This window comes from Cygnus olor, chromosome 13 (assembly GCF_009769625.2).
Source record: "Cygnus olor isolate bCygOlo1 chromosome 13, bCygOlo1.pri.v2, whole genome shotgun sequence".
Taxonomy (NCBI): Eukaryota; Metazoa; Chordata; class Aves; order Anseriformes; family Anatidae; genus Cygnus; species Cygnus olor.
In genome coordinates this window covers 17,248,095-17,392,273 of record NC_049181.1, presented here as the reverse complement: position 1 = coordinate 17,392,273, position 144,179 = coordinate 17,248,095, and the positions used below count along the sequence as shown (strand labels likewise).

At 41.0% G+C, this 144,179-nt stretch overlaps 2 protein-coding genes and 1 long non-coding RNA gene across 4 annotated transcripts; 2 read left to right on the top strand and 1 right to left on the bottom strand.

Annotated features, from left to right (window-relative positions):
• The first annotated feature begins 72,542 nt into the window (after positions 1-72,542).
• On the top strand, positions 72,543-92,961 carry LOC121077161. Its single transcript, XR_005823928.1, has 3 exons — positions 72,543-72,661; positions 86,431-86,494; positions 92,946-92,961. It is a non-coding gene; the product is annotated as an uncharacterized LOC121077161 (long non-coding RNA).
• A 4,966-nt stretch (positions 92,962-97,927) lies between these two features.
• ZDHHC15 (zinc finger DHHC-type palmitoyltransferase 15) lies at positions 97,928-126,351 on the top strand. 2 transcript variants are annotated; one of them, XM_040572090.1, is made up of 12 exons: positions 97,928-98,110; positions 100,973-100,999; positions 103,471-103,487; positions 104,954-105,074; positions 105,940-106,009; positions 106,614-106,646; positions 107,719-107,839; positions 109,635-109,767; positions 110,934-111,060; positions 112,507-112,616; positions 118,548-118,631; positions 119,972-126,351. In XM_040572090.1, exons 1-11 carry the CDS (start codon positions 97,993-97,995, stop codon positions 118,589-118,591), a joined length of 921 nt encoding a protein of 306 aa, XP_040428024.1. In that variant the 5' UTR covers positions 97,928-97,992; the 3' UTR covers positions 118,592-118,631; positions 119,972-126,351. The 2 variants fall into 2 exon arrangements, with proteins under 2 accessions (XP_040428024.1, XP_040428023.1); XM_040572089.1 differs by having other exon boundaries at positions 97,929-98,110; positions 103,393-103,487.
• A 975-nt stretch (positions 126,352-127,326) lies between these two features.
• On the bottom strand, positions 127,327-142,922 carry UPRT (uracil phosphoribosyltransferase homolog). Its single transcript, XM_040572091.1, has 7 exons — positions 142,541-142,922; positions 136,922-136,964; positions 132,433-132,502; positions 130,375-130,437; positions 129,449-129,610; positions 128,623-128,721; positions 127,327-127,761 (listed from the first exon to the last, which is right to left on the bottom strand). The coding sequence occupies exons 1-7, from the start codon at positions 142,837-142,839 to the stop codon at positions 127,655-127,657; spliced, it is 843 nt and encodes a 280-aa protein (XP_040428025.1). The 5' UTR covers positions 142,840-142,922; the 3' UTR covers positions 127,327-127,654.
• Positions 142,923-144,179: the final 1,257 nt, after the last annotated feature.

Below are 144,179 nucleotides of genomic sequence, written 5' to 3'. Positions count from 1 at the left end.
CCTGAAGTGCTACCACAATCCAGGTATTGTGCTGAAACTAGAGCTGCACTTATCAGGTGTGGAATGAGACTTCATAATCAGATATCATAACAGATCATCAAAAGTAATTAGCACAGAATGAAATAATGCATGTGGAGTAGTTTTGCTTTAGGATCCTCCTATAAAAGGTATTACATACTTCAAATTGAAGGTTACCTACATTCTGTGGTGATGAATGTATGATTTACCACCCCATCCCCAATTAACAGCAAGAATTCCTCATCTGTTTGAATCGCTTGTGGATGCTTTTTTTGGATAGCAGTTCTTTTGTTGAAAGTTATGAAAACCAAGGCTGACCCAAGGTGACTGAGACATTCCCATCATCATAAGAAGGGCAATAAAGGAAACACTCCTTATTGAATTAGTGAGAGCTTTGGACTACTGCTGAACCAATTTGGCCAGTAACTTGCACCAAAAGAACTAAAGATTTTGATTTTTAACCATAAAACAATGAAATTATCTTCAACACTATACCTATTGCGTAGGGCACTTACTGCATCACTAAGAAATAATAGTGTGGGTCTAATGGAGTGGAATGCAAGTCTACAAATAAGTCTTTTTTTTTTTTTTTTTGTCACTATGGCAGATCTTGGCACTTGAAGAAGGACTTATCAATACGAGTTTACTAAATGTAGTCTTTGAGCTGTATCATCAGACTACTATCACATTATTAGGGGGAATAAGAGTGCCGTGAAAGAGACGCACCAACTGAATGCCACGTGCATTGTGAATGCCTGCTACTGAAGCCCCCATTTTCAGTTCAGGTCAGGCCAGAGATGATATGAAGCAGCCCTTTGTGACACGGCTACATAACATGTTAGAAGTCATCTGCTTTATTAGCAGATATGTGATCATTTGGGAGTAGGGGGACAAAACGTCATTAGAGCTAGATTAATTGTGTATCAAAGCTCCTTTACTTCATAGTAGCCACCTCTGACAAAACCTTAATTCTAGTAGGCAGTTAGGTTGAGTACTGTCCCAGCTCAGCACACCCAAGTACTTTCATGCTGACCCTGTTATGTTTGGCAGGACGTCTTTTTTCATTTGTCCTCCGGTGGCAGTTCTCAGTGGAGAATGGAAACCAAGGTCTGGCAGCCTTTGTGCAACTGCCTGGTTAGCTGAAAGCTGGGTACCCAGACCAACAGAGTGAAATTTAGAGCAGTACATGGTGGTGACCTTGCTGAAACTGAAAAATCAGTCTGTCTCAGAGACTTTGCAAGTAAAACTGTCTGGTTGAACATAGTCAGCTTGCATGTCTGGTTTGGGATTTTAACCAGTCTTCTTTTGTAGAGGGCCTAGAACACTGGGCCTGCTCTCCTTCTGTAAAAAAGTATAGTTATTTCTAACCATGCAGCATTCATTTCAAGATGGGATTGATGAATACTCCTGTTTGTAGGGAATGGAAACCCTGTCTGATTTTCTTGGAAGTTCATATGATGCATTCTTTCTGTCTTTCACAGAAAAGCTTACTTTTCTTTCTTACCTTCATCTGTGCCCAAAACCAACACTCTTGCTTTATCTAAACTTCATGAAGAGAGATACCTGAGTTCTTCTCTTTTCTCTTCCTGAATTTGGTTGCTGTGCTGAAAGATTTCCTTGTGAGACGAAATTGTGAGCTCTGGATTACACAGATGCTCTCTGTTGAAAGTTAACATATGGATTGAAGCTTGATCCTGGTTATATTTTTTTCTTTTTCAGAAGAAAAAATAATTGCTTCCCCCCTGGCTGTGGATAACCATGTTGTCATAAAGAAGCTATTTGGGGCATACCTTTCATTTTGCTCTTGCAGGTGACACATTATCACTACCCACTAGGACGGAAGCGTCCATGGATTTTAAGGAGAGAGGGCACCTAAGTGTGACTAATATCTAAGAGAGAAGGATTTTGAGAGCAGCTAAACTTAGATGAGATATTGCATTGCTTCATTTGGATGGATTAATAGAGAGACGAGGGGTCTAGAAGGAAATTGTATCTCACACAGATTTGTTTAATGCTGAAGAATCCCACAGCACTTCATGCCAGCTGTTGAACACTCACCAAATCTACACAGTTATTAACTACAAGAATACTGTAGCAGGGAAAATAGTTGCCTAACTTGAAATGTCGCAAGGCTTTATGTTTATAGTCCTACTCCTTGAGAAAATGCCGGGGGTTTTGCTCAGCTTCTGAATTTTCCTATTTGAGAGAATGCTCCTTATTTCAAAATCTTATTAATGATAACAGAGGTGAAAAGACGGATGGGGCAAGGAATGCCACAGGGTCATAATAATTATCTGCAGATGGTTGAGGTTTATTTTTAATTCAGATGATAATGCCTTTAACAATGTAGCATTCTTAGAACCATTCAAGGGCATTCGCTGAGCACTGAGTTGGAGCAGGAACTGCAGGGCATTGCATTGATAAAGAAGAGGTGGGAACAAGATGAGAGCTGGGAAAGGATTTAAGCTAAAATCAATGGCAGAAAGCCAGTGCTAGCTTCTGGCAAGCAGCCCTGGTCTAATAAGAATAAAGTATGGGGGAGACCTCATATCTTTGACTGCTGAGCTCTAGAGAGAACTTAGAGGAACGCATGTCCTTGCAAGAATGACCGAAGTGAGTGAATCGACAGCAGTGTAGCACTACTATGCTATATACAAAATAAAAATCATTGTTGACCTATTTAGCTCGTCCTGCTCTACACATTGAGAGGTTCTTTTGTAATTGTTCATTTTTTTTTAAAGCCATGTATGCAGATTTCTTATTTCCTTGAATTTAAAAGGAGGGTTAGATAAGGAAATAATTGGAGATACCATCCCGAGAATACTCCCTAATTGCACTTGACTGTATGATCCCTGCAGCTGCAAGTGTTAGCAAGGTCGGCATTATCTAGTTGTTCAGAATGGTGTTTTTTCACTGCTAGTACAGTTTGCTTTGGCTTGTTGATGAGTAGATATCTATGGAAAGCCACAGTGCCCAGCCAGAGGCCTATTTTTGTCCTGAATCAATATAGCTTTGCAAGCACAGGTCCAGGATCAACAGAGATTCATGGAAACTTCTGCTATGCGCCTAGGAGAAGGGGCTTTGTACGCTCCAGAAAATACATTGTCTTTCTAATCTATGTGCTCTGAATAAAGCACAAACCAGTTAAGTGGAAGCAGGAGGGAGTATTAAATCTTTGCAGTATTTCTGGAAGGAATGAGACGTTCTGGCACCTACAGTATAATCCTTATTGAACTTTTCCCCACTTCAGCTCAAGCACAGGTGTGCAGTCAACACACAGCTGCTACCAGATGGCTTTAAGTTTGTAGAGCTGTTTAAAGAAGAGTCTATAATAACACAGGGAGAAAAGACATCCTTCTCCTTTCGTAACTACAGAAAAAAGATCATGTGTTATGACTGCAACTTTTTTCAACCTTTAATATGCAACTGCTTTAAAATGAAGGTGAAAACTTACCCCAGCGGGGAAAGTTAGACACAAAGAAATGAACTGGCTTATCCTATAGAGCACGTAGTTGTTGGGATAAAGTTGGGAAAACAACCTAGACATTCCTTGGTCTTTCCGTAATCGCCAGCAGATAACTGTCCAGCCTGACTCTTGCTGGTTGATAAAGCGCGTTGGTCCAACCAGTCAGCTGCAGTGCCAGAATCCCCGTTTGGAAAGCATCTTCCAGGCTGCAATGCCTGCTTGTGGGAGGAAATGACACAGGCTGGCACTGGAGTCTCTACGTTACTTGTCTGTCTTGCTGCTGACCCAGGAATTAATTACTCGAGCTTAGGCTTGAGGTCCTACAGCACAAGACCTTGTTTAGGCAATTTCTTTTCGCTGGATAGAGAAAAATATTGGAATATAATTTTAGGGATACTTTCCCCAAACATTCCCAAGAATCTGCCATTCAAGAACAGCTTCAGACAGATGGTACCTATGCACTTTAAAATCCCCTCGGTTTCTCTTATATTAACTTGTCTGGTCTTCCCTCGAACATCTGTAAGCTTTTAGCATCAACAGTCTTACAGTAAAGTCTTCCACCGCCTAGCCATAGGTTGTGAGCTGTGAAACCAAAGTGCTGTGTAAAATTCAGGGGCACCAATTTTTAACAGGAGCCTAAATCCATGTTTCTAAGCATGCTGGAAGAACTTTTGGCAAATTGAGAACCCCGATTCTCTTTTTGCACAAGCTGCCTTGGAAGCTGGTAACTGTGCTCTGAGATTTGTTGACCTACAGCCATGAGGAGAGAACACCTCCTAGAGCCGACTGTGGACCAACTGCTTCGTTAACCCTTGTGTCTTTCTTGTGAGTAAAAACGGAAAAGCATCTATTCTCTCCTCCCCTTTTATACATGGAAGTTGGGAAAAGTGACAATGGGGTTCAATGTTACCTGCAAAGTGAATATCCCATGGATATTCTGGAGCAGAAGCACACTTGTCAGTGGTTGAAGCTGCTCCACCTTGCGTAAAAACGAATGGGTTGTCACTGGGTTGTGTAAAGGCAGGGTGACTGAGCTGCTAGGTTTGTTGCTGGGCTCTCACATGGGGCAAGATGGGCAGCTCTGCTTGCTTGTGTTGCACAGCTTGTTGGGCTGTCCTGGGGGGACAACAGAGGGGCTCAAAACTTTCAGCTATGGTTTCCTCGACAGCCATCTTAACGCAGCTTGGGGGGGCGGGGGGGGGTGGTGGTGGAGATATGTCTGTGTGCAGTGGGAAGGGGAATTGCAGCTGACTCTGTTTTAATGTAAAACAATGAGATCTGGCAACTCTTGGAAATTCAGATCACATTTTTCTAGTAGCAGGTAGAATTGAATATCCTCCTGTGATAATCTTTTAGTTTTTCCTTTCATTGCTTGAAAGGGGCCTATAAGACAGCTGGAGAGTGACTTTTTACTCAGATCACGATAGGACAAGGGGCAATGGCTTTAAACTAAAAAGAGGGGAAATTTAGATTAGATGTTAGAAGGAAATTCTTCACTGTGAAGGTGGTGAGGCACTGGCACAGGCTGCCCAGAGGAGCTGTGGGTGCCTGGAAGTGTTCAAGGCCAGGCTGGATGGGGCTTTGGGCAACCTGAGCTAGTTGGTGGTGTCCCTGCCCGGGGCAGGGGGTTGGGACTGGATGATGTTAAGATTCCTTCCAACCCAAGCTGATCTGTGATTTTTCTCTCTTTAGGATAATTGATGGTAATGTTTTCCTAAAAATACACTCCATCACCCCAGATAAGCCTGGTCTATAAAATTGCAAGCCTACATCACGGTGTACAGGATTATTAATATGGTATGAAAGAAATAACAGATCACTTAAAAAAAAAAAATAGATTGTATCCCTGGAGATGGAGATACTATAAAGAACCTATATATATATGTATATACGTATGTATATATATTCCAGACTCCAGTTTACTTCACTGACAACTGAAGCTGGGTCTGACTCTGTCATTGAAAAGCCACTAAACTTCTCATATACTCTGTCAAGTTTTTAATGTTAAATCATTTTATATTAAAAATGAAATGGGTTTGCAGTTAGTAAGGTCAGTGAGAAGTGGAGACAGAACCAAAATTACTGTACATCATTTACGATGCACTTTATTTTCACTTCTTGCTTGTTCTTGTTTGCTTCTATTGTTGTTGGCTGCTCAGTTTCCTTTGTTTAAATTGAAATTGACTTTAAATGGATGGACTTTCCAAAGTTCTTGTATTTGTTTTTGCAGAGGGGGGAAGATACTATCTCTACTAGTATTCAGCTCGTAGTACTTGCTCAGCTACTAGTAACTTCAGTTCGTACTTTGTCTGAAGCTTGTCAAAGCTTGAAGCTTTGAACTTGAACTGACTACTTTCTGAAATCTGCCTTTGTAAACCGATTATCTTGATAAGTTTCCCATCAAACAAGGAAAAATGATACCCAAATTAAAAAAATAAAAATAAAAAATGTTTCTGTCTTCTTTTTATTGTGGTTCTGACAACCTTTCTGAACACTCTGTAAGTGGGGAGAAAAGCACCTTGCCTTCAGCTGGACAATAAGGAACAAAATATCAAATTTCTTATACAATGCAGTTATCTTGTAGGAAAGTCTGTATAGTATCAAAAAGACTCGCTAATTTTTATTTTTTTTCGCACAGTGGAATGCATCAAATTACTTCTCATAACTCTGAAATTGTTATTATTCATCTGTTACTGGAGATCAGTGGGAACATTATGTTTCGTGGTGCCCAGCACTCTGGATTTTCATGGAAAGAGGGCAAATGCTTTCATTTTTCCAATTTTTAAAGCTTTTTTGGACATAGAAGCTGGCAGAAATTGTCTTTTCGTATGAGTATTTGATTTGGCATGGAATGCTTTGGCTGGGTTTGCTTTGTATTAGAAGTATTCCTCCAAAGAGATATAAACATGTGATTTATTAATCATTGGTATTTTATTTAAGAGAGAAACGTCTGCCTTTCCTTCTTCTTGTTCAGCATGTGGACTATGTTTGCTTATTGTCCCCATTGAGACTGAAATTAATATGATTAAATATGAAATTATCTGAGGCTTGGTTGGATTCTCAAGCAGGAAGGATCCAGATGTTAACAGTAACTGGTATCTTGATAGTAAATCCTCTTCAATTGTAATTCGATTTTAGCTAACTTCTGGAAGCAAGAACCAGAGAAAATTCAGTGCCTGTTTCGTTGATGTTCATTCATCACATCTTTTACCTGATATGTGTAGTTAACAGATTCGATCGCTGTCGCACTTCATGAGGGGAGCTGATGCCTGTGGTTTTATTTCAAACATGGCAGTTTATTCTCCTGCCTGATTATATCAGCTTAATATTCAGTACATGGCAAAGAGATTCCTCTCTAAGATACTAAAGGTTGGTATTGTTGGAGATTTCTCTTATCTGGGTCAGGCTGTAAAAGTCAGTTTTGCTTCTCTCGCTCCAATCTGTTCAAAGGCTATGTTATCCAAGTATCCAGCTGGTCTCAAAGTGTTCCCAAGGAGTTTTTCTAGGGTGCTTCATTACATGTAAAAAGAAATACATGTATGGGAAAATTTTAGGTGTCCTTAGCTTTCTACTAGAGTTAATAACTGATTCTTGGCCCTGGGAGAAGCTGCTATAGGTCTTGCATATCTTTGGAAGAAGGTTTGGCTGTAGTTCAGCAATGAAAGCTTAAATTTTCTTTATGTTCTTAAAATGGAAAGTTTCGGCATTGGCTTCGTGTAGCCCATAGGCCTGATACCTTACTGACAGCAAAGATTTGCTCTGCAGCAGTCATCGTCCTTTTGCTGATGTGGGGACCGAAAGCTTGAAAACTAGAAAGACGTTTCCTAGTGGCTGTTCTCAGCTCATCATCTTTGGGAAGCAGAATCACCTCTCCAAAAGCCCTCTTGCTACATGGGAGATAACCGACTCTACAATGGACCAGCATTTAGTTGAGTGCGTTTTACTTTAGTTGTTATATTTACGCTCTATTGTACTAATAATAAATAGGCAGCAAAATGCATTTTTACCAATTGTTAAACAGTTCCAAATGTACAACGTGTACAGATAGTGATCTTCTGGCATCTGTGCTTAGTGCCCAAGTCTGGCACAGATCCAGTTTTGATTCAGACTTTCTCAAAGCTCACAAAGGAGGCATAACAGAGGTGGAAGAAAAAGCAAGATAGTTACATCTGAATGTTCACTGATCTGGAAAATGCTCCAGATTTTTCTGATGTGTTTAGTTTATTTTGGAGCCTCAGCTTCTTTACATTTACAAAACTTTTCATTGTTGCCTTTCAGTCACCAACCCAACAGTACTCTGAGGTAGGAGACTTTTTTACTGATGAGAAAAATATAAATTAGAAAAATCAAAGAAGTTCTCTGCAAGGTCAGAACAGTAGTTATGATCAAAACCTCAGGCTTTTCTGATTTGCATTCTTGGATTCCTACGTGGTACTTTTCTCTGCTGTGCTTTGGTTTGCTTGTGCTGTTGAGGCAAAAGCAGGTGCTGGAAAAACCTCGTTCTTCACTGGGTTCCTCTGGGTGTCTTCTGTGGGGACATCCTTCTGTGGCCTGAAATGATTCCCCAAGCTGGGATCTACTGACTGTGGAAACAACGCTTCTATAACACATGTTGTTATTTAAAAAAACACTGACTTGAGATAATGGAAGTGACTTGTGTGCGTAATGCTTTTATTTGCTGGCAGAGGAGCGCTGCAGACTTGGGCCTAAGAAAACTCTTGACCTGGACATTCGCTGACCAGCTTTTCTGAGGATTCAGTGCAGGGTCTTTCATGACACTTTGGGTGTACCTCAAATTCTTGCCAAGCCCTTTGGAACAGTTCAAAAGAGTGCTGATTGTGTGCAGTCCTCTGCAGTAGGAGGTGCCAAAAATATGAAGGTCTTTTTTAATATTTTCCACAGTGTCACAGAGCTATTAATGTAAATTACAAAAAGATTTTTTGATTATCAAGGCAAGCTACAAAAAAGGAAAATGTGACGTAATCTATATAAATCACTTGACTAAGCCACGTACAATAAATCCAATGTTGGTGAAGCTGAGTTCCTCTATCTGGCACCGGAGTTTGCACTTCACAATAAACATTTACTTTCCTTATTTGACAGCTGGGGTTCCTCATGGACCCTCTTCACCTTCGTTCACATCCTTTTGATCTGGAGCTACACAATGCTGACTTTGCTGGCTTTATTAAAAATAATGATTAAAAACAATAGGGAAAGTTGCTGCAGAAACAGTTAAATATTTGACCCTGTTTACTGCCAGCTTAGATAAAAATGAGATTTATTTCCTTCTGAAGAAAAATTCTTCAACACGTTATATGTGCACTGACGCTCATAGGTTTATTGTAGCCCATTGGAGTAAGGGATTTCACATGTGTTGCAGTGGAGGGAACATTTTAACCATTTGCTTCTGTTTGCCATCTGTTTTCTTTACCCACTCGGCGCTTGTGTGAATTTCACAGCTGCGGATGGTATTTCCTAGGCCAAAAAGAACACAGGCATCCCTGCCTCCTTCCATATGTCCAAATTAGTTACACACAGAGCCACAAGGTGTTCGCTCCCACCCTAGGTGCTCTCCATAATGAGCGAGAAGGACTCGGCCCCAGTCCTCCCTCAAACGGGAGACTGGGTTGACCGGGATTGGGGCATCGCACATGGCAGTGGGTTGGGTACTGCTTGTGGCATGGCAGCTGTTGAAATGTCTGCCTTTTGTACAACCTGGAGAAAACCCTTTGGTTTTTTCTTCTCTAAAAATCTGTTGCTATGAATGTATGCTTGTATTTCAGTGCACCTAAGCAGCTGATTTTGGACCTTCCTAATACAGAACCCCCTCCTATAGGGTAGCTGAGAGGAGAACACATAGGTTGTAGATGTGATAAAGCACCCTGTGCAAGGTTGGAGTTGTAAGAATTCCAGTGACTGCTGTATTCCTGAGGCCTTGAACATTTGGGAAGTGAAGAATTCATAATACTTGCCAGTTGGAGACGGGTTTGTTTGACTTAAAAAGACCAGCCCCAGGACTGAAATGGGGACAGGTGACTTGTAAATAAGGACCTGTGCACTGCACTAGCTTCATTTTTATTGTTCTATTATTTTCATGATCAAATTGAAGGAACAGTCTTCAAATTAAAAGCATTTTTTTGTTTATTGGATATTTTTATCTTAGTATCTCAGGATAACAGGTGCTGTACTAATAGTCTGTTTTGTGAATGCTTAGCATGGGTTCGTTCATTCATTCAAGATCTAAAATTTCTGAAATTACTATTCCTTGAAGCAGAAATAAAAATGAAATTGATGCCACTTTGGGAAGTACCACCTTGGAGAGACAGTGCATGTGAGAATGATGATAAAAGAAGCAGCAGCCTCTGCCCTTGACATAACTACAGGTGAATCTGATGGCTATGTTGGCAAGTGCCTGCCTGCTGCTTTGCTGCTTATTCCAGTCCAAGTTTCTGAGTGGTGATACTTAAAAGCGTAGGAAGTCCTTAGCGTGTCCAGTTGTTTGACAGAGAAAAAGAGAGGGTCAGTCTGTGTGCAGAAAGCTTAAGAGAGTTGCTTTTATTTCCCTTGTCGCTAAATCCTGTCTCCCCATTCATACTAAACTAACTTCATAACTTCAGAAGTTACCTGCTGATGCCATATACATTATTTTCAGTTTTCCTCTCTCTTCCCTCACCCTGTCATCAAACCCAAGGAAGCTCTATAGCTCTGGTGTGTACTTAATAACTTTCAAAATGCTTTATTTTATAATTGAGAAGAAAACATAGAATTCCTGTGTTCACATCTGTGCAGGTGTATTTTGTTCTGAGCTGTATCTGCAAAATGTCATTAGGAAAGCTTAGAAGGAAATTAATTAAGCATTGGTATAGGATAGATGAGTTATCCTTTCAAGAGCTAGATATCTTTCCCATCTGTTTTCAGTTCTTGAATCTCTGCACACGATCCCGTGCCATAGACTGAGGAACAGAGTAAGTTTAGTGTTAAAACTGTATCCTGCACAGTGCTGTTGCTTGACAAACGCCGCTACCCCATGATACCAGTTGAAGGATCTTGGCAGTGAATCAATGCAGTGAAACCGATCCTAGTTTTCGTGGAGGAAGTCCAGTGTATCAGTCGTGATTGATTCATGACATTACAAAACATCAGTAGGTGAGCCACAGATGCTTCAGAGTCTTGTTTCAGAAAAGTGCTCACAAATCTAACGCGAGACGACAGTTCCAGGACTGTCCAGACCTCTTGCATGTACAGAACTGGGTTAAGAGGAGAACATTTTTCATCTGACTTCAGATTCCAAGTGCTGAGAGTCTTGCATGTGGTCCCACATAGATCTGGCCAGGCAAACCTCAGCCTGCCGGTCATGTTTACCAAGAGCCCTGCCCCTGGAGCAGTGCGCCGTGCCCCTCGTCTTGGCATGGGGGAAAGGACACTGCAGTCACACCTATATTTATGACTTGAACCTTCATTTAAGAAAATAAGATTACAGCAAGCCCAGATTAAAGTTCTGACAATCTTGACTGAGATTGCAACCTTTGTGTAATACCTTTTTTGTTGTTTTACCTATATTATAGCATGCGAATTTGCGGTCAGATATTACTATGTGCATGATATGAATATACCATACTTCTGTTTTGGCTTGCATATACCCCAGCACTGGTGCTAATTTCTGGTGATTGTTTTTGTTTATGGTTTAAGTAATACCTATTTTAACTGATCTCAAAATACTGTGAGTTTGTATGCTGTTTAACAGTCGTGTATCCAGCCCAGCTATGAGGTATATGGCTTATATCTGCACTGCTCTGGTCAGAGCTGCTTTTTGCTCTCTGTGGTGTCAGTGAACTGCTAGATGCAGGTGCACGTTGGTGTTGAATTTTCCAATTAATTGTCTAGTTCCACAGCCACCTCTCCATCTGGCTCAGCAGGCAGTCTCTGTTCAACAGGGGCCCACGGCATCAGTACCAGCGTTCGGCAGGCCAGAAGCGAGACGTGTTGGCAGAGCCGTGCTGGCCTCGAAGAGTATTTACAGATGAGGACCGAGTGGATTGACGTTACTGTGCACAGCGAAAATCGCCCTTTCTCTGGCTTGGCTGGCTTTAACCAGTCCATCACCCGTGTGCTGAGGCTGGTAGAGGCTGGCTCTGTGGCGGTAGGAGGATGAGGGCTGGGACTGGCAGGCGGGAGTGTTAATGATTGTAATCCTGTTGCACTGACTCATTCGGTGACCTCAGGTTAATCGCTCGACCTTCTCTTGCAGTCAGCTGCAGCTGTGAAAATGGGCAAAAGCAATACTTCATCAGCCTCCAGATGCTGAATCTGAACTGTTTTCCTGGGGAAGCAGCTCCTACAGAGCGTTTGTTTCTATCATAAGTTAGAAGAAAAATGGACAAAGGTGGATAGTTAACTTGTCAGTAGTTCGTTAGGGAGTTGTCCCCATCAGAATGTGGGATTGGCGGTATTGCAATGTATACACTTACAGTAATTATGTTCGACTTTGTCTGTTCTCCTAACTGTAATGTTCTGAAAAGTGATATGTGAGGTGCTTTCATTCAAACCTTCTCCAAAAGGAGAATTGTGCAGAGCAAAAAGTTATAAAACACTTCTATTTGACATCTACATGTATGTTCCTGTGTTTAAACCATAATATATCCTTATGTGAAAGCTTATGTATTTTATTTATGGATATTTGAAATTAGTTACTCATGTGGCATGGGGGACAATGAATACCGAAGGTTTCAAGCCAATACAAGAATTTTCTGTAATGTGAAGGAAGGCTTCTTTGTTCCAGTTTTGAAGTATTTTTAAATAATCGTGGTTTGGAAAACCCAGTGCACGTTGAGCCCATTGCTGTGTTTTAACTGTGGAATTGATTTCCAAATGGGAGCACATAAATTGGCAGATGGACTCTGGCATTTCAGTGATTAAGTGGTCCTTCCAGAGGGCTGAGATGTAAGATGGAGACAACTTGTATATAGGTCTAGAAGTTGACGTATGCATTGGGATGAAGACATGCTAGAAAAATTGAGGTTAAGATACAAAATAATCAGCGTTCACAATAACCTGAAACCCTGACTGTTTGTGAATTTAGTTTGGATCCAAATTCACCTTTAACAAACACCCTAAAAGCGCAGCATGTGGTGTGGCTTGGTTGGGGTTTATTGTCATTTTTGACTGGATGTTTTTGTGTAAAGACTGCAACAAGAGAAACGTTTCCCCTTTAGAAAATATTGTCTCTGAAGTTGTATGTAGTGTTGCATGGTATTGTGGTTTCTCACAGGGATTTTTTTACATGGTACGTAATACTTGTTAACAGTCACATGATATCCATCCAGTTGGTAAGAGTGCAAGTCAGGGCTATCCCCTCAGGCAGACTTCATTTAAACACTCTTCTTTGTGCCAAATTTCCAGGCATTTTTCTCTTCTAATGAATGCATGTGCTCTAGAAGGGAGACCTTTGTAGCCCTTCTCTCCCCTTCCCCCAGTTCTGCACCGATTTCAGGGCTGTGGGTTGCAAGGGGCTTTTACTCAAAGGTTGCTCTGAAGAGTTACAGAAAACTGTCAAAATGATTAAGAGTCTGAAATTCTATATTACGGTAATGTTTTTAAAGCATTTCATTCAACAGACAGTATAACATGAAATATAACAAAAAATCAAATACCTGGCTCTTACATACCTCTTCCTGAGGAGCTGCTGTCACTTTACTGAAAGCAAATATTTTGAGAAGTGTATCTAGCTCTGCAACATGAGGAAAAAATGTGAAATAGTCTGTACTGGTGTCAAATAATTTTTTAATAAACTGAGAACATTTATAGTTCTCAGTCCCCATTATAAGGGTTTCTTGGGCAGATTTGACTGTAAATTCATGCAGTTTATTTAAATAGGACTTCAAGACCATCTGGGAATTTGAAGTTTGGGGTTTTAAAATATTTTGTTCCTCGCTGCGATGAGCAAGAAACTTCTTTGGAAATGCTTCCTGTTGGCTAAGCTGGCAGGGCCGTCCAGCTCTTAAAGGGAAACTGATTTGTTTAATAGTTTACCCGAGTGAGGAGAAAAACCATAGAACCAGGAAAGTAACAAAAGAAAACCCTGCCTGAATATTTAATGACAGAGTAAGGCATTAATAAATAAGGTACATGGTTCTGAATAAAAAAATACAAGAGATAAACTAGGCTGATTTTTCAAAGCCTGTTCATAATTTGCTGTTTTGATCTGTACTGATTTGTCTTTTTTTAAATGCATTTTAATGTGGGATCAGAGCTAAAGATGTTGAACCCCAGAGAATCCCTGTGGCGAGCTCTGTGTTCCTGTAACTGTTTCTGTATGCTTTAACTCATATTCTACCAGAGATAATAGGGTGACAGGGTTTAGTTCATCTTGTGTTTGGTTGTTACAAAAACATTCATGCTATTTTTGACGCAATTTTTATACCCGGCCTTTTTTGGGTATCCTTTTCTCTTAATGTAAATTGAACCTCAGAAAATAAGGATGGATGAGTTCTTGGAGCATTTTGTCACCTGTCCCAAGTAGGTGGAACCAAGCTAGACCTGGTTTACTTCCAGCACTTTCAACTCAGCTGTTCTTGAGAGCCCTAGTGATGCCATTCCAGCCTTCTATCAGCAATTTAGTTAAGCTGGAATTGTTAGATAACTTCTTAAATGCCTCATCTGAGTAGCCTGTGATGAAATTCAGTCCTCTTTCTTCTCACCGTACTCATCAAGGACTCCTCCTGTGTGCAGCAGCTCAGTGATGTATCTGAAGAGAGTTATCCTGTACACCTTCATCCCTGCCTCTAGACAGCATGATACCATCCATTCTCTCAAGGGAATGAAGTCTGTTTGCTTTTGTGGAAAAGAGGGCTTGAACAAAGGAAGGGTGTATAAACCAGTGCTCTTACAAAAAGGCAAGTGCATAGAATTCAAATGCTACACGTCTTGAGGTATCATTTTGCACTCAAGCTGGCTCGCTACTGCTAGCTGAGCAAGAAGTGTAAATATCTCACCTGCTGCCTCGTAGCCAGCTGGCTAGGAAAGCAGTCTGGGTGGGAGCTGGGGAGCATGGGAGACTGTTGAGGGGAAGGAGGGAAAGGAGTTGCTGAAGCAAGGACTTAAAGGAAATAAATGCTGAGATGCCTGTGGTGGGGGGAATAGGACTAAAGGAAAAGATCATTGTTTGGTTCCGTTGTTCACAGAACTGTTGGTGTTAGACTTGTCTTGACCATGTGTGAGAGTCCCATCCTGGGGGACACAATTCCTGAATTTTCCTTAAGGTCATTTGTAGTCTGAGCCACTCTTAATTATTTTATAATGGGATGTTAATTTGTAGGAGAATATGTTGAACTGAGCATTCAAACTCAAGTTTTCTTCTATGTTCTACTGCGGAAATGAAATGAAGGAGATCTTTAAGTCAGGATTTTTTTTTTTAAATTGGTGATAATTATCTGTGTGTTGAAATACGTGAGTGAAAACCGTACATACTGAGTTATCAGTCTACATCTTTTATCGGAGGAGGGAAAAATATTGAATATCCTACAGAAGCGTAATAGAAATAAAAATCAGTGCAGTCTAACAAAACAGTTATGCTCTTATGTGAGACAGCATGGCAATCTCAGTATTTCAGCTAGTATACAATTTATATTCTGTGTCGGAAAAGTGTTGATCTTTAGAAGAAAAAATCAGATGTGGTTTGAACCTTCTTTATTTAGCACAATAGTCAGGCAAATATTACAGAAGTGTGTGTATGAAGGAAAGACTCACTGCCAGCAGTTAGTGATTTTGTTCATCGTTTGTGATTTCCATTGCACTTTGTTTTGATAGAATTTCCTCCTAAACAACTCTAGGCTACCAATAGTTTGGGGTTTAGCTAGTCTTATTAGCACACAAGTTGCCACTGTATCAAGAGAACTGAAAATTGTCACATTGTTGTCAATACAAGACAAGTTGCCTGTACTGTCTATAATGATGTCCTTGAAATGTCTGGTTTCATCCACTGCAATGTCTCCATCCTTTGTGTAGCAGGGATAACAGGAGTTGATTTATTATACAAAATCCATATAAGGAAGCTTGATAGGTAGAGATTATTATTCTTTCCTCACTCAAAAGCGGTGCTGGTTTTTGATCTCATTTTTGTTTTTATTTCGTGATTCTACTGCTTCTGAAGGAGCTGTTCGGAGACACACTGAAATAAAAGCTAACGTCATGGGAAATGTATGATTTCCTCGAGGTACTTCTTGAGAATCCATGCTTGGCACCATTATGGATCAGTCATTGACCCTATCAGATGCAAAGAGTTTTAGGAGAATGTTCAAATGTTCATGAGTAGGTAGGTGGTAGTTCTTAAAGGCTGGAAAAAGTGATAAGAGCTGGAAGAAGAAATGCACGTGGCAATTCTGAGTTGTACAGAGGCAATCTTCAAAGCGATGTTTCAACAAAAACTTCTGGGAAGATTTTTCAGTAAAGCCATCTGCATGGCTACATGGAAATAATGACACCTGGGTTTGTGCCAGAGCAGATTGGTAGCGGAAGGGTGGAAAAAGCATAGGAAACTTAGCTCTTGTTAAATGGTAAATTGTGTTGCCTGCCTGTAATAGCAGACATACCTGCTGGAAATAGTTCCATGAGGAGCTCTGCAATCAGGAATCAGAAGTTCAAAGATTATTTCCTTCCAAGGAAAAAGTTTCTCTCAAATGCCTGTGTAAGTACCCCCAGCAGAGCTGATTAGTAAGTAACCAACAGGTACTCACTTTGTGCTAGCACTTTTTTTTTCCACTGATGAATTTAAATATATATATAAATAGGTAATGAATCTTCTAAAATATTCTTCTCATTTTTCACAGACAAGGAAAGAATGTGCAAAATGTGTTCCTAAATTATTTTGGCAAACAATCCCGAGAAGTCTAACGATGGGGAACGGTGACATGACTGAGGTCAGGAATGAGGCTTCATTGTTCTGAGTTTTCCATTTAAACCACTAAACCATAGTCCTGAAGAAAGCTAACGAGTAACATTTTAGACTTCTGGATTCTGGATTATAGGAAGTGCGGTGTGAGTCCATTTGGGAAAAAGAGACAGGTGAACCAAGCAAATTAAATCAGCTGGAGTTCTGCCAGATGAATTAAACAATTTTCTGTGAACTGTTGGAGAGCTCTGGCCGTATTGGAAAAGGGCATATGTGCACAAGCAAGGGAGCGTTTGTGTGGTTAACAGTTTCTGGCCCTAGAGCTTCCAGTTCTAATCTGTGAGTCTGCACGATTAGCTATCTTTCACACTGTTATAACCAAGAGCGATTCTGAAATATCAATGCTGCTTTGCGTTCACTGAGTGTGCGGTGGTTGCTCAGAGTGCAGGGATGGCCTGGACTGCACAACCCGTGGTGTATTCATGAAATGATTCAGGAGCTTGTGATCTATTGGAAAGAGAGCACTGGAAAGACTGAGACTCGGCGTCCTGGGTATAAGTATCAGCTGTTACACTGAGAACTTCTGTGGTTCACTGTTAATCATTCACACACTTTCTGTCTTGTCCCATTCCCTTTTTTATTTTTCTCTCTCCCTAGTCTATCAGTTAATGCAGACTAGATGCTGGGATAGACAGGCTTTTAGTTTGACCCTTTAAGGCTATACATTTTCCCCCCTTCTGTCCATCACTTTCTGTATGTATATGCGTGCCAACCAATTTATCATGGCTATTAAAGTCTAATTAGGCAGCATTATCACATCTTGAATGTGAAAAGGTATCTAAGTGCTAGTAACTAATTCTAATGAGATTTGGATTCTTGTTCGGTATGGTGTTCCCTTCACATACATGCACTCCCTCCAGTAAAAGTCCAGTCTGCAAACCCTATGGCTTCAATGAATAAGATTTTCTTTTACCATTTTTCCCCTCTGAAAATAAAGCATTTATAAGTCATCTAAACTTAATAAAACTAAATGACAGTAGTAATACTGTTGAATAATTAAGAATAAATTTAAAAAACACCTGTAGAAGTTGACACAAATGTAATAAAGAATAAAAATCTGAGGCTTTCAGTCTCATAAGGAGCACTGCTCATTAAGAGCAGTGTTAAGGTGTGCCTTTACCTTACTATAAATAGAAGGGCGTTGTGTAATCTCGGTGTGGGAACTGGGGGAATGCAAGAAACTAAATTCAACTAAATGCTGGCATGAAATGTCTGAGAAAATGTATCAGAGAATCCAAGTTCTATGAAAGCAAGACTTTGGGAACTCTACTAGTTTTTATTTTTTCTCTTAGATAGGTCAATACACCAGATGCCAACTCCAGGGTCTGATTGTGTTGGTTGCTCGTGAAGAAGGTTCAATTCTCACATTGACTCTGCAACTGGGCAATTTCACTGACTTGACCAGGTTTGCTACTGGTTAGTAGTTATTTCGTGTGATCTGGACTGGAAATAGTTGACTAGCGGATGGAGGGAGAGCAGTGGCAATTGTGATATGGCCTCTCCTGTTGAGCAAACTTATTTATAGAGCCTATGAAAAAGGCAGTTGTGTTCCCTTCCACTGAAATGATAGACTTACTCATGTGACACAAAGATAGCACTGTTCTTTTATGCTCCTCAGTGTCATGGGGAAAAAAATGAACCTTGAGCCCCTCAAGTCCAAGTGTTAAGATTTTGAACCAAAAATGGGGAAAATCAACCGTCTTCAGCGTGTTGCATCTTCACAGCAATTCCCATTTTTCTGCTACTTTTCCATTAGGAAATGTCTGCTCCACTGTGAATTTTCTCTCTGAACATTTGGAAATATTTTAATGCCGTTAAAATTTCAGATTTCTGTTAACAGGCTGTGCTTTCCTTTTGCTTTAGTATCCCTGCACCTGTTTTGCCTTTGGCACTAGGCAGTGGATAATGAGGCTACCTAATGGGTTGACTGTTGGCTCCGAGCTTTTTAGCAGTCTAGCAGGATGCCTTTCCTGCACTTGTTCCTTTTTATTTATTTATTTTTGGTGAGCACAGGGGAGAGATGACATATAAGAAGTTCTTCCTTCTGTAAGCCTTTGTGTTACTCTGCTTGGTATCGTTTCGAGCAGAGATTTTTACTATTGTGAATTGAAGCAAAGATGTCTGCTTTCAGTAGGAAAAATGCTCATGTTTTGGCTTTGCCATGGCATAGGATTTCTGTGGGAGGTAAGGTGCTCCAGGTCTCAGCACTTTTCCTACCAATATAAAACTATGTTCTTGGAGATGGTTCAGCTTCGCGATGGAAGCAGCCGGAGTTGCTTCTGTGGCAGCTGATGAAACTGGCTGTAAAATGACACAAGACCTTCTGTCTTTCTTAGCAGGAAGAAGGAATGCAAATTCTGCCTTGTTTCTACCCAGAAATGGGTGCTGCTGCCCTTCATTGCAATACTGCTTTTATTGTTTGCATGTTGTAAAGTTTAAAAGCACACAAAACCCACCTCAAGTGCCATTTTATATGAAGTTCCATTTCCAGATAGTACACTTACAGATTTTGTGAGTACAGTAATAACCACTTACTATTTTAAAACACCTTTTTATTGAGGCATCTCATTTTACAGTTGTTAGTGAATTTGTCTTGTGATTTTAAAAAATATTTTGTGATCTTTATTGCATCCACTTAGAAATAATGAGAGCAATGTTTACATCATGGAAAAACAGATGACAAATTGAATGCTTATAAACAGATATCAGCAATAATGAACTGTATTTGGGCTCTGGCTATATCCTGCCCACAACAGGTACAAGCTGACTGTGAATGTCACACTAAGGACACATGTTGGGGTCATTCTATTAAATCCCAGTGTGATGCATATCATAAAGCATTTCAGTCAAACAGAAATAGTCGCATCTTACTCAAAGTAGTCACTAAGTTAAATTTACCTTTTATTTTCATCACCGTTGATAAAGTTCAGTGCAAATTGGGAAAAATGCCTATACACATACACACACACAGAGGGGTATATTCTCAATTCCTTTGTGCCAAATAGGCATGATTGGTAAGTCTACAAACACAGTAGTTTAGTGCTTAGGAGTACAGTCATCAGAAACAGAAATTGTTAGGAATTATGCTGAAAGGAACAGAAACAATGTAGAATTAGAAAGTAACACAGTCTATTACATAAAATAAATCCCAGGGATGCTCATATCTCCAACAAATTCTAGTTTTCTCTGACTCAGGACTTATCGGAATTAGGAAAGCTTTAAAAAGGCCAGCAGTGATGATTGGAGATGCAGAAAAGGGGAGAGCTGGAGTAGCCCTGGGCTGTCCAGACTGGGAAGGATGGTTGGAAGCAGTGCAGGATATAAATTGTTGTGCAGCTCAGACAAAGGCAAGCAAGAGGTGGTTATTTCCTGTTTGTTCACAATACAGGAGTTAGGGAACATGCAATAAAATCAACAGGTAAGGTGTTAAGAAACAAAAATAAGTGATCTTTAGACAACTTTTAATTTGAAAATTAGCCTAAAATGAGACAACATAATAGATGTGATTTTTGATAGCACAAGTAAAAGTAGTGGAATAAATAGTCTTTCTGATGAATGTACCTATGAAATGGGGGGGGGGGGGGGGGGGGGGGGGAGGGGCGGAAGGGAAGGGAGGAGGTGGGTGGTGTCAGTGTCCAGGTTGTCCTCACCATATGTGCTAGTGTTAATTCAAGTCAATTTTTGCAGGTATGGGTATGCAACAGTCTCTGTTAGCTGGCATGAAGATGTTTGAAAGAAAAACAATAGAAGAAAGAAAGCTACATCAAGAAAAATAGAAAGGTCTTGGTCATGGAGGGGTTCCCTTCAGCTGAAGCAATTACATTATCAGAAAGTTTCTTGGTGACGTATCTCAAAGATCTCATAAAGGATCAAATTTTAGACTTACTGTCATAGCAGTTTAACTTCTTGAATTTCATTACACACTGCAACAATGTAACTGAAAGCACAATTGGGCTTTATATTTCATAATAGGAGCATATTCTTATTTTCAAACAAGAGGGCGGTTTTTTTTAGAGGTTCTGCAAGTTGCACAAACAAGTTTGGAAAGAAGTCAAGTCTGTGTAAGGTTTTGCAGTTGTTCAAATGTTGTGAGTTTCTCTTGCCCAGTGCATCGTTCAGACCCCTGATTCTTCTAGGCAAGTTTTTGAGTTATGATTTTGTGCCACCCCACGGTGAAACATTACTGAAGTTCTTAGAATTTGGTGCAAAACGTAGGGGAAATTAAATCCATATGCTACCCCCCGAGGCAGACCTATATCCCCCCAGTTACCTTAAGCTCCTGAATTTCATAAAGCACTTTTTTCTTGTTAAAATTAAGACCACATTTAAGTTAGATAAGGTCACATGTTATTTAGTCCCCAGTGAAGATGTCAGAACTGAAATGATTTACAGTGGAAATAGACTTGCAGTGAGAGAATATCTGTTTATTATTGCAGAATGGTGGTGAGATAGGGCAGTTGATTGTATGAAGATAGGATGTGGGTGTATAAATGGAGAGGTAGCGGCATCAAAGAGCTCAGGGGTTGCTGCTTTATTCTGCATGGGCTCCCTCACATTTGAAGCTTTAATTTTCTCATAAAACATTTATTATTATTTTGCTGAGGAAAGAACTTGTCTAGGTTGAATGAGGTTGGCATCCATGGAAAATGGATGGATGGATGGTGGATCTATGGCCTAAGCTTCAGCAGGACTCCCACCTGCCATGCCAGCTCGGCCTGGAAGGCCACCTTCAGAGGTAGAAGAGAATTTGTACTAGGGCTTCTTTACTGCGTTATGGATAATTATAACCGTAGCGGTTCTGTTGCTGGAGGAGCAGAGTGGGAGGATGAATTCCTGCTCCTTTCAGTCAACATTAAGAAAGACTTTCTTAGATTGTTGCATCTTGGACGTGGATGCTTTGTCTAGGTAAAACTGAGTTTTGTTGTTTAAACTTTTGCTTACGTTTCCCAGACCCTCAGGGTGGTAGCTCTCTGTGGGTTGCTGGATGTCTGAGAATTTTGGATGTGCTCCCTGTACACAGGTAGTCTCTGCAGCCTATGTCCAATGAGCACAGCACTCTGGGGAGGTGTTGGCCCCATTCCCCACGGGCTAAGAGGAAAATGTGCTCTTGTTTAGTAAGGTTGGTGCGCCCTGGAGCTCAGATCTTGCTGCGTGTGTGTATATTACCTTCTGGGGAAAAAAATAAAATGAAAAATTAAGCTATCCTAACACAAATTTATCTGAACAAAGCACAAGTAAGAATGTCATCAGCTTGGGAGTCAGAGTTGTTTTTATATCTGACTCACTGGATTTCAACAATGCATTTCAGTCTCCTGTGCTTTTTTTCCTTCCTATCTTTAGACTGTTTACAGTACAGGATCTGTAGAGAAGGTCTGTTCCTTACTATCAACACAACACCTTGCACAAGGAGGGAGGGAATAGAGAGAAACTCTTGATCTCAGTTTGGCTTTCTGGGAAATTTTGTACTGTAAATAGAAGCAGTAAAAACTATCAGGTGATGACACTTTTTGGGCTGAATTTTTTTGAACTGGAGACCTAAAGGTGAAATCATCTGTATTGCATTACCCACTGCTGTGCTATCCAGACACTTAACTTTCCATGCATTGACAGATGACAACTTGAGTAGCACACTGTGATGTGGAAAGACTTCTTCGCCCATAAACAAAGCTGAATGTGTTGTTTTGGAAAGCTGTTGTTGGGACTCTCTTTTCATATGCTGAAGGATTTTTTAAACATTTATTTTGTTCAAAAGGAAAAATTCTTCCTTAATTTGAATGCTATAGCATTCAATTGGTGTGTTTAATTCCCAGGAAACATTAGGAACTTGAAGTCGTGTTTTTCACAGACAAAGTGTTGAGAGCACAAAAAAAATAACAGCCCTGCATAGCTGACGAAGTTGTTCAGAATCAGCCTAATGCTGGTCTGTGAGATTTGCCCAGGTTGTTTCTTACTGTTCTTTTTCTTTTTCCTCTTGACTGTTTGCCGCATTTCCTCCATTCCATTTGTCATCCCCTTCACTTCTTGCTCTGCCTTCTCTCCTTCTTCTCTTCTTGTTTCCTTTTTGTCTAGTTTTGTATTTTAAAGAGTAGCTTTTGTTATGATGCACGAGTCTTTGCTATGTGGTCCCCGTAGGGTATGTTAGCATAGGTGTGTGTGCTAACGTGCTTTGGCCAAGTTTTATGTTGTCTTCTACCCACAACACCTCATTAACAACTGAGGCCATAGCTCTTCCTGCTCATTGAAATTTCAGGTAAGATTCAGCCCCTTCTCTAGAACAACCTTGCTTTCAGCTGACTTCTGTTGATCTGGCAGCCTCAGCATTTTCAAGTCACTGCTAGGTCTCATCTGTTTAGACAAGTGTCAGCAGCTGTGCTGAGCCCATTTCTCTCACACTTAGTACCTACCAACAAGAGGCTCAGCATTCACTTGATAATTCCTAGAACCACAGAATGGTTTGGGTTGGAAGGGACCTTAAAGACCATCTGGTTCCAACCCCCTGCCATGGGCAGGGACACCTCCCACCAGCCCAGGCTGCCCAAAGCCCTGTCCAGCCTGGCCTTGGGCACTTCCAGGGTTAGGAGGTGTAGTATACATCAAATGGTTTATGAATTTTTATGCAAACACACAGATAACTTTGTTTCCGGATACACCACTACAGTTCAGGGTACAGTTTGCAATAATAATAATAAGATACACTTCAAAAGTTTAGGAGTTCAGGTTTGCTTATGGATAGAACGGTCAGTGAGTCAGCTCTTCCATTTAACTTCTAAAACATTTTACTCAAATGACACTTGCTGTGATGATTTGTTCACTGTTTTTGTTCCACCGAAGAATATAAACAAATGAAAACTTGCAGCAGTATTCTTACAAAGCTATAGTTTTTTCCACATATACAGAATAATATTTTATCATTAATTATCTTTTGGAAAATAGTCCTCTAACATCAGGTTTAGACTTTACTGATGGAAAAAGTACAAAAAAAAAGCTTACGAACTGATCTCTTAGTTTCTCTACCCAAATTGAGCTATCTTTTTAGTTCTAATAAGCGCACGGACAGGGTCTCTGCTCCTGATAAAGTGGAATTTTGATTGAAAAAGTCTGACCCAGAGAATGCTGTCTGTTAACTACACCTGTGCAATGCTGGGAGTAGCCAAGTTCTTTCCCGTAATTCCAAAATAACTGTGAAACATATAAATTCCTAGCCTTGACCTTTTTGTGCATTCCATACAAGTTTGGCATAAGAACAGAGTTGCCTCAAGCCCAGACTTGTGTTGCAGTGTAACAGATCGCGGGCAGGAGAACGATGCAAATGTTCTGTGCACTTGCACATTTATATCCATTTCTTCAGGGACCATAAAGCAGGGGTTTGTGTGTTTTAATATACAACTTCAGTTTTTCCCGTAAGCATGTAACTTCAAGGCCATTTGTCTCGGATGGTTATTCATGTCTCCGAACATGTGTAGTTGGATCGCATCTTGTTAACATTGGCCCTCTCATCTGAAGTCTGGAACTTCTACACTTACGGCTTCAGGAGAGACAGCATACGCAGGGTGTAACGGAGACGTGAAATGTTATTCCTGCATCCAGTCACCAGCAACTGAGATTTTTAGCTCATAAAAATTGGAGATGAAGATAGCTGAACCTCTGTTACCTAAATCAGAGGTAAATTCTTTGAGCTGCATGGAATTATACCAGTTTAAGACAGTTTCAGTGATACATGGATCAACTCGATTTAAAAACAATGACTCAAAATGTTTGACATAAGATGTAAGTTCTTGAATTGTTTACGTTAGAGGCCAAGAAGTTTGAAGTTAAAATATTAAAGAGCAGGTTGGAACAGGGTGTTTGGGATCTTCTGCTTCTCTTTCCTTTGAAGGGAGTAGCAGCGTTATGAAAGCATGCTGCCACAGTGATTGCGATAAACTGTTAAATTCTGACTTGATAATGAAACTGAACATTTTGACCCTTTATAAAATAATTGAGCGTTGAGGTGGCTTTTTTTATCTTAACCTACTTTAGGGCAGCCTAAGGTGAGCTGGCTACTGACCCATAAACAAATCTGCTACCTGTATATGGGCATGTGGAAGGATTTCAGTGACTGCTGAACAAAGTTCAGCAACTCCATTCAAGAAAACTCCATTTTAGCACTTCTTTCTATGTAGATGTCTGACTGACACAGATTCTTGGGGTAGTTCTGCCACAATTCTAATAAGGATGCTCTATATAGTGTGGTAATAAGATGATGTCAAAATTCTTATGACTAGTAATGAGATAGGGAGAGAGCATTGACTCTGTAAGAATAATCTTGGGAGTGATTTAGGATGGAAAAATTGGGAATCTCTTTAGTTAAGGGTATGAATTTATAAGAAATTGATGTACACAGTTGATTCATAGGTAGCTGTATGTCTCTAGTACAGGAAAGGCTTGGCTCTTTTAGCTAACATGGAATCATATGAAACAGTGGTGAAAATAATGAGCGAGTCTTCTGTGACTAGAGGAAAACTTGACTGCGTTTCTTGATCAGATTTCTGACGGGAAAGCCGAAGCTGTAAAATAAAGATCTGTTGTTCTGAATAACCTCGAACGTAATTGTTCTTGGCTAAATAACAAAATCTGATTCCACTTCTTCTAAACAGCACTTGCTGCAGTTAAGGAATGTTAAAAAAGCAGCCCGGCAAAGTCTTTCCCCATCAGGTGTGTTGTCAGAAGTTAACAAATAAAAACTTTACGGCTGGCTGTGCATCTGTGACATATTTGGGTCATAAACATCCTTTAGATAAAGTAAGAGGCCAATGGATTTGGGACATCCTGATGACAAATTTGAGTGATATTCTATGAATTTAAGTGTGGGTGGAAAATATAGATTAAAATCAAGTGGCATGAGCAGGAACCTATTATAGTCAAAGAGTAAATAGTCTAAAATATTATTATTGTTATTTTAACTATAAGTGAAGCCTTCTGACATTATTCAGGATAGGAAACTTCTAGTTCAGATGCTGAAACAAAATATATAGGAAAAAAGCTAGCAGATGTCAGGGCACCTGCCTAAGTTTCTGTAATCAGTTTACATAACAGCAGTATGTACACACACTTCACTGCTCTCCAGAAACTGCATTTAAGTGCACATGTTAGCTCTATAGTGCTGCAATATCCTCTTCTCATTTAAAAGAAGAAGAAGGAAGAAAAAAAAAAGCAGAGGAGGGAACCGATGATTTAAGCCTCTTTGTAGGGGAGAAAAAGTAGTTTGGTATTTGATAACTCATATTGTGATTAATAAATGATACCCATTTAATATCAACCAATTATCTTTTTTTTTTTTCTGGCTGAAAGGCAAACAGTGCTGGCTTTCATTTGTGTTCTGAGAATCAGATAAGAGATGTGGTTGCTGATCAGTGCAGAGGGAAATGAAAACTTGTGTATGGTAATTAGGATTTAAGAATCTTTAGCGTTTATATGAACACAGATGTTCTTCTTTTGCATTACAAGATCTTTTCTAAGAAAAATAAAAAAGACAACAACTGTGCAGGTAAAAACAGACAGCGAAGCAGCTTTGAAGGTAAAAATATTCTATTTAGTGTCCCGCCTGTACTCACTGCATCTGCCTGTTTCTCTCCAGGGTATCACAACTACATAGTTTAGGTGCATAGGAAAGTTTGGCATATTGTCCCATGCTTAGTTAGAAAAATCAATTAGTTTTGTGTGACCTATTCGGATAATGTGTGCATAACACAAACCACATCTTACGTCTTTTGCAAGATGATCTGGTTAGCATTGTGTCCTCAATTGATTTTAAATATTTTTCTTTTTGGAGGAGGTTGGTACTTGTCAGTGAACCATAGTTTTGTCTTTGTTGTCCTAGTGCTGGACTAATGTTAGTTTAAACTTTTTACATGTTTTTAAAGGTCTCAGGTGCTTTGGCACTCCTTTTTCCCTCTCTGTCTCGTGTATGTATGTACTTGCTTTGCATGTGCTTGCTTTGAATTTGACTTTTTTTTTTTTTCTGTAGATGTTATAGAAAGCATGACCTCAGTTCTTTTGGCCTGTTCTGTTAATAGCATACCTGAATACTTGGCAAAAAAACATCATTCAATGAATGCTGAACAGCTCCAGGTTTCTTTGGGCAGCCAAAGGAAATATAAAATTAATTAGCAACATAATTTAGGTCTTTACCTGCCTTGTAAAAGTGCACAAATGTTTGTACTATTTAGAGGCTTCTGGCTAAGATCCTGCTCTCCTGTTAGAGGATATCAGAAGTTTAAAAATAATATACTGCTCATGTGCTGAAATTCAGCTGAACTGACAAAAAGTTGACAAGGACTATGGGAGATTGTCTCCCCTACAGCCTTTCACAGTTTTGAATATTCATTTGCAAATCAAATTGCTTTTGAGGTGAAGTAGCTGCCAAAAATCAAATCTATTTATTGAAAATTGTATTTTAATACTGAGTGATGCTTTCCTAGTTAAGGAGAATGGGCTTCCTTGGCATTGCAGCTGTTTTGTTTTTTTGGAATTGGGTTGCATTTTGGTACTGATGGTTTTCACTACATAAAAAAAAAAAAATAGGGAAAGGAATTCCAAGACAGTTGCAATACTTTGAAAACACCTTAAAATCCATTTTCAATTAACTTTTAATTATTAACCGTTAATGTAACTCTAATTATTTCCCATATCATGTAATGCAAAAATTATTATTAAATGTACTAGTTGTCCCAGAAGAAACTAAAAGCTGAGCAGTTAATCAGAAGTGTCTTTGAAAAGGCAATACAGCAAAGTTGTTAATGATGTGTGATGTTTACACACGGGTTGCATTGCATCGCATGGCTGTGTAATTACATATAAATATAAACACTGTTGCCCCACCATCACTCATTTACTTATCATTCAGAAAGAATTCCACCCGAGCAGGATGCTCCTCTCTTATGGGGACAAGCGCTAGATTGGGACCACTTGGCTGTTGTGATACGGAGCTGTGTAATACAGCCAAATCACCTGGATATAGCCCTTGGAAAAATGGGGTGATATGGCTGAATCTTTTCTGATTCAAGACAATTTTCCATTAACCTGGCTGATAATCTAAAAAACAGACATGACTATGTAAAGGTAAAGGTTACTCTACTTCCCAAAGGAAGTCTTTAGGTAGTAATGAATATATAAATATATATGTATATATATATAAACATGACTTGATGCAAATACAGAAAGCACGTGTAATAAGTTAATAATATATATCAATAGTAACTGTGAGCTCAGTCAAAGCATCCAGCTTACAGTAATAGCATTTTGCTAAAAGTTTGTACAGCTCAAAGGAAAGGGAAAATAAAGATGGGTAAGTTCTGAACATGTTTGTGCAAAACTGCAATGCTAACAGAGAAACGAAGTCATAAACCTATCCGTGGACCAGTCACATTTCCTGCTGCTCCTTTCTAAAGGAACAGGGTTGGTATTACTTCAGAGAACAAGCCAGCAAGAACTGAATTTTATCTGAAGGCTCTGGAGCTGGGCAGTTCTGAGTAAGAACACCCAAATGCTTTTCTCAGTTGCTGCCACATGACTTTGTGTGTCCGTCGTATACAGGATAGTGAGAGCTCTGAAGCTCCCTGGTTGGAAGTCACGCTGCCATTTTTTATGTGCTGTCAGCATGCTCCACTGTAAGGATGGAAGATGGCACAATCTCTTCTTTTCCTCCAGCCTGGGCGGCACAGAGAAGGCAGAGCAACTGGCTAGCAACATTGCACTTCCTGGGGCATCATCCTTTGGTGGCTCACGATAGAAAAGAATTAAGATACGGCAGGAAAGTGGGTGGTGGTTACTGGACAGAAGTTAGGGCAGGGATGGGGTGGATGGAAGCATGAACGGAAAAACAACATGGGTGTGAGATTAAAAAAAAAGAAGAAAGAATCGATCTTTGTTTCACTGTGAATCAGAGGCTCAAATGCTTGGCTGGGCCTAGTATGGGTAAGGTTTGTCCTAAAGCTCCCTGGCGTCATTGCCCATCAGCTATGAGGAAGATGAATTCATTACTGGTTTGGAGATATTTCCATACCATAACGATAACCCAAAGTAGCAATGAATCAGGAAGATTTAGTCAGACCGGAAAGAAAGACTAAGATAAAAGTGAGAACAAAGACGGGTGCTTCCAACTTTGTTAGGATGCTTGACCAGGAAGCTATTTTCAGGAGTAGCAGCAGTCTCTTTCATCTGTCAAGCTACCTTTTCTCTTTGAGAATGGCAGAATGTTTGTTTTTAATTACACAACATTCAGGTTTCGCCTCCTTTCTCACCTTTTTTCTTTCTTTTTTTTTTCCTACAGGTTTTTTAACAAGGAAAAATGCCTAACCTCTTTCTAGGATGGGGGGAACAAAAGTGCAGGAATTTCTTCAGGGAAGTGAGCGGGAGGGAAGCAGGAATATAGTAAGTGTTGAGGGAAGAAAAACACCTGTCACACTTGCTTCTTGGCACAATTTCTCTTCTCAGACATTTCATGTATTGTTTGAAAGAAATTAGACTGGAAGGCAACAGTTCTGTTATGATTCTGACAAATTACTCTTCATTTTAGAGATCTACTGGAAACTCTTGCAAGTTTGATTATTTCATGCCCTATTCTGGGATGTCTGTCAGACTGAGCGTTACAGAAATAACAGTTGTGTCATATAAGGATATCAATAAACGTGGATTTGCGACGTTAGGTAACAAAAACAAGTGTTTTGTAGGTTTTATTAGTGTGAATGCATCACTGACTTTAGACTACAGCCTCTGAGTTCAGGTTTTCCACGGTAAACATGGTGGGTATAGCTTTGTATGCAAAGCTTACAGTATAGATCATTTGTCAGTGATTGCTCTGTTTTGTTTAAATATTTATTTCAGTAGAACTTTCTTCTTTTCTTCTCTCCCTTCCCTGTAGGTGCCTTTATTTTTAAGCATATTAGGCTATTTACCTTTACATTTTACCTTGTATTACCTACTGTTTTGCAAACCTGATGCTGGGGCTTTAGAAACTAGTTCAGGAAAAAAAAAAAGCCACAATAGTCTTCACAATCAAAGGTTTAAATTTAATTTGTTGTTATTTAAGGAAGAGAAAAAAAACCACCCTGTACCTACTTTTCTCTTCATAAGAGAGAGCAAGTGTGCAACATGCAAGAGTTTGGGGTGTTCTGGACCATGCGTTTCTGTCTCCGTTCTTTTGTCGCATGTGAAGTAAGTGGCTTTTGTGAATGATGAGCTGCCTCAGATTGTCATCTTGGTGGGCTTATAAAGTTCAATTGCCATCTCTCATTTCGTATTGGGTTCTGGTTATTGAGTTTTGATGGGAATGGTTATTTGTCCCTTGGATAAACTGCTGGGGGAGCCTGATTCCCTGTGCTCCCTTAATACTTATAGTGCATTTATCTCTGTTAGTCCAAGTATTATTTCCTGTGGTTTAGCTGGGTTTTGTAGTGGTGTATCAAGATGATACAATGTTTCCTTTCTTTTAAAGTTCCTTAATCCCATTTTCAGGAAGAAACAGTTCAGACTTGATTTTGTTTCCTTGGCAGGGGACCAGTCTTAAATCTGGACACGTATCCAGACAGCAGACAGTCCATAAGATGCTGAGCAAGAGCTGACTCAAGCCCTTCTTTAGGGTGACACACTCCTTCTCAGTTCCCATTTTCCTAGGTTGCATGGTAACCAAAAGGTCAGCCTTATTCCCCAAACAGTGGAAATCAAATGTAAGTTCACAATATGAGTATTTTTCATTCATCAAATCCTTCAGGGCCCATTCACTGCTAGTGTACGTGTTCGGGCGTATCTTTAGTTTTCCATGATTGCCTTGTACAGCTGGACAGATGTGCAGTCTACGTGCAGATGAGACAGATGAGTATCCCATCCAAAGCTGTCCTAATCGTTCAACGTACAATTGCAGCTTCCTTGCAAGACAGTGGAGTCCTGGAGAGTCTTCAAGATAATTTTTTTTTGTCTTGACACATGGTAATTAGGTGTACATGGAAATGTTGAAAAAATTGAGAAGGATAGAATGGTTGGTGTCCTGCTACTGCTCGTAGGCCTGCTTATGACAGCTTTTGATTCTCTGGGGAAAATGTGGACAGTGTTTCCTTTTCTGATAGGAGAGTAGTGATTGATTGTTTTGAGTAGATATAAAATGATTAGAGTTAATGAAAAGCAAGCTGAAACAGTCATCTATAATAAGTGCCTCTTCTTACCTGCTTTCAGTGTTTTTGTATTGACTCATGTTTTACACCACTAAATGATTTGAGACTGAAATCCAGTGTATCCAGAGCGGCTTTGAGTTCTTTAGAATGCCATTGTCTAAGAAATGTATTGTCGCTTTTCTGTGGCCCTGATTCAGTTACTGACTGGTCCCTTTTTACTAAAATGTGCGTTTAGCCTAGCTTCATGCGTCTGCTTGAGTCCTTTTAAATAGATCTGTGCCTGCCCCTTCTAGACTGTGTTGAAGACCACCTTTAATGAAACATACATCTGGTTAGAAAATGTGTTACTTACCTCTTCCATGAAAAACTTCTGTTTCCTTTGGCCAAAATGGAAGATACTGATGAAGGATAATGTTGCTGTTACATTTTTGGTCAGCCATAGCAAGAGAAATGGAAGCAATTAAAGTGCTTGGTTTAAGGTTAAGTATGTGGATTATGTTTTCATAAAAGTAAATACCTGACATTTATTCACCTTTCAAAATGTTAGCAACAAATACAAGTTGATCCTCTTCAACCTAAAATTTGTTGCACAGGGGCTCTTGAGTTGTTATCAGCCTGTAAAGTTATGCTGATAAATGCCTTTTTGATGTCTGATTGATTCAGCATGCCGCTTGGAAACCTCTTGTGTTTCATTCCTTGCAGTAAAACACAGGCAAACTACATTTTAGTGTTTTTTGTTTGTTTTTAAAGTTAGAAAAACACACATCCAGGTCTCGATTTAACTGTCTGTTGTTACTAGCAACCTCCAAATAAGAAAGTTAGTGACACATACTAATCATCTGTGAGTCTTGGCATTTCATGAGGAAGATAAAACTTAAAAAAGTCTCTTTCCTCTTTGCTCTGTTCTTAGTTAAAATATACGCATTTTATCAATGTGTCTATTGCAAAGATTAACCACATTTTCCATTTGAAGGAATGTGCCATATATTTTAAAGCATTTTCTGATTTGATTTTTCACCATGATTAATGTTTAATGAAGTGAGAAACCAGCACTCTGCTTTGGGTCTCAAATATGTTGAAGTGGACAGTGTAGCATAGGTGCTATGGGAAGCAGATGTGTTTAATGCCAGACAATTATGTTCTCTTACTGGAAGTCCTCAGCAGGTGCTGTTGAACCTCCTGCACATGCCTGGAGAGCTGTTGCAAAGTGACTCTCAGGGCTTTAGTGCATGAAATAATGGCAGTCTTTCAGAAAAGGGTAAGAAGGCATTACATCTGAGTGTCTGTGCTCCTTTTGCCCAATTTTTATCACTTCAGCAGAAGGAAATTTGTAATGATGCCTTCATTGCTCCAGTTTGTTCTGTATCTTTCTGGAGATTTGTCTGCTTCTGAGTGTTATCACACATGAAGAACTTAAAAAATAAAAATAATAAAATGGAGTCCGATCTAATATCCTGCCTCAGTCAAAAATACCAGTCACGTGTGCCCTGACAAGATTGCAACATTCCCAGATATTCTTGCAGATTTTTAAGTCCACCACCCTTGCGTGGTACTTTGCCAGGTGTCAGATATCCTCCTGTTCCCATTCTGTTCTAAATGCTTTATCCCACAGGTAAAGGAGCAAGATTCAGTCTCCAGTGATAGAGGGGCTGGGTGACTTTTGCTACAATTTGCTAACAGTCTTCTTTTGTCTTCCTTCCTGCTCATTTAGGGCAGCTGTTAATCTCCTCTGGCAGATCTATCATTCTCCTGTCAGAAGCATTAGTGCCTCCCGGATGCTGTTATTGTGTCCTTGGTCTTGTGTGAGCAGAAAACAGTAGTAAGGTTTCTAAATGATGTTAGTCTCTTCTGTGCCAAAGTGTAGTTGCCTATGTTTACCCAAAGTTTATTTCACTCCTTGTAAATTGTGTCTTAAACAGCTATAGTCTTTCAACACTAAAGACCAACTTAGCTTTGCTGCAGATTCTGGTCAGAATCTGGCGTGCTCTTTGTTTTTTATTTGGTCTGAAGTACAAGAGATCAGACTTCCAGAGACATGTTAAACTTGCGTGTGTGCACTTATGTTTTCTTGCCGAAGTGTTAATGATTAAAAAGAGCATTTCTGACATCAGGAAAGTTTTCTGTTCTATTTCTACTTTTGCACAAAAATATATTGTATCTTATGTATTTGATTTACAGTTACCTGGGACTCCTAAGAGAAACAAACTTCACTGGCAAGATTTTTTTTTAAACGTACTCTTATTGGTACTGAGAAGCACTAAGAGACCCTGGCTTAATGAGATTTACAGACTTCTACTGAGGAGAATAAAATGCTGTAAGGATTGTAAATTGTGGGTCTTTTATCATGGGAGAGCAAACAGGGATGATAGCGTTTTCAGGACAAACACTTTGTGCAACTGAGTAAAATGTATTGTGGGTTTTTTGTTTGTTTTTTTTTTTGTTGTTGTTGTTTGTTTGTTTGTTTTTTAAACCAGTGTTCTCAAAGGAAACTGGAATCTCTAATATTTCTTGAGCCCCATTTTCCATTTTTGATAGGGTCATGTCTGTTTAATCACAATTCTTAGTCTGAGGAACACCAGATTGCTCTCTGTGCTGCTGTTAGATTAATTATTGTTAATTTTCATTTATAATGAAGGCCCTAATCTTGCATAAGTCTCTGTGGCAAACTTTTAAAAGAGTATGAACGACAGATCTATACTTAATTACTCCAACCTGAAGCACTGCAAATGCTGGCAATCCTATGAAAATATTTTCAAATGCTGTTTCTTCTCCTCTTCTACTTTAGGCTCATAACTCAGTCCTTTGTTGTTTCTGCTTGTAGGCCCAGTGTTTTGTTCCTTAATGGTCTTCTGTTCTCTTCTGAGGGGAGCTAGGTCCAAAATTCATCTGAATTGTTGGGTGAGTGTTGTGCCTGGAGCTTCAGATGGGACAAGACTGTAGGCTATGCTCTTAAAAGTGGGAATGGACGTAGCTTGGGAGCAAAACATGGAGCTGTATCATATATTCGCATCTACTTTTCAGGTTCCCAAGATGGATATTTCATCATCATTTCTAGCTGTTGTAAGCATGCGGGTTTTCTTTCTTAGGGTTCCAGTAAATTTTTTCTTTCTTAGGGTTCCAGAGACCCTGTGTCTCTGGATTACCTTTTGTCCTGCCTTCTACACCATATTTTGCAATTCATTAATAACTTGCTTTATTATTGCAGTAAGGATCTGGAAGTGACTGGACAACAGTTAGTGGTCCTAATATATCTTCTTGCTTGCTACTGTTTTTGGTGGTAAAGGCCTTGTTTATCCTAGGTCCTTCTGTCCGTTGGCACCAAAATGCAATTATGGTCGATGATGACAGAAAAAAAATGTGAAGACTTCAGTAGGCAGGAATATCCCACTTCTTGTGCTGCCTGTCATGGTCCTCTATAGTTCTTTAACGTTATAGTGTAAAATCCCTTTCTACATACCCTTTCCTTGTAAAACTCTTACTGTAAAACAGGAGATCTTGTTCTGGTAAACACCTGTTATTTCCAGATAAGTCATTGCAAAGTCAGTAGGCCTCTTATGTAACTCCGACCTGACTTGCTTTCCCCGTTCACCCTCTCCCCTGTGCTGCTATGTGCAGGCCAACACCCATGTCCACTAACGCAGGGCGTGCGTAGCTGCTCGGGGTCCCAGACACCATGCTCCAGAATGTATTTTTCCAGCAGCTTTGGATTTGCCTGGCTGCCTTCTTGGCTGGCCTCCGCTCAGGCATTTTGGCTGGCTCCACTGCTGGCTGCTGTCTTAACTCCCTGCAGGCCTGATAATGGGGTCAGCCTGCTCCTTGAGATACCATTGGCCTTTTTAACTAAGCTCAGATTGAAAACAGTTTGCACCCTTGTGCTCTTCATGCCTTTTACTGTCAATGACAATTTTTCTCAGTAACCCCTAACACGTAGTCTAGTGAACTGTAGTTAATGCCAGTAGTTAATGTATATATTGGGCAGGGGGAGAGCAAATAAATAACCTGAGCTCTGTGAAGTTGGCTTGTATGTCATCGTGTAGCCTTATTATTAGTGTGTCTAGCTTCTAGACAGTGCCGCTTGCTGCTTTAGTCAGGATTCCTGGGCTTTCACTTAGTGTGGCTGGCGAAGCACTGGCTTTGAATCTCAATCTCAGCTTTCATCTAGCTACCGGTGAAAAGAACAGCATCAGCAGGAATGCTTTTTAAAAGGCTGACAGGAGCCTGTGACTTTGCTGGGTTACTGGCACTGCCGCTGCATGTTGGAAACCAAGGAACAGTTCTGCTGTACCAAGGCTGTGATGATAATAAATGGGAGGACAGGCCCCCTATTCTTTCAGAAGGTTATGCTAAACCCAGATTCCACTAATGTTTCTTTCTGAAAAATACAGTCGCGCTCTCTCTATATATATACATATACACATACACACTATGATTCCTGTAGCTATACTGCTACTTGATAGGTTTTAATTAAAAGGAAATTTAAGTTTCTAGGGCTGCATAGAAAATACTGGACACAGGAACTAAAAAAAAAAATGAATGCGAGAGCTGGCTGAGCCCTCAAGGAGCTTAGGGTGATAGCTGGCTGGCATGTGCGGTGCCTGATTTGTAGCAGCCAGAAGTCCAATTCTGGCAACTTTTTCAAAGAAGCTGTGAAAGTCTGTCAAGAGGCCACTGTGTTGAATGGGTGAGTGTCCTGCCCTGCTTCCCTCTCTCTGCTCTGGGGCACTCTGCCTCTCTCTTCTTAACAATCCCTCCCCTCCCACCCCCCCTAAGTATTTACATCCTCTATCATAGAAACAGATCGTGTGTTGTGAAGACGTGGATAGAGAGCAAAAGTCCAGTTTCTTTCCAGACACTGGGAAGGCAGGGGAAGATGGAAGTGGAGTGTGTTGAAGCAGCGACACTGCCTGGAAACAGAGCAGCTGTGACTGGGGATTTGAGGTGAGCTCCCAAAAGCTGTCTGCGAAGTTCCCTTTCTCCTTGGTACGTGGGGAAAGCAGGTCATGAGCCAGATGCCATGGAGAATTCAAGATTCACTGACTCAGGGAGAGTAAGAGTACATGACTGCTCAATCCAGCAGTTATAGCACTTACCTAAGAGTAAGGATAATCGGTGAAAAATATGTGTCCTTCCCCCCTACGCTCACACTCTCTCATCCAACTGCTTTATCTTCCTTCAGAACATTAGAAACAAGTGCCTTTTTTTAATGGGGGAAAAGCTTGTCAACAAAAGAAGCATTACAGTTGCTTATTTTAATGAATTACAGACGTGGTCAGAAATTACTCCATTTTGTTTTCATGGAGAAGTACAAATCAATACAGACACTATTTATTCATTTTAAAAAGGCTTAATAATAGCACCTTATTTAAAAAAAAAAAAAGTACAACCCTCAGAAAGTAGTCTTACCTCAGAAACAAGAAATAGTAAGCAAAGTGACATCAGGAAAGTGAAAATTGTCATCGTACCTTTCTTAAGGTATCCCTTATAAAAATTTAAATAAGATATATTATCATGAACTATCTGTTAAAATATTAAAAGTAATACTCTCAACCCGGATTACTAATTTCCTATGAGCATGTTGAGTGCTACAAATTTCATTTTTGATACCACATAAGCTTTTAATTCATTTAATTTCCTGTCTGCAGAGTCCTGTAACCTTGAATTAAACGTGGCATATGCTCCAGGGAGTGAAAAATAACTTGATTGTGAGCAAGAGAGATCCTGCAAAGTCAGGAGGATGCTGTCTGTTGTAGTCATACAGCAAATTTGTCTCTTGGAGTTCACCTGTGTGGGTTTGGAGAAAGGAAAAAATGACAACCTGAATTTAGGATAATCTGTAACTGGAAGAATAAGGGGCTGAAATCATGAGGAATTTCTGATCAAAATTTGTATTCTGACTCCTACCCAAGGTCCTCCTTTGAAGTTTCCCTCATTCAGCTGCAGTTCTGTGTTTCTTTTCAGTTAGCATAAGCTATTCTAATTTCTAAAGGGTTTTCTTGTGGAAGTGTCTGAGGCTTGCATCCGTCCTAGAGATATAATTTACTTTTAAGTCAGTGTAGAGCAGTAAAATGACCTAAAGAAATCCAATTGTTTGCCCAAGCTGGACTGCAAGTTAATGAAGGAGCTGGGAAAGAACCCAAAGCTCTGGATTTCTTCTGCGCTCCTCATTTAGGTCTGCATTGTCAATGCTGTCAGGATTTAAAACGGGAGAGGAAACCATAGGCCAAATTGAGCTATGATGTAAATGGGTAAAATGAACTTGCATAGTTTGGTGGACAGGGATAAGTGATGGTTTAGTGATCAAACCTTTAAAATTGGAGGGGATATGTTAGGGAGAACTGTATCCCAGCTATTATTCTTTCCGGTACAGTATATAGCTGGAAAATCTGTAGTCCCATGAATGAAAGCCTGCGCTGGCACCCACCCCAGCTAGGGGTGGAGGTGGAACAAAAGGAAACTCCACGTTTTATGTATTAGGAGAGCCACTACAAAGACAGAAAAATATTTTGACTCTGACTAAGTAAGGTCTCTGCACTGCTCAGATGATCTCCCAGGAATTACAAGCTATGCTAGGGAAATTAGGGAATAACCATGAGAGGGTCATTGCTCCTTTTTCAGGCTAATAATTTCCAAATTCTTTCATTTACCTTTTCACCTTTATCTAAAGGTCAGCAGAGGTAACATGTTTGTGAAGCTCTCCTATAAAAATACTTCGATTTTAATGGCTCGTTTTCCTCTCTTTAACACGGTATACTAGCTGGAAACATCTAGTCATACATTGGAGAAAACCCCATTTTATATTCTCAAAGCTCTGATCTTATTCTTTGCAATTTTGAAAACTATTCTGGATAAGATTCTACACTGGTTAAAATCACAACTCTTTTTAAGATTAAAAAGAACAGGCTTCAAGCATACAAATTAATCTTTTTTTTTCTTTTTTTTTTTTTTTAATATTCAAATTACATCTAGCAAAGAGCTGCAACCTGATGGATGGAGAATGAAATTCATAATCTTGAACGGCCTAACTCTTTGGGACTCTTTTTTGATGATCTAAATCTTTAAGAAATCTGCTGCATGTCTGTTTTGGAAACTTTGCAGTCCAGCTCTGGAAAAATGCTGTTGGTTATGGATGGCTTTTCTGTTTGTTGTTGTTTTGTAGGGGTTTTTCTTTCTGGTGTGTGTATATTTACTGGAGACACATAAATGGAGACTTATTTGCTTGTAATTTATAGCAGGTGTATGATTGCTCACCACAAGTATGTTTAAAAGAACAAACAAGGACATGACTTAACTATCAGTTATTCAATATACCTATTACACATTCAGCCAAGTTCATCTTTTCTTGCCCTGTTTTTCCATCTTTTCTTTTTTTTTCTTAACTATATTGTTGTGCTGGGCAAAGGATACTGGAGTTCCTGAGCATCACACCCTCTGCTGTCTTTTTTTAGCCAAGGATCATCCACTCCCTGTCAAGGGCTGCAGCAGTGTCCATCTAATACAGATGCAACATTGCCTAGTGGTTAGAGCACAGCATAGGTTCATGACTCCTTTTATTCTTGTTACTCCTTGATATTATTTAAACAACTTTATCTCAGTTTTCCCATAATAAATATTTCCATTGTCTGAGGGTGTTACAGAGTTGAAGTATTTGTGAAAGAAAATGTATCCTAAACTGTGAAAGAATAAGATAAATGTTAAACCTTTGTTAAGGTAGAAAGATTTTCATAGATTTCTTTACATATCCTATTTTGGGGGGGGAACTGCTGCTCTGTTTTCTTTTACTAGTTGTCAGTAACGTAAATATCTTTAATTCTTTACCTAAGCTGCAACTTAGTCCTGAGAGCCCCCAGAAAAGTGCTTTGATGGAGTACCAAATGCTTAGCTTCTGCAGGAGCCTCACATAATGCATGGAGGTCACAGGTACAGTGGAGCCTTGAGGCTGGGGCCTTTTCTGGACAAAGACAAATACCGGTCACAGCAAGCGTGGCTGGAGGTGGTGTAGGCACACCAGGTGGGTCCTCCTTAGATGGTGCTGGCTGTTAGCTCCATCAAAGCCTTTGCCATGATCATGACTCCAGACCTTGTGCTTTGACTCTCCTACAGTTCTGAGCACCCAGTTCTGAACATCTGGGCTGATGAATTTACTTTCCACAGCACTAGGGAATAACCTCTGAAAATGTCAAGCTGTCACTTTCTCTGGTTAGTAAGCTCGTTAGAGGACTGCTGCAGTGCATGTTGCTCAGACATACTGGCTGGCAGGATGTCTGTCATGCCTCTGCTCTCTGGTTGAACTTTAGGAAGAACATTCATCAAAATTATTTACTAGCCAAAGGAGCAGTGCACGAGCTAGAAGGGAGCTTGAAGCCAGCTTTCAGTTAAAGACAAGGGTAAATGTGAAATCTTTTCAAGAGGGGGGAAAAAAAATCCCATCTGCCAGATGTCACACTATTGATTATTATTTAACTCTGAAATCCATCCCGCTGTTCCGTGACTGACAACAACACCAGAATTAGGCTTGACAAGATGAAATGAGGCATAGTTTATAGTGCCTGTCTGGCTGTCTAGGGGAAGGAACACTTCTGAGCAGCACCTGTTTGAGTATGGCAATGCTTGTTTTATTACTGCAGCTACAAAATGGCAGCCTCACCACTCCATCCCATATGGGACTCCAGCCTTACATTTAGGGAATTTTTTTTCTTCTAAAGGTGGAGGATATTTTCTACACATACTAAGACAGTAAAGGCAGGATGTTTGCTGTCCACTGTTACTTATTATCTGGCAGCATCAAGTGGAAAATACTAATAATATTAGAGACTGCAAAATTATAATGTTTTAATAGGCCTTAACCTTTTGCAGTGTGACACCCTTTTGATACTTCGATCTGTTTTCAAACAACAAAGGCCAATTTTTCCCCTATTATGTTTTGTAAGTTACTACAGCCATGGGGCCTTATTTATTTATTTATTTATCCCATTTGTAACAGGTCTTATAGACTATAGTCTATAATCCAATTTTAGATCCCCCAAAACTGATCTAATTTACCTTCCGGTTGCCACAGCGACTATAGAACTTGACATTAATAACGTTAAGGAAGGAATTCCATTGCCTGAGGTGTTCGTTCAAGAACTGGGGAAACCTTTCTGATGTGTGATTGCCAACCAGTGGCCATAAAGCTAAAGGGTAGGCATTTAGAGAGGAACAGAGCAGGCTGGATGGGACAGAAATGAAGAGCAGGTCTGAAATGCTGGCGACGGAGAAGGGAAGGAGGAGACAAAGTAAAACAAAACAGAAGGGAAGTGGGAGCTCATGTTGTGCTTAACCAGATAAGAGTTATAATTAGTGCATAATTTCTGTGCTGGTATAGAAATGGGAATAGGAGATGTTCCACTAGGCCCTTTTCAAGGAGTAAAGCAAACCTAGGGGAGAAAAAAGGAAAAAGAAAGACTTGGGGATAGTTTCTAAATATGCCAAAGCCTTTTCGTTTTCTTCAGGCTGAGCAAATTTTACCTAGACAAGTCTTCTACTTTTCATCTCTTCTGTTTTCTTTCCCCCTCCTAGAACTGCAGTTATGACAGAGGAGACAAGGTTGCAGTACCTTTCATAACATTTTATGGACTTGCAGTTTCATTTGAAACTAATTCACAGCTCAGCAGTCTAGTCTGTCTTCAAATATTCTGTAGCTGATTTCCCATCAGGAAAATTGCAAATTGTCTAATAGGGACTTGATTCCCAGCAAGGAATATTACAGTAATATTAATCTTTTGTGCATAATGCAGTCCTTAGAATTCCACATGTGGTTGAATTGGCCTTTTTTTAGAAAGACTTTGGTGTCGACTGAAGAACCTAGAGTGGTGGAGACTTTGAGATGTTCCTCAGTAACCTGTCTTTGGTGTTCAAAATTTCCATCTTGTTTCCAGTTTGAATACAGCTGACTTCCAGAGTTTGGATCTTAATATGTTTTTGCTAAGTGAAAGCCTTCTTATCTTTTTCTTATAGAGGTAATTCTTGGAATACTGTGTTGAAATCATTTCTTTCGTTTTTTTTCTGTGATAAACTGGATAGATTGGGTTTCTTCTGGTCGTTTATTATGTATATTTCCTTGAAGTTTTTCTCTTTAGTTAATGAAACTCCCTTTTGATTGTGGACACAGGACCAGCTTCTTGCATGTAGCAGCAGCGGACAGCGTACTAGCCCACGCATTAGTGCAGAGCCAAATTCTCTTCTCTTAAGAGCAGCCTGCTTCAAAAGGCAAAACAGCAATAAATAAGTTATGATTGTGGGTCTGGAGAAACTGAAATTTCACCATAATGTGGCGACAGAGAGGAATGTTTGAACCTGTTTCTGTGAGTGACAGAATTATGTCGATAGCTTGCTCCAGAGCGCGGTGAGTCCTCCTACCAGCTGCGTTACCGGCCACGGCCAGGCCCAGCGAGAGCCCCAGGGGAGATCATCAACCAGTCAGATCTCTGTGGAAAATTCAAGGGTCACATTCAGTCTAGACCAAAGGAAAACTATTGGGAAACATAAGTGGCTGCAAACATATTCAAGTACTGTTATAAAGAGGACAGGGACCAATTATTTTGATTGAGCAATGAGGCCAGAACAGAGAAAAATTAGGAAAAAGTGCCTAAGTCTAAGAAGGGTTAGTCAACGCAGTGAGATGCCAAGGGAGGTGACCAGTCCTATCAGCCGGCATATTCAAAGCTAAGTCTGACACACATCTTTGGGGGATTGTTTAGGGATAGTGAAATCACTCCTGCTAAGAAGGAGGATGATGGACTGGATTGGCCCAGCTGAGATTTCTTCCAAGCCTGACAGTCTTGTGGTTCGCGGTCTGCCAGTGCACCCTCTTAGACACTCAACTTCTCAAGCAACTTCCCAGAAATAAAATCTATTAATAGTGTCTATGCACATGTGTGTGCAAATGTAAGCACACGGCAGTATCTTACGAAACTGCTTGAGATCTATTTGTGTGTTGCAGTGTTTAAAGGGCAGCTGCCTGATTGTGGTGTGCAGAGCACGGTGCAGAGCTCAGCTGTTTCATCTGTGCTGCTACTGGCTGTGCCGTAGAACAAAACCAAGGTAATTCTCCAAGAGCATCATGTGTTTTTCTGCAATTCCAAGTCTCTGTCTGCGTGCTCCCAAGTCTTCCTACGCTATTATATCAGACATCACAGGAAGAAATGTAAAATGTAAGAGGTATTGTGAGTCATTCAGTCTTATTTTTCTTAAACATCCCTGGCGTTCTCCTGAAGTCAAGTACACATCTGTTCATACTGGAAGGTGCTGAGAAGAGTGTATTTGGTTCCACCTGATTAGGTGAGAAGGCTTTGGTGTTATGGGTGCATGTCTTGGAAATGAAAGCACTGTGAAAGTGGCTTTGAGCATCTAGATGTTCTTCCTTCATCTGCTGTAGGCCGTCATTCCCAGGGAACTAGTTGTACAATACTGATCTAGGACCTCACTACAGGAATTTTGGCAGTCCCACACTTAATAAAAGGAAGGAAAGAGAACCAATTTAAGGGGCAGGAGAAGGGAAAAGAGACACAACTTTTCTATTGAAGTCAAGGTCAGGTGCTAGAGTTCATTTTTGATCAGGATCGGTACATCTGGGAAGTCTTGATGTCCTATTTGTACTGAGATATTTCAGTGGTTTTATTCAATAGCATCGTAAATTTGTAAATTTTTAGAAGCTGGATGTCTAATAGCTTGTTCTTCAATAGATCCTTTGCAAGCCTCAGGCACATGACTGGGCAGAACGTGAGTAACTGCCTTACAGCAGGCCAGACCTTTAATTGGAAGATACTGCTGCTTCCAAGGATGTATGCTGCTTGCTTTCTGTGTTCCATTAGGAAGGCAAGTGGAACTAGCCCACTAGTTCTTCAACCAAGTCTCATGAAACTTGAGTTCAGATGGGGCAATTCATTGAACTTGGGTTCAGGAGTGCTTGGCTGGCACTCAAGACCAGCATCTCTGGACTCTTGTTTCTTTCTGGTAGCAAAGCTTAGGTAGAATTCAAGCCGTGATCATTGGGAGTTGAGGAGGGGAAGTGTCTTCTCATTGTGCTTTGGTCATACAACAGTCTAGTAAATAAATGCTGCCGTTCTCATTCTCCTGAAGTGTGAGTTAAACAGCTTGAGTATAAGGAGGAAAATGTTTCCATCTTGTGCGATTAGCTCACTAATAGCACGTTTACAGGTCTGTCAAATCTGTGCCTCTGCAAAATAAATAATTTCCTCGTTTCCAAAGCACTTTGTATATGTTACTTTTTGTTTTCTCTCTCTGCTTTTTAAAACCAATCAATTTAGTGCAGAGAGAAAAGAATAAAGGATATGCATTTGTGAACCTTGACTACTGTCTGCTGTCTGAACAGGTTTAGGGCAAAGTAAAATCTGAAGCTTGGGCAGTGATTCACAGTGTTGTGTATGAGAGCTGAGTACAGTTGTGTGAAGATAAGTCTGTGCAAACTTTATTTGGCTATGTCATTGTTACTGTTTGTCCTGTAAACGGTGCTAAGGAATGTTTATTGTAACATGAGATTTAATAGAAATAATATCTTCTGTGTTATAAAACAAAAATTATATTCACAGAATCTAAACAATCTGGCACATTCTCATTAAATTTAGTTTTATTAAGAAATCACAACTGTTCCCTGAGTCAGTATATCTCATGCTAGTGAGAGAGAGCAAGTTCACCTGTTCTTCACTTGAGCTTCCTACCTCCATCAACTGAAAACCATGTTCTGCTAGTGGTGGTGAGATCTCTTTAATTCAGGAGACGAACAGTACGCTAAGTATATGGTACAGAGCCGTAATGAAAGTTCCATTACACTGAACTAACACCCTGCCTTAGCTCTCCCCTCCATCCTGTTTCACTGAGACTGAAGTGGAGGTTCAAATTTTAATACCCTGCCCCATCACAATGGTATAAATCCCAAATAATCCCCTTTAAATCAGCTGAGTTACCCTGGTGTAACCAAGCACATGTTGCAGTTTCCCAGAAGGCAGTCTCTTTGGCATTATTGGGCTACTGAATGAATAGCTGAGTAACAGAAATTAGCTTTTATTTGTTCTCTTGCTCAGCAGAGCTGTGAGAAAACAGTAAACTGGAGTGGAAATTCTTTAAGTCATGTGATTCTTGAAAAATTTTAAATTATTGCATATAAATGCTTTCAAAACAAGGTAACAATACTTCATATAGGGATTTATGTCCTTCTAACCCTGCTGCTACATCTATCTATACGTGTATGTGCATGTGTTTATAAAAAGTCTGAGTTCGTGTTGCTGTAGTTCCCCTCTGAAAGGAAGAGCAAACAGGTAGCTTTCTGGTGAAAATATTTAGATTCTTTTTATCACACATTATGCCAAAATGAGACTTCAATATATTTGATTTAGCATCTTTCCCTTTGATGCCCAAAGCAGGTGTTAATCAAAGTCCAGAACCCTGACCTAGTGTGAGAGTACAGATGTCAAGCCGATGAGGTGCAGGGAACTTGAGAGGTGTGTGGAGGAGCAGGATCTAGCAGAGGCATTCTGTTTATGTTTACCCTGCTATTTAGGGTTGACCTTACAGATAGTTTCAACCCTGTGTATGCCAGCCACCAATACTGTAAACTTAGTTCAGCCAGGCTTCGTTCTAAACTTAGTTCAGAATGAAACTCAATCCTCCCCTGGTTGTGCTGCACCAGTGTTTTCCTGCAAGATGTTTGGGCTTTAACCAGTCATAAAGCTCTTGAGCATAAGAAGTCCGCGTACAGCAGTCCTACAAGACAGCCTCTGACTTCTGAACCTTTTCTGCTGCTTCCTATTTTTAAAGCACATAGAGATATGGCCAGAAGCAAAGGCACTTATGCAGCATAAGGTTTAGGACTGTTCCCCGGAGTATAAAGTGAACAATTTTGGTGCAGATTGCAATATATGATGTTGGCTGGACGAGGTGATATCAGTGCTCAGGTTGACTAAGGGCAAACAGAATTTCATCTCTGCATACCTGTATAAGGAAATCCGCTCCCTAAAACAGTACAGAAATGTTAATTATTTACTATCTATCTTCTCTTTATTTACTATCTTCTCCTGTGCTTTGATTTTTTGAAAGGTGGGTTTCCTTTAAGGCAGCTTGATCATTTATCTTTCCAAAAGTGTAGTATATGTAATCACCTACAGTTCAAATTCCTGCACATGACGACCTGTTGTGTACAATACTTAATTTTACATCTCATGTTAAGCCTTTATTTCTTAGTTTGCCTTGAGTAGCTATTAGGATTTAGTGCTCTTATATGGGTATTGCAATTTCAGTCAGTGCCAGGAAAAAAGTAATAACTCCTCTTCAGCAGAGCTTAAGTTTTAAAAGTTAATGAGGGACACTTGAAAACTGGCAGCTTTTCACTCTAAGAAGAATGAGACTAAATACGATGTAATGAAAAGGGAAAAAAAAATAGAAGACCCTTCCTTCCATTAGTCCTGCCCCCAAATACTCTTTGCATGTATGCAGTTGCAGGTGTGATGCTAGAGCAGTAGCAGGGGAAGGTCACTAATGCTCCCTGGTCTGTTTTCAAGTATCTGACAGTAAATGTGGATTTCCAGATGGGTATGCAATGGTAGGAAAGGCAGTAAAGAATACACAGGCATCTTCTTGTTTCTTATCTTTTTTTTTGTCGTTTCCTGGATATTTAGGAGGCACTATTTACGTACGTGGGTGTAACTTAAAATTAAAAACCCCTCTAGGCTGGAAATCAAAACCAGCGGAGTTGAATCATAAATATCGTGTAGTCACTGCTGGACTGCCTGAAAATCACAGAAGTATCATAAAGTCCAATGGGAAAGGATTAGGAATATTAATGGGAGAATTTCTGTGGGTTATAGAAGTGCTATTGCAGAGCTTTTACCAGGGATTAGGAGCATTAATCTATAGTTACATATGCAATTTACAGATGTCTTGGGAATTTTTCAGAATGTGCGCATACATTGATAATAAATCACAGCCACGGGATTATTAAGGGTTGTACTTCTGGCAAGGATGCTGGAGCTTTAGGAACCCTCTTCAGAGGTTAAGGCCCTTAACTGTTTTTATCTCCATTCTCTAACACCTTTTATTCTGCGTACTCCACAGTGGGTCTCTACCTTGTCTAATGCAAACAGCAGTGTACAAGCGGGCAGGAGAGCTAGTCATTTCATATTTTAATTAAATGATTTTTCTCCTGCTATTACAGATTTTTTGCTTATTTCTGGCTCTGCAGTCCTGCATGTAGCACATGGCTTATCCTTTCTAGAGCAAGCCATTGCACACGGGTTAGAAACAACATACGGTCCCCGGATGCAGTGGGACTTGGGGTAAGTGGATTAAATAGGTATTGAGATGTTTAACAGTGTTGTGTGCCTGGATTCCTCAAGTGGAATGGGTATTTCTGAACTTGGGTAGGAGCTAGAACGTGGTATGGAACCTGGGTGGTGGCACTGACATGTTGCTAGCCAGGGTTTGTCAGAGTAAAGCAAGCCCTGGCCATGTTTAGCTTTCCAGTGACTAGGATGGAGAAACATCACTTGGGTGAGAACATTTATACGTGCTTTGAGCCTTCTGGATAAAAATATAACATGGGGAAAAAAAAAAGTTACAGGTTTAGGACCAGCCATCACACCTTTATGCAGTACTAAACCTCACGGAGGGCATCAGCTGGCTCCTGCAGTCATTTCTTTTCCCAAGGAATACTCGTATGATCTAGAAGACATTTTTATCAGAGTATGTTTGCTGAAAAACGGTAAAAGTTTTCACCACAATCTTTAGAAAATGGTAGGAATTTAAAAATTTTGTCCAAGTCGTGCAAAAAACTAAGCAGCCCGTTTTCCCTTAACCTGAGCTGTCAGCCAGAACGCTTTGGCAGAACTTTTCCTTTCGCAGCAAAATGTTTCCAGAACCCAACACTTTGTTGAAAGCCAGGTTTGAAAAATGATTTTTTTCATTGAAAATTAAATTACTCTGTAAGAAATTTTGATGGGAAGGTTTGTTTAGTGAGTGGAGAAGTAAATGCTCCATTTTGGTTTTGTTATTTTCAGGTTACAGATCCCAGTAACTGCCCCATTTGATTTCAGTGGATTGCCTTTAGGAATGCTATTAATCAAAATCAGTTAGAAAGACATGGTTGCAAAGTGCAGTCTTGGGGCAGCTGTAGTTGTTTCACTTGCAGTCTGGATTTTACTTGCTGGTTTCAGAGTTTTCCTATGCTTGTGATTTACCTGAAAACAGGCTGGGAAATGTTACAAAGTGTAGTTGTGTTGAACGAGTGTGTAAAACTGGTAATGATGAGATGATATTAAAATATTTCTTCTCTCAAACCTGATATGCACCTTACTAAAGAGTTTATCTTCCTACTTGGTTGTACAAGTTGTGAAAATACAATTAAAGAGTAAGAAATAATAATTAAAATGGGATTTGCTACCCTTAGAAACGTGATGACTGGAAAAGCATGTGCAAAATCTAAAATGAAGAAAAAACACTTGTCTTCAATCGTATTCTTGCCTTTATAGAGATGAATTCACTTTCTTATTTTGTTCTTACTTTACCTAGCCTGATCCATTTCTGTTTAGATCTGGCTCGTTTTGTAAGAATACATCTTGTCTTTTAAATTCCTAAGGCAAATTCATTGACAATGTTTGTCATGACCGAAGAAGAAATTAAAACCAAACATTTCCACAAAAGAGATGCTCGTTCTCTTGAGAGAAGTATCTGCAGGTGGAACAATACATATCCTGTTTATGAGTGCTATTTTTATTTTACAATTTAGGATTAAAAACATTTAACCACATGTGAAAATATTGAAACCATTCATGTTTATTGACGATTTCAAGGGTGTATGATATAGCCTGTGAATGGCTGGCTGCATTTCAGCTGAACGGTGAGTGTAGAACAAATCAGGCTTCAGCACAAAGTAGGGTTGTTGGGGGAAGCCTGCGGTCCTTCAGACTGTAGTTACATGGCACCTAGCAGATCTTGATTCCTTATGTAGTAAATAAGGAAAGGCATCCTGTATCTGAAAACTAATTCTTAGGGGAAGTCAGGAAGCATTGTCCTTTATAAAAGTGGGCCCAGTGTTCAGCTGTAAATCATTATAGCTGCCTTTAAATCAATGAAGTTATGTCAATTTATAGCAGCTGAGAATCTGTTACAACAAGGAAAAGACTTAGTAATTGCCACAGCCCTCTCGTAAAGGCTCAATGCATAACAGATATTGTGATGCTGGTAGGACTGAAGCTGGTTCTACAATTCCTATAAACTGCTCCCTGGTCTTCCTTCTCAGCCTGTAGCGCGATGTGAGCAATACAAAAACTGTGGGCTGTGCAGAGTGCTGAGCATCCTCTGGGATGGCTCTGCAGTCAGCTAGCTTGGTTTGCTGCCAGATGTGCGAGTGTGCATGGGAGCGTGGCAGGACAGCCTGACACCCGTGACGGTTACCAAAACTGGTTTGGGTGGCTCAGTGCCCTGTAGGGAGAGGGAACTCAAGCTGGGTCTGATTCCTGCCGGGATCAGTTTATGAGGATAAACCTCTACATGCTGTGGAAACGAAGAGGATTGATAGATCTGTGGCTGCAGGAGGAGTTGTAATCAGGTATGAAATAAGGACTTGGGAGTTACCAAATCTCTTCCCCCCGAGCCATTTGGACATATATATGTACATTCCACTGCGCTCTGTTCCCTCTGCACACAAAATATGTTATATTTTTACATCCAGCCAGCAGAGTACATTGGGGAGAAAAATAATTTATTTTTAAGGTGCTTTTTATGATATCCAGTACTATCTGCTTCCAGCTAGGCTGAGGTTTTGTGTGGTTTTCCCTCACTTTTTATTGACCCAAGCCAGTTCTCCTATCACAGTGTTATTATGAAGAGCCTTTACCCTTGCTCCTTCCTGGGGATGTTCTCCTTGCAGATGACTTTCAGTGCGGCACTCCAGAATGAATGGAAGGAGCCAGTCAAGCCATGTTTTAAAAATACACAATTTTCACTGTTTTTTCAGACTTTCTTGGCAGCTTCTGGCATTCCTGTTCCTGCAGCCAGAAGACCAGCATACCAGATTTCACAACCAGTACCTCAGCAAGGCCTTTCTCTGGTTGTTCAGAGCAGGCCTTCTTACAGAACAGCTTTTAAAGTTGGACTAAGTTTTTATTACTTTTCTGATATTCCTCCTATGTAAATCATGCTAATGCTCACCTGTGCATCTGCCACGTGCACAAGGTTATTGGACAGAATGCTGCTTTGCAAATTTTCCTAATTCCTAACTCTGTGATTGGAGAAGGTTGCTGTGGGAATTTTCATCTGATGAAAGGTCAGTTGGGAAATGTGAGGTCTGACATTTCTGTTTTGCACGGACAGCTATAATTATCTTCATATTTTTTAGCTCCATAGTTATTGAAAACAGATTTAAGAGAAGAAAAAAGAAAGCAAAACTTTAATTCAAAACTCACTAGAAGAAAATGTAGGCTATTTTCATGAGCTTTCCAGCCAGAGTTGAGCCCTTTATGTTTTTCCTGCCTATAACCTACTTGTGTCCATCTCGCTGCACGAGGCTGCATTCTGCAAACTTAACTCCTCACTGTGATGCACCAGCCAGATGCTTAAATGAAAGCACCAGCACATAAGAAGCTAGCGCTCCAAAATGGTGCTAAGTGACACTGGAGTGACCAAAGGGTGGTCCTTCCAGCGTGACAGAGAAACCAGATGCCTGTCTATGGAGATGCTGTCACTAGTAAATCCTGGTACTGGAGTATATCTATCTTGTGAGTACACATGGGTGACCTGTCAGATACTGTGTGCAGGGGCCAAAAGGCAGCAGTTCCTGGGAAGGGACACAAGCAAAGCTCTACTTCTCAGTACACTCCCCCAGCACCTTCCTCATGAATTTCCAGCTGTCAAAAAAATCCTTTTGCTTGAAAAGTGAGGATATTTTCTCTTATTTCTCCCATGCATGTTCGTTGCTTCAGTGTAAGAAGCTCCAGTTCCATTGGAAATGAGGTTGTGGATGAAAGGTCCAGGGCAAGGGGAGGAAAAAACCCACCTTAACTGCAGCAACCTGTCCTCAGTGAGAGATTGATGCATCAGCTTTATTTGTCAGGAAACTGATGGTGTCGCCAACACGCCTGAACTTGCACCGGATTTTACACTCTCGGTGTGTAAAATAAGCCTAACTGCCCTCTGTACATAGCACAATTCCCTCAGCCTTACTAGGTTGTCCTCCTTCTAGGAATCATGTGGTTAAAAGGAACGGTGCTTTGTGACAGGAGGCTGCTTCATTACAGCTCTCCGTTAATTGCTTTCTCTGCTAGACTGCCTTCCTGTTCCTGCTGCGTGTTTTGTTCCCAGCTAGTGCCAAACACCAAAATAGATGTTTGTCAGCTTGGCCTTTCCACGTCGCACTTGGCCCAGAGTTTAAAAACACAGTAAGCCTGGTTTTCACATTCCTAGTACCTGATCAGAAGCAAGTTTTCTCCACATGTTAATTCATCGAAATGTCTTCAGAGTATCTAAGTAGGTTAAATTAGTACTGATTGACTTTGTTCTGGTTCAGGTTTTTTCTGCGGTACCGGTGTGCTTTTATGCTAGGCCAGGCACTCTCTGTTGCCTTGCAGCTGGCAGGAGGCCACATAAAGCTGGCATAAACTCCATTTTGGGGTTCTGGTTAATTTTAGAAAAACTAAATTGTGTGCCCACACCTGATCTGGATCAAACTGGGCTATTGGGTGACCTGGTGTTGGTACTTGTGTAGGAGTAACTGTGGATAGCATGAAGATGAACCTGGTATGTTCCAGCTGCAACTGTTGATGTTTTTTTTCCTCCTGAAAACAAGTCTGAAAATGTATTTTTCATGAGAAAAACCTCACATAGGATGAGATAGTTGCAACATTATATTTCTCTAGCATTATTTAAACAAAATATCTACAGACAAATACTATGGTGATAGCACTGATTAAGTACTTTAAAGCCACATCATGCAGTTGTTCAGCCTTTGTCTCTGCAGAGTGTAATGTGTGCATTTTTTTTTTCTTTAAACAGAAGTTTTATCTCTAGGTTAAGTCCATTTCAAATTGTTTTGAGGCATCGACACATAGCAATCACAGCAGGAGGGGTCATCTCTGGCACAATCAATGGGTTTGGACTAGGATCATTGGGAGAAATCACAGGCTGGCGCCCTTCTAGCCCTCCCTGCTCTGCTCAGCTTCAGGTTTTAAGACCTTTATCCTGAGTAAAGCCTGAGTAAAGTATGTGTAGAAAGAAAGGATTGTAGCTGACAGAGGGTAATTAAAAGGACGTAAACGGAGGATGGGCTTTTCTAAATGACCTTTCTTGAAAAGCCAGTTGCTGTCACCGTCTCCTCTTTGCACCGATTTAGGCCAGTTTGCCAGTGCAAGGCTGCTATCCTCGTTAGCACGGATGCTGCTTCAGGCCATCGCTGCGCTCATTTGAAGCATTCTCCAGACTCCTGTGGGAGTGCAGGCAGCTTCAAAGAGTGCTTGGAGAGTACAGGGCAGTTGTTGGTTCATTTTTAAGCTCCATGTAAGTTTGCAAGGAAGTGCGTCTTTCAGACTCTTTTTAGAGAATTGTAAACATATTTTCCTCCTAAGAGTATTTTTGCATTTCTCCCATCCCAAATTTATTCTTGCTTTTTAAAGTTGGTTCTGAGTTTAATTCAAGAAGAATGCTTTCATCTAAAAATAGTTTGCCTGCATTTTTTATCCATTAGACCAAAAAGAGGCTGCGGTGCTGTTCTCCCACCTCATCATACTGTTCTTCCTCAGAGGGCAGCAGCAATGCCAAGCTGTAAAGATCCATTCCAGTGCTTGTATACGGCCTTGTAGAAAAGTCACACATAGTTCTGCTGGCAGTGTTAAAACAGCCTCTGGGGCTGTGATGCGGTTAAACCCATTGACAAGTCTCTGAGCTGTCTGGTGATGGTGTTTTCAGTTACTCTGTTGTGTTCGTTCAAACTACTGTAAAAGCCATCACTGTTGCAGCACTGTTTCATGGAAGTCCCTGGTGGTATTCCCTAAAGACAAACTGTGGAAGGTGGGTTGTCTGGGGGAAGACTGGGAGGCAAATACCATAAGGAAGGAAATCAATCACTAGGAACCAAAGATACTGATGTTTGTACCAAACGAGATTTCCCAGGAGCGTTTTGACAGGTTGCCTGGAGATCAGGGAACCAGGAAACCCATATGGCAGACAGAAGAACGGATGGAGGGAATCTGGAATGCAGGTGATCAGGAACTTTGAGCAGAAAGCAAGCAAGGCAGGAGCCAGGCTTGGAAGAGAGTCCTACAGAAGGGCCTACAGGGCCTGCACCTTCATGTGGTAGGCCGAGGATTGGGTAATGGCTGGTAGGTTTATTTTGTAACGGAGTAAACAACCAGTGGAGCCTGCTGATCAGTCTGTAGCTCCGCTTTGGTCTCGTCTCAGTTTATTAGGTATCTTACTACTGGGAAGTTGGTTGTTGACAGCTTGTCAGATGCAGAGCTGAGAGCCCAGGCAAACCCTGACAGAAGTTACCTTCCTGCTTGCAGGGCAAAACTGCTGGTAGCCTATATCCAGTTATAATAGACTCCCAAGTCAATCTGAGGACCATTTAATGTCAGTTTCAGTTCCTATCGATATGATGACAGCACAGATATTGCTCCGAAATTCCTGCTTTTCTGCAAAGTGATGCTCAGAGAAGTTGCATTCTTTTGAAGAATGTTTGTATTCCCTGTCAATGCAAGTTTGTCATAGGCTTACGTGAGAATTCAGCTTTTTGAGGGGGGATTGTTCCTTTTGTTCTGCTAGCACCAAGTTTACAAGTTATTCTCCAGTTGCTATCACTAATGTCTTGAGGCAATACCTAATTCATTGAACCTACCAATTTTTGTGCTGCTCTATTGGCTGTGGCTGCCAAAGTTGTACCACTTCATAATTTCAGCTCATGTGAATCCAGAGTCATCTTTAGATGATATCAGTAACTTCATGATTTCAGACCTTGAGACATGAAAGCTGAGGTAGCGTGAGGGGTAATTCCAAGGCAAAAATGTCTAAACAGCTTTGGCTCTTGCCAGAGCATTTGTGTTTCATTGACTAAGGGGCAGCTGCAAAGGTGTTGAGCAAACCTGAGTATAAATTGACATTTAAATGACTGGGGATGCAAATGATAATATCAGAAGGTGGCAGAGGAATATCCCAGATGGCGATGAGATGTTGCAGGAGAAGCTTTTAATGGCTATTGCCATGTCAGGTCTGTGGCTGTGTTTCACATGGCTCTGGTCTGTAGAGTTAAGCAATCATAACTGTGGTCTTGCTAAACATGTTAGTGCAGTTGGTTGGCTTTGTTATGACTTATTCTTTTTTGTCACAGCATTGCAAAGCACCTCACCCTAATTTAAACCATATGGACTGGGATCATGTCATACTTGGAAAGAAACCAATCAAACAAGACATAAGAGGGTGGGCAGGCCTCACTTGTTTTAACAAACTTAAAGAAAACATTTTGAAGGGGATATTCCAGAAAAACATGCTTGCTTACCAAAAGGCCTTGGAACTGATGTTTCAGCACATGGATTATGCTACTCAGATATTGCGGATCCCTCATAGGTATGACTGGCTTAGAAAAAGTTTAGAGTGACATGACCTTCATAGTCTTTTGTTGAAGATTCCTAATTTCTGGTTCAAAATATAGGAATAATGGATAAAAATACAGGAATAAGCCTGAGCACCATAGCCTTCACACATAGTTTACAAACTATTATGTCAAACAGAGATGTTGCTGTTAATTCTGTTGATGCACATGGTCTTATGCCCAGCTGGCTCAGAACAAATGGAGAAGAATCCTCAGAGTTTTTCCGCTAAACTCACTGAAGTAAATACATGCAAAAAGAAGGAAATTGGTGCTGGAGTTTCTTGAAGGCCTAATAATCCCACCAGCAAAAGTGGTGAGAAAGAAAATGTAGGCTGGCGTTGTATTTACCAGGTTTAAAATCACTATTTATAGAGAACTTTCTGTATATATTATATGCAGAGTGTTTTGGCTTTTTGTTGTTGTTTTTTTTTTTTTTTTTCAAATCATAGCTTTGTCTTTGAGGCCGTACCATTACCAAACATTTGAAAAGTCTCTTTCACCTTTTCTGAGCATCTTGCCTCGGTTTGTTCTCACATCAGCTTCTTTGTCATGAAGGAATAAAACTATTTACAAGATGCTGTAAAATTATTTATGTAATACTTGGCAAAGTGATGTCTAGCATTTATATGTGAATATATGTATACATTTATAGGAAATGTTATTTACCATTTGACAAATCACTAGAAATATTTCACTCCTGGGAGGGACAGCAGAGAAATTCACCACTAGAAACAAATTTTATTACTTGTAGATTTCCAACTTTTTCAATGTTAATGAAATCTACCTAGTATAATAATAGTGTTATATAAAATCAGAAACCAGTAAAATGTGCAGGTATTTTTGCCATGAATTAGTTATTTTTTAACTAAACTCCCATCATACAAGCAAACCACCAGGTGGATATTATACTGTCAGGAATATGTTTTCGCATTCAAATTACCAAATTTCAGGTGTGTTTTTACATTTATTTTATTTTTAATGCTGAGATTTTTATCTCTTACAAATTCAGCTTTTTTTTTTTCTTACCACTTCTGACTGCATCTACAATATGCCAGGTGGTATAAAGTTACATTTTCACTCTTTTGAGCTGAATCTGTCTATCCCTTGCTATCATCTGTGTTCTTTTAATTTTGTGGGCTTATTATGTCAACTTACGACTTTGTAAGTCTTATGTCTTTCTTCGTAGGAGTTATTTCCTACAAATGAGTAGCCATACCTTGATTTATATTGAGTACTTCTTGAAAATGGCTATAAAAAGTGCACCTTTTGGCTCACAACTTATAATTCCTAGTCTAGTATATCTGTAGTTATATCTTGAACTGATTAGAAAATATGTTTAAATAGATTTTTTTCTCTTTGGGCTTTTAGACTCAAATACCTGCTCCATAGCTGTTTAATGTTGCCGTTAGTTTATATGCAGGCTCTTCTTAAAATCCTTGACCGCAGCTTGGTTGTTAGGAACCCCATTGGAAAGTTCTTCCTATCGTTGTCAGGTCTCTGAGTGTCTGCTGCAGCCTGAGCCTGTGCCTTATCAAACTTAGAAATATATTTGATTTTATGAAATATGATACAAGACTGCTGGTAGCACCCCAGTTTATATTAGAGGACTTGAGCTTTCCAGTTCCAATAATTCTTTAAAGTAATCAGCAAAACAGAAAGGGTGATCCCACCCCAGGTGGTGGTACAGTAGCTTGAAGTGTATTTTTTGGTCCAAAGTAAAGCCTGTTTTGACTTGTTTAGATGGGTGCCAACCAAGAGGAGTTCCACTGATGTTGCTGGATTTCCATCAGCATAAGCAAGATCAGGAGGAGGCCCGTTGTGCTTTAGAGCTGTCATAAGCACGAGGCATGGCACTGTTGTTTCTTCACTGCTTCTGCCAATTTTTAATAGCATTTCTTGGCAACTTGGTGAAACTGGATAACGCTGAAGTTCCAACAGGGACATTGTAATGGCTTTAAATGTTGCTTATATTTGATATCATCAACAGATACCAGATTCCCCAAAGAAACATGTTCAAACATAATTTGCTATCCTGTCCAGACCTAATCACCGTAGAGCCCACATGTTTGAGCAGGAAGAGACGATAGCTCAGAGAGAGAAGCCACAGCCCTTCAGCAAAGTGTTAAGCAGCTGTACAAAGAAGTATGTTGGTATTGTGCTCAGGCTGCACATCATGTGGAAAACAGTTCTTGTTTCCTGGAGTCCGTTTGATATTTGTTTTTGCTTTTTTTGTGACCGAGTAGAGGTAATTATTTAATATTACTCGTTCCAACAGAACGTGCATTATAAAGACCTTGAGATTTTTTCCTTGGTGAATATTCATTCCCCTTTTCCATATTTTCTAGAAGGCTTTGTCAGCAGTTCTTTTCTAGCTAGAGAGGATTCCTTGTTAGGTATTAGCCCCAGATGTGCTCCTTGATAACCAGATTTGCCTCCCCTGAGTGCAGTGGGTGGAATTCTATTCATTTTGGTGACAGAATTGAAGAATTCTTGGTCACCTCAAATTGTTTCATGATAAACTTGCAATAAATTTTGCTGTATTCTTAAAAGACCTAATCCTTTTTATGTCAAGCTCAAAGCATAAATATCTTCAACAATAAAAAGTCAAAATACTTAATTTTTGTTATCCTGACCCTCCCTCCTCCTTTCCTTTGAAGATGAAGTTTTCAGCCAATTTACTGTTTGCTGCTCTTTCCAGATTCAGAATATAGAATAACTATATAGTTTGATTAATTTTCAACTGGCAAGATTATATTTCATTTATGTATACACTTGAGTGTGCAATTTCTATTCACTTATGGCAGAGTTTGGACCAAAATGACAAGAGGTAAATTACTGTTCACAACTGTTTCAGCTCTCCTGCCGTATATGTTCACATCAATGAACCAGGAGCAGCATTGTTTTTTCCACCTCTCTCTGGGCCAAATACTCTCCCCAGTTAAACATAAGTTTAGCAAATACTTTTTTCTCACCTTTGTGTAACAAAGCTGGTCTTAACAATGAGTCAGAGAAGATGAAGTACAAACCCAGTATTATCTGGTTTATTCTAAGGAAAGACTGGGTTGTTGGGATGAGCAGGTGAGAAGAAAACTTAAAATATAATTTTGAGGTCTTGCCTCTGCTTTATGTAGTCGAAAGTACATTAATTGAAAATACTTGCATGTACTTGAAGCTCGGTTGAAAGTACCCAGAGTGATTCTTACAGAAGTGGAGTTTTCACAACGTTATCTCTGCCAAAAAGTTGTTTCCCTCAAACGTTGTATGGTGTGTTTTCAGTTGCCAGTGTCTGCCACAGAAGTGGCTCTGTTTCAGTGGTACTGTAGCAGTTTGTGAGTGTTGGAATGAAATGCTTGGTATAAAAACACCATTCTGACACCAGGCAAATTAGTCATTGACTTGTTTGGGAATGTGGTTACTGCCAGTTCACACTCACTCACTGTAACTGCAAAGGAACTTTATGTGCTGCCTTAACATTTCAGCAATGCTAAGCAGCTAGCTTGCTGGGGTTTGACCAGGTGGAACTAGAAGTTTTGCATCTCTTGACACACAATTTTAGTTTTAGCAAAGCTCTTCTTATGCTGCCTTAGACAGAGGTGAAGGCATTTTCTTTAAAAATTCTATATTGATTGTTTCCAGTACAGTCCGTGAAAAACTTTTGTATGTTAAACATGCACTTTCTGGCTAAAGGCAGTACTAGCAAGATGGTGTGGTTAAGTGTTTATTAGTGTTGGGAGGGGGGTTATCAAGGCATTCTATGAAATCTTTCCTAAGAAAGATTTTTCCTATATCTTTTCCTTTTCTTTCTGTAGGTGCAGAACTTTACAGTAGGTATTTCTGCCTCCAGCAGTGTTTTCCACTGCACTGTTAAATGGTAGTTATTATGTGAGCATGATCCAAAAGTTTCTTCATTAAATGTTTCTTTTTGTAGTCACAGCTCTTATAAGGATGTCTTCCTCCTATCTTTGCCCTGGCTTTAGCACGTAATGGGGACAGCATTGCTGACCACATTCTCTTTTGTTATCTCTGTCAATGAAGGAATGAGAGCACACCAGCATCTCAGTTGATCGTTAAGAGACGTGAACCTTGTAGATGGTGGTCTGTAGCTGTAAATATTTTAATGATAAATTGCCAGCAAGGTAGAGAAATTTGAAAACATATTATCTGGGTGCCAACTAATTTAAGAGCCTGTTTTCAGGCTGTGTTGGAGCTGGAAAATACCAGTCACCAGAGCAAGCACAGTCTCTGTCACTGTTCTGTTTCCCAGCTGCTTCTCTTGGGCTGCAAATGGCAATACAGAATTTCCTTGCAAAGCCTGAAATCCAAAGCATTATCTGTCTTTCTGTGATTTCAAATCTCCTAAGGACTCAAGAGGGAAATTAATTAATTTCAGGCTACATGTCCTCACCACCTAAAAGAAAGAACCAAAATCATAGACAACTCAAAGGCCAACTGCCTGTCACTAGGAGAGATCACCAAAACTTCTGAGAAGAGGCAAAAGCCATTTAATGGTTAGAAACAGCAACTGCTAAATAAAGAAGGGGAATAAAAATCTTCAAAGCCTTCTCTTCAGCTTTGTACTTGAAAGCAGCCTAACACAAGGCCACCTCTCTGGCTGTCACCCTGCCCATTTCCACCTGTGCCTGGTCATTTCTACTGCAGATTAATGGAAGTTCGAGGTAATGGAAATAAACTATACAGTACAGCTATGGAGGTTTTAATCCTGTCTGCACTCTCATTTTCTCTCTTGTGGATCTATCATATAAAAAAAAATCAAAATATTATAAGAAAAAGTGGAAAAGACGATGTTACAAAAAAAGTTCAACTTGATACAGCTCCAAGTGGAATGAAGATACTATGCCAACAAAGGGAGTAGGGTTTTATTTTGAATATTTTGTCATCCCAAGCAAAGTTTATCCTTTAAGTCAAAAGACAGTGTTTCATTTTATTCATCTTTTGCCATTGCCTTCAATGGCAGTTGTGGTCTATACGTCTGCTTCTGTACGATGGGGCTCATTTGACAGGTGTATTTTTTCACTGGTGCCATCTTAAAGGAAAGTATTCCTCTAATTCAGGCTGCTGGAGTGGAGGATATGTCAGCAATTAGCATCATGGTGGTCTTTTGAGTGCTGAGGAAGCACTGAAAATGGCATGGAACAGACAGCTATAGAAAAGCCACTGCTGCCATTTGGATTTTGAACTTCATCTCATGACACAGGCGCAATACAGTGTACTATAACTAAAAATCCAGCTCTGGGCCCTTCTGATCTCTGGACAGGTCCAGCTCCAGACTGTGCAGGTAACTCCCCCTTCGTGGGACACCAAACTGAAGCTTGAAGTAAGATGCCTCAGTTGATTCTGGAGTCAAACAGTTACTGGACCACCTCTCTTTGTACGTTTCCATTTAATATCTTCCTTCAAGCTGCAAAACCTTGCTAAGCCATAGCATATGCATGGATCTTCCCCTTCTGGTTTAGCTGTAGAGCAGGATTACTCACATTTCAATGTCATTGTTGACCGGTGCTATGAACTTCCTCACCTCACCTGGCAGGCTCTCGGGCTGTAGCTTTGGAGTTCGATTTTCACAGTGTATTTTGGATAAAGCAGAAAGAAGCGAAGGAATGTTCAGACATGTTGAAGCTTTGTGTCATTTGCTGAGGTGCTTGTATGCCTGATTAATTATTGCCTAATTGTAAACCCTTGGAATCATACTTTTCACCAGTGAGAAGAAAATGTTACACAGGCTGCCAAGAAATATCAGATTTTCCATCCCAGCTGTTTTCTGATTAAATGGCTACACCATGAGTTTAAAAGAGCTGTTCAGCTGCACTTTGGGATGTTTTGCCTTTTGTTTATCCCTTTAGTGCCATGCCAAACAGAACCTCTGCTTCACCTCTCTCTCTCAACAGAGGATTTTTGGTATCTAGCAGCAGCAGATAGGTACAGCTGAAAGGACGTGCTTGGCTTTCACTTTTTCCATCTCAGGATGTTGCTGTGTCCACTCCAGGGGAAGGGGTCAGAAATAAAGTAATGCTCATACTATGTAGCTAGGCAAAGGAACAGTGAATTCAGTTGTATTACAAAGCTTTTTTTTCTTTTTATCTTTGTCTTCCATTTAAAACAAAAAGAAGACTGTTCTTGGAAATAGTTTAGATAGTCAAACTAGACAGTATTTCTCCTGTTCTTAATTTCATGTCTTTTCAAAAGCAAAGCAGCTCAGTCATAGTTCACAAACACCCTAAAGTCTTTCGGTGTTGCATGTGCGGTTCGTGGAGTGCCATTTGGGCACCACGAGTAAGATGGTAGCAGAATTACCATTAGCTGCATGAAATATAGGCACTTGCTTTGGTCATGGCCTATGGAGACCTACGTGTTTTTGGGCCCTTGGGGACAACCTAACGGTCAGGTTTGGTCCTTTCTGATGTTATATTCAGGAGTGAAAAGAGGATGCAGGCTGGAAAATGGGTGAGTAGCTGAGCAGCTCTTCTGGCCTGCTGGAGGTAGAGGATGACTTCCAGCCAGCTGTCTGGCTTAACACTAGTTCTGAATGTTGCAGGTGTTGCAATCAGTATCGGCATATCAAGGGTGAGCTAATTTGCTCTGAGACCCAGATCAGAGGCAGGTACATCAGGAGAAGATGCAAGGGGAGGGAGGGGAACAGCAGTGATGCTACTGTTGAGGAGTTAGCAACCAGAGCAAAGAGCAGGTGAATGTGGCTTTTAGGAGCAACATGCAAAATGTGTGGGACTTGTGTGGGCCTGAATGATAGAAGCTCAAACTGCAGTTCTTGATTTGACTGCAACCTGTTAGGAAGAACTGACAGAGCACTTGAAAAGGTGGAGAGAAGGTAAGAGAGATTGTGGTAAGAATTTGTGATAATAATAATAATAAAGTAACCCTTAAAAGCTCAGAAAAGCTCTGAATTCTCAATTTCTCATTGATCTCTCTTACCTTGCATTGATGCAGAAAGTATTAATGATCTGGTCTGTAAGATGTATCCAAAGTGAGGTAGCTATGAACCAGAACTTGTGATGGTGGTGTTTCCTACCACCATGTGCCTCTGTCCCAGCAGTAGAGTTTGCTATGAATATATGGAAGCTGTGAATTAATGTTTTTGTAATTAGTGTTTTTTCTATCACGCATAGAATATTTTCAGTGCAAGTAGAATGTGCAGCTTAAGTGGGTTGCTGTTCTTTTCTGAAGGAAAATGCTGTTGGGTTTGATGTGGTTTTCAGGCAAGTTTATGGAGGTAAGAGCAGGTTGCAAGTGATTTAGTGATTTTTCTTTAGGAAACAAAAATAGTCCAAAGAAAAGGTGGGGAGAAAACAACACCAAAAAGAAAAAAAAAAAAAAAGGAAAAGTAGAATTATTTTTCTCATAGTAAAAATAAACTATTTTTATTAATAGATAGCATGTGATTCCTTAACTGAAATTTAACAATGTAGTTTATGTTTATAGCTGAGTTGTATGCTTTGAAATAAAGGAATTTCCTTTTGAGGAATAACTGCTAGAAATAAAATGCCACAGTAAGTATCAATGCAATTACTTTTTCTTTTTTATCAGAGTGTCATGACAGTGACTTGATATTTCAAGTATGTTTTGTGTGTTGCCTGCCATATCATTTGTGCTTTGTTCCAGACGTTAATTTGTAGTGGGCTCCAGCTTTGAGGACTGGCAGGACGGGGACCAGCTTAAGGGAGGTTATAATGGGACTGATGGATTTGTTCCCACATTGCTGTTACCACTGGATCCCACAGAGAGGGTGATAAAATGCAAAAAGGGCTGCTTACACGCACAACACTGAGACTGCATCTTTTCTCCTTTTCACCAGAAAGGTGAGACGTTTTTGCTGGTATTCAGTTAAGAAAACATGCCAATTCCCTGTCAGTTCTCTGTGCCGTCACTTTGTCAAGCATCTTCTTTCCTGTACTTAAATCTGGTAAGCTCTTCAAGCAAAAATACTCTATCCATGCTTCTACATGAGCCCTTACTCATATATTTTTGCCTGGAACCCATTAGTGGGAGCATCGCGTGTTTGCCATGGTAGCGGAGAACAGCTCCCTCCATGTGGTTTCTGCCGCTGAGCACTGAACAGTGACAGGGAGCACGAGCAGCAGTGCCTTTTGTAAGACATTTATACATCTTCAGCCATTTCTTTACAGCTGTTTTTCTCTCTTAGGCAAACCGTAAACAAAGATCCTTTTTCTGCTCCTTAACAAGTGTAAAAGTTCAGTGTTGGCTCTAATATTTGCTCTTAATTCCCTACATCTTGTTCTGAATTTAGTCACGGTGTTGTTGGTAGCTTTTGCAACAGCCTTAGGACAATCCAGGAGTATACCTGGATTTACCAGCGTATGGGGGTCATTATTCCTGGGTGGAGACTGGATATGCTTAATCTCAAAACTGATGCAAAGGAAAATAAATCGCTGAAATGAGCACTGGCATAGCTAGATTGTTCTTTTGTTTGGCCAGTGTGCTTACTAGGGACTGCAAGTAAAATGATTCTGTTACGACGTCCTCACTTTTCTTTTCCTTCTTTTTCTTTTTATTTTTTGTAATATTTCAATGATTTTTTTTCCTGAAAAGAACAGTATTTTTGTGTTAAAAAATTTTAAACTGACGTGTTCCCCAAAGGTATGAGCAATAGGCTCGTGGTTTCTTCCACATGAATTTGATACTGCAAGCTGAGCTCATCTAGAGCAAGTCCTTAGTCACAGAACAGTCTGTTTTGACAGTCCTAAATGATCCATACAAGTCACCCTTGCTGTACAAGAATTAAGTAATGTCTCTGTGTCAACACTTTGTAAGAGTATGCTGAAGTTAATTTGCACCCCAGGTCAGAGCCCAGATTCTTTCAAAAGAGTGACATGGAGCATAACTTTTTGGATTTCTGTAGACCTTGGCTAGAATCTATATTAAGATCTTGGCAGCACAATGCATGAGTGTCCTATACAAGACCAATGAGAAATCATAGCAGCTAGCTGTTCACAGACTTCGGTTTTTGACTTATGACTAGTCACAGAAATTGTCCAAATTCATTTTACTGCTGTACAAATCAGCAAGTTGAGATCTACTTAATTACTAGTGGTAATTGCCGTCACTTGTTTCTGATGCTCTGTATTCAAAAAGTAAAGTAAAAATCCTTACCCAGAACTTCATTCTTTTTCCAGTGTGCTACATATGACAGATGAGATCCACATTTATTCACAGTTTTCTGGTTTTGGTGTCAAATACGTGAAGCCAGAGGCCTCGTGTAATGAACTGAATCAAATTCTCTGCAAAAAGTAAAAATCAATGACAAACATCACTGCTGTAACCTTAGTGCAATTTTCCTGTCATTTACCCTGTTACCATGCTTGGAACTAAGATGCAAGCAAATACGATCTTGAAAGGAGAAAATAATTGTGCAGAGCCAAGTCTCTTATATGAATCATCTTTTAATTGCCTGCATTAAACAATTCACTTTGTATGGAAAATATTATAAGAGATTTCAAAAAGAAGAATAGTGTTAGCTATACACGGTTCCTTCCTACTGCAGTACCTGCGGTAGCCAGTTCCAGCTGCATAAATTGTAAATGTTTAAAATTTATCTAGATAAAACACAAAAACTCTGAATTGTAACTGCTACTCACCATAGAGAGAAGCTGGAGTTGATAAGAACAGGTCCACTCATATATCTAATGTGGCCTTACCTAAAACTGAATGGGTAGATAAAAAGAGTCAAAATCAAGTGCTTTTTTTCAAGTCTGCCTTCGGAATAAAAGATGCTTAGAAGTAAAAATAGTTGGAAGAAAAAGGGTATTATCTTCTAGACTTATAACATGTTTTTGGATAACTTTCCATTCTGCTTAATTGCATTGTATAAGGCAGGAACATTAATGGCCTTCTCATTGTTCCTTCCATTAGTTAAAGTTTCAGATTCTGGACACCAGCTTTTGGGTGTCTGTTCCAGATCATCTTTCTGGATCATTTCATTTGTGACCAAGTTTAACCCAGGTTTCTTTGGGTGAAAAGATAGTGTTAGATATCAAAGGTTCAAAGCACGCACTTGATGTTTATTGTTCTTGATTATTTTTTTTAAATCTCTAATAAATTATATTAACAATTTTCCGGATTGATACGGGTAACCACTAGTGCCAGTGGCACTGTCAAGAGCACCTGCATTGTTACATTTGTTGAATATTCTTCGGACTTTGTATAGGATCTGCATTGCCCAGAAGCCCTGCAAAGAAGTTAGCTACTGTTAGCTATGTTTTACAGGTGAGAAAACTGAGAGAAGGGACTTCACATAGCCACAGTCAATAGACACTGACATCCTGTTGTGGTCAGTCTCTCCCCTTCAGTGATGTGAAGCCTGAAGGACTCTGCAGTCTGTTTCCAAATAGCTCTTTGTTAGGGAACTGTCATTTGGAGCTAACCACGTAAATGTACAGATGGACAGTTGCTCCAAGGCAGAACACGAAGAGGATCTTTAAGATATTTCTGTGTTTATATGAGCTTCTTTCCTTCCTCCTACTCTTCAATATCCTTTTGAGAACTTGTAGCTCTAGGATTGCAGAAAGCAGGGTGCTGAAATGGCATCGAGAGATGGCATTACAATTGAACATGACCTTGGCGATAAAAGCATACCCTACAAGTAATGATAGGGTGAAAACTCATCCAGTCTTGAGTAATTGGGTGTAGTTGCAGCAAAATCATGCATGTACACCGAGATCACACCTCTTAAAAGAATTCCAGCTAGTGGTATGTAACTTTCTTTCATTTAGAGTAAGTTTTCTTAATGTACAAGGGGTCATAACCACTTAGTTACGGATGTCCCTTCCTTGGAAGTGTTTAAGGCCAGGTTGGATGGGGCTTTGAGCAACCTGGCGTAGTGGGAGGTGTCCCTGCCCATGGCAGGGGGATTGGAACTAGATGATTTTTAAGGTCCCTTCCTACCTAAACCATTCTGTGATTTCAACCCCTTGTACCTATTCCTTATTGACTATTTCCATTACATTTCTTCATCATCATTCCCCAGCTCTGCTGGACTGGAACACATAAGATCCATCCAACTCATCCTCATCTTGCTGCTTTGTGATGCAAACATTCTTCTCATGGTTAGCACAGCTGTAGAAAAGAGGAGCAAAGCCAGAAACAGAAAGGGAAAAAAAAAAAAAAGGCGAATAGGAAATCAATAAGATGGCAAAAGCTGAAGAGTAAGGAAGAAAGACACACATAAGCAAAATAAGATAGGTGGGGTTAGACGATCACAGAAAATAAGGGATGGGTGGAGAAGAAAATGATGGTGGTCCTAAAACCTGTGCTCCACACAATCTTTTCACAAAATAGTTGAGTCACTGCAACCTAGGGGTGGTGCTCCCATGCATGACACAAGAAACCACCCATGAGCTGAGCTGGAAAAGATGTGACCTAGGAAAAAGGTAACATTCTGGTGGCAAAGGAGAATGTTTTATTTGCAACTTGGGAGCCTTGCTGGTTCTTAGGAGTAAGCAAAAAACAGGCATGATTCATGCGCATCTCCCCACCACCAAGTACTTGCCACCCAGATCTGGTTGTTGATGAGTTTTAGGACAAAGCAGTTCAGATGTTGTCTATGTCAAAACTCTGGAGGAGCAGTTAAGATTTTCTGAGATCAGATGGAAAACAAGCATGTTTCGTGTTTTGGGCAATATAACACACTCTTAATAATAATAATAAAATGCATCTAGCTTACATCCCCAGTGCTTAATATCTAATAAAAAATTACAAAACATTACTTAATGAGCTTAATATTTACTTGCCTTATATGCTTTGGAGTTATACTTTATAAAACAAGTTTAAAACATTCTAATATAATATTTAGTATCTGCTTTGTTCTGATTTAAATATCTCCCTGAGTTGCCAGCTCAGGGGAGTAGTAGGTCTTAGCACTATCCATCTTTTATCCCAGAGGACCCCAGTCGACTTAACAATATTTTGTGGAATAGAACAGTGGAATAAACAATATTTTCAGGAATCCTATCAACCACCCCTTAAACCAGTGCTTTCCTTGCTCTTTACTCAAAATTTGTCACAAGCATAAAACTATGCCATGGTGGGATGAGACTAGATAAAAACATATATATATATTGGAAACTACACATGGAAAAAAGTAGTGTGATTGTGTTGGATGTATGGGGACGTCCCTTTGGCGAACCATGAGGTGTGGGCTGTTTGACCCTCAGAAGAAACAATACAAATGCTATTGCTTGTTAGGTGGACTGTTGTACTTTTCTTTTATGAGCATCCATAAAGCTTTAATTACTGGGGGAAAGGGCAGGCTTTGTTATGAGAAGCAAACACAGAGACTCACTTTTTCCAAAAGGTATGTTGTACTTACTTGCAGATTGTTACACTGTGTGGTGATGAATAACACTTGGAAGCAGATGTCAAAGGCATCAGTGTTGAGTGGAAATGTTACATTTTTTCCATTTTGTGTCTAGTTTAGACTATATTAAAGAGAAGGGAAAATTTTAAAAGGTGAAAACATGTTGAAACACGTTATGGTTGTGACAGAATTGACGACAGCCAGGAAATTCCAACGTAGGGTCCTCACTCCATCTCTACTGGGCACTCAGACTAGAAGTTCAACATCCAAGCTCTTGAGTTAGTGTTGGTCACAGAAGTTGTATCCTTGTTATTTGTTATTACATGTATGCTGGTCTGATGCTGGCTGCTTTCCTCTCTTCTTTTGATCTTTCATAAAAATTTATAAAGTCCATGTTCTGCATTGTGTGCCCTCATACCTACTCAAAGCTGTTAGGTAACAAGGAACTTTTAAAAAAAATTATTTTGAATAGTCTGCATCCCAGAAAGGTCACAGAAGATTTATTCAACAGACAAGAATGAATACAAATATGAACTTATATCACTGTTTATAAAAGCATGTGATATTCACATAAAACATTAAAATATTTTCTTTGCATGTGTTAGTAATAAAATCTTCTGTATTATTAAAATATGAATATTTAAATCAAGGTTTTTTTTTTGTCTTGAAGCTAATGCCAATTTATATTTTGCTCAAATGTTAACAACAAAAACGACTCTGACTGAGCTCCCTTTGATCCTCCTGTCTGAGATGCCCGAATGGTACGGAAGTGTGCCATGTAGACGCAGTGAGGCGCAACCCAGACTACATATTAATACATAAAATATAACCATGCTAACCTTGATGCTTATGCTTTGTGTACCCTGCTTCTCTGTAGTGGCCAGATTGTCATTTCTCCCATGTGTTAGTCTGGGGGAGGTGATATGTCCCAGAGACCTATAGATCATAAAGATTGTAGTCAAAAGTGGGCTACTGTGCTCATGCAGAATGACCATGGACCACAGAAATTAATTCTTAGAATTGAACTAGAAGATTCCCAATCTTATAGTTCCACTGATTAAACATAGTGTATCTTCAGTTATTCCAACAGTTGGTTACCAGAGTGTTTGAATTTGCTGCTTAACTCCTGGTCTCTATTTGCGGACTTTCTACCCAGTAGAGTTGCAAGTGTCCTTGTCTCAGACTGAAATGCTTCTGCTCTTCGATCTCTTCATTTAGGTACTTACAAAGTTAGCTCTAAATCCTCCACTTAGGAAGTTAAACCAGTGTAGCTCCTAAACACCTTTCCCCAGAGCAACTTTAATAGTAGGTCCTGAACCAAAGTCAGAAAGCACAAGTCAGAACGTGTAGGTGCCAACCATGTGATGGTGCTGGAGTAGCGCCTGCACAGGTGCCATACCACAGGTTAATGTCGCCACACTTTCTGTATTGGATGTGTTCTGGTTTTAGCTGTGCCATTGCATTTCAGAGTTCTTGTTGCACTGTTTATCCACTGAGCCCTGCGCAGGATTTGGAGCCACGATGTAGCAGATGAAAGCCCCTGAAGTATGGCTGTAGACAAAATATATGACATTACCTTTGGCTGTAGTTTGGCTGAAGTTGATATTGTTGGCCAGGCTACCAAGTGATCCAGATCACTCTTTATCAGTGACCAAGCTCTTTCCATTTTCTGCTCTCACAATGTTTTTTACATTAATCCTTGATGAATATTGTTTTTGTTTCTTCCTAATCACCAGTACGATATTTTAATGTAGTGCCAAGATCTCCTTGTGGTTATCAGCAAGCAAGTGTATTTCTGACTCCCTGTTTATATGCAAAGAGTTGTCATTTAGCTAATTTTAATCCTAATACGTGCAGTGTTGACTTTGTATCTCTCTGGTTTCTCAGTAAACATATATTTCTTAAGTTTGGCCAGAGTCATTTTCTGTAAACCCGTGTTGATTTGGATTAAGTATAAATGTTCTTTAATTGAGTTGAACAGGTCGAAGCCCTGTGCTTGTTACTATCACTATACTTTCTTGTCTAGGAAGTGAAGCTGACCAGGCTGTATTTGGCCAGGCTGTCCAACTTATCCTTTTTAGAGAACTGGCATACCATCAGCTTTCTTTTAGTCCTCTGGAAATTCCACTGTCTTTTAAGAATTCCAAGTATTCCAAGACTTATGATGTCGTGCGATCTTGAATCCAAACTCTCTACCACATTTCCCTTCACAAAAATAACTATGAACTTTCTAAATTCAATTTATTTCTTTAAAGCATTTCCAATGGTATAATGTTTTGTAGAAAGTCTTTTATTGCAAAACCTAAATTTGAACCTGAAAAGCTACTTTAAAAACATGTTTTTAAAAGAACCTCATTGTTCTACACAAGCCATTGCAGTCTGCGGTGCAGTTAATTGTTAGACTGTTGTGCTATAAAGTACTGCGTGAAGCATGTAAAATTCAAAGTGGGTGCATGTAGATAACTAATTTTAGGGCAAGTTGTTTCCCGAGTATACCAGGGCTTGAATCTTACTGGATTTTCTGTTGGAAGTAAAGTCGTCATTTAGCTAAACACAAAGAACTAACGAGTAGTCAGTGAAGTAAAGTGATCAAAAATGTGCTGCGGAAGAGGTTAGTTTTGAAATACAGAGAATTTTAACATCCATGGGGTGTTTGACAGCAAGCCACAAGTTATCAACTCCAAAGTGCTGGGAGAAAAGGGAAGATCATAAAGGGCAAGGGTTAGAAGAGCCCTGGGGTTTGCTGGAGTTATTTGTTAGACCCAGAGCAAGGTTGTGGCCATTCTGAGATTCGGAGGTTAAGAGGAAGAGATTACATCTATTATGGAAAGAACAAGGTCAGCGTGTTGAGGACATCCAAGTACTGTATTCTTGTGGACCAAGTCGTAGGAAAGCATGGTCAGTGGTTTTCAAGGCATACAGTGGTTTTCAAGGCATGTGCAAAAGCATCTCATTTGGATCTGATCTTGTTCTCTTGTCCTCTTGATGTGAATGGAAAGTATTTTAGGGCTCGAGTACCTGTCAGGACATGGACTGCTGTTTGTCCAAGCATGCTGACGGATCTATATGCATTTTGGCAACATGGAACTGGTTTTAATGTTGGACTATCTAATGTGATTTGACAGGAAAGCTTAGGGACCACCCTTGCAGAGCATGCATCATCTCCAGATTGCACTTTGGAAGGCAGAGTTGAAACTAAAATTGAAGAACAGTATCTACCAGCAGAAATGTTGTCTTGTGCTTGATAGTACTGTTTGTTCCAAAAAAAAAAAAAAAAAAAAAAGGATTTAAAAAGGATTTTAGCAATATAACAAAGGCCAGATGCTTGTTCCTAGTAACATTGGTTCATGCTCTAAGATTTTAGTCATTTTTCCAAAGTTTGATACCTTCAGTGGTGTGTTTTTTCTAAAATGCCAATATAAATTTTCACACATTAAACTAATGGTGTTTAAAACTGAAACCACCTCAGCAGCGCACATATATACATATGTATATATGGCTTACGTGTTTAAAGCTACTTTAAAAACACTAACCTATTAAATACAGAAGAGTTTTGTAGCATGAGTATCACTTTCTCTGTTTTACAGCCAAGGGAAACTGATGAATAAAATAAGCCCATGGCAGAGCTGATGTGAAAGCTGTGGAACGGAGAACATCAGGGTACCTTCAAGTACCCTGTTCTTCCCCTCAGCTCATATGGCTTCTATTATTTCTAACACTTCGCTTTTTTTAATCAGTGGTTTTAATATTAAAAGTTGTTTTTTTTTTTTTTTTCTGTAAACTTCTGTTTAGCAAATGTGCTTTCTGGCTTCAATCCTTTTTGCATGCAACCAAGAGCTCACAAGATTATGGCCAAGTTATAAACCCCTATGAAAATGGGCAAAACAACCACCGACAACGAAAACTACAGCCAGGCTCTGTCTTCCATGCCCCCCCCCCTTTTTTTTGTTGTTAGGGAACACAGGGACTGATCTGACCTTAATGGAATATTTGGAAATGCTGTCTTACAGGGAACACAACCAACCTCCAGTATCCTGGCCTGATCATGCTGCTGGCTATATGTGGCATTTGTGGGTGAGAATGAGTTTTTGATGCTGCCTTTTATTAAACTGGAAAAAAAATTAGCTCAAGACTAATGGAAACCACTTCCCATCCAATTATCTGAGTGGGCAGCGAAATGGGATGTTTAGGGTGGGTGTTGGGCATGATCGGGGTGAACGTTTTGTTCATCCAAGATCGTGGAATTCACTTTGGGTTGAGATTTGCTACCAATTGTGAATTTGGTTCAAACTCACTGAGCAGCCACGGGTGGCAGCAAAACAACCATTTGACTTCTTTTGGTAAGGCCTCTCATCATGTTTCCTTTCCGTACAGATGCAGAAACACTTCTAAAATTCAATACGTTATGAATAATGTTAATAATAACCAAGATGAAAACTGACCTTGACTCATAGCTTTAGGTTTGAGGCTTCGTTACCAATTTGCAAATTAAAACCTTTGTACTTGGGTGCCTGCAAAGCTCCTTTTGATGATCTCGCTCCAAAATCCTGACCACCACTGCCAGGGCAGCAGCCTGGAGCTCCGCAGTGCTGCAGGGTCACTTCCACCCCTTTCTCTGGTTTGTAAATCTATGTGCAGCCAATATGCTTCTTGCTCTTAGTCTGATACAACGTGTTCTCACTTCTTAAGAAGTCTTAGTAGATGGTGTGTGAATTGACGCTTATGACTATTGACACTTAAAATTGGATGCTTTCAGTTTTGCTGCCTATGATAGGTCATAGAGTAAAGCAATTAATGCACAGAATGAACAAGCCCCTGGTGTTATTATCTGTAGATGGTTTCCAAGATGACTTTACTCCTTTTTAGAGCAAGACGTCTTCCCATGTAGTTCTGTAAGTATTTCAGTCCCCCAGGATAATACTCTGCACTATTACAGTGATGCATTTTTCCAGGAACCAAGTGCAAATTCAGTCAATCAATAAACAAATCTCTTTTTTGTTTTTATCTTTGATTCTTGTAAATGCTACGGTCAAAATGCTGCCTCTATTGGAAACTTCTTTTACAAGTGCTGTAAGAGTTTGGGAAATCTGTCAAACATTGCGAGCAGCTGCTGAGCAGAGCCCTCCGATCCGTGTGTGCTTTGGCATAGGCGGGATGCACAGGAGCAAAGAGTGAGTGGAGGAACTGGGTTTTGAAGTCTGCTTGGTGATGTTATATTATTTTTGGCTCTTTGTGCTTTGGAAAATACACTGCATCAAGTTCTCATCATTGCTGTAGTGCACAGTTTTTCTTGAGGCTGTGGAAGGGTGGTTTTAGCATTACATTCGGCTATGAAACACCTCAGACGTTTCACTGCTGAGATTGTTATTTTATTAAATTCTTGTTAGTTTTTTCCTTTATATGATTGGACTGGCTCCCCGGTTTGTTTCTGGGGGTATTTCATGCTTTCACCGCAAAACTTATGTGTACCCTCATCTGCATTTGCGATAGTTTCATAATGACTAAGTCACAGCTGAATTTCCTGCTTTGTAGTTGGATTCACCTGCACCCCACGCCCCAAAACCACAGTAATTTCCCCATGTTCCATCTTCCACCCACAGCTGCAAGAGCTCTTTACAACCTTTAACACTCTTGAGCTCAAAAACCCCAAACCACAATTCTGGGATACTTAAGAATTGGAATATGAGATGTTTTTGTGGATGTATCCGAATTGGAATATGAGATGTTTTTGTGGATGTATCCGATCCCGATCCTGTCCACCTTTCGGAAGGCAGGAGCTTATGGGTTTTGTATGAGAAACATGCTCTGCTACCAGTACTGTTTCTGCATTCATGCAGGTAATAGCAACCTGTGCTTTTGAAACAGGTGCATCTTAAATGCACTGCCACCCTGCAGCTAGCTAAGTGACCTTGGTGACAGCCACTGGGTAAGGTGTTAGCTCTACTGGGCACCAGTGTTTTTCCTTCAGTTAAGATTAAATCAAGAGCAGAGAAGATTTGTTAACTAGGGGCAGGGGTGGGAGAGAGGGGAGAAAAGATGCCTGTAACTTACAGGAAAAAAGCTTTTTCAAGACAGACTTGAAAACCCATATGGCTGTTCAAGAGATTCTTACTCCCTCCAGCTGCATCCAGAAGATTCATCCTTCTCTGGTACAAATAGTATAGTTTGCACTCTTAACTAGAAAAGCATGTTGATCCCAAAGTGCCAAATTCTGCTTGCCAAATATTGCTACAGATCTAGAGCTTTTTTCTTCTTCTGTTTTAAATTTTTTGTTTGCTACTCCCTGGCTTGGTAATGTTTTCCTACATGCAGACTTGCATTCAGATATGTAAAAATGCAAGTCTTTTGTCTTTTGTTGTTGTTATTTCAGTGAATGCCTTACAGCTAAATTCCTCTACACTGTAAACTGTAGCACAGAATTAGTAAGCCTATTACCTTAGTTTATGACCTGACTGAGTGGAGCAAAGTATCTTCTTCAGAGCCTTCTTTATGCCTCCATGCCTGAAGACAGATAATCTTATGCCTCAAATCCCAAACTAAGCTCTAGATAAACATGTTATCACCCAGAACTCAGCTTTGGTAGTGCTTTAAGACAAGTAAAATTAATAAGGGATGAAGGAATTCCTGTGGACTTGTAAATCTGTAGTAACTCTTCAATGTCAGCATAAAGCACAGCTTAATTCTAAACTTGTAGCAAACTCACAAAAAAATTTGGAAAGATTTAAACTTTGTAAAAGGCTTTACAATCTGACTGTTTAAGCATTTGAAGCGTTCCTGCAAATGAGCCATATCCAATGTGAGCAAAGGGTGTTGAAGCAGGCTTTAACAGATTACTTTTTCTTTCTCTTATTTTGCCTTATTATTTTTTTTGTCATGCATTAAAGCGATCAGAATTGGTTTTCTTCCTGGAATACTGAAAATTTAATATAAGTGCTGTTACTGATAATGTGCTCTATGATTGTAAAACAGGTCACCAGCTCTGTGTTGGCATTAATTGTCATCAGAGGGAGGTTCAGCACCTGCTGGTTTGACCTGTGACTCCAGCTGAAGGGGCCTGGGTCGGGCAGTTACTGTCCTGCTGCTGCCTCGCCAGGGTTTACGGAGCTTTGCTCAGGTGAGTTTAAATAGTCCTTACTGGTGGACCTGTGCCTAGCTGATGGGCAAGGAGAAAAAGAAGGAAAACAGGAAAAACAGCGTTAATGAATACCTCAGAGAAATTACAAATTTCTCTTCGACTTTCTATTGAAATTGCTTCTTCAGTTCGTTGAAGTCCAATTGATTATTTCCTTTTCCAGAAGTAGGGGCAGAAGTAGAGGTGTTCCTAGGCCTCCAGGAAGAAAGGAGTTAAAGGAAAACATGAGCAGATTGTTGAGATATGCTGAAGGCTGCAGATCCCAAAGGTGAGAGCACTCCACTGCTGCCCCCAAGGTGGCAGGGGGTGGCAGGGGCTGGTGGGAAGGTGAAACAGACCTTGCGTTACCTCTGTCTGGGGCAGTCTCTGACCACCTGCAAGAACAGGTAGCTGTTAAATGTAGCTTTGCCACCAGCATTGATTTTTAAATAAAGCAGCTGAACTAACTTTCATGTCCTTCTAGCATTGCAGTGTCACTGAGGTGCTCTGCAGTTGCTGGTAGCTGGTTGTGACACACTGTTTATTACAGCAAGGTTACATCGAGTACATTTTATAGGCACGTTGCCTATCTTTTTAGAGGAAAGAGTCAGAATAGCTACTAGACGCCAGGCACTGGAAGATACGAATGAATTTCTGTGGGCCCCTACATCCAGCAGGGGTTAAGCAAAGGAAACGTCCTTCTGATAAATACCCTTACATGCTTCATTTGCAACAACACTTGCAAAGTCAACTGTAGAAAAGGGAGGAACTGTTAGTGGGAAGAATGCAGGTTGATACCAGGTTGCTTTTATTCTGCCAAAGCCAGCAAACAAGCCTTAAACAGCTTTGAACTGGCTAGCAAGCTGCAAAAGTTCTTCCATCATTGCTCTTTTAACTCCATTCTTATCAGTGGTACTTTCTTCTTGCAAGAGTGGGCTGTTGTCAGAGCTCAGCATTTCTTTTAGACTGCTACAAATGCTTTTAATGTTACACTACCTATTGAAAATACTGTGAGGGTAATGTAGCTCCACAGGAGAGCTGCAGAATGCTTTTTCAGGTAGCTGGACCATCAGTGGGCTGTGTGGAGCTGTTTGGATGCTAATTCCAGGTACTATGTGTGCTGTCTTCACTCATATGTTACTGGATTTACTCCCTCTTTCTTCAGTCATCATCGAGCACTGGGCTCTCAGTTACTGAGATTCTACGGAAAGGAGAAAGAGAAATGAAGGTAGAAACTATTACAGAAGGAAAATTATCACCATGTTCTTAAAATGGTTTCATTAACCTTTCAGTTCGTTATTTGAAAGACAAGCAGTGTGATATGAGGAGTTTCAGTAAGTGGCAGATATAAAGTGGCAAAGAAGAAAAGAATATATGTTCCTTCTTCACCTTCTACTTGTTCATTTGAGAATTCCCTTCTGTCACTGCCCGTTTCTCCTCCTGACAGAGAAGTGGCCATACCAGCATGCAGCAGATGCTGAGATACGAGCAGAGGGCACATCTGAGTGTCTTAGATGACAGAAAATAGATGAACCAGTGGTCACAGTGGGAACACAGGTTTGCAAGTGTGCCACCAGCATCAATAGAGCTGCTTTGCGCGCCACAGCATCTGGCCTTTCACCAGCATGTACAAATGTTTCACTGGTTCCCAACGAGAGGTTACGGCCAGACTTCCTCAGCAGGCTCAGAATGCCAAGCAGCCACCGGTCAGTTCCTCTGGGATTCACACCAGCGCCCTCGTCACGTTATCCTGGTTGTCTATGGAGCAGAGAGTCATGCAGCCAGCCTGCCTCTTTTAAGCTTGATATGTGTTAGAGACAGCCTCATCCTGCGCTGCACCCCATCCGGCAGTGGTCCTGTGCTTTCTCAGGTCCTCTTGCAGACTGGAGGGTAACACTCCTGGAAAACCTCGCATCTTGTTAAAGTCTGTGGTTATTTCTGAAGGGCATCTTCTGCTACTGAATGAATGCACCTCGCTACACAGAAACTCAGCAGATGGGGTTTGCTGCTTCAGGCAGTGAGACCGTGTAATTGAGCGTGCAGTAGCACCTCTCTCCAAGCATGTGTATCAGGCAGCCAAAGCCCCAGAAACTCGATGCTCCACGTGAAGTACGCGATGTTCACCTGGACCTCGCTGCCAAGCCTTGAACCATGATTTTCAAGGCCAGGGCAGCCTATAAACTAGCACATTAGGCTGAGTCACTCTTCTGGCAGGATAGGTCTAATTTCTCTTTCTGTAAACTGAGTCTCCAGAGTACAAATCTCCAGAGTACTTTATCATCCTGCAGCTATTCTAATACAACAGCCTTTGAATGACTGGATGTTGCAGAAGCAATGATTTACATCAGGTAGGGGAAACAACTCTGTGGTAGGTCTTTCAAAGAAATGAAGCAAAAACAAATTAGATATTTTATTTTTGTGTTTTGTCTTAATACTCAACTCCCCTTTGGATCATTAAGATCTTTCAGTTTTCCTCACCAATTTGTCTTATCCTTCCCAAGAGCTTTGGGTCAGTTCATGTAGCTTTTAATAAAGGCTCTATCTCTTACATAAACACACACGTACTGACACAACTCCGAAATCACCACTGGTAAACAAGAATGTTAATTGCTGGGTAATTATACTCTACAAGGCAGGGGGGTGGGAAGCATTGAAAAGAAGCTGCAGGCTTTTCAAGACAGCAATTTGTAGTTGGATTAAGCTGGAACAGACCCAGGTCCCAGAAGCGAAAAGACAGCGCTTCTAAGCCTAAAGCAACACTTCTTTGCCAGTTAGCTTTAAGTATGCACTGCCCAGTCATAGTTCCAGCCTCTCTGGAAACATTTAACACTTTAACATGAAGGGGACAGAGGCTTAACCCTTGCATTCTGTGGACCTGAATTTTATTTAACGTATATATACAGGCCTAGAAGGGTTTTTAAAACATTGTAACCTAACTATAACAAAAACTGTTTTTTCTGTAGCATCTCACAAGCATCATTGCTAAAACTGCTGCTTTTAACAGTTAAAACAATTAAGCTGAAGTTCTTTGATTTCCCTGGAAGGGCATCCAGTCCCTATCCATCAAAGTCTTGGGCTGCAGCAGTTTTGCCAGAGGTTTTGTTCCACAGAATGATGGATGGGTGAATGCTGGTAAAACTGTTTAACGTAGGTTTTTCTAGCTATTTCTTGGTAGAAGTGCATGTTGGCTGCAGTGCTCATCTTGAAAAATGTCAGAGGGCCTTATTCCGACAGGTATGTTGTCATTTTGGACGAGCAAGTGCTTTGCAGAACTTCTCTTTCCTGCAGTGTTTGTATTTCCAGATCCATAGGGGATTGCTGAGGGTCAAAGTTTCAAAGAAATTAATCCCTGTTCTGGGCTGTCCAAGTGTCGATGTGAAATGGCACAGACCATTTTGCAGTGCATGGTTTGTGCAGTTGGCTGGTTATCCCCTTTCTTCTTTTCTGGCTAGGAATGCAAATAGTATATGCAAATCTGAGGTTTCGCAGGATTAACAACAAAAAAAAAATTGTCCTCACAAAACCTGGGCAAACTTTGGAGGGAAATGTCAAATAATTGGCTCTGTTGGCATACCTCAGAACTGTTAGATAAATATACACAGCAAAAGTGTGTTTCAAATCAAAGCCATTTCTCTCTCTCCAGCTACAGCGCCCTGTGTAGGACTCCCTGCAGGAGCTGATGCCATCGTGGGCTCTGGAAGGAAAATACTCTGTCCCTGGTTAGTCCTTACCAGAGACCCAAGGAACTCGGTGCCTCGGGGTAGCATCCTGTGATCTCCACTCAAACAGCCTGCTTAGTGCCAGGCTTCCCCATCCCCTCTTATCCCTGCTGGGGCTCAGGGCTCAGCCCTGCAGCCAGGTATGTCGGCGTGCGAGGGAGCTGACCAGGGGCACGCACGGGGTGGGCAGAGGAAGGTGGTGCACCCTCGGCTCCTAGTTGTAAACTATTAGTGATTCCATTAGAAAGATGCAAGATAAGACTTGGCAGAGAAGGATCCGCCTGTCTGAAGCTTTGCGTATTTACCTGAATCTGTGGGACTGTCTGCCAGTCTTTGCGCACAAACTTAATTTTAAGCATTCACCAAATTATGCTGTTACTGTTTGCTGTCTTTTTTCCATATACCCCAAAATATTCTTAGATCTATGAGGATTACTTGGGGTCTTGTTACATACTCACTTTCCAAGAAAACAAATGCAACAAATTAAATAACTTCAGGCTTAACATATTCTGGTTTGTTTTACAGTTGTCTCAATTAAATCTGCTTAAGTTTTCCTTTAAAAACGGCAAGCTGATTAATCTTAGCTGCTTTCCCAGTCTAGCAGCCTCTTCCAGGGTTAAAAGAAAAAGCAACAATTGCCAGATCTTTTAATTTCTGGGCCTCGCTGGATGTAATGCCTGTTAACCCCTAAGGACTGCTGAAACATTTGTGCTGCGTAGGCCCTTAGCCAAGCTTAGCATGCCACAGATGAAGTAATGCCATACCTGTCCATCTGTTTGGCCTATTGCTTTACAATATTTGGAATAAAAATTTAATTTCATATAATTTTCTGTGACATTGTTTAGAAATAGACCATTTGTATGTGTCAGAATGAAATGCAAATCACCCCTTTAGCAAACGAAAGTGTGATTTCTGACTGATATTTTGTAAGGCCTGATTGTTATGATTGCTACCCAGTTGTATATCCTCGCCTTCTTCCAGAAGAAAATGTAATGGAAAACGTAACCCTAACAATTACATACAGATGGCACCATCCACATGATTTCAGCTCTGTGTGATGGCTTATGTTTCTCTAGTACAACTGGTGTAAATTAAATTGTAGTCATCTTCTGCACATGTATTATATTGTATCTTCACCAGCACTAAGAACAAGAACTGCACATCTGCTGGGTGAGAGGACGTGTTGGCAATATTCTGTTTATTTGGCTATTGCACGTTGCGAGTGCCAGTGAGAACCCAGGGATCTAGCTGAATTTGTTGGAAACCATATTACACTTCTCAGATCACCCCATCCACAATTTATTGTCTTCTCACTGTGACAGAGCGGGCTGTGGTGTAAGTTTTTCTTCATCTTCTTGCATGCTGGAAGCAGCAGCCGTTTCCAACTGGAGTTACGGGATCTGTTAGAGGATCAGGATGTTCGGGGGAGGAGTGGGTCTGAAAGAGGAGGGAGGTGAGGAGGGGAGACGAGAGTACGTGCACTTTACCCACCCTTGAAAATCAGTACTCTTTTTTTTTCTTTCTCTTTCACAGACTGTTAAATAAGATTCTGCAAAGAAAACAGAAAAGGCCTCCTAGTTCATTCAGTCAATCGTCCTTCAGAGCTGCAATTAATGTAAGTTGATAAACAGTACCCTTGTGCTTCAGTTCTTAACCACTGTCAGCAAACATGCCCCCCCCCCAAAACTCTCGGGCTGGGCGATGCAGACGCGAGCTCTGCCCGGCCCCGGAGCTGGCTGCAGCCCAGGCAGCGTGGCCGCCTGCCCACAGAGCCACACAGGCCTGGAGAGCTCTCCCCTGCCTGCACCTGTCTGTGCAGACGTACCCTGAAATTGCTGTTGCTCCCTGGGCTGGAATTGTCTTTCTGTTTTATATTTTGTGCTGCACTGGCCGTAGGAGAGTGCAGCACAGTGCCGGGGTGCCTTAACTGCAGTTGGGATGCAGCTGATAGCTGTAATATGTGCTGCACTTGCCAGATACAGTGCTGTTGTCGTTGCCCCTGTTTAAATCTGGCATAATTCTGCAACTTTAGTGGACTTAGTCTTGATTTAAGCTGAGGTAAGTGAGAACATCTTTTAGAGGCAATATAAAATGATTTAGGGGCTTGTCAGAAGAGTCAAAACATTAGCAATAGGCCCTTACCTGCTTTATTCATTGGCATTCCCAGGGCTCTTGCTGCAGTGATTCAGCTAATTAAAATTCCTTTTACCTACATTTTCCTTTACAGCTTCAGGTGGCTATAAGAACTTTCATTTCATGTCCCAAACCATTATAATGTGTAAAACAGATGCTGTGTTCCACTCTGCGGTGGCAGCATTTCAATGGTAGATCAAGTGATCCTCCTGCATAATATCTATTACTGGCTTGTGCCACCAAGATTGGAGAGAGATTTTTAATCAAATGTCTAAAAAGAATGTGAATTTTTCAGTTGTGAAGTCTCTGTGAAGCACAAAGCACTGCTTTTGTTTTATCTTACCTTCTTTCCATTCCCTGTGTGTGCCGTGCGTGTGTTTGTGTGTATATATGAACAGATTAAATTAGGAGTTCTTTCTGAATATCTAGCCGGTTGATTCATGCATGAAATACAGACAATAGCAAACATGTGAGTCGTTAGTTACTGTGAGATTACGGGCCCAATCTTATTCCCAGGGAAGTCAGTTTAAAGCAGGGCCTACGTCCTTAATGTTTTCTACAGAGAAGCCTGAGACAGTAACCTTAGGAGAATGAAATGTGAAACCCCCATGGCAATTTAAGTAGGGCCACAGTTGAAAAGTAATGAGAACAGGTTCCCTTTGTACTTCTCTGAGCTGCACTTGGCATCCCTTGGGGCAAATTGGGAGAGTTTCAGCCTTCAATGTCTACACAATCCCTCATTTTTCAGGAGCAAAGAGGCATGTTACAGAAGAATGCTTTCTGTTCCTTGTAAGCCTAGAGTGGAAGGAGATCACTGATTAAAGCAGAGGCTTTTGATTAAATGATGAGGCTACTTTCAGTGATTAAACAACAACAAAAGAAAAAGGTATTTTGGGCCCCACTTTCTGGCGAACCTTGGGCTAAAATAGCCATCTATTGAAGCGCACAGGAGAAAGCAAGCAGCTCAGTGGTCATTTGGAGGTTGGGAAGGTGTAGAGCAAGGAAAGGGAAACAGCAATTTTGGGATTATGCTAGTATTCATCTGTAATTGGATCACTGTTTATTTTTGTTTCTTGAGATGCTGTCACAGGCATGTATTGTATTTATATTGGTAACTCAAGACACACAATGCTCTGTCACTCATCGTAGATAAAAGGCTTCAGTGTCCTCAGATAATTATGGAAATTTTATTAGCTATGATGAGACAATCATAAAAGGTATCAGGGCTTTGATTTCATCTTTTGGACGTGAGCCTATTTTTTAGTCCCTATTTTCCATTTATTTGGACAATTTTTAAAGCACTGTTAATCTTTTAAATCAGTCAAACTACGCATTTCTTTGAAGCTTTTATCTGCGTTCCCAAGACAAGCAACTGTGATGATAATACATGGCATTGTAACACACCCACTGCAGTGAAATGATTCACTGGCAGGCCAGGACCAAAATTTCCTATTCCTTCATCTTTGTCAGTCCATGCAGTCACAGCCAGTCTGTTTATCCGGGGCTCTGGTTTATGTGCAACTCTGCTTTGCTTTGCATCTGCGTTCCCAGGTCTGTGCAGCTCCTATAAAAATGTGGAAAAGGCTGGTCTGTTCGAATCTGTTTCTATGTATTTCACAGAGTTGCTATGCTTGCATTTTTTTAGTGTTTACATGCTGCAGTCATGTAAAAAGCACAAGGTTATGTGGAAAAGGGCAGGGCTTGCTTCAAATTATCATTGAAAGAAATAAAAAAATGCAGAGAAATGTCAGGAGATCTTGATGAACATGTTTCTGCGGGAACTGGAAAAGAGAACAAGCCACAAAATTAGGAACTAGATCCAGATTCCATATCCTTCAGCCTCACCCCTAAGGGAATGAAAAATTCAAAACTGAAATACCACAAGTTTGGATTAAGTTTTTATTTTAACCTCTCTCTCCGTAGTCTGGTTACACTGACAGTCTCTTAATAAATGTTAGTGTGAGCTATACCCATACCTGATTGTTATACCTGAGCACACGCAATCATATGATGTGCAATTTCTTCCTAATTTTTTCCAGGATTTTAATGCAATGGTGGAAGCTGGCAATTCTGCTAAATATTACTGAGCTGCCTACAAATATTGCAAGATGTTTCCTGCTTTTAAATGAAGTCTGAAAAAATCAGAGAACTCGTTTCCACTCTGGCCCTTATACTGAGAAAATGTAAATTACTGGCTGAAAGAGATGGGCAAACATGTCAACCTTTGCGCTTAACTTAAGGGTTTTTTAGTTTGAAACGTGAATTTGATTCCAAACCAAGCCAACCACAAGATAATACCAGAAACTGCATTTAACTAAATAACTGAACCCTTTATCCATGCTATTGGGATTTCTGTAGTGATTAATATTTATGTCAGAAACTTGTGATACGTCTTTTTATTTCTAAATATCGCTATGACGTTATGTGAAAGCAAGTTGTAACACACCTTTTTGGGGTAACACAGTATCTCCCCTGCTTTCCTGTGCATCAATATTGAAGATAAAATAATTCTTGTAATGGTAAGAGACACTTTAATATTGTTATAATAATTGAATTAAATTGGTTTTCAGAGGCAATATATTCTGCCTGCCTTGAGTTGGCACGAAGCACATGCACCGTACAATAAAATGTGTTTATGCCAGAAGCATTTGTTTATGATACAGCGCCAGTTACCTGTTGTGATTTAAGCAGTGTGATTAAAATAGAGCGATTGAAACTTTCTTGCCCTTCAGTGTTCTTGCAAGTAAAATTTTACTCCCTCTGAGCGCTTAGAATTTTTGCTAGGTCACCTTTTAACTGTGACTTTCAAGAGCTATAGTCATTTAATTTATTATATAAAACTGTGCTAATTATTTTCACATTCAGAACGTCTCTTCCCAGTTTTTTTCTTCTGGCAGAACTCCCCTGATACAATCGAGCTGGTACATCGATTTAACTATATGATGATGATGGGAAGGAGGAGCCGTGTTTACTGTTGTAAAGGCAACCAAGACGTAAAGGCTGAGATAAAAGGAGTCATGCAGAAGGATACATTTACATCAGCCTGAATCTGGCATTCTGCCTTGCAGGGTTTTCTTACTCCTTTTGCATACTGGTACCTGCTTGTCTCTCCATTATCTTTAAGTCAGAAGTGTCATGTCCCTGTTCTGCTGTCAGGTCAGCTGTGATGACCGATTGCTTTCTTTCTGTAAAGAGAAAGTAACTGCCAAACAGGCTCATTACATATTTTAGAAAAATAAATATGATAGAGGACGTTTTGATCAGAACTAGGTGGTGGTTGCTGCACAAGTTCAGCTGCTTCAACCATACCTAGTCTCAAGCATTGTAAGTGGCTTTCGGTGACTACCGGTTATTTCTACCTAAAATATTAATCCTAGTTCATTACCTTAACAGAGGTCAATTAGTTTATTGATTTGGCCTAGAAATATTTCAGCCTTTGAGGAAAAAGACTCACAATATTTTTACTCTGTTCAAATTCTTCATCGAATTTAAAGGGACTGCATCATCTAGCAGATAAAAGTGATATTTAGGTAAGGTTGACCTGATTTATGTAACACTACCTTCTCTTCATTTGTCTGCCTCTAAAGCAGGAATACAAAACTGTTAGTGCATCGGACCAGGAGTAATTGAATTCTGAAGCATCTGAAGTTCCTCATTATCTTCAGCCTTTCTCTGGTTTGCCTGTGTTTTGACAGGACTCCCACTAATATATAGAATCTCTGCCCTCATAATGAAAAGCAATCAGGATTTTAAAGGATTTTTTTTTTAGTGATGTATCTTGTGGTGTGTTGTATTCAGCTGGAGTTGGCAGAAGTACTCAGCAGACATAGGCATGTCATTTGACTTCTGTGTTCAGAAGTTCCCAAAGACAGAACATGAGGGATGGAGGCTGTAGGCTCTGCGCAGCGAGAAGATCCCACTTGGGTTTGGCCGGGTGAAGCACAGCTGATTCCTAATTAAGCTCACAAGAACCGTATAAACGATAAGGGTCTTGTGATGCCAGAAATGTCTGTTTAGGAAAGTCTGGCTCCTGCCTGCCAAGGCAGCGTCCAACCATTGACCTGAATGTCACCCACCAGAAACTTCTCCTCCTTTGCAGACCGACAGCTCTGCCAGGAATCCTTCTGGTGGCACCAGTCCTTGCCTTCTCCCTCGAGCCAGGGCCGGTGCAAGGAGGAACGGGTACGGCATGTGGGGAGCTGTGCTTCGGCTTGGCAGCAGCAGGCAGGGAGGCGGCAAGGTGCGGTAAGCCGGGTGTGGGCAGGATGGGGTGGCTGGAGGGAAAACACGCCAGAGAGGGTCAGGGAAGACAGGATCGTTCCCCTTAGCAGCAGCCAAGAGAGAAGAGCAAGGTCCAGTTGGTGGGGCACAGGAAGGGAAACGGCTGAAGGTGTTCGGAGAGTTAAATCATCACAGCTGCCTTTTTCCATCCGCTTTTGTTTTGCCTCTTCTGAATTCCGACACCTACACAATACTCTGTCTTTTAAAAACAATGTTGGAGTTCCCGACATTGAACTCTGCAAACAAGTGTGTTCTCAATTAAGTGAAGAACTTCTCCTGCCCCCCCTCGCTTGATACGAGTGCTTGGCTCAGATGTGCTGGCCTCTAGAGGAATCACACGAGCACATTTTTCAGAAGGTTTCCCCCTCCCAAAATCCTATCGAATGGCTGTTTCTTATAAACCAATGGAGGTAATTTCATGGCTTTTCCCTTTCATGGCCACCCACCTCCTCTTCCCAGCTAGCTTTGATACAAAAAGACAAATCCTTTCCCATTCACATCAAAAGCAGGAGGGTCGCTCTGTGTCACCTACCCTGGGATTTTGACTCAAGCTATTCGGAAAAAAAAAAGCTGGAAAGAGCAGCTTGGTTTTAACTCAACCGCAGTGTGTGTCACTGAGAGTTTTCAGGGTCACTGACAGATCAGTTTCATAGACCAAACAGATAAATAGGCACAAGTTATTCTTTATTATTATTGTTTATAATTTGTTCATGCCATAAGTGTGCTGAGTGTACTACAGAGGATACGAGCCCTTCCCCAGGGAACATAAGGTCTAAGTTAGACATATGTTTTGTATATTTTCAATGTGTATTCAAGCACCTCCAGCACTGGGTAGGCACTTTTAAAAACAAATTTAAAGTAATAACAATAACATGCTGAGTGATAACAACAGGCATGGGGGTGAGAGGAGGACGAGGGTTACAAAAATAAAGATCATGTGAATTGTTTTCTTTATGTCACACACGAGGCTTGGGATTTCTCTGTTTTTTTTTTCCTTTGAATGCTTTTGTCATTCCTTTCTCTTTGGCAACAGAAGATGACAGACTTCAGAGGCTGAGGAATTGCTGCTGGAGAAATGAGGCAGAGGAAAGGGGCTGATCCCCCCCTTAGTACCTGAGAACCCCTGGGGCTGTTAGGGAGAAGCATTGCTGCCCGCTGGGAGAAGCGGGAAGGGGGAAAGAAGAAAATCTATCCCGACTGACCAAAATCTCTACCACCACCTCTGGTGTGTGAGGTTGTCCCTAGTAGAAGGTGTAACGCTGATTTTCTTAGGCTAAATCCTGAAAGACCTTTCTTAATTCTTATTTCAGCTGTCTCTAATGGTAGTGGGAGTTTGTGAATTCGAGAGCAAAAAGTGAGTGAGGTTCCCAGGACTCAGCACTTAGTGAATGAGATTTGTGGTTATAGTTTAGTGCTTGTTCTCATGTTAGCTCTCATGCACCCAGAGCCTTTCATTTCAACTAGTCAGTGGGCTCCTCAGTGCTTGGAGCAATCACTGCCAGCAGTGGGCATTTCTGTAACACTTCAGCCCCAAAAATCTGCTTGAGCTTCCTGTTCTGAATAGGCTGGTTTCTATTAGATCTGCGCTTGAGCATCCTTTCTGGTGCATCATATTGGAACCTTGCAGTTGTTACTGTTTGCTCATTTATTTGTTGGAAACTTGCTGAAGGGAAACCACAGTAGGGTTGCTGTCACACTCGGGACTTCAGGTGATGTCTCGGGTATTACACAGGAATCAGGCTTCGCAAATTCAGCAATGGACCTAATTTTGGTCTGTAGCAAAGAAGCTGACTTCTGAGAGTTGTTCCAGATTTGAGGCAGTGCTTCTGGTATCCCAGTTTACAGTGCCTGAACGCTCCCTGTTCTAGGGAGAATCCAAGGATTTGTAGGCTCTGCCACCCCGTGTTTGTTGTACATGGGGTCAAGAGGCTCTTAAGAACTGCCTGCAAATTGGGGATATTCTGGGGAACACGAATCTGACTCATGCAGCTTCACACCACCCTCTGTCCCCACAGAGGCAGAGGGGAAAGCCCCAGATAAGCACATATTTGTGCTTACATTGCCATTTGCCCCGGTTGCTGGCACAGCTCTGGGTTATAGTACTGCCTGTTGGGGTTCGGGAGAACCCAGAGGTAGTTGGACTCACAATAGGAATCTCTGGCCCTTGTCTCGAGAAGCAGGCTGTAAACCTATTATTCCTAAATCCAGAGAAAGGAACAGTTTGGCTAAACTTATGAATATGGCCTCCTCGGCATTGTCGATGCCTCTTACAGCAGCCCTACAGCAAGGCTTTCATTAGCACCAGCACCTTTTCACCTGTGTTTCATGTCCTGCAAATCCCTTCTACTAAATCCCTTCTACTCCACCATCGTTCTACCGCCGTGTTGCCTGTGCCAAGCTATGTGCCCGCCAGGAGATGTGGTCTGTACATGCTTTTGTTTCCAGTTAAGCCCTTTTCTTTCCTGGTAAGCATTTGAGAAATGCTGTGGCCTGGAGAGAGAGAACAGATTTTGCGTTTTCTCTGTTGTGTGAGTTGTAAGTTAGTTGTTAATAAAGCCAATTCCTTTATCAGATGCTGTTTGTGAAAATATGTTACGCATGCTGGAACTAATTTTTCAGCAGTTATTTGCTTCATGTGGGGATTACAATAGGCTGGGTTTCATCCGATAACTTTTGCAGCATATTAGATGTGAATTTACTAGCTGTGAACAGTTGAATAATACGGAGTTCACAGAAGAAATGAGCTCCACCATCCACAGTACACCAAGCTTTCTAAATTAGCTCTGGCCAAAGTTCGTATTTCACAACCCGCTAAATAGCTTTCTTATGGATCATAAGATGAACGTATACTGAGTGATGCAACCAAGTTTATAATATCTTCAGTATAAGGTGAACACTTTCTAACAGATCATGACATTATCGAAGTGCTATTTGAAATTAGCTCCATATGCTGTAGCAAGGCTGTAAGATTTCACGAAGAATTTCATTTTCAAATGTTTTTCATTCAAGTTCACTGAGGGTAAATTGGAAACACTTGGGTATATCCCACTTACGGATCTGTTAAGACCCACTTAATTTTAACACGTGGGTGTGTGGAGAGAGAGTCAGGAGAGGAGAAGTGTAGGATGGGGTGAGTGGGGATAACTTTATCTACTGATGTCTTCTGAAAAGCCAGACAGCGTGTATTTGCTAACGCTTGCACGAGTGCTGCTGTGCAGTCCACACTCTCTAGTTCCAGGGCTTTTTTAGAAAGGTGAGATCTTCTTGTGGAGAGGCTGGGAGCCAGCCTTTGGTCTCTGCCGGGTTGTGGCAGGGGGTTAAGCAAAGGAGTTCGCTCTGTGCTCCGCCACGGTTCGGGAGCCAGTTGGCAGAGGCCACCGGAGAAGAGCCAACGTAGAAATGCGCTGGGTCTGTGCTGTTTCTGGCAGGGCTCCTGGATGGGTTTAAGCCTGCCTTGCCAAGCAGAGGTCTACTCAGGAGGGTTTGCGAGCGGCGTGGGGAACTGTTCACTTCGCATTATCGGGCTCTGCAAGAATCATAGAATCATATAAGAGAAACGCGGTGGGGTTTTCGTGTTTGCTGGGCAATAAGTGCATCAGAAATTCTAACTGGCTTTAAATTATTTATTCTCTTTTAAAGATCCTTTATGAAGAGGATGTTGCATTGAGGAATTCATGTTTCTTCCCTCAGCAGCTTGAGCTGGGTAGGGGTTCAGACTATAATATTTAATTGTGGACAGAAGGACTAAGTATTATTGGCATGAAGTGTCTTAGTACCCTTCTAGTCCTATTAAATATACTCAACTTCAGTGGTGCTGATAGTATTTTTGTAGATTAACCAAGTTCCCCAAAATTCTGGGTTTTTATCACATTATTTCTAGCCGATTTTCTGTTCTAGACAAGATATTCTCCTAAGGAGAAAATGTAGAAGAGAGCTATTGAAGGCATAATCTAGCTGTTTTAGGGAAGCACCAGGAAATGCTGTGCAACAGCTATTGCAGTTCCAACAGCACATCAACTGGCAGAAACAAGAATGTCAGGGGAGTTGATTGCATAGCTTATCCATGTCTAGAAGGATATGGTTTTCATTTCGAAAATGCTATTCATCTAAAATCTGAAATTCTCATACCCACAGCATGAGTGTTTCTGAGTTTCGCATCAGAGCCTGGAGTTAAACACACGTGTGCACCTTTACATCTGGTGCTTTTATGAATCATTTTGAGGAACTGTTACTAAGCAGCAGCAGCTATAGCGGAGCTCCATTTTATAAAGAGGAAGGGCTGTGTTACTCATTTTGTTTCCAAAAAATTCATTTGTTTTGCATTCCCAGAAGGTACTTTTATTCTCCCTGAAAGGTCAAGCAGAAACATTGATGTAAGTCCTGTTTATGGCAATCTTGTTAGATTTCCAGCAATTGCAATGGAACATATTTATAACAAGTATGTTTCCCTCTAGGGTGATACTATTAGTCAAAATATGCTTTCTCATATTTCCACTACATAAACACAAATACCTTTCAAGATTCAAACTTACTGGTCTTGAGGATTCCCACAGCCACATCTCATTAGTGGTTCAGAAGGCCGCGCTAGCCATGGTTTCAATTTGGGATGAAAAGGTTTTGTTAGGAGAAATAACTTCAACCAAACTAAAAGGTTGAAAAACAGGATAATATTCCATGTGTGGGCTGTTGTCCTGAGCAAAACAGCAACCCTGAGAAGTCTGATACTTTAAACATACAACTCGTGATTCAACGTGCTACGGATCCAGCCAGGTTTGATGCTTCAGTCCCAGTTATGATATTGTGCCATTTCCACAGCATTTAGCATTTCGCAAACTTATGCTCGATGCACTGGTAATATATCTGTCATCCCTGGTGCAGTGTAGCCACTGACTCTGTATTTGGTTCTCTAGAAGCATTCCTAAATATGTTGGTATCCTAGCACAAACTGTAAAGAAGCAAACTTTCCATTGATACTACAGGAACAGATTTGACAAATATAACCCAAACTGCATTATTGGGAAGACTGCAGAGTTTCTAATTAACATAGCCATGATGACGAATGAGCTCTGTGTCCCTGCTTGCATTTCATTTCTTCATTCACAAGACTTCTGTTGAAATAGTGTGACAGCGTTAATCTAGAGAGTGTCCAGATAGAGGCAAATACCAATTGAGATGAAATGAAATTTTAGATCTCAACATAACAATCAACTGAGTATGAGCTAATTATTGAAAGAAAAGCAACAGGCTCTTAGCCTCATGTGAAGTCTCAGGAGGATTTGTCTACAGTGTGTTTCAGCTGTCTTCTTGCACATTCATCTCAGTCTGAATAGAGCCTGGTAGAGACACAGAAACTGTTTTGGTAAGAATTTCAGAAACAGGACACCTTGAATGCTACTTTAAAGCCAGTCTCATTGATATACATGGAACAAAAGTGATTAAGACTTGGAAGTACAAAAATGAGTTTTCTTCCTGCTGCTGCAGTTGAAGTGCAGCTGTTTGAAATGCAGACCCCCTTCTCGGGGTCTATCAGCAAGTTCATTAACTACTTTTTGGCAGCAATAGTGCTAGCTGATCTTCGTGTCCTAGGATTGAAGGGAGTTGAAACACAATTTCAGGATGAAGTTCCAAGGAATAGCATTAAGGGCGTTGTTATGTATCACTATGTTAAAAACACTAACTATAATTCAACAGGAAAAAACTGGCAAAATACTGCCTACTTCAGTCTGCCAATATTTATAAGCACTCCTGGGGCTCATCGGCATTACAAGAGAAGAGTGAATCTAGTGGTTATGTTATGTTCCGAAAAATTTGGGCCAAAACTTGTTTTTCACACAACATTTCAAGAAAATTATTTTGTTTTTCCCACAGATTATAATGGACAATTGACAATAAATTGCATTTTTCTCAGGGTCATCAGCCATAATTCACAACATCCATTACATCCGTAGCAGTCAGAATCGAGACTAGCCAGAGCTTGCATAAGGCAAGAGAAAAATGACTTGGACGGTCAACAGCAGGCTTAACCACTACACTTGTTTTTTGTACACTGAAGACAAAAGGTGACAATCATAGGTATTTTCTCGTGTTCTGTTTTTAGATGGAATAGATTTATTTGGAGATTAATGATAGGGTGAACAGGTCATTCAACACTGATACAGCTTGACTGCTCTCATAAAGCTGCAGCAGGACTCAGTTATATCCCAGTGAACAAAAGTTGCTGTAACTTTGGGCTGAAGCTAAGATAGATTGTATGCCAGTGTAGAGTAGAGAAATAGTCTCTGCTAGGAATTAAAACATGATTTTGAAAATCAGCTGCAGTGCAAGCAGACTTTCACCAGCACTTTGCCAGTTGAAAAACCGTAATAAAACCATGTGGATAATGTGGTCTTTCTTTCTGATTGCTTCAACGATATTTCATCAGCTATAGACTTCTCTATACCCATAGCTTCTCTACCACCAAGTCTTTATCCAGATAATCAAAGTGAAGAAGATGTACACTGGAATTGAAGGCAAAAAAAATAAAGAAAATGGACGTTATCTTCATAACATAATTCAAATTAATTATCCAGTAGAATACTGTGTAGAGGAAGAGCCAAAGAGCAGTGCAGTTAACTGAAGGAGTCTGCTAAGGACAGTTCGGAAGAGGTACCTCTGGGTGGTTACCACCAGAAAATGATGCCCTGCACGTATCGCACTTATTGCTGGAGTAAATCTGTTACTGCTGAGGTGGCTGAACATTGTGAAAAGTAAAACAGTAGGGAAGAGCTCATGATTGACTTTTGAAAAAGATTAAAGGATTAAATAATTATAACTTGGATAAATGACAATTAAGGATGAAAAAGCCTTCTAGAAGTAATTGCAGTTGAGCTCTGGAGAGGAAGTTAGAACTCTTCAGTACTTTCTGTGGGACTACAGATAGGAAGTTGAGAAAAGAACGTGAGGGTGGAATCAGAAATTTGGTCCTTTCCAGTCAATCTAGTTAAGGTGGCACAAACTTCATCACTGAGTCCTTTATATTTCAATGTTGTGTATTTTTTATATTGTAGAGGATGATCTGTTGCTGCCTGGCATGCAGACTAATCCTAAGGTACTTAATAGATGGGTTTTGTCATCTGTGTGTCTGCAATGCTTTCTATGCATATGCAGCTTGTAGATGAGGAAAAAGCTCATGGAACTGAACATTCATCAGCTATGTTATGTTTTGTTTTAGGAATTATCTGATAGGTATATCAGTAGATGCTTGTGGATTTTTTCATGCATTTTCTGAATCAGGAGTTAATATAGTTAATATATTATTTATATGAAAGCACCACAGAATTGCTTCTAGGACCAACTAAACTTCTGTATACCTTGGAATTGTAGTTTTAGAAAGGCAAGCTTTTTAGTAGACCTTTTTATTCTAAAAAAAAAACAAGCAATTCCGTTATCCTAGCAATAGCTACATAGCTGATTACAAATATCAGACTTCCCAGGGTATTATGGAATTCATTCTGCTAATCTAATTTAATTAATTCTGCTTCAAACTGATTGCCAGACTGACACATGTTCTGAAGTTGGGAAGAAACATCAGATGCAAATGAGGCTGGAGCCTCCTCCAGGAGATGGGTATGCATTAATGGAGAAAAGAGTAAGAAAACACATCAAGTCAGTAATTATGGTACTGATTTTTAAAAAATACCTAAAAATGAAACTCATTTTTCTTACAAAGCCTCTCTTGGCAGTTCGTGGAGGAGGTAGCAGTATGTTTGAGAGGTTTCTACAGCACTGGCATTTATCATGTACTTGAATGCAGTGGAAGATGTGAGGCAGCTAGCTAGGGAAGTATGTACATTACTGTTCAAGAGAGCTCTATCTCAGGAATAGCAAAGCCTGATAAATCTTTCCAGCTCAGAGGTTCAGGTTGTGCTTTACTTTCATAGGTTGAATACCAGTGTGCTGCTGGGGTCACACCAGATCAGTTCTGTGGTATACCTAGATGCTTTATCAGTATGAAACCATGAAAAGGGGAGAGGGAGGAAGGAAAAAAAAAAAGTGCGGTAAGACAAAATAACATAAATAGAAAAAGACAGTTGCCTTTTTCATGTGACTGGTTCTGTAGACAAGAGAACATTGACTTGAGTGTTGAAAATGCCTCCCTTTCAATTCATTATAGACTGCTCCTTGCAGTGATTAGTCCAAATCAGTGTGTTCTGTGCCAGTGATCATTAATGTGTGCTCATCAGGTCATCAGACTTGAAATCCACATTGCTGGATTTCTGGTATCTCGACCCTGTGCAAGTGACCGGCTCTTCTTTAAGCCTTGGCTGGTAAACATGGTGCTCTTGATGATTTGCCCCTGGACTAAGCTTTCATCAGGAGAGTAGTTACCCCAGACTGAAATAAATTTGTATTCTGTATTTTGCAAAGGAAATACCGCAAGGCCCATGAATACTGTATTCAAGTCTATACCTTCAATATGAACTAAAAACACAGTTGTGCTATTCTCCTTATTTACTTGAGATTTGTCCTTTTTGACTGCCCCAGGGACAAAAGTAGTAATTTGAAATTTGCATCCATATTATCTGTTGCCTTTCCTATCCATATGCACTGTCTCCAAGAGCCCAGGGCAAAGATGCCATTATGCTCAGTCACCAACAGGCCAGGTGCAGTCAAGAGATCTAACAGAATGTTAATAAAAGACCTGATGAAGAAGAAAAAACAAATAAACCTGCTATTGTGCCTGTAAGAATTGCTGCTACCAGGAAATTAAAACATTACGCATGGCATATGCTGCCTGCCTACAGTCAGCGCTGCTGTGCAGGTCTGAAATCGTGTCTGCCATGTCCAAAGATCTGCAAAACAATCAATTTGCAAAACCTGGTGAGTTTACACATTGCCTATATCTCATTCGTGAAAGATGGCATTGATTTAAGTTAAAAAAAAAAAAAAAAGTTTTGCTGAAGCTTCACTGTGTTCAGAAGACCCAAAACTTCACAATATTTTCTTTTAAAAGATAAGGAAATAATTAACTGGCTGCAAGTGTGTTTATCTAGTTACAAAGCTCAGCAGTGAGAGGGAAAATAGATACCAGAGGTTGATTGAAAAAGATGTAAATGAAAAAATAAAATAAACACCATAAAATACAGCTATTTTAGAAGCCAGAAACTGGTGTCCTGCTATAGTACTCACGTATGAACTGGGTCAACGTAAGAATCAAGGATCAAAAGGACTGTACTTCTGTTGGAGATTCGATGACATTGTTCCCATTTCTGTGTGCACGTCCTGGAAGAGAACTGGGCTCTGATTTGTAGGGCTGCTGGTTGGGATAATGTGGGCCAACACATTGTAAGAAGCCATGGGATGCTCTTTTGAAACTTTAGGAGCTTGCTCAGTGTGCATCATGGCTGAGGATTGGTGAAGCCATTTGGCTTGAGAAATGCTTCTGGTTTGGTTTTGAGAACCGCACTGACACTTAACTGATTTAAGCCACCAAAAAGGAAGCTTTTCTTTTATTTGTATTCCCCTTATGAAATTACCTGTGCTGCAACTATTATGTGCATGCCCATTTTGAAGTCCAAGATTTGCATAGCAACAAAGCAGCAGCAGCAGCACACTGTGCTCTTGGCATTGCTGTAAGTGCTGTACAATAGGTCCGTACCCAGGGTTTGTCCCCAGCCTCCCTTTCCTTCTTCTGAGGGCTCCACACAGGGCAAGGATTCCATATACTGGAAAAATACAGAGATTTAATTGTCGCAGTGTCAAATAGTAAATGTCTGTGATAAAAGTTTAGGGTTCACTTGAGAATTTCAGGGGAGGAAGGAGGATGGGGAAGAAAGGTTTGTTGCAGGTATCTGGAATTAAATCTGCTTTGGTATTTTGCTCTTAAAAAGGTATGGAATGGTATGTATTAACTGTCCTATTAAAAGGATGCTATTTAGGGTGCAAAACGAAGAACTCAGAAAATAGGGAATGTCGCATTTGTAGCACTTCATGTGACTTTCTAGCTAAACCTGTAGCACAAGTATGTTTATTAAGATTTCTGCTCTCTCTGGGTTATCTGAAGAGAAGAGTTGGGGGGAAAATATTTCAAACGATATTTGGGCAAGGCTCTAAATGTGACACAACAAGCTTATGATTTTTCCTTCAAAACTTTCTTACGACTTATCTTTCTGTAGTCACCAGCACTGAGACCCATATCAGAGCGCTGTCTGTCCCTACGGAGAACAAGCAGCTACAGAACTGGATGGCCTGCAATGCAGATCGGTATCACGCGGACTCCGGCACCCTCTAATGGTGTAAGCACTCGTTCACCATATGTTCCTATATAGTTACAGACAAGATGACTGCATTTTGTAGTAACAAGACAGATTTTGCTGCAAATGGCTGCTTTTTCACTTGGTGATAATTACGAGTTTTGTAATATTCAAAACGGCTTTGCTTGCAATCTGGGCCGATAGACTCTGTTATGTGCTCCGGATACCCTGCATGTATTTCCACATCAAGTTGTGTGTAAATGTTGAAGTGGTGGCTGAGGCATCTGAGAGAGCAGGAAGCTGGTGATGACTCAGAGCAATGACACCATTCAAAGGCAGGGCAGATACTACCCTGCCAGACAAAGGAAATTGGGAAACCTATGGGGTGTGGGGGGATTCAGTCCACTTTGGTTTTAATATTAGTGGTAGGATAGTTGTCCAAATGACTGCTGTCCCAGAGCTGTAGAGAGAGATCTTAAGCTGGAATGTACAACCACAGCGCTACTCACTTCAGCAGAACTTTTCAGATTTACATTAGGCAAGTACTTTCTAACAGTCTCCTTAATTTACTTGATCCACTGCAAGGTAGTATCATAATGCTATCTTATTATGTGGATAAATGTACGGTAAGACCATTGTATGTATATACAAACTCACATAAAGTGCAGAAGTCACAGTACAGAGCTGCAGAGTCCTTCCAAAAGTAATGAAAAATAGGTTTTCCTGGGATTTCCAGGAAAGTAGAGGACATTGATGTGTAAATATGACATCTTAGGACATGTGGAGAGTTCTTACTGAATATGGCAAAGCGCATTTTTCTGGTAGATTAGTACCAATCAATTCTCATTAAACTTTAGCCTTCTCCCACTACTTAGCTAGAAAAAAGGGAAGGAGAAGGGAAAGCTTTTGTAAAATGTGACTCTCTCTGAGAAGTCACCAGTACAAGTAACAGGATCTCTTTTGAAGTCTGAAGATGATCAGATGCGTGCAATTTTTCTTTTTAAAAGTGTTCTGTAATTCTGTCTCCTTGGCCCATTAGTCCTTTGAACTTTTTGATACAACAGCAGTCGGACAGAATTGCTGAGTCCCAGCCTATTTGCAACAAACCATGAAGGCTACCAGGAATCTCCAGCCATGGCAAAAAGCTGCTCCTGCTTTTGTGAACCATGTGAACTGCGGTTCACGCTGCAGTAACTATACGCAACAGTCTGGACAACAGCCAAGATGTTAATTAGCAGTTACAGAGCTTGTATGGGCTGGCCCTGGACCAACACTTTTTTTTTCCTCTCTGTAATCAGCTGTTTCATTTCCATTTTTTTTTCTGAAAAATCCTAGTCTAACTATTCTGCGGAAGCTGGGGTGCAGCATTCCTGATGTAAAGCCCAGATCAGATAGGATTGGTCTTAGCGTGCGTTGGAAGATTTATCTAGTTACTGTGGTCCATCAGTAAATGATAAAATGGGCCAGCTTTCAGGCCCACTGGCCCTTTTCAGATCACCAGGGCAGGTGGGAATGTGGGTCTCTGAGCTGACAGCCAGGGTTGTTGTTGGTTCCATTTTAAGGTCATGGATTATCACAAATTCTTGGATGTCTCTATTACTGATAAGCAATGGATAATATACCTGGATATAAATCTATCTGACAGTAACAAACATTTTGCATTTATTTTACACACACCAGGTCAAAAGTAGTTTGAAAAGTGAGATCTTCACAAGCTTTGGCTTATTGCTATTTATGACTGCTTTTTAGCTATCTTTCCACATACCTACAGGGCTTGCATATATTACAAATTTATGCAAGGTTTTGAAATTAACAGCGGTGAAAGTAACTTACCCGACTTTGATTTTCTGGAGTTGGGTGTCATTTTGAAATGTCTACTGTAGTCTGTGCTCAGTTTCATGTTCAACACTGAAAATATAAACTGCAGTTTCCAGTCATGACTTTTAAAAGGGCAACACAATTAAGGATTTTCTTCCATATGTAGGTTTTCCCTGGAGCTTTTCCTCGTATGAATAACAGCCATTTTGGTGAAATTGGTACATGTAGTCCTTTAGAGTTTTCTGCAGTAGAAAAGTTAAGTTTAAAGCTTTTTTAAATTACTCTAAAGCTGCTAGTACTTGATTTTTTCATCTTCGTTAGTTTTTGCTGGATTCTTTGACAGTAGTTTTAAATAGTCTAGTCATGCAGGTGGATGAAATCACAGCTTTTTGAACTCTAAAGAAGTTTGCTTCCCTGTTTAAAGAGTTGTGTGGTGTGTATTATTGGAAAACTGCTCATGGTCAGAATGCAACTTCATAGATTAAATATAAATATGGGTTAGGATAATTCCATGTTTCCTAAACCACTCTTGCTAATCAGGCTACTTGTAGCTGTTGTAGTTGCTATGGAGCCTGATTATGCTGCACATCCAGAGCCGGCTTTCTTTACTGTGTAAAATTGGCTGTAACTCAACTTCAGATTCAACACTTATTTTGAATAACATTTCTAGTGTTGATTTCTGAAAAGGGCACAAGGTAGCTTATACCAGTTTTAAGCAACTCCAGCTGGCAATTTCAAGTGGGGAGCTATTATTTGAAATACACGTGCAAAAAAAAAAAAATGGTATAAAAATTGCAAGATTTCAAGGTCGCATGATTATTTTTGTTTTAAAGAGCTGTATTTGGGAATCTCAAACCTCAGATGAGCTTGTGTTTATATGACTAAATCTCCCCTGGAACCCCATGAAACAAAAGAATTTTGAAGACGATCCATGTGGATCTTAGAACACATAGAGAAACTGGCTGTTGAACAAAAAAAAATAGTCTTAATTTTATTTACAGAGGTATTATCTGAAAATGTCTGCTCACTTTTACAGAGTTCCACTGCTATCTGTTGGACAGGTTGCCTTCCTGCCTCATAAACACACAGGCATGAAAAAGAACCGTGGACGTGCTGTGATTCCCATCTATATGATCAGTAGTTCTGAGATTTTGGGAGAGGAAAGATTCTACGCGTTGCTTAAGGTAGAGATTTAGCTCACAAAAGCTGTTTTTAAATTTTACTGTTGGAAAATATATTGCTGGCAAAATTGTTGGCTCCTCAGCTCTGTGCAGTGTGTGGAAGGAGGAGAAGGCAAGCAGGTGTTCACATCAAATGATTCAGAATCCTCAGAACATCTTGTTTGTTTGTCCCAAATCTCCTCCTGAATGCCCTGGAAGGGGACATTTCTCTTTCCACTGACTTTAGCTAGGACCTAGACTGTGGATCTCAGTAGTTGGATGCCTGAGATTCAGTGTTTAGGGTTACTGGCAGCTCAGACCAATGAACATTATGATCTCTTCAAATAATTTTTGACAGTAGGGATTATCCAAACGGCTGGTTAGGCTGGACCACAGAAAGTTCAGATTTGTGCTGAACACAAAGTTTAGTAGCCTGGACAAGAAAAGAATAATGACCATATAGACTCCGAGTGGGGTAGAGAAGGAGGTTAAGGTAGCTGTCACCTCATTACTGATCAAATTCTTTAACAAAGGTTGTAGATCATCTCCATCTTAAAACATTGAAAGAAATAAATTTGAAACTACAAGTGTGGTCGAAGGATTTGTAACTGATGTTTAAACTAGGATTTTGGCAGGAGCATGGCAAATGCAGTATCTACACTCAAAAAGAGGGAAAATTTGATAGAGACAGACTGCAAGCTTGATACCGACAATAGGCAGTCTGTTCTAAGGGAGAAAAAAGTAAAATAAAGAGGTGACTGGAAAGTGTGGCAAATTGCACCAGGGCTTTATCAGCAGTACATTCTATTTGATAAATCTCTCTTGATGAGAAAATTAATTTCCTTAACAGGGGCAATACAGTGGATTTAATTGACTCGAAGCATTAATTCAGAACACGTTACTGAATGTGGAAATGACAGATTCCTACGGGAGTTCAAAGGTGGTTGTGGAACAGGCTTGGGTGAGGTGTGGGGAGTTGAGATGGTGTATTTGTTTTTTACAACAAATGCTATGTTATCAGCTTGTAGAGGGGATGCTAGTTCTGTTCCACAGGTTATCTTGAATCTAGTGTTACTGTGTAACCTGGTTTTGTGCTGAGAAGTCTGAGAATACAGAGTTGGTGGTGTCAGCATAAGGTATCCCACAAGAAAAACTAGATGAACAAGATGAACAAGGTACAAGTTGTGTAATTACCAATAAGAAGAGCTTTTAGTATAAGGACTCATCCACCACAACACAGAGGAACGACGCCTGAGCGTATGAGGCCTATGAAGTGCCACAGGGATGCCGTGTGAAGAAAACAAGGTGTACAAGGAGCTGCTGAGGGAACTGGAGGAGTTTAGCCTGGGGCAGAGGAGGCTGGGGGGACACCTTATTGCTCTCTACAACTGCCTGACAGGTGACTGCAGCAGGAGGGTGCCGGTCTCTTTTCTCAGGTGACAAGCTATAGGACACGAGGCAACGGCCTCAGGTTGCACCAGGGGAGGTTTAGATTGAATATGAGGAAGAATTTCTTCCCAGAGAGGGTTGTTGGGCATCGGAAGGCGACGCCCTGGGAGGCGGTGGAGTCCCCTTTCAGAGGTGTGTGGATGTGGTGCTTAGGGACATGGTGTAGCATTGGACTTGGTAGTTAGCTGATGGCTGGGCTTGATGTTAAGGGTCTTTTCCAAACTGAATGCTTCTGTGATTCTAGAAAAGGCTGTTGTGCTTCCCGGGGCTCTCCTTGCAGCATTGCTGGCAGGGGCGAGGACATCTCAGCGCGGGTGCGCAGACATCGCAGTCTGGGCTCCTCGTCTGGCCTTAAACTAGGGCAAAAAGAGGCTGTGTGCGGCGACTCGTGTAACTCCACCAACAGTGCCCGCGTCCCTCAGCGCCCCGAGGCTCGGGCCCGGCCGTTACCGGCGCTCCCCTCACTCCTCAGCCGTGCCGCCAGGGGGCGCCTTGTGCCTCAGCGCCCGGTGCCGCCCGCCCAGGCTGCTCAGGCGGGGAACATGGCCTTGTCGCGCGGGCTGCGGTGCTGCCAGCGGGCCTTCGCCTGGCTGCCCGTCCTCATCATCGCCCTCGTCGTCCTCTGGTCCTACTACGCCTACGTCTGCGAGCTGTGCCTGGGTGAGCCGCGCTGGGGGCGGGCAGGGCGGAGAGGGAGCGGCCCTCAGCGGGCCCCGGCCTTCGAGGGGGGCAGAGCCTTGCCAAGCTGGGCTGTCAGCTCCGGGCCCGGTGTGTGTCTGTGTGTCTGTCTGTCTGTGTGTGGAAACCCCCCGCTCCTTGTCGCCTGTCCCCCGGGAGCTGCCGCCGCCGCCCGGTAGCGCTGCGGCCTCCGGGGGAAGCAGGGAGCGAGGCAGGGGGATGCTGGGCGCTGCGGTTTGTTCCCCGTGTTTCGGGAAGGGTTGCTTGGGGAACGCTCACCAAGTTGGTGCGTTAACACAGAAAACAGCACGTTTAGACATAAAATTTTAGGTCGCAGCTGGTGAATTTGTAGCTTAACGTAGCCATGAAGCCACATAATAAGTTGTGAACTTTATCCTGTTTATTACGTCCTGGCGCGGTGTGGGTGCAAAAAGCCTTCCCTAGGAGGGTCTGGCAGAGGTGGAGACAAAAGCTGGGAGCTTGGGAGGCTGTGGGGAGAAGCAGGTGGCGCCTCTTGGGCAGAGCAAAGTCAGGTAGTGGGACAGAGGCTCTCAGAAGGGCACCTTGGGCTGTCTCTGTGTCGCCTTCTAGCATGGCACAGCAAACTGAAAGGAGGTGACCACAGGGGTGGTGGTGCAGTAAGAGCTATTGTTTCTTCTCCATGGGGACAAAAAAGAAAAGCTTTGATCTGGTTTAATTTGCAGCTAAGAACTCCAAGTACTCCATGACATTTTACTTCGTCTCTAAAACTGGGGGCGTTTTCTTTTGGGAATTCACATGGAGCAATTTCTCCAAAACACATGGCAATATCCAGTAGCTCTACAACCATTGACTAAACCACGTGACAAAAAAAAAAATTAGGGTATACTCCTGAAACACTGTGTAATTACAGTAATATTTAACACTGCTTAATTCCAAGTCTCAGTGCAGCCATTAGACAAGACTGCTGAATTAAGTGGGATTTGGATTGGGATTGTGTTATTCTGAAAATACGCCTTAGACTGGCAGGAGCCCAGCTCATTGCCTAGGCTCACAGCTTAAAATCACTCCTTTACCCACAACTGTCTGCTTTTTTTGCCTCACCCTTCTCTCTCAGGTATTTTATTTGCATGTGGAAGAGGTTATCTATACAAAAGTCAAAATGAGTAAATTGAGTTATAGGATTTGAACCTTAACTATTGGCACATGCAGTTACCTGAAAATCAGTGCTCAGGACGTTCCCTCCTGCCCAAATTCCCAACATAAGGAAATTTTATAAGGGTTTCTCTGGTGGCTTTTCTTTTTTCCTTCAGATTCCCATTGTGTATTGCCATTTTAGCTGTTGCAGGCATGCAAATTGTAGACACTCTGTTTTAATTCCTGATCTTCATCTTTAGTAGCGCATACTGCTGAGGGTTGAAAACAGTGCGAGGTGATGTCCTGAGATGCCTCATGGTGCTGGGATTTAAACACTCGGTGACTGGTACAGCCAACAGCTGACACTCCAGAGCAGGCTGTGGCTTCGTGGTTGCTTGGTGGTTGCTGCCACAGTGGGCACAATGACCTCGTGTCCTGGGATAAAACTTCTGTGTAATCTTTGCTTCGGAGTTTGCTCTTTTCTCACGTAAAATTAGGAGAGCTCTGCAGCAAGTATGGTATGAACTTCGGGAGGGAATAGAGCAGTATTTGTGAAAAGCTGATGTGCTCTTTGTAGGTTGATTTGCAACAAATGAAAGGAAAAAGTGAAAGTTTCCTGACGGTCTTGCTCATCTGTAATTGAGTACACAGAGGCACAACAAATATTTAGTCTCTTTTCATTTACATTTTTATATCACGAAGATTGCAGATCAAAGTTGTTTATTAGCATGGTTTTGAGGACATCTATTAGTTCGTACTCTGATTTACCTTTTCCAAGGTTATTTGTTTTCAAGTAGGATGACAGAGTGAGTCTTGAGGGGTAGAGCCTCTGCAGGTGCTGGCTGCAGGCTAGAAATGAAAAGCTGCGATCTCAATCATTTATTTCCCATCGGTGTAAAAAAAAAAAAAAAAAAAAAAAAAGGGTCATCACAGGTAGGTGAAAATCTTCGAGTCATTTAACAATACAATCTTGTTTCTCTAAGATCACTGTGACTCTGGGAGGTGAGCTGTGGCCACTGTCCTTATCTTTTCTGTTAAACTTGGATGATGACTTTCACTGACTTTAAAAGTAGTCAGGATGAGTAGACGCAGAGCAGTGCAGGCGTTGCTGCTTGCTCAAGGTAGCTTTGTTAGTAGGGACTGTTAGGATTATAGTCAGGCAAGGAGGGGTTATAAAAACTCTTCGAGTAGGAGCTGTGAAAACCGTTGTGTTGTTACCACGTATCCTTTGTCTGACAAAGCAAAGCCAAGACAATAGCTAATTTTTATTTATGCTGATGGAGAAATGAATTAGGGCATGGCTTACTGTGGAGGATCAAGACCACTGAGAGATCAGTGGAAAGCAGGCTTATAAGTACACCCATACAGATGCTACTTGGGCAGTTGCTAGATAATCTTGGCAGTATCAGGGCAATAGGACTGTCACCAGTGGATTTGTTTCTTTGTTTGTGATACTTTTAATATACAAATATACGTGTGTTTTATAACAAGGGAAAATACAGCATAAGTAGCAGTGATTGAACATCTTGTGGATGTCATTTGTGAGTAAACAATTGTTATGGATACTTTGAATGCTAAACTGTAGGATTTTTTAGTCCGCTGTGTTGAATTTGAACTTTTTTTTGAAAAAAATAAACCCAAGTATTTGTAGTTAGAAATGTCATTTGGCACAAACCTTACTGGGAATACTATTTGCTCTGTAAGCATATGTTTTTTTTTCTTTTTCAGTGACTCTCAGCAACCCTGTGGAAAAAGGTATGTACGTTTAATTTATAATGTGATGTTAAGTGCTTGTGTAAAAAGATTCATGAATGTTTTAATTAAAATACCAAAAATACAGTCCGGTAATTTTTTTTTTTCAACTTACATATTCTTGCAGTGTTTCCCTCCTGTAATTACACATCATCAGGATGTATATACATCATGCGTTGTTAGAAATGCTGTAACTTTTGGATATATTGGGAAATACCCCGGTTTAGTTGCAGTATATGAACAACAACATGAAAAGGCCATGATCTCCTTCAAAAAAAATATAAAAAAATAAATAAAACTGTACACATCTGTCCCTATATGCCCACACATCTCTTCTTCCTTTCTATTTTAGGTTTCCAGAGCTGCTTTTACAAGCTAAACAAAAAAGATCAATTCTGTTCTGTGGCTTGCCTTTTTTTTTCCTTGTTTTATTTAATCTTCCAGTGAAAGCTATTTCTTATGCTTTGTATAGGGAGGCTTTTGCAAAAACAAATGTTGCTGGTTTCAGTTAGCCGATAACCATACATCAGTAGGAACATAGTAACTGAGTTACTGCCACAGAGGAGTTGGAGCAAAAGTTTCTGTGCCATTATTGCTCGACCTCAGCGTTTCTCAGGTGCATGTGGTCGTGCTGCGACCGGCATTGCTCTGAAAGCCCTGAGGCAGTGCCGGGTGGTCACCGAACACCTCGGGCAGAGCAGCAAGATCGCTTGTTGAGACCTTTTCCAGTGCTGCATCATTGGAGGCCACGGTATGTTTTAAGGGTAAGGAGTTAGTGGCCATTTTAGTATTCATCTGCTATCTTTGGCATTAGGCGTTTGGCTTATACCTATGGCCTCTTACCTCCATTTCCTTTGGCATGATTATGAAGCGTAGCAGAAGGTGTTGCCATTTTTGGATGGCAAACTGTTCCGTGGAGAACAGTGCCAGCTAACACTTGAAGGATCCTCTGGATTCCTGCATTAAGTAAATTCTCCTTCCACTTGAGGGCTGTCCTAGTACTTGAAACTCTTATAGAAGAACTACAGAGAGTGTGATGTTAATGATTGTTTAGCAAAAAAAAGTTACTAGTTGCCAAATATTTTAATGCATCTCTAGGTCAGCTTCCTGTAATATATGCTGTTTTGCTTTATCAATTAAATTAAACAGTTGAAAGATTTTTCCCCTTAAATACTGATTTAAAAATGATTGCGCTCCATCTACACGTAGCATGGGGATTACATCTCAAACTTAAGAGCACAGTAATGAATTATCATTGATTCACGTGATCAGTCCCACAGCCCATCACATTCCTGTGAGGTGTACTTTGTGAGGTGTGCCATCTCTTCAGAAACTCTCAAAGCATTTTCACGCAGTTAATCTGTAAAGTTAGGAATTGTTTGGATTTTAGATTTCTCTTTCCACTAGTAGTAGTTACTTTAATCTTAGTTTGTTGAATTTGAAGTTTAAAAGAAACACGGAAAATGAAGATATTACTGTAATTACATAGTGTGTTTAAATAAAACTGTTTGAGATGTCTTACTGAGTCTTCACTATTAAAGAAATAAATAGTTCGTGTAGCTGAAGGATAATTGTCCTTTCTGAATGTGACTTTCTGAACCACGATATGGCTTGCGCATGCCCAAAGGCTTTGTATATTGAAATAAGGTTACTCTGAGGCATGCCGGATTTCATGTGGCCATGTTGTTTCCAGTGGATTACAATTCTTTCTTAGTAATCACAAGACCTGTTTTCCTTATTTTGAGGGGTGTTTTCCTGTTTTATCTTATCGTACCAACTGTGGCAGGCCAAAAGATGTTGAATGAGACATTTGACTTCTCTGGTAATGTAAAGCTCTGCTGGAGCATGCTATTTCTTTCAAATATAGTAAGTGGTGAAAAATTCATTGCATGGATGAGCAGTACAAGGATAACATGGTACTATAAGTGCATTCAGTAGCAACGGAACCCAAAGCTTGGAGATGCTGGGGTATCGCAGTATTTAGCCTTCATGCTGCTCAGCACCAGCCAGTTCTGCTTTGCCCGTGCCCAGGACGTGGAAAAGAGGCAGGAATCCTGCCATGCCCAGTGGCAGTGTTGTCGCCTGCCCTGTGGGTTGACATCTCTCATAGCTGTGTGCTTCTCTACCCATACAAGTGGGCTGGGTGGAGATGGGGAGGTTTGTGAGATAGGTATCCCCTCACTGCAGCCACAGGGCCCTCAAGTTCTACTGACCTCTTGGCCCTAAGGTTTAGCTGTGCTGTAATACTGGTTGAAATATAAACTTTCCTTTTTTCCTCTTTTTTTTTGTCATTGTTTTGAAAGATTGGAATTGTGCCCATTGTAAATGAAACTTTTCCTTAAGAAATTATTGTTCTGCTCTTGTTTTTGTTTTTTGTTTTTTTGTTTTTTTTTTAGTGGCCTATCTTATAATATTCCATGTTCTCTTTGTGCTCTTTGTGTGGACGTATTGGAAGTCTATTTTTACTCTCCCAGTGCAGCCAGGCAAAAAGGTAAGAATCCAAACACTTTGCATTAATTGTAGAGTGAAGCAGGGATACTAATGAAAACTCAAAAAAGATAACCTAGAGTTATCCATAAAAACTGAGTAGTTTACTGTTCTGGGAATCCTTTGACTCCCCAAAGAGCATGATTTAAATCAGACATGGTGTTAAGTATAAAGCTACACTTTTTAGGTGTTCCAGGAACAGGTAGGATTTTTAATGTTGAGAATAATAGGATTTATGATTATTAACTTACATACTTATAACGGCTTTGATCTCTAAACTTTTAACAAGTTGGAAGTGAAATCCTGAGAACCTTGCTTAACCTAGCCATACTGGAGTCCTGTGAGTAAGGAACTATGGCTTTATTTTTCTGTCTTCCTTGAAGATGTCACAGCACAAGTAGAAACGGGTGCATTTTTAATGGCAGTGGGGTTTCTTGATCTCCACAGCTGGATTGTTGTGGTGGGAACATTCTGTGTGCCTCCAAGGCTCAGCACTGCCTGTAACCCTTTGCTAGTTGGAGTAGGCTTCTTTATAGCAGTTAAGCTCGTCCCATTTGTCAGGCTTGTTCTTGTGACAGTGAGGAATAGAAGAATCATTTTACTTTTAAACATGATGAAATTCTGATGTTACATGGCTGCGACACTGAGGACTGTGGCTATGTGCATAGCATATGCTAGGTGATGGTTAGCTCCAGTAACACCAGTACTTGTTACTTCCCTGGTCAACAGCATCATAAAAGATAAATACAAGAGTATACTACAGTGAAGAGAAACGGGTGCACGGTGACAAAAGCACATTATTTCGGAAGTTATACTTTAGCTAAGGATATGGTATTGTTTTTTGACATAGGTAGCTTATTTTAGGGCAAGAGTATGATTTAGAGCGCAAGACAGGCAGACATTTGTTTCTGTTGTTTTTCTGCCAAATATTTACTTTTTTGTGGTGGTCAGATTGAATTATTTTGCATTTTGTGTTACTCTTTATAAAATACCAATAAAACACTGTGTTTAGAGCAATAGAAGAGGATGATGGTGTGTGGCTCTTGAAATATTCGTGGCCATAATCTAATCCAAATTACAAGAATATGAGTTTATAAATAACTTATTCCAGTGTTAGAAAAATATAGCTGGGGGACAGGTTCTTGCTCACAAGGAAAGTGCTTGAAATGTCATTATCACTGTTATTAATGCTGTTTGTGAAAAAGTCTAAAGCAGCAACAGTAGTAGCAATTAGAGTATGTTGCTTTGTGATCTTAATTTCACTTCTGCTTTTTTTCCTGATGTACTGTGTAGTATTCTGCCTGTCCAGCACTTACTCTCTCACTTTATCTCCTTAACCAATACATTTTCCTGTTAGATTAATCCTGTTAGAAGGAGTGTGAGATAAAAATGTTTCCAAACTTGGCTAGATTTCAAAAATTCTCTCCTCTACCCATGAGTAACTGGTTCTCTCATGACTTCTGCTTCTAGTACCATATGTCCTATGCTGACAAAGAACGCTATGAAAATGAAGAAAGGCCAGAAGTGCAGAGGCAGATTCTTGCCGAAATTGCCAGGAAGTTGCCAGTGTACACAAGAACGGGGAATGGAGGTCAGCTAAGCAGAGAGTTTTGTTTCTCTAAATCTAATCAAGCAGGCTAAAGTAGCATATGCTGGCAATCCAGATTATAGTACATCCTGATGCCACTGCATACACTGCATAGCTTTTGTACTAAGAATTTTCATATCTTTTCTGTCAGGTTTTATGTTTGGGAAAACAAAAAAAAAGCCTTTAACACCTGGTTCATCTTCAGTGGAGTACCAAGTTCTGGCTCTGAGTAGCAATATGTTAGCCTTTGTACTTAGAGTTCAACAGCATACTTACATTGTCTGAGTTTAATAGTCGCAGTAGTAATAATAATAATATACCAAAATCTGCAGTGATTTTTACTTTAAAAAGAGTGTAGCTTAGAGATGCAGGGCACAAGATCCAAAAATCTGTTCACTGAATTGTTCTGTGAGTAAATGCATACTGCATTCCTTTCCAAGCGTAAAGGAAATCCATTTTCAGACTGGAAGTTCTGGCCTGTTCGTTTCTGTCAGACAAGCCAAAGAATTCTGAAGTAAGGAGCTGCTGTATAGCCAATTATCAACATGGAATGTATTGAAAGTTTGAGTAAATGTGGAAGCCAGAAGGAAGCGTACAGTTCCGTTTTAGTGGTTTTATGCTGATCGCATACTTCATAGTGAGGAGAGTTCCCTGCATTTGCAAGTCTCTAGAATAACTGTGAGCACTCCTTATCTGATTATGACCTGGCAGCAAATCTCAGCTGCAAATGCACTCATCTTTTACAAAGATAAAGGAAAAGAATATAGATAGTTTGAAAATGAGCAGAATATTAACGAATATGCAAAAAAAAAAAAAAAAAAAAGACCAACACCTCTATTATTTGCTATTAACGTGTCTTTAATTGCAGGTATTCGATTCTGTGATAGATGCCAGCTAATAAAACCAGATCGCTGTCACCATTGTTCTGTTTGTGCTATGTAAGTTAATGGATTGTTTGTCACTGAAATGAACGTACCCACTAAGTTATGTGAATGTGCCGGTTCTTCACATATCTTTTTGCATACTTTGATGTAAAGGTACGCAAGTACCTCTGTTCCAGCTGCAGCCAACAGCATATGTACATGTGTGACAGCATGAAGGTTTGCATTCTGCTCTTTGTGGCCCTGAAGTGTTTGCAGTTCCCACACCTACCAATCTGTGAGTGTTAAATTGATAGAAAGCTTGCTGTCTGATGAAAGATTAACTGATAGTCTGTAGCTGGTTAAATAAAGTGCAATTTCTACTTTTTAATATAGTAGGCCTTTACAAGTGGTGTTTTGCAAAAGTTTTAAGTGCTCTAGGGCAGGAACCATTTTTTTTTTATCTTGCAGAATACCAAAGACATTGGCAGATCTTGAAAAAGTAATAGATGTTCTATCTTAAAATTATACCTACCTTAAAAAAATTCAACGAGAGTATCATCTTGAGTTTGTGTCACGTGGAAATCTGCTCAAAAAAAGGGGGGGCTTCTGCTACTGATCTGCAGTTGCCAATTATGTACCAAATATAAGTCTTCCACTTTTCTTTTTTGTCCTTTTGCAGATGTGTGCTAAAAATGGATCATCACTGTCCATGGTATGTCCTAGATACTGGTTTGTAATTTTCTGAAAAAGGAGACTGTTTAGATGTATTTATTCCATAGAATAGCGTCTGTATGCCTCTTTCAGTTTAGACCATATTGGGAGATTTATAAAATAATTACACTTTGAAATCGCCTGAAACATTTTTATTTTTGAAAGACAGGTCATTCATGTTTGTTCTATTAACTACATGCAAAAAGCTGTTTTATAGATGGAATTTAAAATCCATCTGCTAATTCACTGTGACTATTACTCAAATTGTAAATGGACTTCAACTTACCCCTTAATTTTGGTTATGTAGTACTTTGAGCATGCAGTTGGTGGTTGCTTTCAATAGTAATATTTGCATGCAATTTGTTTGTGAAATGAAGCCTGCCACCTGTGTGTGGTCAAAGATACTTTGTGTAGAATGGTGCATGGAAACATTAAGCTTTATTCTTTTTGAGAATTGCTGCCACTAATTCTCTTGGAGTTCTCCTTTTTTAAAAAGGAAGATCTCAGAAATCAAAAGCAACACAGACACTTCCCCACCTGAACACCCGTGGCATTCCTAAATTTAGGGGGATTTTCAAACATGAGTTATGAAAGAAATGTCTATGTTTTTTTCTGCACTCCCTTGTTTCTTTTTAGAGTTGCCCTGTGCATGGAGAATTAGAATCAAATTTGTTTGATTTGTTTTATATGTAATCAAACAAGTGGTGAATCTGGTTTCTGAGCTGTGCTAATGAATAGAAGTAAAACAGAAATCCTAAATCTGATTACCTCTGCAGACCAGAAACAAACAGGAGCAATTAGGATCTGCCTCTGTAACAAATTTACCAGCGGTACCAACTTTAAAACAGCTCTCGAAAACACGAACTGTGTTTTTGTACTTAGCAGAACAAGTCTTCAAGTGAAAAGCAAAAAGACTTCAGTTATATTTCATTTAGACCACTAAGGGGAGCTGTTTATTGATGAAATTTCATTCTATAATGAAGAGGGTTAATAACCTCCCCCACAACGTAGTAGTTACTGTGTTATAAGTGTGCTGCACATATCCTGATTCTAACTTTGCTTTTGTTCTCTAGGGTGAATAACTGCATTGGATTCTCTAACTACAAGTTCTTCCTACTCTTCTTAGCCTATTCTTTGTTGTATTGCTTGTATATTGCTGCAACAGTCTTCAAGTATTTCATTAAGTATTGGACAGTAAGTCATGGAATCTGGTTACTTTTTTGTATCTTCTGAGCTAGTGGGATTTAGGCACTCTAGGTACTTGTTTCCTTTCAGTCAGTGGAGGGTTTGTGTTTGTTCCATAAGGTGTGTTTTTTTTTTGAGCCCGTATTTGAGTGTAACTCCCAATATGTCTGAACTGCACACAGTGAGGAGGAAATAGACTTTGGGAATTTCAAATCGTAGGGATAGCTTCTGGAAAAGAAGTTCTTTCTTGTACAAATGTATATGAACATGTGTATCTCAGATTCTTTTGAATTTATCACAAGTTTACTAGCTTAGAAAACTCAAATGTCATTCCAAAGAAGATACACTTCACTGAAAGAGAGCCCAGGATTGCAGTTTACTAAAATGTTCTGGTGATTTTTTCAATATACATTAGGGTATATCATCAGCCCTATCACCAGGGTCAGAGGTGTTGCACAGGGATAAACACAGCTTGAGTTAGGTTAGCCTCTTAGACATAAATGTGGTTAATTATCCCACATCAAAATATAGCTGTTGTTGGCTGGTCAGACCTTATTGGGGGGGGGGGGGGGGGGAGGATGGGGGGTGTAAAAAGCCAACAACAACCAACTTCTACTGATTATGGAAATAGTTGTCTTCTAGGTAGAAATTCTTAGCTGTCAACATTTGATGCCTTTAAAGTGGTTGCAAGAATGCCTCCTACGTAATTCTGTCTTATTACAGGAAACCATTAATTGTGGGTGGGTGTTTTTCTTTTATGTTGTTTCCTGAACTGCCTGGGCATATTTCTTTTACCTTTGTCTATATTCCGGTCTTAAGGATTAGGTCCCTTGCCCATAGGGATAGAGCAAGTAAAGGAAGGTGTAGACTGCAGAACCTGGGGTTGCCACCATATTGTTCACTCTAACTGATGGTTTCCAGCAGCTTCATGTTTTGAAGAGTATCAGCTCCCTTCTCTGTTCTGATATCAAAGCATAACAGCCTAGCACTGATCTGTACATATTTACTGAACAATGTCAAAAAAACTTGTTCAATTTCTAATCCTCATATGACTCCTTTCTTGATTTAAAAGTTGATGGAAATAAATCATGCTTCTTATTCAGTTACCAATGATCATTTATGTGCAAGCAATGCCACCTGGCAACTCCAGTAAGCTAAGGGAGACCTTATGTCTCTGGTCTTTCTTCTTTAATGTCCCCTCTGCTGTCAACTCTAAATGACAGGGTTTAAGTAACTTAATTTTGCTGTGCATTAACTTATCAATTCCTTTTTTTTTTTTTTTTTTTTAAATGTCTAATCACCTACATAAAATGCCTCCTGAGATATTCATGAGACACTGGCAGGAATTATTTTTTATGCTAAGAAAGGCACAGAGACTTTAACTCTCTGCTTGCATATGTATGGTGTACAAATGCTTAGAGGTATTTTTTTTTTGCTTTGGGGTCCCCACAGCCCATCTGTAGATGTATACTTACAAGGAGGAATTCAAGAGCTTGTGCCTGCCTGTTTCCCTGTGGATACAGGACAGTCTTGTGCCCATGTGGGAAGACGGTGTGATTTTACTGGCTCTGTCACATGTAGAAAGTTAGTAGCATACCACTCCTTCAGCTTTGGTTATGAGAGGGGAAATTAATCAGATCACTTCTTTGTCTTTTCTTGCTTTTTATAGTAAGATGCAACTTTTTGTATAATAGTTTGATAACTCAGAATAAGTATTCTAGAGGATATCTTTCTTCTCTAGGAAGAAAGAATTATCAGCTTTTATTTGTTCTTATCAGTTGTTCTGTGTTTCTTCTCTTTCTAGGGAGAACTGACTAATGGACGTTCCAAATTTCACGTCCTTTTCCTTCTCTTTGTGGCGGTTATGTTCTTTGTAAGCCTTATGTTTCTGTTTGGCTACCATTGTTGGCTTGTCAGTAGAAACAGATCTACTTTAGGTAAGGCTCTTGTGTCTTCCTTAGGTGAGACACTCCATTAAGCAGTGCTGTAACAGGAAAGAGGGGAAAAAATACATTCGTGTTCTACTGTATGTTCTTGCTGGCTTGTGAGGGGAGGAGGATTTAAGGTCTTGGCACAGTGCTGCAGAAGTTTCTTGCTGCAAATGAGCTGCATTTATTAGCTGAGGTGACAAAAGCTTTGTTAGGGAAACTAGAGCTTTAAAGTCTAAGAGTCCAATTATACAAATGTTATGCATATGTGTAACTACATTTGCTGTGAAATGGGTGCAGCTTTTCAGGAATAATGGTTGTTTATGCTCATATGCTGGAGTGCATCCTAAGGCTAGTGAGGCTGGGAGAAGCAATGTCCATCTTCAGTGACAAAGGCAAAGAAATTAGGACTGTAAAATTAAGCCATTGAAATTAAAATCTGAAGCAGTATGATTTTATGGAGTGATCTCTTTTTCTTTCCTCAGATAAGCTGTTCAATTTTTAAAGATTTTTGGATAAAGTTCTATAACAAAACAGTGTCAAGAGTTTGAGCAAATACTCAGATTTTGTATAATTATTAACTTTAAAACTCATTTCAAGGGGCACTGAAGCTCATCTAGCCCAAAACATCAGACCTCTGCAGCAGCTTAGAAGGTAGATAAAATTGTTTCTAGTGTACTCGAGGTTCTCCTCCCCTCTCTTTCTTTTTAAATTTTATTTCTCACCATAACAGAGGGCCTATCTGCATATGTTTGTTCATTATATCATTAACGAATGAGGCAATTTAAGTCTCCAGTCCCACTTCTGCAGTATGCATTGAAGACAGACGTACTTAATTCTGCAGATTTTTGATTTAGAAATTTCTACCCACTTTATTTCAACAAATTTCATGCAAAGATCTTCTAACTCTCTTTTGTAGATTAAACGGACTGATTTTAGTTCAGTTTGATTATTCCATGCAGTTAATTTTCCAAGACCAAATTCCTACCTTCAGTTTGAAAGTCATTACAGGCTTGCAAAATAAAAAACCTATTATTTTCACACTTTGTGTCTTTGTAATACTAGCTAATAATCTGACAAACAATGTTGTCCTTAGATGGCTACAACATGCACAGTCCTGTTTGTGTATTTGGCATTGATTTTCATTTTTTCACTGAAATTGCATCTGTATGTAGAGGCTTTCTCAGCTCCAGTGTTTCAAAATGGCCCAGATAAAAACGGATTCAATCTTGGCTTTGTAAAGAATCTTCAACAAGTGTTTGGAGAAGAAAAAAGGCTGTGGTTGCTGCCTATTGCCTCTAGGTAAGTAATAATCAAGTCAGTGCTAAAAGCTGATAGAATTAACTAAAGGGACTGACTTCTAAATCTCTTGTATTGCCTCACGTGTTATGTCTATTACTGTGTGGCTTGGCTGCCTGCTATTGTACATCGCTGTAAATGCACCAGCAAGCAGCATCTGTGTTAATCCTGTACACAAGAAGTCTGGAAGTGAAAGCTTTCTGTCAGGTAAACACACTGCACAGGGTGTTTGAACTTTCTTTTTAGACTCCTGGCAACGTGTGGATGGGTGTTCACTGCAAAAATGCTGATTTCTTCATCCTCAGACTCTGTGGCTGAAACGATTTATGCTATTTAATTTAGGGGAAGGTGTCATTTTGGCACTTAGTCGACCATCAGTAAAGTATACTCCAATTAAATTCCTTTAGTTATTGCACACAATTTAAAATAACTTCATAGCACAGCAACTTGAAACTTTTTCGAGTAGTGGTGTATAAGATCTAAGACCCAGTTGCATCCCAAGTGCCATCTGTTTTCTGCTTCTAAGAATAGTCCAAGGGAAAAGATTAGCACAGGAAGTCTTTCTGTTAATGAAAGGCAGCACAGAATGCTAGTCAGAGGCACGTTAACAGGGCGTGTAGTAATCCTAGGGAGAACACCCAGGTTATTTTCCTTGGGTAAGGATAAATTATCAGAAGAGAAAGGTACTTCAGCTAATTTACAGTTCCTCTGTATAGGCTGCTGGATGTTAAGAATTGAAATATGGGGCAGACCAATCTGTAACATCCTGTTTTTAACCTTGTTAGTTTATTTTACATGAATTTCAGTAATTTGTTTGATATCCAGACACACAAACACATTTATGTTTGGTAGAGTAAAGGAAAAACAGCTTTTCCAGTTTTAGATTTTTTGCATGGGGTATTTTTTTCCCATGTTATTTACAGGTTCAGGTCACAGGAAAGTTGGTCTTGTCTTTCAGTAACATTTAACTAAGATTGGGACCATTTCCTATTGGGCATCATTCAAACACTTAAGTATAATTTCTGCTCTGAAGAGTCTATGGTATAGAGAAAAACAGGTAAAATTGCTCTTTCTACATAAATATTTTCCTTAGTTCCCTCTCACTTCTAGCTGTCCGTAAGTTGTTTTTTTTTTCTGTTGTGTCCAAATATCTTGATCAAGTTACACGTTTAAATTCTGCTAGAAATTACTTCATTCAGGACATAGGTTTTAATTTTATTCTCCAAAGAGCTTGAAGGAATTCAGGTTTGAAACTAGTAAAATTTAGTATCAGCTGCCACAAAAAATAAACACAGTATTTTTCAAAACTTTAAAGCATATTAAGTAAACATTGGATATTCAGGCATAAGAAAACTTTGTTTGCAGAGGCAGAAAGAACATGTGTAGAAATAATAATCCTTCAGAATCACTCGCTACTTCTTTACAGCATTTTTATATTTTTGTATGCAGCCAGGGTGATGGACATTTTTTCCCAATGAGAGCTTTGTGTGAAGCTCAGAATCCTCTCCTAGCAAATGAAGAGCAGTGGGAAGATGATGGAATAGATGAAGAGCCTCATGGTAAGGTAGCCCTAAAGGAAATTAGTTGTGTCTTGAGCTACAGTGACTAATTCCTGAATTATGAGAGCTAATCAAATTAAAAAAAAAAGTGCGTTGGCTAAATCACTAGGCAGCTCTGACTTGATTAATGAACACACACTATAAATAAGCCCTACTTTGAAATCAGGTGTGTGGTTTATTTGTGTTTTTTTTTTTTTTTCAGTAGTAGCTTTATACTTGCAAATAAATGGACTGAGAGGTTGTTACAAGTTGCAGAAAGAAATTGAAATTTCCACAAACTGAATGTATTTATATATATACGCTGTTGTGTGCAACATAGTTACTGGAGACATAAAGCTGTGCCTACAAAAATAAAAAGACTAAGAGGTTTTTACATGCATTTATCCTCTGAGAGTTTGAAAATGTGCATGCAAGCACCTGAATGTAGTGTTACATTTAGGAAGCTACTTTATACTTTGTTCAGTTTTAGTACAAGAGGATAAAAGTTCATCTGGTTTTGATGCTATAACACTTACAGATTAGACAGTACCTATCTATGTGCTATCTAATCTTTATAAAATATATATGCTGAGAGCAATTCTGGGTGAACTGGCATGTTTGTACAATAGATTTAATCAGTTTCTGAAATGATAACGTATTTTTTATGCTATGGATGTTCTATTAGAAAAAGGACTTTATATGTATATCCATTCTTTGATTTTTGTGAGATGCATCCGAAATTAGTTTAATGGTTTGTTACTACTACTATTCTCTGCTCGAACGTGAGGTTTTTTTTCTTACATATTTATCACCAGGCTTTGGTCGTTGGAGAATACAGTATGTAGCAGAATATCAGGGTTAATGTCAGGGTTCATATTTATCATGTTACCAGGATTCAGAAATCCTGCTGCTAAGTTAAGCAAGAGTTCATATTTTTTTGTTTTGTTTTGTTTTGTTTTCTGTAGACCAAGGATGTCATCCACATTTATAGTAACAGTAAAACTGACAGCAACATTTCTACATGCTAGAGGAAAGACAATTAGATTCCCTTGAAAGAAACGTCATAAGCTCCCTGTTCTTTTCACTTCTACAGAATGGTGAAAGCATGTTTAATTCTAAGGTTGCTGTAATTAATGGATCAAGCAAGTATACTTGGAGAACAAAATACCACTGCTTTATTGTTCAGAGACTTGGTTTCCATAGTCGCTTTCTTTATTGCTACAGAATGGTTTTCAGAAACTTTGCCAATCATGTCCCCTCTCGTGGCATACATTTTAATGATAGGTGCACAACATATGTTTGGAAACCCATGAGAAAGGCAGTTGTCTTGGTTAAAAGGGAAAACAAGAACTTTCCACATGAATTTTTGTATAGGTGTGTGAAATACCGTGCAATGAGCTCTTTAATCTGAGCAGCACAGTATTTGCTCTTCAGTCTCTGGTTAGGTCTTACTTGCAACCATTTGTTCCACTGCAAAATAAACAGCCTATGTTTTTTCCAAGGCATGCTGCATGTACTGCTGGGAAAATGTACTCTCCAGGATTTTGTGAATAGGGCTAAAGAGGCTCATTTCAGCTTTACTTCAGATTAACTGCTTTAATTAGTTAGTGTTTGTGTGGGTAGAAAACTATCTGTTCCTCCTGTTTTGTTCTATATATTTTGGCAGTGATAAGGTAACACAAATTGACTGTAAAAATAACAAAATATGGCATCTCTGTGTATTGCTTATGATGCTTAAAATAACTCCTTTAGGAATCAATCTGAAGTTCTTCCAACTTTTCCAAAGTACAAAAATTCTCTGAATAAAAAATTAATTCGTAAGTATGAAAATGTTTGACAGTGACATGAATTTTGGCCAAGTCGGATCCCAGAATCTGAATCTGGAGCTTACATGAAGTCCCACAGTTTGTAGTGCTTATGAAATAAATGGCCTTTACTAGTCTTTCTTGGTGAAAAAAACGTTTGTAATTTTAATCCAAGAACCTGTAAAGCTGTAACAACGGTAGAATAGAACATCTTTCTGTTTTACAAAAGCCAAACTGAGGCTGTGCACAGGTAAACACAAAAGTGCGAAAACAGGCTGAGCACATTCCATGAGGGGATGGCTAGCTGTTAGTCTATGGACCTCGGGCCACGACTGGAGAAGGTTTTTTTGTTTTCTTTCTGTAGAGAGTGTGAAGTAAAGACGGGAACAAGAAATAAAACAATGCCCTAGGTAAGGACAATGTGTCTTGTGTGTCTACAAATAAGTGATTTGGAGCTGGAATTCAGCTGCTAGTGCAAACATTGAGAGGAATCCACTTCCCTTATTCTTCTTACAAACAGCCAAATCCTCCTGTCACCTCTCAGTCTGAACATCTGAATTTTGCAAGATAAAATCTCTCAAGGGGATTAGGGGGGGAGTGTGTGTGGCTGGGAGGGGAGGAAGCTAGCGCCCTTCCCTGGATGTTGCTGTGGCCGGTGCTGCAGACCAGCGTGGCTCCCAGTTGTAATGCAGCTTTCATCTCTGTCAATGATCTAGTTTCACAAGCGCAGGGATGCGCAAAAGCTTTCATCAAAAAGCTCTGTAGCGGACAAGGGATGCCTGAGTCTTCACTCCATGACCACCAGGTAGGGTCACAACTGATTCAATAACAACGCATGTAAAATATTTTAAAGTAGTTTTCTGATACATGATAAATCTATCTCTTGGAGCATTTTTTCTAAACTTGTCACTGTACCATTGTGCCTGTGCAGATAACAAACGTCTCTTTATCATTTTGAGTAATGTAAAAGATGTTGGGGGAGACATCACCTGGACATTAATCACCCATAGACAAAGCTGGAGCTGATAAGCACAGAAAGGCAGGTATTTTGATCCTGCAGTCTTAGGAGATGGCACTGCCAGCTGCATCAAGATCAGAGTAATAACTGCCCTGTTGTATTTAAGTGGGGTCTCTCTCCTCCTGGAGTTTCACCTGCAATTGCTCATGCACCTGTGTTATGTAGCAGGGCATAGTAATGAGGGCTCTCCTCATCAGTCATTAAGGGGACTTGGAGATTCATGAGGAGAGGACAAACCCAACTGACAGCAAGGAGGTGAGGTAGCTTTGTCTGGGGTCCCAAGAGTGTCCAGGCCACCTTCTCAGTCATCTTATCCATAAGGTTGTCCTTTTTTTCTGTGATACAGATATTTAAATGTGTGTGCCCTTACTGGTTGGATTTTTGGTTTATATATATCTTCTGACTTGCTAAGGCTTTTAATGTTTCACTTAGGGGCAAAAAATTATTGTGGGGAACCTTTTGTTTCATTTCTTAGCCAGAGACTGAAAACATTTGCTTCCAAAGTCATGGTAAAGTGATTTTTTTTTTCAGATTTATTAATGCTCATCCCTTATTCACAGGCATCTGTTTAATCTGTCTAGCCAGCGAGCTAGCCCAAATCACATGCTGGCAGCTTTTATAAGGTTATCAGTTTTTTCAAAGAATTCATCTATAATGCATTTGACGCGTTGGTTGCGGATGTGTCGGTACTGTGAATGCTTGTGCTCTTTGTCTCATGGAGCCTAGGGTAGGACAGCCATTTGTATACATTCATAGCAACATCTGATTTCTTAGATTGATTAACAATTTAATAATATGTTTCATTTTAACTTGTACAAAAGGCTTCAGTATGAATCAAATCTTTCCTTGATTGTTCTCATCTTCAAAAATTTGTCATCTGCACTAAGTAACATCTTCCCAGCAGAAACCAGCATATCCTGAGAAATAGGTGGAAGTTGGTGATCTCTGTTGATGTGATGAAGCTTCAGGTGTCTGAAGGCATGTGTTTGGAATTTCAATTCAGATTGGTAGGAGTCTAATTAAAGGAGCATCATGTCCTGCGATACCAGCTAATTTGGCGTAGCGGTCCTTTGAGTAGAGAAGTCATCTGTTGTGATTGTAGGGATTAAATTTCTATCCATCGAGAAATTAAAAAAGCTACTTAGATGCTGGAAGCGAGCAGAGATTGCTCAGACAGTACAATGGTGTATTGTGCAATCCAGTAAACTGAGACAAAAGACTAGATTTGCATCTCTGGATTTCAGGCATGATATAAATGTTTAAATTGCATCTGGCAGAAGAAGGATTAAGTTAAAGTAGTGCTAAACCTTGCGTCACTGACTGCGTTCTAATCAGTTTTCAAACGACAGAGGGGTACCTGTGCAGGAATCCGCATCAGTTTAACCAAATGCATTGGCAAATATATTTAGTAAAACCAATATGGTTTTGTATGTGGATCAGACCTGCAGCTGCTAAATGAATTACTTGAAAAAAAGATATTCCATAAGAAGTTGGTAGTGAAATTTCAGCAAGACACATGTCCCAGGGTAGCAGATCTATATATCCTTTTACCAGTTCCCTTTGGCACTTCAAACTTATTTTTTTCTAAAGGTATGCAGTATAAAAGGCTGTTGCCTGGAACTTCCCATCTGAATAAATAGATTTTGCATGATAAAATAGATGTCTATGCTAATAAATATGGAAATAGCAGTGGTTCCTTATATGCATAATAAAGAAACAAAAGGCCTAGGCAAATTTATTTATTGTGTACGTATTGTTGACTGGTAAGGGGGAAGTGTTTGCTGTTTGTTTTTCTTCCTTTACCTTAAGAAAGTTCTGTGCCAAGTTGATTTTTGACACTGCTTGATGCCACTCTTGCATTTTGACCATCATGTATAACAGTGAACTCTGAATTTTAAAACTGAACAGCGCCAGGTCAGTTAAGATGTCTACAGAACAATACAGTTTTGAAATCCTGTTTTTAACAGGCATGGGAACAACTCTATAAGTTACATTAGGGAATTGAATCTTCATCCTACAGCTGCTGCAGATTTTTTTTTTTGTTGGGTGTCTTTCTGTTTCCTTTTTTTGGTAGGACAGTTTGTTTCACTTAACTGTGTTTTGCAGGTGGCGAGAAGTGCAGTATGATAATCTTCCTCTCAGGCAGGCTGTGAAGATAGATCTATGCATATAGACTGCTTTTGAGGTTCTCATGCATTAGTGGCTGTAATAACACAGTTCTACAGTTAGAACAAAAAGTGATTGTCACCTACAATTAGAAGGATGCTATTTCCAGTAAACATGAGGTATGAGCTGCTTTCAGACTAGTTGATAAACTAGTTGTTTTAAACAGTCTGCAAGTAATTGTAGACCGCTATTAGGTTGACCCTGAGCTTCCTCTTTACCACATTAAACAGGCCCAATTGCCTCAACCTTATAGGTTTAAAGTAGAAATTTCTGTTCTGCGTACCTCTGGCTTACATCTGACCTGCACTGCTTTCAGTTTTCCAGGGTTTGGACTGTGTGTATTTATAGAAACATGATGTTTTTATTTTGCAAGTGAAAATGTTAGGAATAAACTATCGTGAATGATGATATATTCCATATATTAATATATTATGTATTTCTACCTCTGCTGTACTAATGCGAATGTATTCAGCAAACGTGATTTCCTGGTTCAGTAAGCTCTGGTGCCCTCACTCCCTTCTGACAGAAGGGTTTGGGGAGAGTTCATTGTAGACCCAAATGATGATGTTTTACTCTTGCTTGTGTTCTCACCACTGCTTTTCTTGTTTTGCAAGGCATCAGCAAATGAAGCTCTAAGCTTAGAGTTTTTAGATTACATCTCACACAATATAAGTAAACCAGTATAATTTTCTAATCAGAAGGGTCTGAAATGTTCCATTAAAACTGAAAGATCTTTATTTGTCATAGTGGCTTTACAGTTTGTGACACGGTTATGAAATAGATGAAGCCAATAATAGAGTAATCTCAGTTAAAATACTGCTGTTAAGTTAGCTCTGACAAGTGGTTGTCTATTTTTGTTTGGAATGATTCTTAAAGACACGCTGCCATACTTAGTGAAAAATACATTCTTAGTGAGAAAAACAGATTCACTTATCTCTAACTACTTTGTTTTTCCTTGTATAGATTCCACTGAAGCTTCATCCCTTGCCATAGAAAGGGAGACATAGCGGTTTGAAAATGGTGGCAGTACAAAGCTTGTTCAGAAAGGTCAGTATATCTTTCTTGGTTATCTTCAGAACAGCCATTCTGCAGGCAATTTGGTAGGTAATCTTGGACAGGTTTTGACTTTAACAGTGGCGTATCTCACTTGACACTTGGGCAGTCATTTAACATGTCAAAGGCTTTAGAGTGGCGGGGCTGTGATAGAATCATAGCATGGTTTGGGTTGGAAGGGACCTTAAAGATAATCTAATTCCAACCCTTTGCCGTGGGCAGGGACACCTCCCACTAGATCAGGTTGCCCAAAGCCCCATCCAGCCTGGCCTTGGGCACTGCCAGGGATGGGGCATCCACAGCTTATGTGGGCAACCTGTTCCTCACAGAAGGGCAAAGACCCTTTCACCAGAATGTCATGTTGATGCAACTGAGCATGGCAGTATTTCACCAATATTTCTCCATCTTGTCCAGAAATACATTGTTTAAGAGAACCTAAAAGAAAATAGTGTCTCTCTAGTAGCCCTGGGCTGGACGTCTGCATGGTTTACACAAGAGCCAAAAACGCTGTTTATTAGGGGAGGATACAACCCCAGCAGCTCCTCTGCTCAATGTGGCAGGAATGATTCTTGCCCCTACGTTGTTTAATTACAAGAACAAAAGTCTGTTCCGTGGCTTGTGAAAGGTGAGGGATGGTGGAGATAAGGTCTTGAAAGCAACTGAGGGTGAGAACAGCCACACTGTGCTCTATGCACTTGTGAGTAAATGGAAGTAGCTGGTAATACCCACATCACCCATTGCTCTTATTTAGTTTTCTTTCATTCTGAAGAAACTTGGGGGCAACAACAGATAATACGGTTTGCTGCTACCAGAACGTTCACTGGTTGATAATTTGTCCTGACTTTCGTAACAGGGGGGAGGTATCCTGCACGTATATTCTTTCAATCAGCTCCACGTGGTGTCCTCTTTGGTCTCCACGAAGCCTTTTCACAGTGCGGTATTGCTGCCCAAGATTCAAGGAGTATCTTCTGCTGTCCTACGTGCAGAAGGTGGAGTAATTAGATAGAACTCGCCTCTCTGCTTGCTCTGGATGTTGACTAACTCTGTGTTGAGAGTTAAAGCACTGTGAGCAACTCGAAGTTTTTATAAATGGGCTTCTTGCATATTGTATGTGTGATCCCATTTTCTGCCACTGAGAAGAAAAACCTCAGTGTTTCTTCTGTAGATAGTCAATGAGGACTACGTACTGCCATTCCACTGAGGGGGTGAAAAAGAAGCACTTTCCCTGTTACTCTGCATGGCTTTAAAATGATGCTCAAAGTCAAGACTAGACATATATTTCTGATCAGATCAGTGCTTTTATAGTTACACATTTTTCTTTATTTGAATTTCAGCTTTCCTCTCAGGAGTTAACATCCCTTTTCTTTGCATGGACTTCAGTTGTGAGGGGCAGAAAATAAGTGGATCTTCAAGATGAGAAAACATCATGAAGTATCATCTGATTGGAATCTGCATTCTAGAGTGCTTCTCCAGAAATCCCGCTATCCAGATGTTTCAAGGCTTTATAAGTTTAAGTTATGGAGTGAACAGAACAGTTTTATAGAGTGATTCTGGCCAATCTTCTTTGGCCTGCTCTCTTTATTTTATAGATAATATATATTTTTTATTCAAAAGAGGTAAAAAGTATTGATGCGAGTGCATTTCCAAAGGCCTTTTCATTTTGCAAACATCAGGGACTTGAGTTCTCAAAATTCTTCCAAGCCATAATATTCTTGGGGATGGTATTTATATTGAGACTGATTCTCTAACCTTCTCTGACAAGTGGCATTTTCTAATGTGCTTAAAGTTCTGAGTCAGTTTAACTCAATGAGAGACAGACTCATTTAAATTTGGCACTAAATTGATAGTTGGATATATGTTTGTTGAAAGACAAAGTGCTGAACATGTATATATACATATGCAAGTGTGTACGAAAACAAAATATTCACATTGCCAGTATCAAGATTCAAGAATATTGTGGCCATAGATGCTTTTTTTTCTAGGAAAGTGTAATTACATTAGATTTTGAGTTACGGTGCCCTTTAAGCCCAATCCTACTTGCAGGTACCTAAAATGCAAATGGATGTTTTAGACATTACAATGTGCATTAATTACTAGGGCTAAAATGACAGTTTGCATGGTAATTAGAGCATTATCAACTCATTCCTGGATCAGTGTTTGATGGAAATTTTTGTGTTCGTGGAGTCAGAAAGGAAAAAGTAAATTTGAAACACAAGTTAGAAATGTGCACTGAATGTTTAGCTCCAACAGTAGTGTTTGGAGTTTACACTCCACAGCGGTGGTTTTAATCCCATAATGCTGAAGAGACATTTGGTGAACTTGATTATTTCAAACTTCTTCCTCAGTAAATGTATTGACTGGTATTTTAAAGGTGTTTCAGCACCGAGAGGTGATTATGGTTTTTTTTCTTTATTTTACTCCATTGGCAGTCAGAGGAATGTATTGCTGTTTTTATTCTGTGGAATAGAACTGAAAATTTGCTGGCAGGATGACATGCATTTTTCTAGATCCAAGTCGTTCTTTTATCTGCATGATTCAGACCTGGCAACTCCATCTCATGTTTGAATTAGGTACATGTTTAATGTGTTAGTATACTGCGTCTAAGATCATTTGTTAGTGTTTTCTATCCTGATTTTGTTTGTTCATCAGCCCATTTGTATTGACTTTGACTACAGAAGCAGTTGTCAGGAGAAATTACCTGGTAAGTATCTGTTTGGTGACAAAGGCCTTGGCTACATACTTGTCTTTTCTCCTCTATTTACTCTGCTGCTGTTACCAGCGGAAATGTGTTAGTGAGATAGAAGAGACTCTTGCAGAGATTTTTGTCCATAAGAGTAGAAGTTTAACTACCTGGTATAAACCGTGCCCTTTGGACAGATATTTTATACATCAAACTCTATACTTAGGTTTAGAAGAGGCGGTAGACTCTGTAGAATGTGTTGTTATTGCTGAAGTTGAGGTCTTGGGAATTGGGGCGGGTTCTCCCAGTCGCAGTGTAGGTTATTCTCCTTCCTCCTCTGGCTGTTGCCGAAGGCTCTTTGAATGTTACCACTTCTGGTGGGTGGCTCTCTCATCAGACAGCTGTCGACCAACAAAACTATTTTTCCTATTAAATCTAAACCTTCATTTCTAATAGAAATCCTGTGCTGGATCTTAAGCTGTCAAAGGTGGCAGTAGAATTGGTCACTTCTTGGCTGGCAAAATGTATTCTAGAGGGGAAGGTGGCAGTTAAACAGAGCAGGAAATGTATAGGAATTTAGCACCATTACTTGTGTATTTGTGCCTTTAAACTGTTAAATTCCTTGTTTATAAAAGCAGGAGGATAAATCGCCAACTGTACTTTCCATCCTGTCAACTGAAATGTGTTTTTAAGACAGGAACGTCAAAGCTGTGTTTGAAGTCAAGTGGATTTACAAGAGTTTCTGAGCAGGTTCTTGTGTCTGTTCTGCATTTGGTTCTGTTCACAGCCATGCCATCCTTGCAGGGTTGTTTCTCTGCCAAACAGCAGCAGAAGAGCTGTCTAGAAGATCTAGAGGCAGATCCCTGCCTGCTGTCTAGCTGCAGCTTTGTTCCTTAGCCAGTAAAATTTATTTTGTCTTCTAATTATTATTAAAACAGATGTCTTTATGATAATGCAGCTTTCCAGCTCAGACTTAGAAGCAGCTTTAAAAGGTTTCCAGGTGCTTAAATGATGCTTTGACACCTTTCGTTAACATACTCATATTAAGTAATTTTTCTTGTGGTTAGTAATGGCAAATTTTCCTTTTCTTAAAAGCTGCTCAGCCTCGCTTAGCTAGAACAAACTCTTGTGCAGGTGGAAATGATAAATAATTTGATAGCTGCAGAGCCATAAGTCAACATTCACACCTGTCAGATTCTGAAAGCTTCAGAGTGAGACATGCAACAAATACTGAAGCGGACAAATCCTGGTGTGTCTGAGTGACTGAACAAACTCCATTTTGTTTTCTTCTGCTGAGTTGGAGGAGATGCCCTTCCTACAGCCTAGTATTTGGACTGTGTATGCTGAATTCGAGTGCAGCAGAATAGTTGGACAGGTTCCTCTGCCTCCCTGGGTTAAAACCGAGTGCAGAAAGCTGCCGTGCAGGTGATGGTGCCCAGGAATGCAGAGTCTGGGGGGTGGCTGCTGAAGCCACAATGAGCCTGTGTTCTTCAGGGCAGCCTGTAAATGAACAGCTGGGTCTCCCTGGGGAAGCTTAGTGTTCCTCCACATACTGCTACTAGATCTTTCTGCTCAGCGCATTAGTGCAGCTGATGCTTCAGACATCATTCCAGATGACCTACTAAGGAGAACACAGTGTTTTCAGCTGGCATTTTTGGCCTTTAAGAAGACTGTTAACTAGAGATCTGGGCAGCATAAAAGCAGTCATTTTCATTGCACCCCCTGCTACCTATGGCTGGGCTCCTGTTTACTTTTTAAATTGGCTTTTTGTTTGCTTAGCTTCTGAAAGAAAATTGTATACAAAGAATGTGGTAAATGCAGGATGCATGAGGTTCTGTCAAATATACCAGGTAAATGCACTGGAACACAAATTCCTCAGGCTGCCTGTAATCACTGCTGCAGGTAACAAAACAGGTAAAGTATTCAGCTGAGTGCATTTTCGATTTTTTAACATGCAAATAAAATTTTACCCCTTTAAGGGGTAAAATCCACTGGTGCAGTCTGCAGGGTAGATATCCCTGTTCTCTGAGGCTAATGCTCCAAAATAATTTACCAGTAACAGCCGCCTCCTCTCCTCTCCCCGTCTCTCCCACGTACATTCAGGTACAGTTCCCTTAGAGCAGACATCACATTGATGTCTCTGTGGATTGTATTACACTAAGTCCTGTCCCTGGCCAGTGAGTGTTGTCCAAGGAATTAGGACTTTAATAAGCATCACTGCACTGCAATTTTTTTTTCTCTTGCTGAATTGGTACCCTGTGGTTTTGGAGTAGAAGAAGATTGTATTCCTTTAAGCAAGGAGCAGTACTGTGTTTTCGTAGGCTTGTACTAGTGCATGTAGTGTGCTGTAGCTGATGGAGGCCGGGAAGCTTTTTAATAGCACTATAGCAATGAATGTTTACTTCCTGGAACAAACCAGAGATGTGATTCAGCAAAATCTGAAACTGTACTTTTTATATTCTGTATGCTGACGTGGACTGAAAGCACAACTTAGTAGTAGTTACAAAACTCGATGCATGAAGTCTGTAACATAGTATGAATGTAAAGCGTCAGGGAAAAATAGAACTTAACCTTTTCCTCCCCGTAGTTAGATGTAGAGGAAGATGTGTGGGGATATATTCAGGGACCAGCTGCCTCCAGTGTAGTCGCTAAGCCAGCAGAACAGATTTGCTGTTTGCATAGCTAGCTCGTTCCTGAACGTGTTGAATTAGCAGGCTAAGGAGGTGCTGTTGACCTTGTTTGTTAAGCCAGAATTAATTAACTTAGAGTCACATTTTCATTTCAGTGACTCTCATGGTACAAATTTTTGAAAGCAATCCATAGTACTTGAACATACCTGGATTTTATTGATATTTTTCCAATTCTATCAGCTTCTGTTTTGTTACAGAACACGTGTAAAAATAAACCTGTTCCGAAGCCATCAATTAAAGCGTACTCATGGTAGGGTGGCTTCTGTCATTAAAAGTAATGGTCTGTCAAACAGTTTGGCAGTGACGAGCGTTTCCAGGTTGTGGCATTATTATGTACTCTTCCTGCTTAATGCGTTAGTTCCTTTTCTGGTAATTAACACTGAGACCATACCCACTGTTGCAGTTTTATTCTTAACTGTCCTTTCTCCATCTCCCTTTATGCTCTTCCTCCCGAACGCATAGCTCCAACATATCAGCTTTCAGCTGTTTGTGCTGTTTTCTTTGGATACTAACAAGATGAGTAGGTGTCATTTTAACCAGTTGGGCCGTGTATTTTGTTTGTAATTAATCTTAATGTTTGTCAGGTATCGCTTTGTGATTTTCATCGTTCGGGCTCAGCTTGCTTTGCTCAGGTCAGTGGGATCCACCTTCCTGCATTGCTTTTCTCTTTCTTATAAATCTTATTTCTTCATGTTCTAGCTTCAGTTTGAAATGTAAACCTTGTGAAGTACAATGTAAGTTTACTTTTCTAATATGAGCATATAAGCTGGTTACGCCTTCATGCTGCTTGATTTATTTTTTTCTGTATAAGATTTACAGCAGCGTGTGTAAAGCTTTAATGGATAACAGCTACTGTTCAGAAAAAAAAAGGTTTATGTTAAGGAAAAAAAGTACAAGGGGATTATCCTTGCTTCTTATTCCAATTGTGCTTAAAAAAAAAAAAAGCAACAAAGACACCTGATTGCATCAAATGCTGATATCAAACAGCTTATATAACACAAAGGTGTTTTACCTGATGGAGTTTCTGCTATTTCAATACTCAGTAGACTTAAACTTTTCATTGGGGCTAAATCCCATGGGAAGCCTGGAGAGAGGAGGAAAAACACTTCTTCCTCCCCATCTCCGTTCTGAATTAGGGTTGTGTGCTGCACCTCCTCAGATCACCATTTTCCTAAATTTATAAGAGACACAAAAATCCAGTGGATTCTTGAAAATGTTGGTTTGTTTTCTTTGTCGTGCCTGTTCCTGGAGGATCCAGGATGTGTACAAGCAGGAGGTTCTCGTATAGACACCTGGCATCCTGCTGATGTAACGAACCCAGGCGGGTGCAGACGTGGCCTCCACGGAGGAGGAGATAAGATATTTCTGACTCAGAGATTGTGTGAAGAGGTAGGTGGAACGTGTGGTGCTGTTCTGAATTAACTCCATGCGCAGGCATTCCTCTTTTGCAATAATTACGTTAATGTGTAACTTCTGTTGTGCTCATTGATCATGTAGACTCGAGCTATCCCCAGTAATTCCAGATTGCATTGTTAGGAGCTGGGAGCTTCTATCGCGGCTTCCCTCTTGCTAGTAACATAAAACAGAAAGGATCAGGTTGCTATAAATTATTCCACCTGTCCCAGCTGTTGATTTCAGCTGAGAATCAGGCTGGTTTGGGATTAGGAAGCTCCGTTTGGGAGCCGATATACTACCTCTCCAACTGGGTCAGAACTTTCACTGTAAACCACTGTAGTATAAAGAGCTTCTCATATCAAGGAAGACTGGCTTAGTGGGCTCTGTGCCAATAACTACTAAATTATTCAAAATAGTAACATAAATTTCATTTATTATTATATTCAGTTGCTTTTTAGGAAACCAGGATGGCCTGGTGTTGGTATTTATACATATCTTGAGTCTGCAAACTTTGCATACAGTCAACACTATTCTGTTCGGCAGCGGACATGACATTCAGTGTTGGGTTGTTTAATACTAATTTCTTATCCCTTAATTTAATAGGAAGTAAATGTTTTCCAGGGAACATTGCAAACGGTCCGCTGACAGCATTTGGGATGTTTAGTAGGGTTCAGGAGTTTAATGCTGTTGCCAGCATTGAGACTTTTGATATCAAATGGGTTTTTACAAAAGCTTTGGATACTTGTTTTTATTGTCTGACAAACATTGTCTTTAATATGAATGCTTTGTGTATGTTTCACTAGCATTTTCCGAGTGTTTGTATGGTTTCTACAGCTGGATATACTGTACATTCTGCTTTTGTCATTTTCTATTATGGTTTATACTAGAAAGCCTGCACAGTTTATACTGTACTGCAGGCAAGGACTGCATTAAAACCATTTTTGGTTAATTTGTTATACTTGTGAGTGATTATTTCCTATAATTTAGCCCATGACGAGGGAAAATACTCTCTCTCTGGAAACCTTACAGAACCTTAATTAATTGGAATTACTGTCTAGAGTGGGGAAGGTTCTTCATCTGTACCAAAAAAAATAGGTTAATTAAATCCTGCCCCCTTGTCTTACAAGGCATTGGTTGGAGCAGCCCAGGCCTTACATTCCAGCCCTTTGACAAAGAGGTAACAAGCCTGCAATGACAGTGTGTAATCCCCCACTTTTTAGAATATTTAAAAAGTAATAATGGACTATGTTGTTTTTGTATGTTAATTCTCCAAAAGTTAGAGTAAGGTAAGATACGAGCTAGTTTGCGTATTGTATCCTTACTGGCACATATGATAAAGACAAAGAAAGCAAGTATTTGGCCATAGATTTATGCCTGGTCTGATTCATACAATCACTGCATTGGCTGTTTTGGAAGGGTGTGAATTAATGAGGACCAGGGCTTTAATGAGGAGCAGGGCTTTTGACTTTAAGCCCTGCTGCTCTGTGAACAGAGCTAGAATTAGAGCCCAGCTTTTTGCCATTTACTTTTCTTTACAATGGTCAGTGATACTGATTCATCCATGGAAGCTTTAAGAGGCAAAACTCAACCACAGTGTGAGCAGAATTTCTGTAGAGAGCACTTCTCCCATTCTCAATTCCCACCCCATTAGGGCACATACACTGCAACAGGAAGATTCTTTCTTCAGTACTACAGATCAAGATAACTGCAGATGTTCTACCATTTGAAAATAATCTATCTAGAGCAAAATTCAGAGAGTTTTATCTTTAGTTCTTGGCCACCATCCCAAGACTGCAAATTGTGCCAGGAATGCAGTGTGGCTGCTACCGAGTGCACCTGTTGTACCGGAATTAGTAAGAGTGGCTGTGCTGCCTAACCCGGAGCGATGTCAACATCAGCACTAGAAATGAAGGACACACCTTCATGATTTAGTTGTTTTATTTCGCTTTTGCAAGCAGCCACAAAACAGGCTATGGAAGAATAAATAAATTAAAGCAGAGAGTGTAGCAGTTTATACGAATGAAGAATATGAAAATGCTTGACTTTGCAATGATTCAGAGTGCTTTGTTACTGCGCTTGGTTCAGTGTTCAGGCAGTAACCAACCAGAAGTAATCTAGGTCAAGTATTTCCGCCTTTGGCCAAAAAGATTTTTTAAACATGCCCTCAACCAACTCTGCTACAAATAATAATAAAATGTAGAAAAAACCTCATTCGTACTATCATACAGTCATATCGCTTTGTTCCAAGTGCGTCAATCCGTTCCAAAATACTTCTGTCCAAAGTGTGTTGGCGCAACAGGATGAACTTCTGTAGTTAAAATTGTGATCTCTGGGAATTCCTGGATGATCGATTTGGCACCTTTGGAGAGAGAGAAGAGAACTCAAAGAAATCAATGCCGCACCGCAGCTGTATTTCAGCACCACGTGTTACATCAAGGTAAGCAGAACTCTGTAGGTGAGCCTGCCTCTGTTCTTCTGCCTCATTTCTGGCTTATCTGCCTGCATGCGAGGGAAAACTTCCAGAATTCAGTGGATTGGGTTTTCTTACTGGGATTTTTCTTTTCTCCACCATACATTTAACTTCCCAAACTAACCTATTCACTAATTAATCCAATCATTATTTTGGTTACAGACTGCCAGGAATAACTCTCTACAGCATGGTTGATTTTTTGATAGTGATTTCTGCCATGGCCAATTTTTAAAACCCACAAGATCCATTTTCCTACTTAGAGAAACAGATATTCCTTTTTAGGGTCATCTTTTAAATTTAAAGATCTTTAACGTGCAGACAGTCCAGTTCTGTAGCTTATTTTACATCATGCTATCTGTAGAACTGGTGTTAGTTGGTGGCTGACCTTGGGCTGCTGTGCTTTGGAGCAACAGGGAAGACTTACAGTGCTCTGTGCGCCGTTGAAGTATTTTCTTTACCTATTCCTGCTTATAGGAAGGCTTTACCAGTTGCAGTTGTGCCGTTAGGGGTAACAGGCCCTTTTCGTCCTGCTAGCCTTCTCCCCTGCCCATGCCACACATGCCAGTGTTCGCTCTCAGTTTCAAAATTCAGAGGGGAAAAAAATCCTTCCTGAGCAGAGTGCTGCCGGTGTCCTTATTCGCAAGGCAGGAGCTCTTCACAGCTGCCTGGAGCACGGGACTGCCAGAAGCCTTCCCCACTGAACGAGAGAGGTGCGAGCACCTCTACCCCCCGCACAGCCCCTCGACTTACCGTGCGGTGTGGAGAATAGGCTTAGCAGGATAATGACACTTGGTTGCACACCGTGTTCTATAAGAACTTTGACAGCCTCAATTACAGTATTACCAGTACCTAAAAGGGGAAAAAGTGAGATTTTTGTTTTCCTGCTGGAAGAACTCTTCCTAAGCCAAACGGGGCTACCTGCACCAATCCTGGTGTGGGGCTGAACGACGATACTGTCCTGTCCCCACTGGTCGACTGTCACCTCAGCAAGTGTTAATTATTGAAAATGTTTGTCTCCTGAAGAAGGAATTTAATCTTTACACCCAAATAGCCGACTCTGCCAGGTTTTAAACACTGAAGTCAGTGGATTTTATTAAAGCCCTGAGGCAAGAAAACTCATCTAAAATAATAAGTTAGCAATTAAGAGCTCCATGTGCAGAACCAGAATTACATCTTAGGCTGAAAAATTTCCTTCATCCTGACAAAGTCCTTAGCACATTGATATATTTTGTGGTTTTAATTGCATTTAACTTTAAAATAATTTACTTTAGGATTATTCCTCAAAAAGTCTTTTAATAGTGAAAATACTATTTGAAGTCTTTTCTCATATAAGTTCATTTTTTTTTAATTTTGCCATTGGACTTGAATGCATCTACCTTTCTCACAGGTGCAGCCAAACCTAAGAGATGTGCTCTGCATTCATGCTGATGTGGACTGACTGATGTATATTCTGGCGCAGCCTGATCAAGTCCCTACTATGTCGCCTAAATCAAGCCAAAATCTAACAAAAGCCCCTGAAATGCAGAAACTTTAATTTAAATACAGAACAGTCACCGTAAATAATACAGACACTTACTTAGTATTGGGTACATAAGAAGAACTTTTCTCCTGTAAATGTCCGGGGGAAACTTAGCATAGTATACTTTTGCTCTTTGAGTCTCCTCATCGCTCTGTATCAGGATTTTTCCTATGCGGATCGATCTACAGCAATCCCGTAAACCTTGTTCCATTGCTTCGCCTCAAAATGAGCAAAAAAAAATGTTACGTGATAAGAAAGGGCACAACAACAAGACGTTACAATTAAATAGACTGTCCCAATACTGTGTTGATGAATAGTTCTCAAAAGGAGCTTTTTTTTTCTTGCTTTCAAATTTTAAAAAGACCTTAAGCTATTTTCGTTATCTCTGTTTAGACAGAAAAACAAGCCTACTCTGTGTCATTTGGCTCCCAGGTATTTGTGTTCCCAGGTTCTAGTGCTAAGCAGGTTTTCAAAGGAGAGAAGTAGAAATATCAAAACAAATAATATCATAAATCATATGTGGTTTGAAAAAAAACTTTGAGCTCTGCATAGCCACACCGTGGTAAAAAACGTAGTACAGGAATCTGCGGAGCGACTGGATTTTATATCATAAAAAGCTTGACATAGTTTTGGACAAGAGTACTTCCTCTAGCACCACTGAGCATGGTTTATTTGGAGAGCTATCTTTGAGGAGGAAAAACTAGTGGCAAACGAGGAAGGAGAGTTGGCCTGGCCTCTCAGAGTTAATGGTTGTTAAAGAAGAGGTCAGATGAAGTCTGCTGCTCCTATTTGTCTGCTGAAATGTTGAAGAAACATATTACTTGCCATTCTTTCTTAGGTATCCTTGATTACAGAATGTCAGCTAGCAGTCTGGGGGGAAACCTTTGCTGTAGGGAACTTTGTTGCACGTTTTCAGAAGGAAGCTGGTTACTGGTTTCAAAAGCATTTAATTCACACCCATTCAACAACCAAAAACTGCCTACCGCTTCTCATTATGCTGACTCCGCAGTTTCCCTTTTCAAATTTCACTCCTTCATACTTGTATCCTAAAAAAGGAAAGAAAGCAAGGGTCAGTGGCAGGGATCGCTCCCCTCTGTCCCATCCTGTTTTAAGTGATCCTGGTGTGAATGGAAACAAGATTCCCCCGCAGACCCAGGGACCGGTGCTGAGCTCAGCATGTCTCAGCAGGTGGCATAGCCCCACCTGCACGCCACATCCTGCACTCCTCAAACAAACTATGGGAACGGGACCAGAACCATGAAAGAACTTACTTGTAACGGTTACTTCAGAAGAGCGGCACAGGTGTGATCCTGTCTGTATGTTTTATAACTCAAACATTCAGGTCGTTATTTTAGATGAAGGATGTTATCCAAAATAAAGATAAATGGCACGTGCCCTAAGTAACCAAGCAAATGCACTCCATTGCTGCAGGTGAAGAGGCATAACCAAAATATGATACTACTCTAATTGCGCTCCTGATCACTGAAGAACAGAAGTGGGCAAGGGTATGTGTACGAAAGAGAGATCGCCGTTACTGCGAGTTCAAGGTTATGAAAGCAAGGTAAGCCCACTCGTAGTTCTTCAGATCTAACCTGAACTTGCCCAGTACCACTGCAGGGAAGAATATGTGGCAGTGTTTTTATGGGCTTTTCATATTCTCCTGCCTGGCTGAAAAAAGTCCAAAGGCTCCTTTTAAAGGAGAGCCAACAGGGCATTTCATTGCTGGCCTCGAGGGACATTCTGCTTCTGAAAGTACAAATCGTCTGTGCTGATGGCAGCTTGCAAATGCTCGGAGGGAAAGAGTTAAGTATAAATAAGCAACAATTGGTAGGTAAGTGTCTGCGTTCTCAGGGCACGCTTCCTGTTGGATGAGTGCATCTGAGGCCATTTTAGCTCCCTCCTTGGGCTCGGGTAAGGGTGAAAGGGCTGACACTCTGACAGCAGGGCTAGCAGTAACAGCAGACAACAGCCTGTGCACCACAGCAACGTGTGCCCAGAGGGCCAGGCCCAAGGCACTCGTTCCCCACAGGCAGGCGAGTGGCTCACTAAGAAACAACTGCAGAGCTTCAGGAGGGCATTACTCGCAGGGGACCTGCCAGACAAACTGGGTAACGCAGACAGCCAACAGCCATCAAACCACCCCTCACCGACTGACCTGGGACTGATGTGAAGCCAGGCCTCAAGAAGTAGCTGCTGTTTTAGTTAAAAGCGAGCAAAGGTAGGTGACTGTGGCGCCTGAGCACCTTCCTAAACTCTAGCTAGCTTCAGAACCGAGTGTTTTCAGGCCATCTTTTCTGTAACTAAAAGTAGGGTAAAGACATACATATGATTTACGGTGAAGGGCAGAGGGGTAGAGTGAATGAGAGGATGTACAGAGCTGCTCTCAGGCTGCAGAAAATGCCAGCAAAATCCTCAAGGGGAGGAGGACTCAGCTGGTGCCTGTCCTGCAGGGGTACTGCAGGTGCCCTGGGTGTGCTTGAGGTTCCCCAGACGTGGCTGATGCACTGAGCAGCAACTATACTACCTCTGAGTAACCCATGCAACCTTACATATCTTTTAAGGTTAGTAGGAGCAAACCAGAAGTACTGCAGTGGGTTTCCTCTAACGTCAACACAGCCACTTTTTATTTCCTGCTTACCATCACTCACGGTTGCAACAGAGGCAGATTTACGCTGGCATGACAAAACTCCTTGTGCTGAGCACTTTTTTCTGTAACGGGTATGTGAAATGTCATCAGTTTTAATTCGATGGTGTGATAGGGGCAAGTAAGTTGATCTTGCACGTACACTGATAAAGTTTTTATCACAGTTTTGCAAGACCAATTTAAAACCATTGTAAGGTGACAACTCTATGACTGTGTTCTGCTCAGTCCTGTCATCACATGTCTTTTAGCTTTTTTTTTTTTAATCCCTTGAGGGGACCTTAACTCTGTACTCTAGCCTGAATGTTAAGTTGTTCCACCCTCTTGTAACAGTTCCACATTGTTATATTAATTCAGCTTCCACTTCTAGTCCTACCTGGCGGAGTAGTTTCCCACGTACCTGTTGGAGTGGTCACCGTGCATTCCGTGTATGGCAGTTGGTTCAGTCCCTCTTCAACCACAAGTCTGATCTGTAGAACCAGAGAAAGCAGCTTAAAGGGGTTTGTTATCTAGCCAGATAAAATACTAAATGTTAGGAGCTTCTGCAAGTACTAGGTGAACACCTAACAGCCAAGAACATCCTTTTACTAGTAGTTAGGGATAGACCTTAAAGGCCTTTTATAGAGCAATGTGTATGTTTTGTCCACACATCAAATGAAGGCAATAAAAAACAGAATGGGGGCAGGGGTACATCTATAATGCCTTTATAAAGCTGGCTTAACTTCTATCTGGCAGATAAAGCCATCAGAGACAAATGTTTCTCAACAAGTGAACCACCCATGGTTAACTTTATGTTGCTGACAGAAAATATCAGTGAGAAAAAAGGAAAATTCCCCTTCTTTCAGTTCCCCATCAGCTAGGCCCTAAGGCCTGTTTTAACATCTGTATTTCTAAGAAGAAGCTGCAGCAGGGCTGCCCAGAACAGCTGCAGCGCTGTAAACACACCACCCAGCGCCCAAAGACGTGTCAGTGGATCTACAAGTCTCTTTATCACCCCCTTCTCTGGCACCTGGCAGCTCTGATTGCTCCACACACTCTGCTCAGCCCCTGCGTGTTCACAGGGTGCAGATGGCCCAGCTGCAGTGGGGACATCGCTCCTGGAGATGTGGCTGGCGTGTCACACATCTCTCCAAAGGGCAGGAAACCTGTGCTGTACCCCAGGTGAAGGTACGAAATGCATTCATCTCAGCCCAGAATGACTGCCCAGGAAAGATGCTCTGGGTATTGCAGATATACAAAATTCTCTCTGCTGGTGAGCCAAAGATTCAAAGGCCAGGACTGCTCAAGGAAAGCTACTGCCAAGCCAAAGATGAAACCTATTAGGCAAAAGTCACTGTATAATGGCAGAAATGAGGTGACTGCTCCTGGGACTGAGCTCACTTCAGACATTCCAGAAGCAGGGCAGGCTGGAAGGTTTTTCTGTTCTTCCATCCTGCCCCAGTTCCTAGCATGCACACAGACTGCATTAGGAGTTAGTAAACTAAAAGTCCCTCTTTGACAAGGTTTTGGGAGGAGGGAGGGAGCTAACAATGTTAAGTTCTAGCAGGCCAGTTAAACTGTCATGGCTCGCAGACTTCTCTGAAGTTTTAGGTTATGCATTTAACACTGATATGCAAAATTATATAGTCAGTGTGCTCATTTATTACAGTTACATGTTTAAGGCTGCCTCTGCAGTAAGCGAGGGAAATGCTGTTTGCTTTGAACCTTCAGTAGCACGAGGTGTGTTAGCACTGCTAGGAAAAGCCACAGCTAATACGAGTCTGAGGAGCTGTAGCTAACTACCACGTAAGTGTTTTGAGGATGTTAAGATGTTAGTGACCCTACCCTTTCTCAGCCAATTAAACACATGGATCAAGTCTCCTTACCAGTCTCAAACACCACAGAAGAAATCAGGTTGGACCAGTCCTTCAGGGTCCATGAACAGAGAAATTGGGACAGAGGCACCTAGAGAAAGCAGCTGCCAGCACTCTCGTTTACAAGAGGTGCAATCACTAAGGAAGCCAGCCGAGGTGCAGTTAGGGATGGCGTGTCTCTGAGCAGACAAACCTTGAAAAGGGAGAGCCCTTCTAGCGACACCTGAGCAGATAACTTTAATCCTGAGTGGCTGCATGTCACAACTCTTGTGCCTGCCTGCAGTTTGGAAAGAGGTGAAGCAATGAAATGCCAATAAACTAGAATGTAAATAGATTAAAAATTAATTTTTAGAAAATCACTTGGACTAGATGATCTTTGAAAGTCCCTTCCAACTTTTCTATTCTAAATTCCAGAGTGACCAACGTTATCTTCACCCTACTTGTTGGCTGAGGCTGCAGGACAGTGCTGTGTAGATGACAAACCCCTGCCTGAGTCCAGGCTGCAAGGCAACTGTGCTTGGTCCTTGCCCGAACTCGAGGCACACGATGCCTGGTGTCTCTCTGGGAGATGTCCCCTCTTCCTATCACTCACCCAGGCTCTGAGCACACAACAAGCTGCTGTAGTGCCCACCCAGCTGCAAGCAGCTTGACTGAACCCAATTTATCCAGTGCTGCCTACCAAGCAGGACTCCCTAAAATAATTCTCAGGCTGTCTCAGTACAAATGCCTGGGGCTTGGTGAGCTCCTCACTAATTCTGCAGAAAAGCTGCAAGGTGCCATCAGTGAAAGTCTCCTTTCGTGTGCAGGGCAGCACGTGTACGAGGCCTCACCGTGAGCCTTTTGCAGAGTTCTCTGCTGGTGGTTCTCAGCTTGCTCTCCCTAGCACCTTCTGGTCTATCTGTTCAGATATCTACTACCACGAGTCGTAATGATCAATCCTTTCTTGTGCTAGAGGCTTACTTCCCACGCCTGCCTCTTCGCCTTCCCAGACACAAGATGGTTTGTTGTCTTATTCATGATTTCAGCCCCCCCATCTTGCAGCTGCAGGACCACACCATCAGCAGTCGCTTTTCAGGAACGTTCTGCTAACCTTTACCACCTCTTAACTCCCTTCTTCCACAAATATCTTTGAATATTTCTTTTGTCATCCCCTTCTGTGAGAAACAAACTGCCAGACTGCCACTATCAATTCATCAAATCCCTCCTTGAACCTTCTTCCTATTGTGACCTTACAAGATACTTGCCACTAAACTGCCAAACTAGTAGCAAGCTTAACTCCATTCTCATTTTCTCTCTGCAACGAGATTTTGCTACTCTACAACTCCATGCGTTTGTTTCTCGTTTTCAGACTGCATCTTGTCATTAATCAGCTGTCTGCCAGTCAGATGAAAAACACACAGCAAGTCTTAACAGTGTTTGTACATCTACTAGAGTCCGAGTCCCATGTGCAACTGTGATACCATACAGAAAATGGGATAGTCACACACTGTTTCTCATAATGTTCCTCTTACAAAATGAAAAGCAGACCAGCAGACCACCTCCAAACAGAATGAGAAGGTACGTGGGGGAGGCCCATCACACTAATTAATGGTGATAAAGTACAGCTGGGACCTGTAAGGGTTCTCCTGTCTGTAACAGGATAGCCATTATTTATCTCATTTTTAAAGTACAGAACAGGAATCTTTATTGCTTTGCTTTAGGTCAAAGAAATTGATAGGAAGGAATGCTCCTGAAAAGACAGGAAGCTGCTACAAGGTAAAATACAAATATTAACCAGAGAGGAGTGCTGTTCAGGAAGGGGCCTGACTCTGGACTGGAGACCTGCACCCTGTAAGTATGTGGGGTTGCTGATGTTGGCTGTCTGAATCTCATCTACACATTTAAGCATGTGAAAAGCTGAAACCACAAAAAAAAAAAAAACAGGAAGAACGACCCACAGTTGAGCTGGTTTAGCACAGGCTGTGGATGCTTCCTGTGCTGTTCCCACTTGGCCAGCACTGTGAAGGACGTTACGTCTGCTGAGCACTGCTGGCACGGAAAGAAGGTGGGACTGTGGCTTTCTGCCTGTCCCTTATGAAGGCAAAGAGGGACACTGCAGTCGGTAACTTGACCCTATAGTAACAGTGATGAGTTTTGTTGGCTCAGGCTTTCACTGATCCTGGAGAACAGAAGAGGCAGAAACATTCTCGAAAAGGGAAAAGCAGCGGGGAAAGTGGAACAAGCTGCAGAGATAAAAAGCACTGCAGTCACACGTCAGGTCGGGGTCGTATGTAAGCCCTGAGCAAGCCTGCATCAGGCATGGATTAAGACTGGGCTCAGGACACCTGCCTGGTTTAGCAAATAGCGCCCGTGACTGAACGCTCTCTGGACTGATATTTGTTAGAGGGAGAAGGAAAGGCTTTCCTCAGTAACGAATCTGGAGTCGCAAATAGGAAACACCCTCTTGAATACAAGGGCGTATCCAGTACATGTGTGGTAGCAAGTGTTGTGGGCTTCTTAAGCATTTAATTTACGTGAGATAACTGCTGCATTCCCACCAGCCTTTGTCCTGACTTACCAGGATGTGTGAAAGTTTCAAATTGCTTTGTCCCTGCTAGCAACTACCACATGGTTAAAAGCCCGTTCCCAGGGTGGATGCACCCAGAGCCGCTCATCTACCACACAACAAGTGTCAGGAGGTGCTCTGCATGCAATCAGTCGTTGACATCTAGACTGTAAGAAATTGTTGACAAGATCAAAAGTACTGTTTCAAACTAACACTAAATTATCTACAGCCTCTGTGCAACTGTTTTTAAATCGCATTCTCATGTTGCTACTTCTCACTGTACTGAAGTATTTGATAATAACTTAGTTTCTGGAACCCTTTGAGATGAAAACACTGTAACAAAGAACAGAATCCCTATACAGAAAGTTGCTGTCAAACAGCAATTTCCTTTGTTTAGAAAAGTTGCCCTCACACTAACATTGTAGCTCACAAGACCATTTTATAAAAGAATTACACAGCAGAACATCAAGAAGAAGAAATTCTTCACCTACCAGACGATCAGCAGAAAATACGAAGTCTCCTCTACTGGCTGTCCTGAAAAAGGTAATAATTTCTCTTTTAAATTGGGGAACAATTAAGAACATTGCTTAATTATAATGTTACACGAAGGACAATATTTTCCAGAGACAGTTTGGAGAAAGGTCTCCTGCCACGTTCCAACTTTATCCCCCAGAGATCGTACCGTGTGTGTTTTGTAGCGGGTGGAGAAGCCTGAGGTGCAGTGAGCTCACGCGAGGCTTTACCTCTTACCACTGGCCATGTCGCTGCATTGCACACGTAGCAATTGAAGCACGAAAACACCAGCAGGATATTCTGTAGGCTTTCCATTGTACCACCATGCCAGCTCGCTTCCAAAACACCTCAGCAGCTCTGACCTGTGCCAGCCTGGTAGGTTCTCTACAGCTGCAAGCAGGAGAGCTTTGCTTTGCCCGTTCTTAAGTCAATCGAACCACAGGACAATGATGAAGCAGATCCCAAGCGCTGAGACTGGCCCAACGCACCTGACAAGCAGGATATCGTATCTTATCTGAAACTCATTCACAGTGTGATAAGCCTAGTGAGCCTGAGCCTAAAATGATTAGGGATAAGCAAGCAGCGCTATGAAAACCCCTCTCTCCTGGCTTACTGGCTTAGATGGAACTTTTTGCTACCACAACTGCTGGCTGGTGGCCCGTCCAGAAGACAGGAAGGGTAAGCTCACCTCTTCCTGCTCCGTGCTGTGCGAACATGCCACGTTGACAGCTGCAGTCGTAAAGCCAGGTTGGAACACCTGGCTTCCCGGGTCAAGACCAACTCTCACCACACAGAAGTAGGACAAACTTCCAGCTAAGGAGACGATATTTCCAGCATGTTAGCCTTAAAAATCCTCTGGCAAGGAATCACCATCACAGGCAGGTCACTTTTAGTGAAACTTTCTGTTAATCACACTAGGCACACCCCTCTCTCATCTTCAAGCTATGATACTCTGGATGTCTCTTCAAATACCACAGATAGTTTTGCACTTAATCCCCAAGGTTCTGCAACATCTTCTATTTACAAGAGTGGAAGTCAGAATGTTTGTCTGCCTACTCCCTGTACTACTAGTATAACCTTGCCACATTAAGAAAATGAGCTTTTAAAAGACTGGCAGCCTAATCTGATTTCTTTCCTTGTGCTAGCACTACAGTATTTGTTATTCAAAATGCTGTTTGTTTTTTGCTCTTTCTAGCAATGACAGGATATTCTTAATGTTCTGCTACTTCGATGTTAATCAGAAAACCAGAACTGAAGAAAGCCCCATCAAATAACCAAGAAACAAGCTTGCAATCACACAAACTGATTTTGTTAAGATTTTTAAAGGGATTCGTATTCCCAACTGTGGTGTGTGCAAATATAAAAAAAATGACAGCAAGTAGCACAGCGTGTAGGTGGTGTATTCTTAGGTTTTTCCAGACTAGAGCGTAGCATGTCAGAAAACTTACCCATATTTCATGAAAGGGGGTAAGACAAACCTGACCACGTCACGACTCTGGTTTTGATTGCAAAGCAATAAAAGTTTAGAGTGAATACTGTGGGCTATTAATACAGATTACGAGGCTTTAAATGAACTACTCTGTCCTCACACAGGGAGGCTGATGTTTTTACACACTGTTCACAGAACACCCTTGGTCAGTTCTGTCTGGTTTTTAAGGGGATGGAGGACATTAGTGGTGGCATGCATAAAAATTAGAGACAAATAATAATAATACTGAAAATGACAGATCTTGTGCACACCTTCAGCTGGAAAGCTGTGACCAGATTTCAAGCCCCACATCACGAGAAAATTAATTTCTAGGGGCCAGAAAAAAAGGTTCACGTGAAAACGCTGGAACTGCTCACCTGAAAAATCAGATACAAGGATACAAAGTAATGATCTACAGCAGACTACAAACTTCTTAATAAAGTAACTGGGACTGGTTCCAACCACTGCCAAGGCTGGAGGCAGGTCGTGGCCTGACACACTTTGGTAATTCCTGTTTCTCCCGTTCACCTTGCAAGAGAACTCCTCCAGAGACAGCAGGGTGCTGTGAAGGCAAGGCTGGAAAAAAGCTGCTTCCCCAAACAGAGTTCATAAAAGACCTTTATAAGAAGTGTAGGCACTGGAACCTGGTGCCATTAATGGGCAGCGATGCAGCTGAGAACAGGAGCACATCCTCTCTCTGAGGGAGAACCAGAGCCGTGTAAGTACTTGGTATTTCAGTGCCTGTATGGGGGGTGCTAAGTGAAAGGGATCCCAACCTGCCTGCCTGCAGCAAAGCCATCTCTGCTCATCATGGCTGAGTGGCACGCTGTTGAATCATCGCACTCTGTATAGCAGTCAGGACTGCGCGTCCTGCTGCTCTGCTGTCTGCACTGCTGTGCTGTTCGCTCCGTTCCCTGGGGAATAAGAAGCCGCAGCAGAACACAGCACAATGATCTCACATAAAAGACACAACAACCCTTAAATACCTACATTTAAATCACGTCTGTTGTTAAATTGGGAGTTCAAATGGCACTACCCATCTGAGCTAATGAATTTCCTCCCGCAGAAACCAGCGCTCTGGGCTGCACATTGCCACACTATTCATTTCAGCTTCCAGATCGCTGGTTCCAACCTGTGCAGGCCAGACACCACTGCGAGGTCACACCCTCCTCAGAAGAGGCTCTGACTGTTTGCTCCCGGGCACTCTGTACTTAAACTCATCAGTTTAAGAGAGGACTCAGAATTCACGCCCGACAGTGTTAGCAGGCACCTGCCCACCCATTTGGCACAGCCAAGGCTCCAGAACTGAGCGAGCCAGGGCAAAACACGTGCACCCACGCACACAAGCCGAGGCCACCTCTCTGCCTCCCTAATTCTGGCTCGCAGACCTCATTAACTGCAGTTACAGCTACATAAAATGAAACTAAGTATATAAACTGTAATTTTAGCCTATGAAATGCTCACCACTGATTCAGTTAGCCATCTCTGAACCTGCCACAGGACGTGAGACCAGCAACGTGAAGGTGGTTTTTGTCTTGTTTTTTACTGGACAGTTATTCCAATTGAAAGGCTGTGTTGCATTCCTCTGGATCCTGAATTCCTTTCCACTTTTCTGTGCGGCTCATTGTATGGGCAACACAGAGTTCCTAAGGTCTTCTGCATCCAGCCTGTCCACCCTTAGGCTGATGTAAACATGCCTGATTCGAGCTTGCACCGCACTAAGAATGACTATCCCTTCCTCACTGCACAGGAATAGCCCCAAACTGACTGTTTTCTCCTCCTTTTGGTGTTTCTCCCAGCAGCTTGCTTTGTAATTTCTGCCCTTTCCATGATTGCTGTACCTGGAACATCTGTGTTCATGAGCATTAAGTAATCCCAATGCCCCCCTTGAACTTGCCCAGCTGTGGGACTGCCTGTTCTTTTCTAATCCAGAAACAGAGCTACACTGATGGTATCTAACCGCCCTGTAGTGACACAGCTTTTCCCTCTTCTCCATTGTATGAACAATATGAACACAGCCTTTTGTCAGTTTAAATCAGATTTTTTGACCATTAACTCCTCTTAGCCATAGCGCCTTATTCATAACTATGAAACTTCTTATGAGGAGCTTCTTTTAGCACTTGGTTGGAATGGCACTGTTGGACAGAGTCCTCGTAAGGCAGAATACACACCTGCTCAAGGAAAGGTTACTGCAACAGTTTCTAACCCCTGCATAAGAAATACGCGCACCTGTGCAGCTGAGCACACATTTTACCATCTTTCTGGACAACGGGCATTAAAGTAGGCCCATCTGAGGCCTTTTCTTCACTGAAATGCTGCTGCCTTTCTGAGCCAGAATATAAAAACTGTGTTTCCTTGCCGTTGTTACACACAAAGCCTTTCTGAGCAGTCTGCTGTCCAGCTTTCCTCGCTGGGCAGGAAGGGAGCTTGGAAGTGACGGCTACATCCCCACTTCTAGAGCAGTGCCACGTTCAGAATAAAGCGTGGTGCGCTGGCACTGCAGCTGCTAGGAGCGATTCATTATTTCCAAGGCTTACTCTACACCTCGCCTTACTAGAGTCTTGTGCAATGGCCTGATGCAACTCAAAAAAAAAAAAAAAAAAATCTCAGAGTTAAAATATCAGCTGCTGTTTTCTGGTTAAATTCAATACACCCAGAAACTTGTTCAATATATTTGCAAGACTTAAAAATTTACTTGCAACAATAATAAAAATACCTAGGTGGGTACAGTAACTACATTGCTAGTATTTACCTAGATATCAAAGACATATGTTATTTCCTTTTCACTAACCTTAATCCCTTCTGTAGGCCATGCAACAAGCAGAGTTTGGATTGCCTCACTGTCTCTCTGCTTGGCCCACGTAAAACTTCCCTTTCTGCTCTGCAGGAAGACTGCCAGAAGACATTCTTACCTGCAGAGATCTTTTGTGTGGTCTTGCCACAACTGCCCTCCTTGCAGCAAGCCAGCACTAGCTCCATGTGCTCCTGCCTGCAATGAGATCAGCTTTTTCCACAACGCTTTGAAGAGTCAAAAATCCCTAATTTAAGGTAACAAGGCACATCTAAGCCAGCACAATTAACATAGGTATTGTCTTTGATGATTAGTTCTACATAAAAATACGTTAGTGGTATTACAGTTGCAAAATTAAGTACTCAAGAGCTGGGAAATACCAAAACACAGCCTATGCAGATAGAACAGAGGAAAAATAAGGGGAAGAATCAAATTGGTTACTGCAGATGTTGGAAGCCCGTGTGTTGCAGGACAGGAAGGGTTTATTGGGAACCTGGAACACTCCACTGACAAACTGTTCCCTACCTCTGTATCTGCTGGGGCTTCTTGCATCACAGAAGGCAAATTGTGCTTTTAATGGATGCCCTCTACATACATTTGTGTTACATTGCACGCTCAATTTAACACGCTGTAGTATCACCTTCCACATGCAGAACAATCGGACACCAACAGGATGGGTGGGAGGAGAGCTCCTGACATGAGGTGCGACGCGAGACCTGCTGTTTCCCTGTGCCTTGAGCACCTCGTGTCGGAGGTGCTCAGCAGCAGGGCCCAATCTCACGCAGATTTTTGCCCCTAAGAGCTGCAGAAGCGGGATGACAGCTCCATGTCCCACCAGGTGTGGTGGCAGCACTGACTTTTGGTGACAGAAAGCGACAAGCGCGGGAAACAGCGCCTTCAGAAAGGGCAGCGTCCTAAGGAGGTAAGGGCCCCTCAGCAAAACCCTCCTCCGCGCTGTATCACTCCCGCATCCAATCTGGGCACTCTCCATGGCTAGAACTAGATGGTTTTTGAGGTCCCTTCCAACCCGAGCCATTCTCTGACTTTACAGTGTCTCTGTCAGGGGCTGCCGGTGAGGGGGGCTCCCCTCAGGTCCCGCTCCCCTCCCCACCCGGGGCCGCGTCCCTCAGCCCCCCACCACCCCTCTCAGTCCCCTCCACCCCCCCTCAGCCCCCCAACACTCCCCTCAGCCCCTCGGTGCCCCCCTCAGCCCTCCCCGTTCCTCTGAGCGCCCCCCAGCGCCTCAGCGCGGCCGGAGCCGCCCGTCCCTCCCTCGCTCGCTCCCCGCCGCCCGCCGGTTTCTCGCCAGGCCCCGCCGCGCGGCCTCCCGGCGCTCACTTGTCCCTGATGATGGTCTGCAGCTCCCGGATCTGGTCGTTCATCGGCAGCAGCTTCAGCTGCGCCCCGATCTCCGCCGCGGGGCTGCGCACTTCCACCAGCACCCCGCCGTTGTTATTGCTGCTGCTGCTGCTATCCGGGCTGGGGCTGCTCTCGCCGCCCTCATCGGGTTCCGCGAAGCGGATCAACCGCGAGCAGCCGGCCGCCGCCGCCGCCGCCAACACCACCGGCGGCTGCTGCTCGTCCTGCGGGCCGGACGCGGGGCCGAGGCGCTGGTTGCGGCACGGCATCGCCTCCATGCGCCGGGCCCCGGCCCCACCGGCAGCCACGCGTGCTCAGCGCCGGCCCCCGGCTTGCGCCGCCGAAGGGCGGGCCGTGGGGTAGCGCCGCCGCCCTAATGGACGCCCGCGCTGCCGCTCAAGCGGCGGGGAGCGGCGCGGGGGGGCGCTGGTGGCGGCGTGGCCTCGGCTGAGGCAAATGGGGAGTCCGTCAGGGGAGGCTACCCCTCAGCTGCCCGCCGTCCTCCCGTCATGGCCTCCTCACGGTTCTTTCCCTTCACGATCTCGTCCCTCCAGCCCCGTGTGGGGCCCGAGGAGGCCCCACGCCGCTGCCCTCGGGTTGGGTAGCTGTGGGGTGATGGCTGCCCCTGGAGTGGGGCTGGGGCTCCTCTGCCCCTCGGCAGCCCTGCTTTTGCCTCGGGGATGTCCCAGCTGGCCTGTTTGGAGCGTGTTAAAGGGCTATTTGGTGATTTTAATCCCAAATGCACTGGAGTAAACTCTGGTTTAGCTTCTGCTGCTTCACATCGTTACACAGGTGCTGCACCATGCTGAAGATCATGAAATATCATACAATGTAGTGTGCTTTCATAGAACTGTAGAATCACAGAATCATTAGGGTTGGGAAAGCCCTCCAAGATCATCTGGTCCAACCGTGCCCCTACCACCAATGTCACCCACTAAACCATGTCCCTAAGCACCACGTCCAGCCTTTCCTTGAACACCCCCACGCACGGTGACGCCACCACCTCCCTGGGCAACCCGTCCCAATGCCTGACTGCTCTTTCTGAGAAGAAATTTCTCCTAATTTCCAACCTGAACCTCCCCTGGCGCAACTTGGGGCCATTCCCTCTAATCCTATCACTAGTTACCTGTGAGAAGAGATCGACCCCCAGCTCCCCACACCTTCCTTTCAAGTACTTCCAGAGAGCAATAAGGTCTCCCCTGAGCCTCCTCTTCTCCAGACCAAACACCCCCAGTGCCCTCAGCCACTCCTCACAGGACTTGCGTTCCAGGCCCTTCACCAGCTTTGTAGCCCTTCTCTGGACACGTTCCAGGGCCTCGATATCCTTCTTGTACTGAGGGGCCCAAAGCCAAATACAGCTCTCAAGGTGCAGCCTCCCTAGAGCAGAGTACAGGGGGACGATCACCTCCCTGGTCCTGCTGGCTGCACTTTTCCTGATATAAGCAAATAGTTTCCTCACCTGCCCTATATGCTGCCTATGACCTCCTATAAGTGAGGAAAATTATGAGGAATTCTGAACTAAGCTGACACAGAAATGACGGTTTTCATCATTTCGTCTATAAACACTCAGCCTAGGCTTAGTAAACTACTTTTCAGTAGGGCAAAAAACAGCTGTGCT

Bases quoted from the DNA above. Each gene is read 5' to 3' on its own strand.
- ZDHHC15 (XM_040572089.1), top strand. From the start codon at position 97,993: ATGGCCTTGTCGCGCGGGCTGCGGTGCTGCCAGCGGGCCTTCGCCTGG. The intron at 105,075-105,939 runs GTCAGCTAAGCA...CTTTAATTGCAG, and splicing joins CACAAGAACGGGGAATGGAG to GTATTCGATTCTGTGATAGA. The intron at 107,840-109,634 runs GTAAGTCATGGA...TTCTCTTTCTAG, and splicing joins ATTTCATTAAGTATTGGACA to GGAGAACTGACTAATGGACG.
- UPRT (XM_040572091.1), bottom strand. From the start codon at position 142,839: ATGGAGGCGATGCCGTGCCGCAACCAGCGCCTCGGCCCCGCGTCCGGC. The intron at 132,503-136,921 runs GTAGGTGAAGAA...CTGGTTCTACAG, and splicing joins TATTTTCTGCTGATCGTCTG to ATCAGACTTGTGGTTGAAGA. The intron at 128,722-129,448 runs GTAAGTGTCTGT...TTCCCCTTTTAG, and splicing joins TCTTATGTACCCAATACTAA to GTACTGGTAATACTGTAATT.